At 35.4% G+C, this 144,179-nt stretch overlaps 2 protein-coding genes across 2 annotated transcripts in view; both read right to left on the bottom strand.

The window, feature by feature from the left end:
• Nucleotides 1–1,477: 1,477 nt before the first annotated feature.
• LOC126968376 (patj homolog) lies at nucleotides 1,478–72,075 on the bottom strand. The gene is made up of 18 exons (XM_050813369.1): nucleotides 71,916–72,075; nucleotides 65,197–65,526; nucleotides 64,521–64,658; nucleotides 53,812–53,961; nucleotides 40,553–40,720; nucleotides 39,134–39,243; nucleotides 38,080–38,204; nucleotides 35,886–35,977; nucleotides 20,016–20,110; nucleotides 18,725–18,848; nucleotides 17,677–17,883; nucleotides 15,856–16,026; nucleotides 14,811–14,948; nucleotides 13,371–13,503; nucleotides 11,636–11,778; nucleotides 10,370–10,544; nucleotides 6,886–6,977; nucleotides 1,478–5,048 (listed from the first exon to the last, which is right to left on the bottom strand). The coding sequence occupies exons 2-18, from the start codon at nucleotides 65,197–65,199 to the stop codon at nucleotides 4,905–4,907; spliced, it is 2,208 nt and encodes a 735-aa protein (XP_050669326.1). The 5' UTR covers nucleotides 65,200–65,526; nucleotides 71,916–72,075; the 3' UTR covers nucleotides 1,478–4,904.
• A 21,075-nt stretch (nucleotides 72,076–93,150) lies between these two features.
• The window catches only part of LOC126968411 (homer protein homolog 2), a 52,137-nt gene continuing 1,108 nt past the window's right edge, over nucleotides 93,151–144,179 (bottom strand). Inside the window, exons 2-10 of the mRNA XM_050813431.1 lie at nucleotides 140,077–140,233; nucleotides 129,353–129,484; nucleotides 126,303–126,476; nucleotides 124,377–124,442; nucleotides 123,471–123,634; nucleotides 95,997–96,163; nucleotides 95,434–95,549; nucleotides 94,587–94,703; nucleotides 93,151–93,224 (exon numbers count right to left, since the gene is read on the bottom strand). Coding sequence (XP_050669388.1) covers nucleotides 93,183–93,224; nucleotides 94,587–94,703; nucleotides 95,434–95,549; nucleotides 95,997–96,163; nucleotides 123,471–123,634; nucleotides 124,377–124,442; nucleotides 126,303–126,476; nucleotides 129,353–129,484; nucleotides 140,077–140,233 — 1,135 coding nt within the window. The 3' untranslated portion in view covers nucleotides 93,151–93,182. The remainder of the gene's footprint in view (nucleotides 93,225–94,586; nucleotides 94,704–95,433; nucleotides 95,550–95,996; nucleotides 96,164–123,470; nucleotides 123,635–124,376; nucleotides 124,443–126,302; nucleotides 126,477–129,352; nucleotides 129,485–140,076; nucleotides 140,234–144,179) is intronic.

The raw sequence follows: 144,179 nt of genomic DNA on the forward strand, positions 1-144,179 counted from the left end.
ATCAATTATACCCGTTGAATACGAGAATATGTAACAATAATTTTATTATATATAAGTATTCACGTACGGGTCACATGATGGTAGGTGATCACAACCGTCCACATTCTCTTGCAACACCAGTTGTTGCCAGATTTTAATTTAGCACAAGAGAAATCACAGGAGCGTTGCCAGATTCAAATTTAGTTTGAGGGATCTAAATTTTATGTCTATAATAAAATTAATAATACGACTCTAGAACATTCTAAACATTTATTGCAACACATTAATAAACATATAAACATTTAAAGCCTTATTTATTCAATTCACAACAATATGCTTATAGACTAAACATCATTATAATATACAGAGTTATTGGTAAAAACAAAAAATATATTTTTATTTCGTAGGTAAATTGCATTACACTTGAAATATGTCATATTATCTTACAGCTCGTTCGGAAGGCAGATTTCCTTAGAGAAGAACGAGCAAGAAACTCTAAGGTTGCTCTTTTCAAAGCTGAATTGAACAGATTTTAAAATTAATTTTACAAATCATTTCAATTCCAATATATGCAAAGTGATGCAACAAAATATACAAACGTCAATTACTAAATGTCTTACAGGAGTAAGGAAAAAATATATAAATTAATAAGTAAAAACATGGTTAAAGTTATTGAGTACATACTTAATTCGACGTAATCCCGATAAGAGGTGATAGGGGTATCTCTATTTTTCTTGCATTTTTCAATTTCGACTTATAAACACGAATTGTTGTTATTGATAAAAAATCCGTGTTTAATCGTTTTTATAAATCAGAAGGAAATAATGAGATTTAATTGATACTTTTTTTTAATAAATTTTCGATGTTACTTTTGGTCGAATCACCAATAACCCTGTACATTATTACTTAATTTATATAAATTAAAAAGACTAACTAAAAATAAAATATGGCGGATGTTATACAGAAAATTATTATTTTTGAAATCCTTCATTTTCAATAAAATATTTTTACCTATTTTTATTTTATTTGGAAAATGTGGTATTCAACTAACACCCAGAGAAAGTGTTTAAATTTTATCACGTATAATTGATAACAGTTGATATAACTATAAATAAATTCTAAAAGTTTCTAAGCACTCTACAAATTACGGATAGCGTTTTAATTCATTTTCTGAACGGCATGTGGCACAGTTTGAGCTTTACAACAGCTCTTATGTACCTTCTCCAAATTTCATACGATATACAGTGCGGTGATAAAGTAACTTGCAAATCCCAGACATTTTGTAATACATAATATTATTTCTTAGAAAATCTCTCCGTGAACTCTCTCTGTTGAAAAATCGAACAATCAACATATTGCAAATTCCGACTACTTGATAAGAATACTAAAAAATATGTATTACAATATATTAATACCGCATAAACTCTAGAACATTCTAGTCTTTTAATATTATGCTTAGATTAGGGATTGCTCTCCGCTGCGCTCCAACTAGACTAACTAAGAACAACAGCTTTTTTATTACGGCAACTATTAGATGTTTGTGCGCATGGCATCTTGACAATCAATGGCATCTTTCAAATTTTGTAGCATACGCTTCGTGTAATTTTATTGAAATTAATACAATACAAATTACTTACTGATGATATGTGATCCCAGTGTCTTTCTTATTTCTTGTAATATTTTTTTTCAAGGTTTTACTACGCAAACCGGCATTTTAGTTTCAATTATTAGAAAAGTTTATTAGAACATGTGGCACGTCAACATCACTCATTGTTAGAGACTGGCTCGAGTACACTTGGGCGTAGTATTAGTTGCCGCACTTTGCGACTACGCCTCCGGTATCTAGTTGGAACGCAGCGGAGACCAATCCTTAATCTAAGCTTTCGGTAATTTTCTTTTTAATTTCAAACCCGACGAGTTTTATAACATTACATTTAAACATTCATAATATTGATTAATTGACTAGTTCATACCTATAGTCGTATAAATCTTTAAATACTAAAACAACAGTATTTATAACATGTACATATCCAATAAAACATTAAAAAATATCAAAATATATATATAGTAGCTGACCCAGCAAACGTTGTATTGCCAGATAAAGTATAAAAGAATTTCAACAATTAAAAATTTTTGGGGTGTAAAAAATTGATGACGAAAGATTCACAGACCTACCAAATATATCGTACATTATATAATATTCGATGGCCATCTTGCAACCCTATTGCGGATCTGTGGATGGAACAGAATAATATAAAAATCGCGATACAACAATAGGTGTGGATCGCAGAAGGGTGAAAATTTAAAATTGTAACGAATTGTTGTTGGTAACATACGCCGGGATACGAGAATTTTATAAATTAGATAAAATTAGATAAAAACGCCGTGTTATTACAAAAAATCATTATAACATGGCTTAGACACGTGTTTCGTTAAACAGTGTCTAACTATTTAAAACTGTAAGCGACGTCTAACGATTGACGCTAAATAACAGAAAGACACTCATTTATAATAGAACATTTTTAAAACAAATGTTCAACACATGTTTAATTTTGCAAGTTAGAAGTGAAAACTTCTTAGCTTCAAACGTTACTGAACATTATCTTTGGATTTTTGAGAAATACATTATGAAGTATTTTTTATTTAAAATTATTTCAAAGCATATAGTCATATTATTTTTACTTATTCCACTATTTTACATGAATAAGAACATAATAATTATATTTATATTGTAATGTACTATCGCAAAATTATTTATGACCCAATTTGCTGGTAATTCTTTTATTTTTGCACGAAAGATTGTAAGACAATTGGTGGACTGTATACATAAGTAACTTATAAACGCGAACTAAAGTTATTCCAAGTTTAAAACTTTATGCCTTTACCCAACCTTTACCACTACAGAATAACATGACATGGAGAAGTAATTTTAAACTTGGGGTTACTGCTCACTGCGTTTATTAGTAAGACAGTCAGTGTCTAATAAAACGATAAATATATATGTATATTTGATTCGTCATTATTTCTTCACTCATTTGCTCCATGTGTCACAACTATTACAGAACTCCTTTCTCAATCGTTTTCATAAGATCTTTTTTCAGACCACAGCTGTAACCGCATCTGAACTGCGTTAATTCTGCTTTCATGCTTTTTCCGCCATACCCAACTCTCACTTCCATACAGCAACTCCCACTCCATTGTGAACATGTAGAGATTTAAACTCACTTTTAGGCCATGAAATCGATTAGGAAAGCAGACTTATTAAACAAAATCTCCTATCCTATATCCTACGGAATCTCACTGAAGGTATGGAGTGCCTACTGCTCTTTGAGTAGACTTTAGTGCAGAAAAGCTATGCGTGTTATATTACTAAATAAATGTATGCCTAAGAGATGAAAGATTTTTATTTTAAGCTTATAGTAATACCATTTTTATCATAATATTAATTTCTATTTAACACATAAATATAACTGTACCTAATAAATCCTCCAACTAAATCGTACGCAACAATTTTAGTTGTTTACAGTTCCACATATTTTAATATATATAAATTGACATCAAAATAAATAAATATAGGTATTTTTAAAACAATACCTTATATTTGTTTATTAGTTTAACATTAATATACAATTAGTAACAAATTAATTTTCATACGTGTTTCTACATCATACTGATATGCCCCAAATTTCCTGTAAGTAATTTTTTAAATTCCCAATCTTGGCTTTAGCACAGTAGACATATCTACTGTAGCTTTAGGTTGATTTTTATATGTTATATGTGAGCTATAATATATATATTCCTGAACAATGAACATATCTAACCGAATCTTGGGACCTAAAGCTGGTACCGTTTTTTAAACGCTTTTTATTAGCTTAACCTGTGTGTATGTTTGTTTGTAACCGACACATCTGTGCGCGATTTTGACCCACTTTAAACGACCAGATTTCGTTGAAACTTCGTAGATTTATCGAGGACTGATGACAATACATTAATTTGATAAAATGATTCCATTTTAAATTTGCAAAATATGATTTTTGTTCATTTACATAATTTTCATCTATCGTAGATTAGGCAGGAATTGGTGTGAATTTTAAATTTCAACCACTATCTTTAACCAATTTATCTATGAGTAGAAAACTTTTCAAATATCAAAGAGAATTTATTTTAAATTAAAGCGTGTATTTTAGTCTTTTTAAACTATTTTTTATTATTGAAGAGGAGGTCATACGAGCGTACAGTTCTCCAGATGTTAAGTGATCACCGATGCCCACATTCTCTTCAAACAACAGAGGAATAACAGGAGTGTGTGAGTCTTTTATAAAAGCGTATATATAATGAACAAAGGCGAAGAAAAATTGGGTATGAAAGAGAAAGAGTAAGATTATGCGTAATAGAGAAGGGAAGGAAGGAAATCTTTAACTGACTTACATTATCTGTCGCTAAGATTATTTATACATCTAGATAGATTATGAACCTCTGTTTTGAGCATCTCACACACACTAACACAAAGCGTCATACAAATCGCGTGTTTACGACGTAGCTAGTCACGCACACTAAACTAATATCCCTGGCCTGTTTTTGGCGGTTACCTAAGAGCAAGAGACTCTATCTAGATGTAAAAATTATCTAAGAACTGTTATTCATGCTTATGTCATTATGGAATTATCTGCCCATTTTTAATATTATGTATCGTTCATTACAACTACAACCAATCTTCGCCCGTCCACCTAAAATTGAACGATGACGTCACTTTAAAGGTTAGCCGTCTGGTTGGCTAACGCAAGTTAATTAGTTTTGGGACGGATCAGGTGACTTCTGACAGGCGTAATATTTAATGTAAGATATCATCCCGTTATCTTCACCCTGCGCCCGTCATCCTGAGACTCTAGACAGAAAGCTTCACGTGCTCGTGATTACACCACAAATCATTTCATAACAACAGCTCTAGATGCGGGTAGTTTGAATTCATGTGGCGGGTCAATGACCTGTTGACAGTGTAACTGTAGCGACATTATATCTTGATGAAGTGACATTATCAGCCGTAATATCTTCGTTAAGTATTCCAGTCTCTGAAACATAATCAATTCTTTAAATGCTTATTTATTATGATTATTTCGATATATTTATAAAAAGCCATTAAAAGCAGTAATATAGAAGAAGAAAAGTGTAATATTGAATATAAGTAGATAAACTGCTACTTTTTTATGGAAAATACGGACAAACGAGCATACGCTTTTTGTTTTATTATAATCACGGACTAGTAAAAAAATAAGGTCTCCGTATCACCTTGCATAACAGTATAGCAGCAAAACAAGCCGATTAACGTGTAAATACATAGCCCCACGCATACACTTACACTACTACAGGCCGATAGGCGGCCATTATGAGAATTGTCATCGTCTGTGACAGATCAGTTTGCGTCTCAATAAAATATTTTAAAAAAGTGTAAAAATGATACTTTATAAGTATTTGTGGCCATATATGATTATTTAAGGGAGAAGAGTTGTGTAACTAGTACCCCCGTAACCGCACACACACTAGCATAACGGTGCTTCACTTGCTAATATCACGGCGCGGAGTCCTTCTTTTTTTACTCGTCCGTTATTATAATAAGTATACAATTATCGCGAATTTAAATTTGAACTTTTAATCGTAATTTCTTTGATTAACTGGAGTTCTTTTACATTGACATAGAATACTTTTTAAAGGTATAAAAAATGTGTAAGTAAAACAGTATTTTAGCATTCATTTAGAAATCAAAATCAAATCAAATCAAAATCACTTTATTCATATAGGTCACGGCAATGATAATACTTCATAAAGGATTGAGGTAATGAGAAAAAGAAGGAAGAAACTCATTGCCACTCTTTTAAATCAAGATTAACATTTTCATCATTATAGAAACTCTAGGATGCCTCGTGTAGAGGCGAAACACGTTGCGAAGTGTTTAAAAGACAAATATTGGCGGAATTAACACTAAAGAAAAACTCAAAACATTTGGATTAATACACAAATAAAATTTGAAAACAATTTTTTTCCTGTTTTCCTTTGGCTGACACGGAACGCCAGAGTTCGTGGGTTCGAGTCCCGCATCGTTCATAAAAATTTGTTTTCAAATTTTATTTGTGTACTTTTCTATTACTTGTACATTATATATACAATTGTCTTTGGTAAACACAGTTCTATTTCTACTGCTACTAAAGTTCTTAGCTACTAAGTCTTTTCTTCTTCTATATCAACTAGGGCCGTGCAAAATATTTGTACACTAAAGGGAGATTTAAAATTAAAACAAATAAATATTTTAAATCTTAGAGCGGTAGTTAATTCCCTTTACTGTACAAATAAAAAAATGCATGCAAATATAAATACTGCTCTAAGCATTTAAGCTAGTTAAGTTACACTTACTTTTCCCCTCAGTGTACAAAATCTCACAACACATCATATAATATAAATAACTTATTTAAACTTTGTATTTTATTTAACACGGTTTTATTACGATCTTTAAGAACAATCCAACTAATTTGCGATATATATAAATATAGGCTGTATTTACTTTGGCCCTAAATTCTATAATAAAAAAAATTTGAGTTAGAGGCTTTCTGTGGCTAGTTCAAAATAGAGAGTCTAGCTAATATAACTCTCCTTAAAAAAATGTGGTAGATATTGTTTTGTATGTAATATCTGTATTAATTTGTACTCAAAGAGTTTTTAGAGTTTAAATACTCATCACCACGCTAGGGGGAGTAGGGGGTCAGAATACAAATGTGATATGATATGAAAATAGAAAACAACAGTACCTATACTTTTTTTAGTACGCTATCATTAACAGTTGTTTTGACAGTTATTATCTGTGAGTTCACTAATATATAATGACAATTATTGTGTCAGTTTGGTTATGATAGTTACCTGACTATTATCAAACGTAGGTCCGTTGGCTTTCTCGCCACCAACCACTGTGCTACAAGGTAGAGGCTTAGCAACACCGATTGTGACAATACCTGGAACAAATAACAATTGTCAGTCATAGGGTAGCACGTCAGATGTGGGAGACTCCTTTGCACAAGATGCCGGTTAGATTATAGTTACCACAACGGCGCCGATTTCTACCGTGAAGCAGTAATGTGTAAGCATTACTGTGTTTCGGTCTGAAGGGCGCCGTAGCTAGTGAAATTACTGGGCAAATGAGACTTAATAATAATAATAATATATTTATTTGCAAAAAACATAGTATACAATACATAGTATACTTAACATCTTATGTCTGAAGGTGACGAGTGCAATTGTGGTGCCGATCAAAAGTTTTGTTTTTTTTTAAGAATCGTGAGCGGCTCAACACTGTAATGGGCAGAGCGTATCGACTACCATCAACTGAACATATATATATTTATATTTTATAGATTTAGATATATATATATATATATATATATATATATTATAATCACTTATAAAGTGCTCACAGAATACCTTTATTTATTTATGGTGTGTGTGGATGATGTAGCTACTGTACTCAATAACTTGTAATAATTTACATTTACTATTTTGACTTAGTCGTGTAAGACATTGACTATTTGACTTTTGAGTATGTTTGTTGCATCATTTTACATATTATATTGTAATTAAAACGATTTGTAAATCGACGGAAATGGAAATCTTGATATAAAAGAGTGGCAATGAGTTTCTTGCTATTTCTTCTCATTAGCTCAACCCTTTACGAAGTAGCGGTAGATTCAATAAGAATTATATTTTTTTTTGACATTCATAAGTGTCATTTCCGTGACCTACATGAATTAAGTGATTTTGATTTGAACGTCCTGCTCGACTCGGCCCTTATTGTCATAAAAAAAACTACTCAGGTTCACAAATTCGTATTCATCATTTTGAGTGGTAAAACAAATTGTTAAATATATTTATTATAAAATAAATAAATAAGTATATGTTTATAACCTAAAATAAAAATATGTTTAATTATTTAATAGATGAGTATAGTCCGCCTTTCACCTATCACAACTCCCATTTTTATCGCGATTTTAGTAATTTTGTATGAAAATTATAAAATAACTAATTATTTAAATTTAAATTAAAAAATATATAATTATTTTTTGTAAAAATATAAGCTTTTTATAAAGCGCCAAGAAATGGTTTCTAATTATGCGCTATTTTGACGATTTCTTGGGATAACAGCCTTAAGCAATCGTATTATTTGATAAATATATTCCAATCATATCGTTCACAAATTAGACACAAAGAAATTTATTAGTTTACCTCAATAACAACTGCAAATTGGAGTCACTTTAGTTTCACAATACTAAAAAAACAGATTGATATGCTTAACAAACATTTCAAAAGAAAACTGAGTACTAATAAGGAAACATTTACGAACAGTACTCAATACAACACTAATGAAATAAAAATTATATAACTGTTATCTGGTGAGATTTGAGTCCTGACAAACAATGTCATAATACCTCGTTCTTTGGAACATTTGATTTGTCTTGATAAGCAACTACAATATAATACAGTAAAACAATTATACATCCTTTGTGATAACAATTATTTGTTTATATTCACTATTTACTATATTAGCATACTAGCGGCCTGCTCCTGCTTCGCACGGGTATAAAGTATATAGCCTATGTCATTCACTGAAAAAATGATAAAAATCCATCCAGTAGTTTTGATTTATTCAATGCTGCCCGTGGCCCGCACGCTTAACGCGTGTTATGTATTTAGAGTAAAACAATTCTTCTTTCCCTAAACTATGAGGCCTCCGATGCGCTATATATAGGCACGCTCCCGCTGTCCCGGCCAGCCGGAACCGCCGCAAACGCTACGTCCCGCAATTTTTAAATCTGTAATATCTTCGAAAATATTCATTTAAATCATATGCTGTAAAGATATGGGCCATATAGATCTATATTAAATCAATAATGTATTTAAGGTATTTAATTAGATAAGGATTAATGCTGTATTGGTTAAAATCGATTCGAAAATTAGCCATTATTTGTCGTAAAAAGTAAACGATAAAAAAATGTTTTTGTGGGATATCCATAAGAGATAGATATAAACCATAGCGGAGTTTTCTGTAGACTTTTTCAATGTGTACAATACTTGGTACATTATTTTTAGCCTACGTTTGCAATGTAACCGGAAAAAAAATTAATTATTTACGACATCACATTAGAAACCTCAAAAATAACATTATTTCTCCACTATTTAATGGATGTTATGATACATATAAACCTTTCTCTTCAATCACTCTATCTGTTTAAAAAAAAAACGCATCAAAATCCGTTTGCTTAGTTTGAAAGATTTAAGCATACATAGGGATATAGGGACAGAGAAAGCGACTTTGTTTTATACTATGTAGTGAAGTCCCTACGTCATTGATAAGTTTGGGTATCCAGTGTGTAATACACTGCAAGAAGTCAATATTGTGAGTTTGTGTCTTTTTCCTGGATTAAATTGCTTGAGATGGATTGTTCATGTAGAGAGGATGAAACGAGACAAATGACCTTTCCCAAAACTTTAAAAATACATTTCCTGTAATCGTCGCAGCCAACCTTCGCTCTTGCTTCAAGCAAGTGACCTTTTCTGACACTTCAATATTATAATGTATGTTATATTGAAATGTTCTTCTTCTGCTTCAAATTCTCGTATCTTCTTTTATTTAAATTTTCGATCCACATTCCCTTTATAAATTAACATATCTTATTTCACTAATACTTTCTACATGCAACCTTCTATTTATTCACACATCTCTTACCATTAAATTTTTTATGCGACCTTTTCTAACACTTCAATACACATTACGATTTATTCACTCATCTCCTTTCATTTATATTCTCAGCATGTGACCTTTCCCTACACTTAAATCCACATTCCCTTTACAAATTTTTCGCGTCTTTATCACTCTTCTTTTCGACATGATTGTAACGCTTTTCAATACTTCAATTCACTTTCTGCAATAATGTGACGCTTTTTAACATAAACTTTCGCACCTTCTGTCACTCACCCTTTTTACTTGATTGTAACACTTTTCAATACTTCAATCCACATTCCGTTAGCAAATTTTCGCACCTTCTTTCACTCTTCTCTTTCATATAATTATGACGCTGTTCAATACTTCAATTTACTTTCTACATGATTGTGGTGCTTTATAACATAAATTTTCGCACCTTCTTTCACTTAACCTTTCTACTTGATTATGACACTTTTCAATACTTCAATCCACATTCCCTTAGTAAATTTTAGCTTCTTCTTTCATTCATTATTTCAACACTACTTTACTATTATTATACCCTTTATAGATTATCACATTCTGTTTCACCCAAATAGAATACGCAATCTCCGTAAGCTCATTGTGACGTTTTTGGGAAATCTTTAATCTTACCTTTTGGAGCGCTTTTAATAGCAGCCACAGCGGTTGCCAGTGATGCTCTCGATATGTCCACACCGTTTACTGACATCAGCCTATCTCCGGGGGCAAGTCTCCCATCCGTCGCAGCAGCACCGCCGCTTACGACTGAGCGTACCACTATCACTGAACTACTGGGTTCCGATGGGTCCTGTGACATTATTATCATGAATTTATTATAATGTTAGGGGTTAAGGTGTTAATGCTGCTAATGTTGCAAATATTTATATATTAATGACATTATAAAATAGCCTAGTAATTAATTCTTTGATTATTTTGATTAAGAAAATTTATTGAAGCGTTATTTTGCGGAAATCCTTAATTATCCAAATGTATTGAGTTTTCTTGAGTGTTAATTCCGCCAATATTCATCTTCAAACAATTCGACATGTGTTTCACTTCTATACGAGGCATCCTCAGGAGATGTTGACTCGCCAAACTCTGGCACGAGAAAACTCAAAACATTTGGATATTTTGATTTAAACATTACGAAAAACGTAGTTTTGGTATAAATATTGGTATAAATAAGATATTCCATAAAAAATGTAGGTATAATATACTAGCTGACTCGAAAGACGTTGTTGACGACTTAAATAACTGTTGACGAAAGAATTGCGTAAAATCCGTTATTAGCTGACCTCTGTCAGCGAAACAAATATTTCAACCAAATTTCAAGTCTCCGAAAGAAAAGTATACACTACGAGCAAAATAGGAGATACAAACCGAAATTTTTTTTTAAAATAAAACTATTTTAAAATTCGGTTCCAATCCTTAGGCGTGGTTGCTGGATTAATTGTATACAAGGCATTTCATCTTGTTTCAAGGTAGGTTATCATGCGCTCTTCTTATTCCGAAAATAAAGCAGAGTCAGTAATTTAAATGAAATATTTATAATTATTCAAAAGCGCATAGTTTAAGCCTATTTGAGTAAACTTTATTTGACTGTAACTTTTAATGCTTGTGGCATTGTGGCCCAACGTGTCCATACACCTAGAACTCAAAATCCAGCGGTGACTAAATCTACTACAATCTCGTATCCATACATTTTTCGAGAACGTTTTACGGCGTGGAGTGAATGAACTCTATGGTGGCAAATAGCTGATGAATTAACCAAATAATGGCTCAAGACAGCATTAGTCGGACTCGCTTAAACGACTAGTGGCGAATAATGAAATATATACCCGAAAGTAATTAGCACATTATGAAGAGTGTAGCGACTATAATATTTAGAATGACCATTACCAAATAATCAAGTATGGAGAAACCAAGGCCACGGTCTTCTTTCTGCAGCTGAATGTAATCGATGGTGTCACTCCACATAGCCAGCCAGCTCAGAGGCTCTAGAGAACGAGATCTATTTCTCTCCAGGTCATCTGAGCAAAATTCTGGAAAAATACAATGAAGATAATATTTTTACAGGACACTGACGATTAATATCGTATTACATGTACGTACACAATGTTCGATTTTTTTTTTAAGTATTTTGCAGAACCAATCCACATCCACGAGTTTTCGAGCTTCCGTCAAAATATGCAGTTTCCATCTCAGGGAACTCACTTTTTTTATTTTTATTTTATTTTATTTATTTATACTTTAATAAAACGGCGTAAGCCAATTACAATATTAAAGTAAGAATTAATTACAAACTAGACATATTACACAAATAATAGTTAATAAATACAAAGTTTACTGTAAATAACTAACAATTAATTAACATCCAAATACCGTTCATCCATTCCTCTCACAAAAACGCAAGCACTAGGTTAAAATCGTCTGCCATCCATCCGCAAATAAATCACAAGCAGGGTTGGCTTCGAGAAGAGCGTTGAGAGCAGAGAGAGACCTCGGTATAGGTGAGTTGCTGCGAGCCACAGTATCGTACTGTGGCTTTTAAAAAAGGCATTAAAAAGGCATTTATTTTCTCAAAATTGATTCCTTTAGAATTCTTTTTGATGTCATTTCTTATACTACTAGATACTACTACCGCTTCGGAAACAAATGGCGCTCTGAGAGAGAAGAAGCGGCGCAAGAAACTCTCCCCGCATTCTTTTTTTTTGCGCTCTTTTCAATAAAAATATACAATATTGTACAGTTGCTATAAAATAATCACAATCTAGTCCCAGGCTGTCCGATCATTTAGATATTCAGCAGTGGAGTAATAGGATTTACGACAGAGCCATTTTTTTATAAAACATTTAAATTTATTTATAGACAATGCCTGAACAGTGGCTGGGACTTTATTGTAGAAGTGTATACATTTACCCTTAAAGCTATTATGTATCTTATGAAGCCTACTAGAATTAGTTACAAGACTAGAATTAGTTACAAGACTAGAATTAGTTACAAGGCTTGCACCGGACTCGAAAACAATCTATGCCTGCGCCTGCAGTAATTGTCCGGTACAAAGATTCTACATAGCTCAACATGCAATAATATGCATCATAGTTATAATATACTCATATAATAGTATTTTGTATAATAGGAAATATGCCTATGACGAATAAAAGAGCGCCACGAGCTTTCACTATAGTGGCTACTCGCCAAGCAAGTATCGCTCGATAGATATTATCTTTAAGAGTTTTGTCGCTGCGACTATCTACTGGATAGAGTCGAGTTAATATTAATATGTGTATGTCTTTCTATCTATCGAGTCATACCGAAGAAGCGCCGTTTTCTCACGGTATAATTATTCGACGTACAAGAGCAATTGAGGAAAATTTTGTCATGGAACCTGGACACACCAGCAAAGAAATTGAAAATTTTTTTGTGAAGAACCGGCGTGGTTGTCTGCAACCTATAGGCTTAAAAGACCTTGAACTAGAGGTGTTTCATCCAAAACAGATGCGCTGCAGACATTGTGTTACACAATATTATATTCCATAAATACCTATCTAGCTAATTCAACATTTTCCTAGACTTCCCTCCAAATATATTTTCATGTTATATCATTTATAATGTTAATCAAAACAGTATATACCGCTATGTTCCTGTCCCGTCGACAGCACAGTGTTGGCACTGCACAGAGACGTCACGGAGCTCTCAGACTTGGCCTTGATCAGCCTTTGAGGTGGCGATAGCAGATCCTGCAGACTGCCTCCCAGGATCCCACTCTGTAAATTGAAATACAAACGTTACTTTCTCTGCAGTTAGAGTTCCGTACCCAAAGTACGTTAGGTACTTTTTTATGGAAAAGGAGGACAATCGAGAGTACGTATCATCTGGTGTTAAGTGATCACCGCCGCCCACATTCTATTGCTACACCAGGGGAATCACGGGAGCGTTCAGCGTTCAGCTCGCATTCGCATCTATGGCACGTGTTGGTCCTATTATTGCGACTCCATAAGTTTTACGATGTATATCCTTTAACAAACTATTTTAAGTGTAGTCAAAAATATTTATTCATGTTTAAGGCTGAATTTAAATCAAGTTCTACTCGGAGGTGTACATAAAGGCGTCTATACCATCGTAAATAAATAACAATATGTATTATTTTAATAATATTGCAAAAGTAATATTATTAGCCACTATACTATTAAGACCATCATCCTAATAAGCAGGGTTGTCATTTTGTTATTGACCATCATTACTTTTTAGTTAAGTGACTCCTGCCACCTAATGCCACAAATATAACAAAACTATGTCATGTTAAATAGTATTGGTAAACAGTAAATAATCCATACAATTTTTATCTAGATTGAAGAGATTAACATGGCTCTAACTGTAAAAGTTATGGCTTAAACGTTACTTCGGTGATTTTTTTCTCAATATCTAATAAAGATAGAAATGTAAAGAAAAAATGAATTTTCTTCTCATATTCTGCAGACATATATTTTTTTTGGTAAAAATAAAAGCTATATATAAACCGTTAACAAATGGTTTCACTTATGTGCTATTTTGGCGATTTCTTTGGACAGCGGTCTTAACATCTGATATCTCGAAGTGACGAGCACAACTGCAATGCCACCCATAATCGACGGTTTTCCGGTGAACGTCTTCGATAAAAAAAACCTACCGATACTAGAATCTGGGACAGAGCATAGACGTCGCTTAAACTAAGCACTAGCCCATGAAATCATCAAAGTCGATTTTTAACAAATATAACTTGCTTTTGTTCCATAATTAATAATGATTTGGTCTTATTTTAGTTTTTAGACATATTCACTATTATGAACTCCTTGTTGTATAGCGGCATTATATATACATGTGTCGTGCGCCTGTTATCACGGCACTGGAATACCATTGCGTTGCTAGATTATTTAAATTTAAAATCGAGTTTATTCCTACTAGACGTGCGGTTATAAAATGGGATTATGCTTTATAGCATTCCTTCTACTTACTTCTCCTTGTTTCAAATTTATATACTGACTAATATGCTGACGTTACAAGTTAAAAGAGATACCATTTAAAAACTAAGTACCTTTGCTAAATTATGTTCAATTCCATAAGACTGTTCGCTCCTTTTTCTCACGACTACTAAGAGCACAGGTGACGTCACTCCCCGTAATCGAGTCACCACATCCACGTGATGTGCGCCTAGTACCCGCCAACCATTCACCTGTAAAATATTCTGTTGTAGTCCCCGTGTCTGAAGATATATGTGGCCATCTTAATGGCGAGTCCTAGACTTAAAAATAACCAATCATATGTACCTGTTTGCCGGTTGCCAGTTCAAGCAAGATTTTAGTAGCAACGTCCAATAAATTTGCCCAGTATTGTTCAATAAAGCGTGCATTACACACATAATACTTGTATATTATAGTTATATATAGTATTGTTGCTTGTTTACTTCGTTGCTTGAATATTTTTACTACTTCAATCCTTCTTCAAACTTGCGTCTCAAATCATTGTAATTGTCTTACGGCCGTTTTCAATGACCTATCTATCCTTAGTTTAACTTAACAGAGGTAGACAAATCTATCCTTTTACGCTTACTTACATTTCATTGATTCATTTTACATTGGACTATAACTATATTGGACATAACTATGGATAGATAAGATCTTGCCTTTAAACGGTGACAGCAATGTATCCGTAAGTTAAACTAAGGTTAGATAGGTTATTGAAAACGGCCGTTAATCACCTTTAGTAACAAGGCAGCAGAGATATAAAGAATGATACAGTAAAATTGATTCTTTTAAGCCAATTATTAAATCATTAGGAATATAAACATTAACCACTTGAAGCTCATCTCCGACTTGATGCAGCCAAATTCTGACATTTTTCCGATTCATTTAGGCCGTTTAATCATTAAGTAATTTAATCATATTTCATCCTAAATGCTCATCTCGAATTGATACAGCGCCTTCTCACATCTTACGTTTTGTTATGCCATTTATTACATTATAAGGAATGTAATCATTTACCTCTAGAAACTCATCTACGACTTTATACAGCCCATTCTGGCATTTTTTTTCTGTTTCTTTAATGTCATTTAGTAAATCATTAGGAATATAATCATTTACCTCTAACAGCTCATCTCCGACTTGATACAGTCCCATTCTGGCCACGGGTCCATCGGGAGCTATTGCCCTTATGTAATGTCTGGCTTGTACTTCCTTACCCCCTACCACTCGGACAGTGCCCTCCAGAGAAATACCCAAACCACTGTCCTTTTCTTTTATTATTGATCCCACCTGGCAACAAATTCTCAAGTTTATTCTAAATAATCTGCTGTTTTATGTTGAAATCGCAACTTAACAACATTACGTTGGGTACCTACAACTATTTTGAATAGTTCGACGTCATAAATATGGTCGCTACGTCTATACGAGAGTATAAGTTTCAGAGTTAACTTATCGTTCTTTAAATTAAAGTGTGAATGTACGTAAGCGTAGTACGGTGGATATTTAGTTGAAATGTTTTTAAAAACGTTTTTCTGTAAGTAGTCAGTAGTTATAAATGATTTGAGCGCGTAAAATGTCCGCGTCGGTCGGTTGGCTATTTTTTAACCGACTTCCAAAAGGAGGAGCTTATCAATTCGATCGGTATTTGTTTTTTATGTATGTACACCGATTACTCTGAGATTTATGATCCGATTTACGTAATTCTTCGTTTGTTTATTGCAAAATAGATGCCATTTGGTTAAATTTTACATAGTTTGGCCCAGCAGTTTTCATTTTATGAACATTTATATGAAAAATCTACCTGGATGACATAATTGTTTTCTGTGTACGGCTTTTTTTGGAGTTTTCATTCAAGTTGATTATATATTATTATTTACTAACACTAAAACGTAAAAAAATAAAAAATAAACTACGTTTAAAAAACCGGCTTCAAAAACTGAAAAGTATCAAATAACTAAAAATTTAATTTAATACACCTCTAATGCAAATCTTTACCATTAATATTAATAAAATACTATTACTTGTATCTGCTACATATTGGTAGCTTTGAAGTCGGTGCCAAGCCAAATGTAATAAAGGTACGCTCGCCACGCGTGACTTTAAGCGGGATAGCTTCGTCTAGAAAAAAACAACCCAAGCAGACAGACACGCAAGGCCAGACAACCTAAATAAATACAGTAAGTAAGCTGTTTATAATATTAAGTTTTAAATTAAGACTTAAAAGCTATCAATAGGTAGCACATAATATAAATAATAGTATTTTATTAATATTAAAGGTAAAGGTTGGCATAAGAGGGGTATTAAATTAAATTTTTAGTTATTTGGTACTTTTCAGTTTTTGAAGTCGGTTTTTTTAAACGTAGTTTATTTTATTTTAAATTTGAAATGCTCAGAGTAACTTTCTCGGTATTTTAATATCATCATTTCAGCTGGAAGACATCCATCCATTGCTGGATAAAGGCCTCACCCAAAGATTTCCATGACGATCGGTACTGCGTTATCCTCATCCAACCTATTCCAGCGATCTTGACCAGATCGTTTAACAGATCGATTTTGTGGGGGGCCTTCCAAAACTACGTCTGTCGGTACGCGGGCGCCATTCGAGGACTTTACTGTCCCAGCACCCATCTTCCATCCGTCGAGCTGTATGCCTTGCCCACTGCCACGTCAGTTTTGTAATCATCTGGGCTGTCGGTAACATTTGTTCACATAGGGATGCCCAAAAAAGGAATGCTATTTAATGTACTTTTTAATAAAATAGCGATGTAAACATTGAAAAAATCACAAAGAAAAAATTTTGTTACGATTTCATCACATCTGAGTTTTTATAGTGGAACCAATACGGAGTTACACTTATGGTATAAGATCTGACGTAACGTAACGCAAGAATTACACATAAGTTGAGAACCTTCTCATTTTTTTTAAGTCGGTTCAACTTACAATGACATCATATTGGCACTGGTGGCCTGGCCAGTCTGCCTCGTTATCCAACAGATCCCGCCATTTATCTTGAATCTTCCTTATCTCTCTCTCCGATATGTTATCTCTTCCAATCACTATCTCCGCTTCCTCTGACGGTGAAGTCGGTGATGGAGGGTGATGAACTTCGGAATCTGGCTCTACTTCTATAACTGTTGATTCGTCGTACTGAAAATTATCAACTATAGGTTTATAAAATACGTTATTTAATTATTTCATTTTTATCAGCGATCCAAAAAGTTCCTTATGTTGAGTAAAATTGGCAAGAAACCATCCCATCCCAGTGATAAAATTATGATAATGAATGAAAATGAAAATATTGTATATATTATTATTATTGAATATTGTATCAGTGTGCAATCGTGTGCAAATTTCAAGCAATACAAATATCTTGAGGGTGGTAAAAATTTCTCCAAAGATTCCTTTCCATACATAGATATTGTATTGCAGATAATAACTACAAAATTTCTTAACATTTTTATAAAATTTATCTTAAGTGGTGCTTTGTTATCCAGATTTTTTTTAAAGTTTTCGATTGAGTGCGAAACTGCGAGTTAACAGCTTTTATAAAAAAGTTTGAAAGTAAAAGAAATTAGACCTTATTCCAATTATAAAACTTAAATACTTTTTTAACTAACCAAATCACACTTTCGCTTACATGTATTTTCATCTCGTTTCTTTATATTTAACAGTTTGTTATTTATAAGTCTTTACCTTCTGGTATTTATTTTACAATTTAAATTTGTATCTTTTTAATATTATTTATTAAAGCAGCATTAAGATTTATGACATCATCAAGTAAAAACGGAAATGGAATGGTATGAAAATTCAGGAACGGGACTATGACCATGCGTTGCAAAATTCATCGTTGATTTTTATCGACTTAATTTTCGATTCCTTTAACCCTTTGTCGTTGTTCGATTTGTTTTAGTCTCTTTTTTCCTTATACTATAAGATTGAGCCATGTATTGCTACGATAAAATAGTTTTTAAAAGGCATCTGTACTTACAACACTAAAACTATATTTGGCAAGAGATGTGACGGATGGACTTGGAGGTGCTATCGGTGAACGTTTTCCATCCTGAGCCGCTAAAGCCTTCTGAAGACGCTCAAAGCCAGCTCCTCTAAGATACCTGGAACACAAACAATTATTACTATAACAACCAACTGTCTTATAATTCTTCTAATTATCAATAGTATATTCATAGACTGTTAATGCATTCTTTAAAATAAAAATGGAAAATAGAACGCAGAACTGCCATGTTAGAAGTTTAGTGACACTTCCAAGGTTTAAAAAAAATTGAGGTTTACTGAACAATCATAAAATCGGATCAAGCATTTGGTAGGTAGCTTAATCAACACCCTTAGGTCGTTCGACCATTTAGATAATTCTATAAGATAAGTCTGGGCATAGACTAGTAAAAAAGGACAAGAATAGAAAACGCAAGAAAGTGAGGCAACTAATAACGAAGCGGTTGTCTTCCAATAGGATGGACGGTCGTAAGCAAGAGACTTTGAATCGCATGAAGAATGTATCTTGTAAGATGAATATATTCTTGATAATGTTCTGTATGTTCATAAGCGCATTATAGAATTTGCTAGAAACTGCGACAGTCATAATGTTAACATGGGGAACAAACATAAACATGTTATGTCTACCACTCGGTTAAGTCGAGTGTGTAAGTCTTTTATTGGGCGAAGCATATGCTTTGAGAACATGATGCCAGAAAATATCCATAACAAATATGTTACGAAAATGTTAATAAAGTATATATGATTTTCTTAATGATACACTGACTGGGAATGGAGCGAACACCCTCACGCTACATAATTATAAATGTTTACTATACGATATTACATTTTAATCCATATTTTTATAAAGGAAAGACCGGACGAGTTTCTTGCGTCCGTTCCTTTCAGGTCTGAGGCATACTCTATCGAATGGGTAGTAGTTTTAACTTTGAATAAGTGATTTTAAATCCTATTTTGAATAAAAATATTTGAATTTGAATTTGATAGGGCTGCAATTGATTATTACCCTACCCTAAAAAGTATCAAAGTTAATGTGATGAAAACTTAATATTAATGTACGAGGGTAAGATTTACCATTATAATTTTCAACAAAATTATCATCAATTCTATTAACTGTCTATTATTAAAATTATAAAAGATTTAGGTGACAGACTTCATAATAATAGAGCCCAACCGACCTGTTCCTCTAGAATCTTATGAATTACTGAGTTGATACATTAGTAAACAATTTTGAACCTTAAACTTATTTAAAATACGGTTTCAATTACCTCAGCGCCTTCAGTCTAACAATAGGCCCCTTAGCGTCGCGTAACAACGCAACTGCTCGATGGTTCGTGACACCGTGCAAAGACGTACCGTCCACCTGTAACAGAGACGAATTCACATAATATTAGGGGAATTGGTATTTATTTTATTAACAACATTATATATCAAAAATATATTGAGATGCAAGAGTTATTTTTTTTTATGAAAATACGTGACGAGTCCAGCAGGACGTTCAGCTGATGGTCCTATCATTTGCCCAGTCATTTCACTAGCTACGGCGCCCTTCAGACCGAAATACTGTAATGATTACACATTACTGCTTCACGGCAGACGACGCCGTTGTGGTACCCATAATCTAGCCGGCATCAAAGGAGCCTCCCAATGGTGAAAGGTGAAAGAAAGTCAAAATGTTTATTACTTTAAAATTTTCTCTCAATGATTTTTGGGAACTTGGTTATAAATAACACTGATAATTGATAACAATAACAGCAATTCAACATTATGTATATATACTTACATTATTATATAAGTTTATGCTTGATGTATTTGCAGTAATGTGATATTTCTCGTTGTTAAAAGTTTGTACATTTACGTACGTTGGTACATCACTACTAATTTTGCTTGTGATCACATAATAAAATAAAGTGTGTTTGTACTTATGTATGCACGCAAGAATTTATACTTCCTTGGCGTAACAAAACAAATCCTTACAATTATTTATTCGTAGTGCTATTCTACGTTTGTAGAAAGAACCATATTGTAAAAATCGTGAAATAAATAATTAAATATTAACGAATATTGGCTTGGACCCTTTGCTAGTCCTAATTACGGACGAAGAAACCAAAAAAAAAATTTATGTCGCAAACGTCACAAAATTTCTGAAAACTTAATTTTTATTGTCGATGTGCGCGCGTAACGTAATAAATAGTCAAAGAAGTTTATCTTCAATAACATCAAAAAGGTACAAACGTCATTATGTTTTACTTTTATGTCAATGTAATTTTGCAGTTATAAACCTATTTATATATGATTTAAATAGTCTTTTATTGTATTTTGGTTTGGTTTGGCCTTGTTACCTTAATTTGTCAGAAATGTGTGAAATGTCAATAATTGTTAACTGTCAATGTTTAAAAGACATATTTTAATTACCAACTTCAACCTGCTACTTTTGTGTAACAATTATGCGCGCGCATCCTAAAATTTCACTCCCATCATTTTTTCATAACGCGTATAAAGAAGTATAACTTGAAAATATTCAAAAAATAATTACGAAACGAAGACGCAAAGACATAATTGCATCCTCGTTAGCATAATTGTAGTATTCTAGGGCCCTAGAATGTTAAGGGCCCTTACCGTTGTAAGTCCGGCCATGCAAGTCGTTCCAGCGTTGCATTCAAAAGCTCTTGAAGCTTAAAGTCTAAATGACTTTTTGTTGAGCGCGTCTTTTTGACCCAACTCAAGACATCACTTTTGCATTAAATAAATAAAAATTTACGTGCAAGCTAGTATTAGTCTAATTAGTTAAAGCTCATTTTTAATAGGGTCAAACCTAGGTGAGTACCTAATTATACACTCGCTGCTAATGACAAGTCAAAATTGTTTTAGAGAAAAATCAGTATTTTTGAAGTAAAACTTCTTTAGAATCGTTGTGATTTCAAACCGGATGCAACGGAAAAAACGACAGGTAAGAGACACAAATACAAAAATGTGTAGGATGAAGCCGGCAAAGAATGAGACAGAAATATGCATACTATTTTATTTTTATGTATGACGCGAGTAGGTATACCTTAATATATTCTTATGTGATACGCACGACTTATAACTGCATAGACACCAGGAGAACATAAATATGGTAGCGGTGTTAGTAATGTCTTTCATAGCGGTTGAAATCATGTGTCATCCTAGCAACATGTACAAGGACTTCATATGCAGTTTAGAGGTTCATGCACAATGCAGGTTTCACTTCTTACATGTGTACTTTGTACACACGGAATTTTTTTTGTAAAAACAAAAAGCAATAATAATGATGGTCATATTTTGAAGCAATTTTAAATTAGCTCTGTTGATGTCACCTAAAAATATTTTTATAAGCTGAAAATATACTAATTCTATCCCATAATAATGCTGAGGGCTGCGATGGCTGGTCCGTGCGTCATGCTCGTGGACGGCCGCTACTTATGCTACGTTACCGCTATACGAGTAACAACACACCTTCGACAATTGATACGTCTAAATAGAGCCTCTTGCTGCTAGACAAGCAATGAGAACAGGCCAGGTTTATTACTTTAGTCTGCGTGACAAGTTATGTCTTACACTGGTGATTTGTCACTTTGTGTGTTTAGTGTGCGTGCATTGCTCAAAATAGAGGTTAGCTGTCCTCACTTTTCGACGTTTTCACATTCTATGTAGAAGTTTATATTATGATCTAAGCAACAAACAATAAAACAAAGATAGCGAGATCCAAAATGGCTGCCATGTAATTTACAGTTACTATATTATATTTACACAAAAAAGTTAGTTACATACTGTCCGGGTTTTTTTGTAGAACTATTTAATAATATACGTGTAACTCCAACAGTTTTTGCGGCCCACGCCACAATAGCTCGAAGATGGCAGGCTTTTTTCTTACTTACTTGACACTTATCGTAATATTTTGGAAAATTCACACTATATCTTTATCAATATGCCTATGTGTTATTCTAATGAGTAAGCAATATTATTGAAAAGAGCGCAAAAAAAGAATGCTGGGAGAGTTTCTTGCGCCACTTCTTCTCTCTCAGAGCGCCATTTGTTTCCGAAGCGGTAGTAGTATCTAGTAGTTATTAGAAATGACATCAAAAAGAATTCTAAAGGAATAAATTTTTAGAAAATAAATGCCTTTTATGCCTTATATTATAAAGCTTAATCAAAATCCATTCAGTAGTTTATGCCTGAAAGGGTAACAAACAAACATCCACACATTCTTACAACCTTTCGCATTTATAATATTAGCAGAATGTATATTTGTAACTTTATACTTAGAAATATTTAAATTTGAAAGGTCTGTGACGATTCAAAGGAAACGCTATGTGACCTCATCTTTAGTTTATAAGCACTGGTTGACGCCCCTTTCCCTTTTTATGACACTTTCCATCTTATCTTTTTATCACGTTATCGTGAACAAAGTTATGGAGATACTCCGTTAATTATTGCTTAGCAGTTTTCAACGTGATATTTTCAGATAATGTTACTTACAGGCCATCTTTAAATACTATTTTTTTTTTTAATTTATCCCTAAGGATTCACTACAGAAGTACGAAATAAACACTAACGGCCTTACAAATAAACATGGTATAAAGTTATAACTGATGATAAACATATAAAATGCAAAATGTTTACAATATCGTTGGCAACACTGTCAATACAATGATAATTCTTAATTTTCCGAATGACAAGCAGCCTTGCAAATAAACGCGGGAAGCGTTATACGTCCGACAAACCATTCGTAAGCAAAATGTCTATTTGTAAACATTTTACATATTCTTGGGTTATGCTAAGTTATAACTTTATAACAATTTTATTTGTAAGGCCGTTATAGTAATTACAAATCACAATATGTTCAATAACAGCAAATACGTAAGTATCCTATGTAAGTAAGTATATTATGCATAACCGACCGATACACGGGCAGTACTAATATCCTAAATACAGGGAAATTTAGTTAGGAGTTAGAGATCAGCCATGTACTAGTAGATTGTTGTCATATTGTAGACTACATACCTACTCTCCAGCAAAATAGCAATTTTCTGGAAAGGCACCAGATTTTATGTATGATTCACATAAACCTACTGTCTGTATGTGCATAGTTTATTTAAGAAGTCCTAGCAATAAAAACTTCGTACCTACTTGTCTAGATGCATTTACCAAACTTAAGTATGCAGACTTCTTCTTATTGTTTGTACCTAATGGCTGTGATGTATAATGTTGGTAGGTATTATGTGGTATTATGAGTAACTAGAACATGGTTTTTTGTTTAAGTAATACGTTTTTTTTTAGACATTTAGAGACTGAGCGTTTGGCGATTAAATAAAACAACTGCTTGACTGTGAGGAATATGTGGAAGATATATTTATTAAACAGTTACACGATATATATACAAAATTCTTAAAACTAGTTACCCAATCACAATTGTTACTTAAAAATATTTACAAGTTCAGAAAATACACACCAATACTAGAGCTTACATTTTACCAATAGTAAAACGTTTCATTCAATAAGAATTGAGAATAATATTATGTGTTCTATCTCGCTCTAAAACTAATGCTATCGCAGTTTGTGTAAACTCGCGTCGAACCTCGATCATACGATGTCAATGAGCATTGAGTACCTACGCTGTTGCTCATTGATTAAAATTGCATGAATAGCGATCGACCCCCGAGTCCCGACTCCCGACGCTTCACGTTCACTCGTCAGTCGAGTCCGCTCGGCCTAGCTGTACGGTTGTGTAATGCGGAGCATATGACTGATCACGTGAGTATATCTGCGATCGTCAAGAGAACGTGACGATGCTCGTACATTGATGAGATTATTACTGGTGATCTGTATGATTCTATGGTTGATGTACAGCGTTATGAAATGGTTCTTATCAGAGCTAATATTACGTTATACAAAATAAAATGTTCTTATGAGAACGAATCTTTCGACATACGCTTATTACAGTTATTATGCACGATTACTATTTCTACGATCTATAATGCTACGTTACAAGTTAGATATTAGACATTTGTAATAATTGATATTATTGGTTGTAGGTACAGCTACAGACACAATAAAATATTTGTATTTGTATCCATTTCTACTCTGTGGATTACCACAAGTAATAACAAAACTGTTGTATTTTCGCTGCACTACCAATAAAAAATATTAATCACTTCACGACGGAACGAAATTTCGCATCACTACACACAATTTGCAAGTTGTTTTCATAACAGTGGAAACAATTGCGTCACTCATCTAAATCTGTTTCGAATGAGTTTTGTTTTGCCCTCGTATTCCTGTTTTATGTGCAAATGGAAATCCGAGCATAATGTTTGTTTTGATTTCATATACTACAATGTGACTATAGGTTAGAATATTGTAGTATTTGAAATATTGTATTGCCATACTACCACTGCATAAATACCAGCTACTGTTATAACTAAAAAAATATAATATCACTATAGTACTAATGGATGTGCAGCGTCCGAGAAGCTCCGTAAAATCTTCTCGTCTTAAATACCACAGTGTCTGAAGATGAAGATTTTCAACCAGTGTGTGTTGCCAGTGATGACTGACGGTACGCAGACGTGGTCGCTAACTATGTGCCTGATGAGAAAGCTCATTTTCACTCAGAGGGTCCAAAGAGGGACCAAAGTCACCGATATAGCCCAAATGATTGCGAAACTGAAGTGGCAGTGGGCAGCGCGCATAGTCCGACGGATGATAGATGGCCGTTGGGGCAGAGAAAGTAATCGAATGGCGACCACGTATTGGGCACCGCAGCGTTGGCAACATGAACCAATGATCTGGTCAAGATTGCCGGAATACGTTTGTTTTTACGGATGTTTGGGGGATGCCTATGTCCAGCAGTGGACGTCTTCTGGCTGTTGATGATGATGATAATAATACTATTAATAGAAGAACTGTTTCCAAAAGAAAGCAACGTAGGCTGGCATCTTTTCACATTAAGCGCCCTATGCCTAAAGGTTTATACAGGTTTGATAATACGCATTAGGTCACTGAACAGCTTTGTGTTAAGCTTCCCTTTCCAAACAATAAGGATCCTCAAACTTCTATCTGAATGAATCAGCGATTTTCGAACCCTTTTAAGAGAACAATCGATAATACGGAAAGCTGTCGTGAAGGAGCTTTTCTATAAAGCTTTGGATAATGGTTATTCAAACATTGTGTGTGTATCTATGTGTATTATGAATTCTATCATTCTAGAACATTCATGGTGAATAAAAATAACATTTATGAATGAATGAATGAATGAAAACTTTGTTAATAGCAAACACAAACCACACAATAATAAAAGTAAAAAAGAACTTACAGAGGTAAAAAAAAATTAAGAACTAATAACATAAAAATAATACAAATGACAAAAAAGTATATGAGTGTATGTATATGTATAATATTATAGGGATGATCTTGTGTAGCAGTTATTGTTATTAAAAGGAGCTGACTCAGCGTCATGCTACGTTGGTATAATACCAACACAGCGCTGATATTCAGCAGCCCCTTGGTGACCCATTGAGTAACTACTATTGTTAAATATTTTTTGTTTTACTAAAGGTTCCATTAACTTATTTACTTTTAAAAGATGAAATTTAATAAATCATGCAAAAAAATAACAAATACTATATTGTCATTCGCCTAGGCGACTTGTCCTTGGGGGGAAAATGCCACATTATTCTAAATATTGACGATCTATATGACCCTGCTTAATGAGCTAAAGGTCCCGGGTTCGAATCCCGGTAGGTGCAAACATTTATATGATGAATATGGAAGTTTAATTCCGAGTATTGGATATTTATTTGTATTTATATATATGTTTAGTTATATATTGTATTAAATATATCATTGTGTTGCACCTACAGCACAGACTATAAGCTTGGGGCAACATAATTTGTGTATGCGTGTGAACATAAAAAATAGTTAAAAACAAGGTTGAAAGTGTGAGTTTTATTTTGTTATTCAACAACGAAAGTAGTATAATTAGATATAATAAAAAACTGTTAGTGTTCAGTTATGGTAAATGATCATGTACTTGTAACACATTAACTAAAATACTAAATACGCGACCCAATTCTTTTATAGATATTAGTCAGGTTGGGGAAAAGTCTGTTCGCATTTAGCATGTATAAACTTATAATAAAATCTCTTTGTCTGTAACTATTTGCATTTGGCTGGTTTTGATGCCATTAAAAATTATATTTCAAAATAAGAAACAAATTATTAAAAGTAAGGAAAGCACAATGCTGGTTCAAGCGCAAATAATACGCGAATTTTGATGTCAAAGATTGCACAGCATCAATGATGATTGAATGGACGCATAAGATACATAATAGCTTTAAGGGTAAATGTATACACTTCTACAATAAAGTCCCAGCCACTGTTCAGGCATTATCTATAAATAAATTTAAATGTTTTATAAAAAATGGCTCTGTCGTAAATCCTATTACTCCACTGCTGAATATCTAAATGATCGGACAGCCTGGGACTAGATTGTGATTATTTTATAGCGACTGTACAATATTGTATATTTTTATTGAAAAGAGCGCAAAAAAAAAGAATGCTGGGAGAGTTTCTTGCGCCGCTTCTTCTCTCTCAGAGCGCCATTTGTTTCCGAAGCGGTAGTAGTATCTAGTAGTATAAGAAATGACGTCAAAAAGAATTCTAAAGGAATCAATTTTGAGAAAATAATTGCCTTTTATGCCAATTTTGAATAAAGTGGAGCAATAAACTGAATTTGAAGGACTGGTAACTCATCGCTAAGCAGTTTTGACCCATTTGAAAAAGCTAGGTAACAAATACCTCGTTATTCGGCTGCCATGTAAACTCGCTTCATAAACCTCATGAACCGAATACTCATTGGTGGTTCTTAGGTGATGCTGTGTGTATTTTTTTATGACAATAAGGGACGAGCAGGATATTTCAGCTGATAATAATTGATACGCCCTGCCCATTTTGAAAAATTCAGAAATTCTGAGTGGCCCTACAATTACGCTCGTCTCCTTGAGACATAAGATGGTCTCATTTGCCCAGTAACTTCACTAGCTACGGCGCCCTTCAGACCGAAATACAATAATGTTTACACATTACTGCTTCACGGCAGAAATAGGCGCCGTTGTGGTACCCATAACATAGCCGGCCTCCTGTGCAAAGGAGCCTCCCACTGGTAATTGTATGGTGTATATGTGAATAGCTTCGTTCATTATGAGCTTTTACCGCCTAGCAAAACCATCGAGACATATCTCTACTGTTTTTTTAATACGAAGATATTCCACTTATATATTATTTACATTTTTTGAATGGAACGGAAATAGATAAAAAAGACCGACTTAAAATCTATCAATAAGTAGCACATATAAATGTTAGTATTTTATTAATATTTTAGGTAAAGGTTTGTATGAGAGGTGTATTAAATTAAATTTTTAGTTACTATAGTTTTTGATACTTTTCTGATACTGAATTATTACTTTTTAGTGTAAAATAATAAAAATATATAATTCACCTGAATGGAAACTACTAAAAAGCCGTACACAAAAAACATTTATATTATCCACGTAGACAAAAATTTTCATAAAAATGTTCATAAAATGAAAACTACTGAGCCAAACTATGTTAAATTTTTATGGGACCAAAGAATTACGTAAATCGGATCATAAATCTCAGAGTAATCAGTGTACATACATAAAAAAAATACCGATCGAGTTGAGAACCTCCTCCTCCTTTTTGAAGTCGGTTAAAAAGGGAGTCTCCCTCCCTCCATTCAAATGTGGAGAAGAGGAAGTCGAAAGAGTTGCTGGCCTAAAATGGATCCACATAGTGAAAGACAGAGACCACCAATATTTAATTCAGGCTTTAGTCGAAAAACAACCTGTTTGAAACCAATCATCCGAGACTGATATAATAAGCTGACCCGATAGACGCTCATAATAAAAAAAACTCTTGCGGGTGGAATTTTGTAAAATCCGAAAAAGGAATATTCGTATTCAAGTCTCTACGCCTCCAGAGATATCGTGATGAGTCAATACATAGGGGGATATCTCTTATACGTGGGTAACACTAAAAATGTTTAGAACTGGCCAGTTAGAAACATTGCCAATGAAAACTTTTTTTGAATTTCAATTTTAGAACTCTGGTAACCTAATGTAGTATATAATTGCATTCATTTGTCATTTGTTTTTGTGAATTGGCGGCAAATCTAAAACTCTTGTTACACGCGAAAATGAACCTAACGCGAGCAGTGGTCAGTGATTTATTATGACTTTCGTTGTGGGCTTACTAAATAACAAAGCTATGATAGTCTGCGATTGGCATTTCTTAATGAAGCCCCATCTCGTGCCACTATTTACAATTGGTTGAACGAGTTAAAGCGTGGACGTAGCAATCTCAATGATGATCCGCGTGAGGGACGTCATTTAACAGCGACTACTGAAGATAACATCAGTGCTGTGCGACGCATGATAGGGTAAGTGATCTATCAGCAGATACGGTTAAGCCTAGGCATTGGTATGAGTCAAGGTCAACATTTAGGCGTCAGGAAGCTTTATACCAGATGGATTCCCCATACATTAACCAACGACCAGCAACACCCTCGCATGGACTGGTGTCGCCAAATGTTAGATACGTTCAACGGCGGTGACTCAAATGCTGTATTTGACATCGTCACAGGTGATGAAAGCTGGATATATTACTACGAATCCTAAACCAAAAGACAATCAGCTCAGTGGGTGCTTCCTTTCGAGGATCGGCTAACTAAGGTAAAGAAAGGAAAAAAGATGATTGCCTCATTCTTTGGTCGGAAAGGTCATTTCGTGACAGTTGTGCTAGAAGATGGAAGGACAGTTACTGCAGACTGGTATGTCAATCGATGTTTTCATGATGTCTTGGAAAAAATTCGACAGCAGCGACCTCGAAGCAGGATCCTCCTTCACCACGACAATGTCTCAGCGCACCCCGCAAAACGGACTGTTATATATTTGACTATGGCAAGTGTCGAGATAATGAGTCATCCGCCATACAGTCCTGACCTGGCGCCCTACTACTTTTATTTATTCGCAAGAACTAAAGATAAAATTCGAGGTACCTACTTATTCGCTTTACGAGCCCTGAAGATGCGGTAAAAGCGTACGAAAATGCCATAGAAGAGAACCCTAAGGAAGAATGGGCCCACTGCTTTTCTCATTTGTTACATCGAATGCGACGATGAGTAGAGAGGAACGGAGATTACTTCGGAAAACAATAAAAGTATTGGCAACTTTCTACAGCCGTTTTTTCAATTTCTAAACATTTTCAGTGTTACCTGAGTATATATAGAGATTTAAGTTTAGATTCGATATGAATTCACTAAAATATCATAAATTATTGTTTGTGAACAAAATTATTATAAGTTTAATTTAAATGTAGTGAATTTATAACTACATTAGTAGATATATTAGTAGATAACTAGTGTTGAAATAAATACTGAAACAGAATAACAAAAAATTCTATTGCACATAACATTTATGAAATTTATTAGTTTAATACATTAATTTAAAACAATTTAAAATATAAAATCATATAAAATTGGCAGATTCCAAATTCAAATGTAAGATTCTGTTTATTTGTTTATTGTATCAGTATTCATGGCCAGACTATACCACAATATGAGATATTATGTACATCTTAAGTCAATACCATATAACCTACTTCATATACATAGACCACCGTAAGTTTTACTTTGTAATGCCAAAAAATAACTATACGCAATATGTGAAGCCGCATTATAATATGTACATTATGGCTTCGCCCCCAATAATTAATTAAATTGGTTCTATTTTAATGCATGAGGAAGGACGAAGGCAATTCATCATGTAAAAGCCTTAATGGGCAAAAAGCATTCACCGATAAGCATGAAATTCAAAATGGTTTCGGTAATTTTAATTTAAGTTTTTTATACAGATGAATAAACGAAACGTTATTGCGTGATTTATTTTATACTTAGAACTAAATAATCTATATATATAAAAATGAATTGCTGTTCGTTAGTCTCGCTAAAACTCGAGAACGGCTGGACCGATTGGTCTTGCATTATTTGTGGTAGTCCAGGGAAGGTTTAAAAGGTGAATAAATATGAAAGTGTTCGGAATTAAATAAAATCAACAATTTTGTTTTTCCTTTGATGTGTCCCCCGTCGTCCGATATTTGTTTTGTATGGACATATTTTCTATGAGAGAATTTATTGACGGACGGTTTGACAGTTCTGCTGTAAAACAATTTCAATACAACAACAGGGAGCATATTTTACGAAATAATTCTTGATGTTATGATATATTATTGACAAATTCATAAAAAAACATTATTCTATTTATTATATGCCGAACAACGTCTGTCGGGTGAACTAGTATAGTTATAAATTTTAAAAATGCACTTTAAAATGTAAATATTATAGAGAGTTTGTTGTATAGCGATTGAAGGTCCACTGAGTTTATTTTTAATTAAAACGAACCTGTTTATTGCTAGAAAAATTAATCCATTTAGGGCTAGGTGGCATCATATAAGCAGTTTTGTATATTTTAAGGTTTTTTCAAATTTCACGTCAATAGTAAAGTTGAATTTGATATAGACAGTGGAATATGTTGCACCATCGTATTCCTTGGCATTGTGATAGTTAAAAAGTGAAATAACAATTCCCGATCGAATATAACAATATATATTAAACATTAACAATACCTTTAACCGGCAAAGATTTGACGGTTACGGTTAACAGTAAAAGTTATGACGTAATCTAAAAATTATCAAATGGTGCAACAAATTTTTGCTTGGTCGGTACTCTCACAATATGTTTGATATTGCTAAAGTTAGTTGCTGCAACCTAACATTATTGAAATTAAATTTATAAACTTTTATTATAAAAGAAAATACCCTGTGTATAATTTAACGGCTTTTCATTTATTATTTCTTATTGGTTATTGCAAACAGAGGCGCTAGTGAAATTAATCCATTAAGGCTGGCATCATATTTGCAGTTATAGTTAAGGTTTACGTCACATTTGACGTTAACAATAACGCTGACTTTAACATAGACTGAGGAATGTGTTGCACAATCGTATTCATTGCCATAGTTAAAAAGTGAAATATTAATACACTATCGAATATTTATTTAAACTGTTAACTATTTTATTATTATTTTTATTTAGCTATTAAACGTCATCTAAAGATTGTCAAATGGTGCAACACATTTTAGGCTAAACCGGTACTTTAACATATTTGTTATTGCTAAAGTTAGTGCAACCCAGCTTTAGTGTATAAAAATCATGTCATTTTTAAATTGCACTGCAATGTGATCGAGGTGGATTCGCGCGGTACGCTATGCTTTGTGATGCGTTGCGAGTCAAATCAAATTGTCGCTGCTCATGTAAATCAAATTTTGTCATTCAAGGGCAGACGGAACATCTACTCGTTCCATGACTTTCAAAAGAAGCCTCTAAATTTACTGTAGTGCCAGTAATATTACATCTATGTTACTATCAAGTTTAACTTACCTGTTGGCGCGACTTTGTCCGACTGTTCGGTTGTTCACCAAAAAATCATGTTAACTATTGTAATTAAAAACAAAAAACAAATCTATATCACTAGAACTGTAGTTTTTCCTTCTTACGTTATTCTATGACACTTAAAGAAACTCTATGCAATGTTAAGCTCTATGGAAAAAAAAACAAAACTAAGGTTTTCGTGGGATACTCACGGGAACTGCATAACTCTGGGCTTCAGTTAAAGAACAAAATTCACTAAAATTGCACAATCAAAACATATTAAAATATATTTACTTGTACCTTTATATTATAATCTTTAGTTGAAATCAGTCTAGCGAAACTCTCTAACGGCCGTTTTCAATAACGTTACTAGCCTTCCAATAACTTCTCTAGTTACGGATACATTACTATCACCGTTTAATGACAAAATCTTATCTATCCATAGTCTTACATATTTATAGTCCAATGCGTTATGTTGATAGGTTATTGAAATGTAAGTAAGCGTAAAAGGATAGATAGTCTACCCATAGCAAGGTAAACTAAGGAATGATAGGTTATTGAAAACGGCCGTAAGAAAAATAAGCGATTCACTCGATTGTATGAAACGTGCAGTCATTGATAGATTGACAGATGACTACTATAATCTTGTAAAAAACAGAGATAGCCGAAACCCACTACGATTTACGCAACTGTTCGTTTTCTAACTTAGCCGAATTATGCGTCGTCGCCCAATTGTAATTCCTATACTGCACGTTTTATACTAACCTTAATTTCCTATTACATAGTATTTACATACACTTTGGTTAAAGTCAAAATAAAGGCATATTAACATCAGTGTATTCCGCTGATAGCAATATTGCCAGTGCGAGAAAAGCGTATTTTACCATCAACCCGGTTGCAGAAAAATATTTGAATTTTTAAACCAATCCAAAGCATATTCACTAAGCTCTGCGCCATCCTCTTGGCATTTTCTATTGTCAACATTCTATTGTTATTTCCTTGAGCTAGGGAATACAATTTATATTTCATAGCTCGGAAAGATGCACTCGTATTTGAGAATTCTATTTTGGACGCATTTTTCTAGATTTCTTCTACTATTAAAAAGGTATTTACATTTAAGTCATTAAATATCAGTCAAGATTATTTGCATAGGAAGTTGCAAGGATGGAAGTTCTTTAATGCGGCTTGATCATTAAATTCGTCACTTTAGTAAATTTGTTACTTAATGCATATCCTAAGTTAAGCAATGGACAGGCAATTAATACCTTGATGACAGTAAAAGAAGTGCCTTAGGCTTTTGATGATCGGTTAGTCAGTGAGTTAGAAAAATAAGAATCTTGACTAGGTATGAATCTTAAAACCGAACCGTTCAACCGAATGAAACTTGAAATATACTATGTTTAAGCAATGCCTGCTTGGTAACTTAATTCAGGCTTCTATTTATATCCACAACGTAGTTATAGGGGCTCGAAATGAACTGAACTGCTTCGAGAAAAGAATGGTTCGGCCGCTTGTTTTTGCTCGACTTGACACTGCAGTGCACCCAGATAACTTTTCACATTCAAAAGTGAATTCTTTGACCTAAATGAATAAAGTGACTTTGATTTGATGCGATTAAATGATTAAAACGTTCACTTACATTGTTTAAGTTACTATATCATAATTATAAATTTTATATTTTAGATAAAATAAACAGTCGTCCTAGGAAAACATATGTACGAAAGGTGCACCGCGCCTTAAACAATACAATACATATCCCAAGAAACGGGAACAGAAAAAGGAATCGACTCCGAAAGCCCGTAGCCACACATTTTCTTTTTCTTTCGTCGAATTCATTAATATCTGGACCAGGCATAAAAGAAAGCTACGTCATCAATGTGTATTCAATAGAAAGCAATATTGCAAGTGCGGGAAACTATACTCATTCCAGCTGACCCCGTTGGAATAAAATATTAAATCCATTGTTAAATTTATCTGAAGCATTCACAAAGCACTCAACCAACGTTCGAGATTTTTTCTATTGTCCATTTCCCTATTAAAATATAAGAATTCCTCGGAAAACTCTACAGTTTCAGTATTTACAAGTACAGTTTTTATTATTGTACGTCACGCTTATTTTTATGCTTAAGTAATTATTTATAGTATTAATCTGGTAATTTTTAACAGAATTTTATCAATGACCTCTCACATTCCGTGCGAATGCTCTTCCAACTGAGCTAGCCGTTCGAGTGACGTATCGTCATAAAATCTTGTATGCTTTGTTCAACTCTCAGGTAGTGGCTTCTTCTTCAGGATCTAATTTACATTTGCTAACCTGCTCATCCCCAAAATTTGCATATTAGGATATTGACTTGAGATGTCGCAGTGGAAAATCTAAACAATTTGTTATGTTTTTAAAGTAACCCTCACTTCTAGCATCAATACACAAATTATAATAATTTTTGAAGTGTGTTTATAATAATATCATTTGCTGTTCTTCAAAAAAAAACATTTTATTGTACGTTTATAGTAAGGCTTAGTATTGCAATTGAAAGATACTTCTCTTTATATCAACTCAGCTTACTAACTTGTTTTATTAAGATACCAGTGGGAGGCTCCTTTGCACAGGAAGCCGGCTAGATTATGGGTACCACAACGGCGTCTATTTCTGCCGTGAAGCAGTTATGTGTAAACATTATTGTTTTTCGGTCTGAAGGGCGCCATAACTAGTGAAATTAAATGAGACTTAACATGTATCTCAAGGTGACGGGCGCAATTGTAGTGCCGCTCAGAATTTTTGGGTTTTTCAAGAATCCGAAACGGCACTGCATTTTAATAGGTATGGCGTATCAATTACCACCAGCTGAACGTCCTGCTCGTCTCGTCCCATATTTTCATAAAAAAAGTAAGACTTTGTGTAGTGTTATGTACGTTGGACATTTATAACAGGGTTTACCTGATGGGAGACCTTACCAATTGCATGCCATATAACTGTTTCCTTCAAGCACTAAAAGAAGTATAACGTCCTAATTCCATAATGCGTATGCCTATTTCAGAATTTAATTTAATTTTTGAATCCAAGATGGCCACAGTGTAATATTATCATTGTCACAGTATGGATTCCATTTTCATGCACGTTTTCAAGCGTAAAGGATTGGCTGAATATGTAATAATTTCAATGCAAGTTCGACTTTCCGCATAATTGTCAAGGATTGCTGGTTACCTACCGTGTTCTCCGACAATTTGAAGAGATCTTCTTCTTTGTACACTTTTTATGTGAGTAAAAAATTTCCAAATTGTTTTAACTTAATTAGGGAGTTATTTTGCGGAAATCCATAACTATCCAAACTTTGTGAGTTTTCTTGAAAGTAAATTCTGCTAAGATTTGTCTTTGATTTCTGGCACGAGACTAGTAGTCTCATAGTCTCGTAATTTGACGAGCCAACATCTCCCGAGAATGCCTCGTGTTAAGGCTAAACACGTGTCGAATTGAGTAAACCCAAATCTTAGCTGAAAATACACTCCAGAAAACTCACTATTTTTGAATGCTAAATTGTTGGTAACAAATAAAATATTTATAATCATTTCAATTTAGAGCCAAATTAGAGATAATATAATAAGACCTAACGCATACCTCAATTATCCTATCGTTGACTTGTATCTTCCCGCAGACATCAGCTGAACTTCCAGCACTGATACTCTTCACAAAGATACCGCTTAGCTCTTCTGCAAGCAAAATAATTATCATCCAAACTAAATACAAATACTTATACTTTATTTTCATCTCTATACACTCACTGTAAATAACTTAAAATACCGTCAGAATATCTTTAGAATAGCTCTTTGAGCTGTTCCCAGACTTAACATAATAGTTACGCGGGCTAGACCCCAAATTAAACTACAGCAGGTCAAAAGTGATTGGCATAAAGTAAGGTATATAATTTTCACTGTATTAGGATTACTTAAGTGTTGTAACGTCTAAAATATGTTTATTAAATTTCGTAGGCTTACTTTTAACGATTCGATTTGTGTTTGCCATTCTAGGTTAGTATATTTGTTTGAATGTGGATGCTTACTTTACACTAGAGACAATATTGAGAGAGGGGAGAGTGGGATCAGATGTTAAGGAAAATGGAAGAACTAAAGTAATCGTTAAATTTTCAATAAGAGGGAGCAAACGAGAAACTGGCTTATTTGATTGGAGGAAACAATCACTTTTAGTCATCTGCAATATCAGAGGCCTTAAAATATATACAATATGAGTTTGTTACTTGATTTCGCATATTATGTTAAATCAAGAAAACTATCTCTAATCCAACGGATTAAATTTGAAAAACACAATCATGCCGTTTTGTTTGCAAGCACTCTCTGCCGTGGGATTGTTTGAAGCTGAAGAGGAGAGTTTGCGATCATTTTGTATCGAGGTATTTTTATCTTAAACGTGTTTTTGATACAACAGTTTTCTTTGAAATATGTTTAAGATTGATAAGATTGATATATATTCTACTCGCTCCTGCAAACTGTATAGATTAGGCGGAAAAATTGTTTTAAAGAAGCCTATTTAGCTGTTGCCAGTCTCTTAAGGCACGGTCATACCTCAATGTCCACAAAAATTGGTTTCTTAGAGAGTCGATTACCGCAACACGCAATGAAAATTTTTATATATATTTTTTGAAATATCCCATAAAAATTTTCAAGTTGCTTCCCAAAAATAAACTTTAAAGTCAAAAATCTCCGAACTTTCTGCTATAACAACATTCATTTTTAAAAGAATTTAATAAAATTAGTACATCCCTGAAACTTAAACCGAACAACTTTTCACTTTAATATAAAAATTTTGAATAAACAAAAGAAAATCAGTAAAATAAATGCCCATTTGCAGCTTAGCCACATGATCACCACAAATTTTGGAGGATTGGTTGTAGCGTTTACAATCCTGGTCAGTCCGCCTTAACACGAAATCTGTAGCCATCTTATAATGAATTTTGAGCGTAGACCGTAAATCTTTGTTCAATATAACGTTATAAAAAATTATTCTTTAACAAGAACACTCACAATATATCTCGTGTATTACACTCATTTACTCCGTCTCGGCGATCATACATCGTTCGGGTAAAAGATAAATGTGTTATTCTTGCGGTCATTTATTCTCATTACTGTTTACTGAAGACGATTACGACCTATATTGTTTCAGGATGAAATGTTACACTGAAATAGGGATGCTTTTACGTTCGTTGTTAGATAATGTATAAAGCGATAATTGGATGTTTTTTTACACTTTGATATGATATAAATTTTATACATTACTATAAATTTTGTTACAAATAAAACTCTTTTAAGATGCCCGAACCTCCTTCATACTCTTGTACTATCAAGTCAAAATCGTTAAGGGCTTGCAGGTCGTATAATAATTTGTACTCAAAATAATTCTACTATAATTTTGTAATTAGCTAACTATCTGTGAAAGCTTGTAAATAGCCTTTAATGTAAATATTTTCCTAACAACCCCTGCCATGAATGACGAAGATGAACCAGAATATACAAGATCACTGAAACAGGTAAGAGAGGGCAGCGTACGTCGTGGAAATCTCTGGCTTTGCCCAGCAGTCATTTCACGTCTTGCAGCTAATTGATAATCTCTCTGTTTGTCTGTTTGTTCGGACTAAACGAAAAGACTACGCGGATTTTGACCAGGCTCCCTTCATTATAGGCTTTTAAAATTTTTAATTGCTTATAAAATCTCGCTCAGTGACATTGCCACCATATCAAAGACTGTCGCTCGTCAGTAATAAATCTCATTGCAAAATATTAATAATCAAATTGTTTACCCTGTTCGCAGACATATCCAGCCACAGTGATCCCCAAGCCCAGAGAGGAGTCCTTGTTGAGGTGGACTTCGTATTTCAGCGTCTCCGGCTCTCCAGACCCTCGAACTGCCATGTCTAGAGGTAGCCTGTATATAATTAATGAATGAAAATTATTTAGTGCACTAAAAATCATGTTTCAATTAGACGGCCATATTGCCGTAGTGTGTTTAAGTATGCAAATATTTATCGAAGCGTTTCTTGCATGACCATGTCGGAAATATACAGATTGAAGTACTCGAATAAAACTTAGTTAATGATACTAAAAATATCATTACTTGCATGAAGGGTTTGATGCAAATTGTGGTATTGAAACGAGTCTGCGCGTTTTCACATCCATAAGGTCACAGCGCGGTCGCCGTGCAAATGTATGGAATACAATGATTGCTTTCACATGGTATGGCAACCGTGCCTTGACCGTGTGTCGCCCGTGCTTATCCAGTATAAGCACGGTTTTGACGCGGTCACCGTCTTTGGAGTAATGTTTTGACTTGTATAGCATCTTTTACATAAACAGGGGCGCATAACGGCGACGTCTTCAGTCCTGTACCTCGACAATACTACCACCCTTCGCCGCCGCAAGGCGACCGTGCGTAAACCGTGTAAATGTGAAAGCTTGCATGACACCGTATGCATGTGAAAAGTCACCTAGTCTGAACCACAAAAGTGACATTTTTTTAAGGAACATAAGGGACCAGACGAGCAGGACGTGCAGCTGTTGGTAATTGATACGCTCTGCCCATTACAATGCAGTGCCGCTCTGGATTACTGAAAAACCCAAAAATTCTGAGCGGTACTACAACTGCGCTCGTCACCTTGAGACGTAAGTTGTCTAGTCTCATTTGCCCAGTAATTTCACTAGCTACGGTGCCCTTCAGACCGAAACACAGTGATGCTTACACGTTACTGCTTCACGGCAGAAATAAGCGCCGTTGTTGTACCCATAATCTACCCGGCATCCGGTGCAAAGGAGCCTCCCACATAAAGTAAGAGTAAGTCGTTGTGTAAGTTAAGTTACCTTTCAGGTGGCGGTGACTTCTGCTCTGGAACGGTAATGAGAGGCGGTGGAGGACGTCGAGTTGGTGCTAAAGCTTCTCGTGGAACCACGGCAACTATAGAAGCAACCGGCTGCAAAATAATTATTTATTTTTATCATCATCAACAGCCGGAAGACGTCCACTGCTGGACAAAGGCATCCCCCAAAGATCTCCACACCGATTGGTCATGCGCTGCCCTCATCCAACGTATTTCGGCGATCTTGACCTGATCGTCTGTCCATTTTGTGGGGGGCCGACCAACACTGCGTCTTCCGGTACGTGGTAGCCATTCAAGGACTTTTCTGTCCCACCGGCCATCTGTCCGTTGAGCTTTGCACCCTGCCCACTGCCACTTCAGTTTCGCAAGCATTTGGGCTATGTCAGTGATTCTGGTTCTCCTATGAATCTCCTCATTTCTGATTCAATGTCCCAGGGAGTCTCCGCACATAGCCCTCTCCATTGCCCTTTAAACGACCATGATCTTTCCCATCAGGCCCATAGTTAGCGACCACGTCTGCGTACAAGATATTATTAACTTTATTTATTTAAATTCGGTTGGCAGTATGAGACGGGACGTTATCGCGAACCCACTTCACTCATTAATGACCCTGATGAAGGACCTCCGAATGTTGCGAAACTAGTCGTTACCCACACCGATAAACCGAGTTAAATAAATAGAATATATTGGTAAAGCTATTACTAAGCTATTTCCCAAAGATAAGACAAGCTGAAGCACCAATTTGTAGATTAAATATTATTAGAAGATACTAGCTGATGCCTGCGACTTCATCCACGTAATTAAAGGTTTTTAAAAATAATGGGCAAGTTTGGAATAGAAGATTATCTCATATCCTATTCCAGTTCCGGTTCCCATTTTCGCTCTCGTTCCCAACATATTATATGAACCTCATTTCGAGTAAGAATTGCTATGTCAAAGTAAACTTCTATTTATTTGGTTATAGCTTATCGACGTGAATTTCAGTTTATCACGAATCCCGCGGGAACAATGGAATTTTCAGTGATAAAATGTAGCTTATGTCCTTTCCCAAGCTATAGTCTATCGCTGTACCAAATTTCATCATAATCCGTTCAATAGATCCTGCGTAAAATCGTAACAAACAAACTTACATTCACATTTATAATATTAGTAGACCGTATATAATAATGTTATTATTACTTTATTAAAATTGACTTGATTTTTAATTTATATTTTTTTACGTTTAATAATATTGATAACCAGCAAGAATCATTTCGCATGTGAAAAAATAAATCCAAAGCCACTTTTTATTTGGGTTGGGTATACAGCCAAAAAAAGAAATGGCTTATTTAATTTTATATGAAACACCTTTGAAGAGATTACAACACGACTTTATTCAATTACAAAATAAATGTAAACATACCCTGTGATGGAAGGTTTCCTCGATAACAGGAGTTGGTGATGGTGGGCTGGTATCCTCACTGAGGGCTCCAAAGCCATCGTGTCCTGCCTCAGCCAGGCTTCTCTCCAGCTCGATGGGGTCTGCCAAAAGACGAGACGGGACAATCGGTGCTGGAGATGCTCCTAAGGACTGCAAATATTAAATTGTTAATATAGGCAATGTTAATATAATTATAGGAGTCAATAAACATCAAAAGATTAAATTTTTATGAAATACGAGTAAAAAGTTCATTGAAAACCGCAATAGCGACCTAATACCACACATCCAGTGAGGATGATATTTTTAAGTTCGTTGGTGGTATTCGGCGGCAAGAATCATGTCAAACAGCTTTACCAGTGGGAGGCTTCTTTGCACAGGATGCCGTCTACATTATGGGTACCATAACGGTGCTTCTTTCTGTCGTGAAGCTGAATTAATGTGTAAGCATTACTGTGTTTCGGTCTGAAGGACACCGAAGCTAGTGAGACACTTGAGCCAATAGCTCGAATAATACATTACAAACACACGTTACAAGCCAATCTGTGTCGCCGGATTGACCTCGAATGGTACATTACAAACAAACGTTACAAGGCAATCTGTGTCACCAAATTAGCCTCAAATGGTACATTACAAACAAACGTTACAAGCCAATCTGTGTCGCCGGATTGGCCTCAAATGGTACATTACAAACAAACGTTACAAGCCAATCTGTGTCGCCGGATTGGCCTCAAATGGTACATTACAAACAAACGTTACAAGCCAATCTGTGTCGCTGGATTGGCCTCAAATGGTACATTACAAACAAACGTTACAAGCCAATCTGTGTCACTGGATTGGCCTCAAATGGTACATTACAAACGATACAAGTCAGTCTCCACCTTAAGCTTGAAGGCGCCTACCGAAGTAGTATAGATTCGCGTAAACTGCAGCCGGTAATTGATTGCACAAAGTGGCTGTACGAGGCAAGAAATTTCATGAAAAACACCAGGTTGTAGAATGCCAACTTTACATCTTGTCGTTATGTCTGGTGGTGGAATTTGGCTGCTGTGGTAGAAGATGCAGACAGAACCGACATGCTACAAAACTCTATAACAGTCATGCGATATACTCTCGATGAGTTAAAACTCGATTATCTCATATCGGAGCATCGGAAATCGAGATAGACCGAGGATTTTTCTCCATTACATTTTATCACTTTTCTACAAAGGCGTTCTATGTATTAGGCGTCATTGCTTTTCTTTAACAACCATAATATAAGCACGTTATATCATAACTTGCGGAAATGTGGTGTCCCTGGTCAATTTCTTGCATCAAATAAGAAATACTTAAAAAAAAACATAATAAACACGCTATTTATTACACAAATAAAATTTGAAAACAAAATTTTATGAACGATGCGGGACTCGAAACCGCGACGTCTCGCGTTCCATGCGAGTGCTCTTACCAACTGAGCCAACCATTCGAGTGACTTATCGTTGATTAAACCCTCACGTCGGGGATTAAATTAATCACACAAATAAAATTTGAAAACAAATTCATTCATGTGAGGGTTATCACTTTAAAACATAACAAATTATTTAAACACGCTATAAGGTATAGAAAACAAAAGCATAAACTACAAATAAGGTGATAATGTAACAAAGAAAATATTTGTTACTGTCACTTTGATATAGTTTATTGTATTGACATAATATATTGGTAAAAGTAGAATCATTTTCAAGATATCTTAAAACGCTCTGTACAGGCTCCGTACATACGTGAAAGATATAATAAAATATACTTCTTAAATATAAGAAAAACAACTGCACTGCACGTTAGCCATTTTGCGATTCGCCATCTCATTTTTATTATTTGTTTTTAAATTTACATACATACATACATAAAATGACGCCTCTTTCCCGTAGGGGTAGGCAGAGACCACTTCTTCCCACTTGCTACGATCCTTACATACTTGTTTCGCTTCGTCCACTTTCATTATTCCTTGCATACATGCTCTCCGGTTTAGGGTACTCTTGACCTGTCCTTTTTTCAAGACGTCCCTGATTTGATCTTGAAACGTCCGCCTAGGTCTACCCCTTCCAACACTTTCATTCACACTGGCCTTATACACTTTCTTCCTCAATCGTTCTTAATTCATTATCTCGACATGTCCAAACCATCTCAGCATACCTTTCTCAATTTTTGTCACAACATCTTCTTTCAGACCACAACGTTTCCTTATCTCACTATTTCTTATCCTGTCACTCAGTTTAACTCCTATCATACTTCTCAACGCTCTCATCTCAACTGCATTTATTATTTATTTATTTGTTTTTAAATTTCTACAAAATATTTCTTCAGTTCTGTCGAACTATTTCTGTTAATTAAACATTATCTTTAAGTCTTATTTTAATTACACAACTTACTTCTTCCACACTAAACCAGAAATTCCCCTATATATTTTCCACCTAGCGCTTAGTCTGTCTAACTTACCTTAACAAGTATAGCAGCTTAAAACACGTAAAAATAAGATTTACCTATATTTATATTAATTTATTTTTATATTTACCTGCAGCTATTGGCTGCCCATTCGAAAAAAAATCGAAATATATCATTTTATTCGCTGGGGAGATTTTAACGATAGCCCAATGGCAACTCAGCTCGCGAATAAAATTATTTTCCCAAGGCGTACAGGAGTAAGCACAAATTAATCGGAAATTCTGTATCGGAATCAAGTCGGCTGGGAGTAATTGAGTGACATGGCTTGAAATAGACGCTTATTGAGTTCGTGTTGCAGATGTTGTTGACAGTTCAGACAATATGGCATACCGTAAAGATGCTATACAACACTATACCCAGGGAAATATAGACCATTTGTTCTTCAATTGTTCTTTAATAAAGTCTTCCTTGTATAATTTTATACCTCATGAAATCCCCAGCGCACCTCCATGGAATGCCTCCTTTTCCTAGTTTTCACTCCTAATATTAAGTTGTATCTAACACAATAAATGTTTTATAAAAGTAATATTATCTATTTTTGTCACTTATAATCTAACAGCCTGAATACTTGTTTCGGGTATAGTAAGAAAATAAAACTTAGTTCAACACTGGTAAAATCGTTGATACCGATCAAATAACACGCTCTAGCTTGGTGGTCTACTGAAACGTGACATTGGGTGAATTGTGGTGCCCCTTCCACAGAAGTCACAGTAGGAAGAATAGAATAAAACACTATACCCTCATTTTCATATGGCCAATTAAAATATAACTAGCTGATGACCGCGACTTCGTCCGCGTAGATATTTGTAAATAATAATCAGTTTGGAATTGAAGATTATCTCATGTCCTATTCCAGTTACGGTCCCCGTTTTCGTTCCCGTTCCCAACATAATATATAAATCTTATTTCGAGGAAGATTGCTATGGCAAACTAAACCTACTATTGGTATAGTTATAGCTCATCGACGTGAATTTCAGTTTTCATAAATCCCGCGGGAGTCATGGATTTTTTCCGCGATAGAATGTAGCCTATTATTGAATCTATGAGAACTTGAGAAAATGTTGTAGAGAGTAAGTATTATTTACTTTTTAGATACCGTGTTATAAAGAATGCAAATTAGTCATTGGTATTTTTTAGTACTTGTTTTAATTTTTTGATTACTTTAATTTTATAATACGTCCAGTTTATAATATGTAAAGAATAATTATGTCTAACCTCCTTAAACAGTGCATCCAGATCGTTAAGATGTGGGTGCATCAAAGTTCTGTGTGCCTGTAATATCGTTGTCAACATAAAAATAAACCAACTGGGCGTTAATTAAAAGGCAATACTCTGCAACCGACTGCAACATGTACACTCACGTGACAGCTTAGATTAATTGAATACGAATGGTTATTAATTCATTAAACACCGGTGTACATAATAAATGGGGTATGTTTAGTCATAAGAGCTGGTGAAACGTAACCATATGATCAATAGCAATTAGTTTTTTATTAATAATTCATAAATTAGAAATATTTAAGGTTAAGTAAATTATTAGCTTTGATAAAAGGAGGAATCATTGAGAGAAAACAACATAACAAATTATGATGAAAAAAAAATTTTAATTCTTTTTTCATCATAATTTGTTAATTACAATTGCAATTTTTGTACTATACTACTACTTTCGATACATTTTTTTAGAGGGCATTTCAAATCAAACGACGGAGGTGCATCAAGAATTAGCACGCTCTTGAACTTATTATCTAGTATATATGATGCATAAATTTTCGAATGGGTGATTGTTTATAACGTTCATTAAGTAATTAATTCTAAATTCTAATTTGAATAAAAATAATTGAATTTGAATTGAACAAGTGATGCCTTCATTTACCAATTACTGTCCTAGAGTGCTGCAACATCTAACTGTGGATTCCTGAGGTGCTAGATCCAAGCGATACGTCTAAACACACGGATGGATTTGGTACGACCGGATCATCGGACGGTCCGGTGGGCCAATGGTTGGGCCGTACCAAATCCGATCATGTATTTAGATTACTAGCGGCCGTTTGCAAAAAAAAATCTCTAGATACGGATACATTGTTTTGCATCACAGCCTGTATTGGCATACTTGGCGTCGATATATCGAGCGACGTTCATTTCCGTGGTCTCTTGGAAGAGAAGGCCAAACTGGCCTCAAAAAAGCTTGGTATACTCAGTAAGGCGAGACAGTACTTCACTAAAAGCCACCGCCTGCAACTTTATAAGGCGCAAATTTGGCCTCACATGGAGTACTGTTCTCACCTCTGCTCCCCAGTACCAGCTTCTTCCATTTGACCGCATACAACGAAGAGCGGCTCGAATCATCGACGATCAAGTCATCTCCGCATTTATCACGGGGAGTGCTCAGAGGTGCTGTTCGGGTTGATTCCAGCGGCCGAATTCCACCACCGGACATTACGTGCAAAGTACCATCCGCATCACGTAGACGTCTGGCATTCCACAACCGCGCGTTTTGGTCCAAATATCTTCCACGCACAGCCACTTTGTGGAATCAACTACCGGCAGCGGTCTTCCCGAACAGATACGACTTAGGGACCTTCAAGAAAAAAGCATACTCCCACCTTAAAGGCCGGCAACGCATTTCTTGACACACCTGTTGTTGCGGATGTCCATGGGCGGTTGCCTCACCTGTCCCCATCCCGTGAGCCTCTTGCCCGTTTGGCCCCCCTCATATAAAAAAAAACTGATTTTGATTTTGATTAGTCGATAGGTTATTGAAATGTAAGTAAGCGTAAAAGGATAGATTTGTCTACCTCTAGTAAGGTAAACTAAGAATAGATAGGTAATTGAAAACGGCCGTAGCATTACAACTTTATATTTAGCTACTGAACCAGGAGTTGACTGACCCGTGCCCCAACTCTTTGGCAAACTAAATAGAAATGATTGATGTTGATATATCTTTAGTAACTTTTCAAGTATAACCTAAGCAAATTATAACTTAGAACGAACCTTTAATGTTCTTAAGCGTTTGTTAAAGTTTATCTTAGCTAAATTTTGTAGAAAAGCTAATGTAAGTTTCCTTAATATAATCTATCAGTAATTATCTAAAAAGCGAATATAATTTATAACATAAGCTAACCATCTAGCAATTGGTTAAGAAAATAATGGGATAATCGTCTCGTTTGTAATTATGAGAATAATGAATAATGAAGAATTTTGAATTTTGGTTTATAATTGTACTCAATGTAAAAGAGTGCATTAATAAACTGTGTATTAATAAGCATTTGTTAAGATGCAGAGATGTTATACTGGCACCTGTCTTACTTAGGCAATGGCCTCTTCCAACATTCTCATTTTTTTATAGAACCTTTTTTGCGTTTTGGCATATTCCTTTTTTTAAAGTTTAAAAGTATCCGAAGGAAACTTCTACTTGAACAAATAACCTTGAGAAAGAATAACCAATGTGTTATGTTTTAAAGTGATAACCCTTACTTCTGGGATTAATAACACAAATAAAACTGAAAACAAAATTGTTTAGATTTGCAAGAGCAACATCTAAAGTAAATTTCCTTATATGCAAATATTGGGGATGAGCAGGTTATCAACTGTAGAGTTGATCCTGTAGATGAAGCCACAACATGAGAGTTGAACAAAGCATACAAGATTTTATCAACAAATACGTCACTCGAACGGTTGGCTCAGTTGGAAAGAGCGCTCGCACGGAACGCGAGAGGTTGCGGGTTCCAGTCCCGCATCTTTCATAAAATTTTGTTTCCAGTTTTATTTGTGTTGTTAATATCAGAAGAACAGCCACTTAAGGAAATAATAATTAATATAATGCGATGGTAGAAACCTATTTGCATCAAACTATCAATGAATTAGCGGTATGGTTTGATGTAAGAATACTAAAAATATTCACTTATTTGCATCAAACTCGGTAAAATAAAAAAGCTCGAAAAAGCTCATGATTTCACTAACATACTAAGCGAAACATCGCGAAGCGTTGAGACTTACCCTAGGTTACCATGTTGAACCGTCATAGAAATGATGGTATTTTGGGGTAAATTGTGACGTGAAATTTATTCTCTACGATAAACGCAAGCGAAAATCGCAATGGCTGACTCCACAACAATTCCCTATTGTATGAGGTTGAAAGCGTGATTGAAAGTTTGAAATTAATATTTATTGATTAAAGTTCTAATAAATAAGCTATTATAACTATTATTATTTGATTAAATAATTATTTTAATACTCAAAATTATTTCAAACTACTTGATTGTGACTTTCAAATTCAATTTGTAATTTGTAAATACTGACGCAGTTGTCAGGTGTAAAAATTAGAAAAAAGAAGAAGATACTAGACTTTGGCCAGTGGGAGGCTCCTTGGCACAGGATGCTGGCTAGATGATAGGTACCACAAAGGCGCCTATTTCTGCCGTGAAGCAGTAATGTGCATTATTGTGTTTCGGTCTTAACATCTTATGTCTCAAGGTGACGAGCGCAGTTTTAGAGCCGTTCAGAGATTTTGGGTTTTTTCAAGAATCCTGAGCAGCACTGCATTGTAATGGGCAGGGGATATCAATTACCATCAGCTGAACGTCCTGCATCTCGTCCCTTATTTTAATGAAAAAAAAAAGATAATAACTTTCCGGGTACACGCTGTATAAAATGCGATGCCCCACCGACATCAAATTCAAAGCATAATTTCTTAATAGGCAGGTATTCCCACTTTTCTGGATTTCCCCTCAAGCATATTTTGTAATAAGTTATTAGCTTTATCCCGTTGATAAGCTTATACATAAGTTTTCTAAGACCTGCATTTATGACTTAATTGTAAATTGGTTTACTTAGCAAACAAATGGTTAAAAAGATCAGTCAGATGAATGATGTGAATACTGCTGGTTTCGTCAATTTTGCGTAGTTCCATAGTATTATATACGGTTTGTTGTTGTGGGGAAAAGCTGCGGATGTTTGAAGCGTTCTTGTGCTCTAAAATTACAGCAATTTATAATATGCCACCAGACTCCAGGTGATTTCGGTTTCGAATACATGTACGTATATTCGACTCTTTATTAGGTCTTGTGATTCATCTGGTGTTATAAGAGAGTATGGGCCGGGGTAATTAACTAATACTAACAATTGAATCGAAAATGATTTATTTTTTTTATTTACGTAAACTTACAAAAAACATCTGTTAATAGTCATAAAATATTCACAATTGCGCAAAAGCGTCAAAAGTCAGTGGATGCTACAGGGTCGCAGAGACTCGCGATATGCATGGTACCGTACTCCATACTTCATTATCCTCAATATATTCCTTAATATTATAGTAACCTTTTCCCATTAAAACAGTTTTTATATATGTCTCGAATGTTTTATCAGGCAATTCTGTTATGATCGTGGGGAGCTTATTATAGAATCTAACAGAATTTCCCAAAAATGACTTATTTGCCTTAGTGGTTCTAAAAGTGGGTATAACAATTTATATTTTTATGTCTAGTATCAAAGTTATGCTGTTCACACTTTTTAACATATTTATGCATATTTTTCCTAGTATACATTATATTTTTATAAATATATTCTAATGGCACTGTATGTATATTAATTTCTTTAAACAGATTTCGCAATGAGTCTCGACTTCCAAGACCGTATATAGCGTGAACAATTCTCTTCTGTAAAATGAAGATGCTATCAATATCGGCCACCGTACCCCAGAGCAAAACACCGACGTAACACTGTGGAAGTACGCAAAATATACCAGTCTAGCCGTTGCTATATGCGATAGTTGCCTCATTTTCCATACGGCGTAGAAAGCCGAAATTAATTTAGATTACAATTTCTCAATATGAGGCCCCCATTGCAATTTAGAATATAGTGTAACTCCTAGGAGCACTGTATCAGAAACTAAGTCTAGAGTTACATTATTTAGTTTAACTATTTGTTCAGTAAATGTACATTTGTCCTCCTTTTCCATAAAAGTCACAAATTTCGAATAAGATTCTAGGAAATTTCCTTACCGCTACACAGTCGTATGGAAATTTCACCCTCCGCATGCGTCATAATTTGATTGACTTTATTAAACCAAGCGCCTTAGAGTATCAAACTATAAGAAAACGCAACTGATAATAGAACAACAATGTATGAACACTCTCTATCGCTTTTGAGAATGATCTACAGTAAAAGTGTTTGATGTACGCGGTCATTGAGAAATATAATAGTTAAATTTAGTTAAATATAAGAGTTAAGGATTCATCCCCTAAAAATTCCAATATTTCTCTATTTTCTCTCCCATTATGTGTGCTGTAGAAAACACCATTAATATATTTTTTTCTCGATTATAGGAAAATATAAAAAAAATCCTAGTGCATTTACCTAGCACACAAAATATCCTACATAGCACAAAATTATGCAACAAAAATTTTTCCGTTTTATTATAATTTTTATTTTTATTTTATAATTTTTAAAGTGAAAATTTTATTACATCGTCTCACATTGTCTGTGTGTTGCATGTCGCGTGACGGTAGGGCGGCCTAAAGTTCGCAGCAGCTGACAGTGTAGTGTATAGACTACTACTCATTTGTGCCAGTGCTCCACGCTATTTTGTTTGTTTTTGTCAGTGTTTAATCTAAATGTTGTTTGTCAGGGTTTAATGTAAATGTTGTTATTTATTAAAGTGAAATTTTTATTTGCTTTTGGTAAACAGACACAGCTAGTGGAACATTATTCCAAAAATATTTAGTTAGATGTCTATAATGTGAAAAGAAGTTTCACTTTTACTGTGGTTTCATAAAACCACACCATCCTTTTTTTTGTAACCACTAGACGTGTTTTTGTCGATGTTCCAAACCATCTCCCGTGACGTCATAACGCTACTCGGTAACACTACTGCGGCTTATACAACACCAATCTGAAAGATGATCTAATATTTATGCTTCAACTTCGAATTTGTACAGACGCCGTCTCTGCGTTGGTTAATTACTCCTAGACCACTCGCTCAATGTGATGCCTCTATGGCAGACATTTAATTAAATTATAATTGGTTTGATTGCGTCTCCTATCTCTAGGACTCACAGACGTTCTGACATTAGTTGCCGCAATGTCAAATTTGATTAAAACTCTCGCAGGGTATATAAAGGGTATATAAGTTAAGGGCACTGAAAAGTCTGTGTCAAAAATGTTATTACAGACAAACCCTACAGGATTATCCAGGTTTTTTTTATGGAATAGGAGGACAAACGAGCGTACGGGTCACCTGGTGTTAAGTGATCACCGCCGCCCACATTCTCTTGCAACACCAGAGGAATTACAAGAGCGTTGCCGGCCTTTAAGGAAGGTGTACGCGCTTCTTTGAAGGTACCCATGTCGTATCGTCCCGGAAACACCGCATAAGGAAGCTCATTCCACAGCTTTGTAGTACGTGGAAGAAAGCTCCTTGAAAACCGCACTGTGGAGGACCACCACACATCCAGATGGTGGGGATGATATCCTAACTTGTGGTGTGTCGTGCGAAGGTGGAATTCGGCGGCAGTAATCAGGTTAAACAGCTCTTCGGAACACTCCCCGTGTTGAAGGTTTACCATTGGGAGGCTCCATTGCACAGGAAACCGGCTAGATTATGGGTACCATAATACCTACCCATATACCGGCACCTATTTCTGCCGTGAAGCAGTAATGTGTAAACATTACTGTGTTTCGGTCTGAAGGGCGCCGTAGCTAGTGAAATTACTGGGCAAATGAGACTTAACATCTTATGTCTCAAGGTGACGAGCGCAATTGTAGTGCCACTCAGAATTTTTGGGTTTTTCAAGAATCCTGAGCGGCACTGCATTGTAATGGGTAGGGCTTTCAATTACCATTAGCTGAACGTCCTGCTCGTCTCGTCTCTTATTTTCATAAAAAAATACAGTTCTATAGATTACATCCAGAGCAATTTATTACAAAAAAGTCTCTTTTCTTATGAATACAATAAGAATTCTATCCGTGACATTACAATGTCATTAAAACCAGGCCGTTAATTTGTAAGAAATTTATCGATTGACAATCTACCGTTTAATTATAATATCACGGCTTTGACAATATACCTACGACATATACATAGAATTAGTACAAAGAAAAGTCTTAAACGCAATGTTTAGTTTTCGTTTTAAATGGAGGCTAAACTACTTAATGCTGGGCTCAGGTAAAGATTATGAATATAAGCGTACGAGTTTGTATAAAAAACATGCAATTACCTGCACACCAAAAAAAAAAAATTATACTATGTTGATTCAATATGTGCTATTATTATGTCTATTCTCAGATCTTATTATGTACATAAATATTAATTATTATTTACAAAAATTGTGTAAAAATTTCCTACTTATTCAATAACCTTCTCTAAGTCGTGGTAAATACAAATAACCCGTTCAACATATTTTTTCGGTCGGCAAAGCATGTCTGGCAATGTTCTATTCATACAGACAAATCACATCGAATAAAAAACAAAGCCGAAATATGAAACATGCCACAATTTACACCATAATAAACTTTGACTGCTATATCTACTCGTATACATTGCCACATTTACTGCAGTTGTTTAAAATATTATCAGGATCTATGAGATTAATTTTTATATTTATATTGCGATTGAGTTCGTGACGTCACACTTGTTTCTATAAATACCGTGGAGCGGCGGTTGACAGTCGTATCAAGTCAGGAGGCCCAGACACGCCCTCTCCGATCCCCCTAACAAACTCTCGTCTGACCTGGAACGCCTCTTGGCATCCGGGGACAATCAGACGCATTTAGATTCACCTCTATTTTGTGATCATCCTTCTGATGTGACTAGTCCCAATTAGATAGCACCCTCTGTGCAATATCCCAGCGGAAACTCCATAGGGAGTGCCGCTTGCGCCTCTCTCTCCCCATGAGAAGGTCGCCTTCGATGTAGGCTTAGAGGGCACCTGCCCAAAGCCAACTGCAGGTGGTGTTTAGTGGGTAGGCACCTAGGTTTCACGTGAGTCCCACATAACCAACGCAGACTTAGGCTGCGTTGGTATGCATGAGCATTCACCACCTCCCTCCCGTCGTTATCCCGGAGGGTAGCCCAGTCCCTTGCTTGGGCGCAAAAAAAAAAAAAAAAAGGTTGACAGCCCATTTGCCGATCGGCGTGCGATCGGCGCCCGGGCGGAACGGTTCACTGTGCTCGTTACGTAACTCCGTCGATAATTTAAATTAATGGTTTTACAGTGTTGACAGTGACAGGTGGACAGGGTGAAGACGTCTATAAAAGGCGATGCTTCCCTAGCGTCGACACACATCCTTCCCCCCCCTTAGGAGACGCCCCGCGACTGTTGTTGCGTCCACGGTGCTCCACGGCCCACGTCCTATCTACTGAAACGTCCGGGCAACTGGAGCGGCTTTTTTCTTTAGGTCGCTGTAAAAGCCAGGGGGCTAACAGCATAGAGGAGGTTTTTAGTCGGTATGGGGTGTCGGCTTGTGCGGACACTCGAGTCCGACATATTACGCCCCGGAACGGGGATACGTAACCGTATTTTCCTCCTCTCGAAAAAAAAAACCGTCGACACATTTCCGCTGCAACCGTTGACTAGTTAGGTCGTTACTCTGCCCAATTTCTGTTTGAATATTAGTCAGTGTGATATTTGAAATTTTTCTTAGAAGCTTAACAAATTTATGTATTTCATTTAAAAGTGAATTAATTAGATGTTTGCTTGTTTGTGAAATCTTAGTTGGTGGTATTAAAATGTGTTAATTGTTATAAAAAAACCTCTTTTGATCTTATTTCCTAAAAATATTATTCTTAGTCAATAAACAGCAATGTAAAACATTTATTCAATTCAGGTTTGATTCGGACAGTGACAGTTGACACACAATTGTGTATGCGGACACTCGAGTGTATAATGTAAGCATTTATTATAATAATGTAAGCAAGCAGTAAGTAATGCATTATCTTTAAGCACACTTTTTTTCTTCTTCGCGTGCCTCTCCGACTAGCGAAGGTTGGCAGTCAGCATTGTAATTTTAACTTCTTGTTGTTCGCGAGGCGAAATAGTTCTGCCGCACTCGGGATTCCTGTCCACTCTCGGATGTTGCGCAGCCAAGATTTTTCTTCTGCGAGCTACGCCTCTTCTTCAAGCAACTTTTTCCATCATGATGAGTTGTTGGAGTTCGTACCTCTCGTGCTTAGTACGTGCCTCAAATATGCGACTTTCCTCATCTTGATGGTTTGCATGAGTTCGCTTTTTGATTGAAGCAGCGTAGAACTTCCACATTCGTGATCTTGGGAGACCAACTAATGGCCAACATACGTCTACATACATTTCAAAAGCTTCTATACGTTTCATAAAGCCTTTTTTAATTGTCCACGCATCGTATATAGTCACGCCACGCATAGTCTCACATCAATATAGAAGATTGAGCCAGATGTAACAGCGCAGTAAACGAGTGCGCAATGAAATCTTAACACAGCGGTTGCAAAGTACTTTTTTCATTTTGCTAAAGGTGCTTCGAGCTACTTCAATTCTGGTCTTGATTTCTTGGTCGCTATTAAAGATGTCATTTAACCACGTACGAAAATATTTGTATATCTCTCGCACTCTTTCTACTTTTTGGCCTGCAACTGTAATGTTCACACTTTTGCCATTCCCCTATCAGACTGCGAATTATATGTCCTCGTATATGTATATAGAACGTCATTGCTATCTGGCCCTTGTCACTCCCAGCGGTGTACTACGTATCGTTCGTTTAATATATCATTCGGCTAATAATTAAAACCCACAAACCTGTGTGTTGCTATGTGCAGGCCTGGCCACCAGTAGTCGCACACAGGCCCCACACTGCCGCAACACAGCAGCTGCTTGTCTGGCGCACATCCCCACCACAGAAACTGCACCGATTCGAAGCAACATGTCCCCACTTCGGAGTCGACCGTCCTGCGATCAAAGACTTTACTTTAATACACATTAACTGCACTTAAATTGAAATTAAAAACAAATTGTCAACAAGGTGTTTTTGAAAGGAAAACAATCTTATAGGGTCGCGTCACTGACATACACATCACTAGACCACGCGATAAATATATAATTAAAAAATAATTATAAATATACATAGACACTTTTAGGATGGATGAATTCAGTAATTCGCGTCACCGATATGCTTATATCTGTAGCTGTACAGCTGACGTATTGTGTAACATTAGTGTATATCTTATAAGTGAAATTGAATGGATTTAGTCAAAAGTTCAATGTGTATATTATGTCACAGGGATATGATAAAGACAGCGATTTGGTCATATCACGGAGGATGTTGAAATAACAACACGATTTTATCATTTCTCGAAACAAATCTAGTGATTTGACTAAATGCCAGAGTTGGTTTCGTGAAATGACAAAAAGTCATTGGTATTTAAAAGGTTTATTTGAAAGAACTTAGACATAATTTGGTTAAAATTTAGTATCGTGTCGTAGGCGGAGGGGGGGGTGAGAGAAGAAGGGGAAGAGGGAAAAATATATCCTCTGTCCTCTTGCACCACGCCCATGTAAAGGTAACGCACCATTCTCTTAAAAATCAAATTAATGTAACCTAACCTCAAAACAAATAAAAGATCCCATATTATTTAAAAATAAGAACCACTAAGGGGATGACGGGCATTTTCCCATCCACCTCTCCGATTCGGGGTCCGAGTCAAGTCTGAAGCTCGCTTCGATCGTTTTTACATCATAAATTCTTCTAGTGGCATCATTTATTATCATTTCGCTGAACCTAATCTGGTATTTGATCAAATCATTCAGATTTGTTTCGAGAAATGATAAAGTCGTTTTGTTATTTTAATATACTCCGTGATTTGATCAAATCACTAGGAATTTCACTATCTCTGTTATTATCATATCCTTGCGACATATATTATCCTTGCGACATATATTATCCTGTGCATTCAAATTTAGACACTAAAAGTTCTAAGTTTTCACTTTTATCGGCAATCTCTACAACTGGCAACTATTTTAAGTTAAGTGACCCATGATCCATTTGACTTCAGGCGGCTAACAGCCGTTCCCAATATTCAGTCTATCTCTTACTTGAGATAAAAATCGAAACTATCATTGACTTTTCTGTTCCAATAAACTTATCGACGGTAACTCACCTTATCCATACACGCTGTCTGTCAATGGGACGACGTATAGCTTACCAGCGATAGAAGTTTGTATGGAAATTGCAATTCACGCGTCCCAATATAAGGCGATAAGAATGACTCATCGTGTATATTGGGACAGCTTCCGATTATTGACAGCTAATTACTGACAATAGAAGGTATTAATTTATCTCTATCTTTAGATAGTATATTGGGAACGACCGTAAGACAGTGGCAATATGATCCAAAAACGTAAAACAAAATTATCACGCGATAGATACCTGATTGTACCACAGTATTATTTTCCCAAATTGATTTGGATTCCTTAGATAACTTTTTGATATCAATCAAATCACTACCAACTCGTCGGCAACAACTGGTGGGTTCTCACAAGAATGAAGAACGAAAAACGGCGCAATCAACCTTGCAAACTTAGATAACATATACGTCTAGATAGATAGATAGAATCGATGAAAACAGGCCAGGTTTATTACCAGTGTTATATTATTATGTTTACTACTCGGTTTATTATTAGTGTGTGTGACGAGCTACTACTACACGCGTGATTCGTACGTGACTTTGTGTTAATGTGCGTGAATTGCTCAAAATAGAGGTTAACAGTCAACTTCAATTTCTTTCGACGCTTTCACTGCTGTCATAGTCTATCTAAACGTATAAATGATCTAAGATGGCCACTATATAAAAAAAAATCCTTTTTCAATACTACTATGGCATTTAGACATACCGTCTGAACCATAGACAAAATACTAGCGTATAGGCAAACAAAGCGTGTGAGAGAGAGAGAATCATATTCTCTAACAGTGATAGAGAAAAATAGAAAATGAAATCTATTGTTACTGTGGCCGATTTTGTTTGATACGTCGTAAACAGTCAGCCACGCATGAAAATAGCTCCATAGTATTTTTATTGTTAGACGACTAGTTAACACACACAATGACAGGTATAATTAATTATTGGTCATGCATTATCGGGCTGTCAGGTCCTCTATTCGCTATTATATTTTAAATCAGTTACAGTAAAAATAGATTCGTTTTTTTATATCTTGCTATATATGTATATGTTAGGGATATTCTTCTATCTAGCACGCGTGTGTGTTTGTTTGTGTATACCTACGCTAATATATTAATGTAAGTCAAAAAAAAATTAAAAGTCGGAACGTCACAATATTGGAAGTATATAAAACACATTTGACATATTAATAACAATAATATTATTAAAATAATTTTGTCCGTGTACCTAAACTTTACGTACGATTGAAGTAAAACTTAATAAATTAACTTTAGGAATAATTAACAGATACATAAATACATTGTAATTATATACAATATTAATTAAAGTTATGACATTAATTATCAGGTTCATGATTTACTCTTTTATTCTTATTTATTGATGAAACAGCAAAATGTTCCTGGGATTCCGTCATTTCATTTAACTGATTATTATTTTCATTTTATATTCTACTACTGGGTCAGCACCCAGCAAACGTTGTGTTGCTGATATGGTATACGGTAGATGGGTGAAAATTTGAAATTGTATGTATTTTAATGCTGTCTCATTATCAAACAAATTAAAAAAAAAATGTCAAATAAATTAAAAAAAAATTTGGCGTGGACCAACCTTAACGTATACGGACGAAAAATAGATGTTGTCCGATTCTCAGACTTATCCAATATGCACTCAAAATTTCATGAGAATCGGTCAAGCCGTTTCGAAGGAGTTTAACTACAAACACCGTGACATGAGAATTTTATATATTAGATTTATAATTAATTAATACCTATTGCACGTTTTAAAATTTTTACGCATTAAATAAAATAATTGAGAATAAGAAATTGAAGGTTAGATTATAACTTACCACATATCAATATGATGTTATTATTGAATATTAACGAATATGGCTGTATGGGCTCGAACCCTTTGCCTGTCCTAATAATGAACGAAGAAACCAAAAACCTGATAGTACAGAAGCAGTTACCTCGTAGTCGCGCCTAAATAAGTTTCACTTCATTATATAGTCTATTTTAATAATAAATAAGTTTTATTAATGTGCGCGCTAATATTTTACTTAAAAACTTAATATAATGAAAATTTTATCACATTTCTACCTATAATCTCGAGCTTTAACCTTTTATTTCAATAACTTGGGTTCAAAAACATGATTTAATTATTATAGATGTTGATTTTCTATACTTTTAACTACGTGAATGTATTTTTTATATAGCCATAGGTGGAGTCGTTATGTAATTATATCGCTTTTAATAATGATGAATCTGGCGCTCGCCGTCGGATAATCTTAATCGCGTCATCGCGACGTTTCACAACTGCCAGCTGTCATTGGTCGGACGCTGCAATAGATAACTGCAATCAATTTTATAAATCTAAGTTACGCGTTCGGGCGTCTGGGTGCGTTCATATTTATAACAGATTGATGATTGAAATCACTTTTATTAGCAAAAATAATAGTGTTTAAAGTGATTCTAAACAAGCAGTTTACTGCAATACGAATGGTAAAACGACGTATAAAAATATCACTTAAACAAATCGTAAAACTGCTTCAACGTTCACATAAAATTGGTGACCTATCTTTCGCAGATGGCTTCCTTCACTGACGCTCGCCTTAGAAGCTGTAAACAAAGATGGACGTTAATGGTCGGGTGGATATGGTGCTGCTTAGTGTCGGATACTCTAAGTCGTCGTCAATTCATCATGATGAAAAGTTGTTTTTTGTTTACCAAAGACTTACTTCATATAGATTCAGGTTTTCTTGAATACTTAGTTGCGTCCAGTTAAAAAAATACATTGTTTGGTTAAATAATTTTGTGTTTTTCGATATTTTTTGTTATATATATATAAGAAGGGACAGACGGACAAGAGGTTCACCGGATGTGGAGTGGATAGGCAACCGTCAATGTACATCCGCAACAACAGGAGTCAAGAGATGCATGCCGGCCTTTAAGGTATGCTCTTTTCTTGAAAGTCGCTATGTTGTATTGGGAAAACGGCAGCCGCTAATTGATTCCTTAAAGTGGCTGTGCGAGGCAAGAAATTTCTTGCAAAACGCGCGGTTGTGGAATGCTAGACGTCAACGTGATGCGGGTGGTATTTTGTATTTTGACGTAAAATCTGGTGGGGAAATTCGACCGCTGGAATCAGCTGTTCTGAGCACTCTCCGAGATAGCAAATGCAGACAGAACTTGATCGTCGATGATTCAAAGTGCTCTTCGTCGTATACAGTCAAATGGAAGAATCTGGTACTGAGGAGCACCCACCCAGAGGTGAGAAGATTATACTTCATGTGAGACCAAATTTGCGCCTTTTATAATTGCAGGCGGTGATTTATAGTAAAGTACTATCTCGCCTTACTGAGTACACCAAGATTTTAAGAGGCCAGTTTGGCCTTCTCTTCCAAGTGACCACGGAACTAAACGTCGCTTGATATATCAACACCAAGAATACCGATACGGACTGTGGCAGTTAGAGGAGTGACTGAAGCTAAATTGCCGGGTTGCGTAGTAAAAAATTTTGCCGTTCCGCTATCAGACTTAAAAAAAACCCATTTGTCGTATCACCGCTCTTCGACAACACTTCCTTTAAAGACTGGCTACTCAACTAGTATAATATAAATATATAATGATAATTGGGTCTCGAAATCTCGAGCGATTGCCAATTCCGCGGATGACCGCAAGGGAGGGCAAAGCCATAGTCTAGTATACAAAGTGCAGGTCCAGCCACATATTATGGAGAATTGCTGTCATCTCTGATCTGGCATGCCCCAATATCAGCTCGATCCATTTGACAGCTTGCAACGCAGAGCAGCTCGAATTATCGGGGCTCTGTGACCAGCTATCTGTATAGAACGTCATTGGGTAGTAAACATTTCCTTACTACTTTTAATAACTGTACTGACTCAGGCTTCTGGGTTGTTAAAGGTCTTTTAATGTAGGAGAATCGTACTGCCGTCTTTCAGCAACAGCGACAGACTGACTTAATCGAATTATCATACTCAGAGCGCGGCTATGTGCCGCTATGTTTCTTATACTTTAGTATTGAAAACCGGCGTAAAGCGGCTGTATTTTCCCATGCATAAAATTGGTCTAACCATTGCCCTTAAATTAGTGAGCAGCTTTCCAACTACTCGTCCGGAACAGAACGCAAAAGAAAGGCCTGAAATTCTGGCCACTCTTTTTGCTTCTGACTCGACTCACAATGACAATAAAAAGACAGCGTTAACAATCCTGCAGTGTCATATGCTCAATGGACAGAGAATGGAGATATTATATTAATTTGTTTGACCAGCTCTGTGTTCCTTCCTTATTAAGAAGTCTAGCTAAGTCTGCTCAGAACATGTGCCCCGAGTTGAGAGTTGCTAACGCAATTATTACAGATATCATAGTCAAGAGTCTAGTTTCACATGAAAAACAGCCCTGCACCTTTCAATCTCTAATAAAGAACGACAGTTTAGATCCAGGTAACCACCAAACAGGACCCTTATCTCAAATACCATGTAAGCCATAATGAACCGCCACCAACAGCTGTATGAGAATCTAGAGGTAGCCAGTTAATCAATAACCGACCATTTGCCATGATGGATCGATTGGTGCCTGAATATACCTACCCTTTGATCAAGTATGACACTAAAGATTCTTTTCTTGAATCGTACGATCTTGTCTTGGGCTTTCGGAAAGATTTTTCTGAGGGGTTATCATCTTTCGCACTGGCCGCAGCCAATTGATCGTTGTCAACAGTTAATAGTTAGTTGAAAACTATTCTAGAGAAGGCTTAAAAGATATAGAGTATTGTGATGTATTCCACTTTTATTGTATTTGTTGGATTCAATTACTAATTATGACAGTAATCGCCACCATCATGTTCACGAAGCATTCTTACACAAACAATGAATTCAAGCTCTAAAGGTTGATGCTTCCAATATACGATAATTTATATTTATAGAATGTATTATTTATTACTTTTTATGAAATAGTTTATATTATTTAAACACAATTCATGTATTGGATGCAGCACCTTATAAACTAATATGTTATGTATATAACATCCATTGTAAAATACTCTATTTGATTGAAAAGTATTTCTTGTGTGTTCTTCTCACGAGCTCAACTTTTTCTGAACATATGGTAGATTCAGTAATTTAAAAGAAATATTTAAAGTGACGATTTGAAAGCGCTAAATTTAAACCTAATTGAATAATGTTTATTTGACTTTGACTTTATTAAAAACAAGAGTTAACGTACCTATCGAAATGATCATAAACTGCTATAGAATCGATAATTGACTGGAACGCCATGTTATTGCTATACTTTTTATGTGAAAATATTGCAGTTTATAATACGCATATTGCACTGAAAACGGAATAATTTGTTGGAACGAATTGTCGAACAATTTATGAAGTTTAAATGAGTCGCGGGCAATTCTACAATTCTTATAATATACAATAACATTTAAATTTAATTAAAACTGGTTAGTTGAATCAATTAAGTAGGAATCTCCTATTGTAAACTAATGTTTTAGAAATGTATTTTGTAAAATTTGCACGTCATAAATGTGGCAATGAGCTTCCTTGAGGTGCTTCCGGGACGATACGACATAAAAAAAGCGCGTACACCTTCAAGCCGGCAACGCTCCGGCATACCTCTGGTGTTGCAAGAGATTGTGGGCGGCGGTAATCACTTAACAACAGGTGACCCGTACGCTCGTTTGTCCTCCTGTTCCATAAAAAAAACATGTATTTTATAATATTTACTTTATAATATGTATCAATCAACAAAAAAAAAAGGTTTGTCTTTATGGTGCAAGTGTATCAAACAAATTTCTTATTTTTCATATTATACAAACACATATTTCATATTATATAACAGACTTGTAAGAAGAATATGTTATGAAAAATGGAGAAGTAATAAACAAACAAACTTTGATATAGGCTAATTATTCATATTAATAAAGTGTAAAAAATGAAGCAGTAATGTGTAAGCATTACTGTGTTTCGGTCGGAAGGAGTAGCTTGTGAAATAACTGGGCTGAGGAAACTTAACATCTTGTCTCAAGGTGACGAGCGCAATTGTAGTGCCGCTCAGAATTTTTGGGTGTTACAATAATCTTGAGCATCATAAAAAAACATAAAATAAAAAAAAAATCTTGCACGGCGCTGCAATGTAATGGCAGGGCGTATCAATTACCATCAGCTGTACGTCCTGCTGGTCTCGTCCCTTAGTTCCATAAAAAAAAGTACCCCAATAGACAACAAAGGCGTTCTTCCTTTTCTTCCAAAAATTCCTACAAAATATAAACAGGCAGAACCGCCAGGCGGTGTCAGTATAACAACTTACATTTATTGAAATCTCGTCTGGGTCAGATATTGAGGGCATGTCTAAGAAATAGGTTTGCTATTTCCATTTTCCGAATGACAGGAGAATACTTATTATATCTGATGGATCAAACTTTATGAAGCTGCGGAATACAATACTGAAATTCCCGCTAGTGTGATATGAGAAAAATTTTATAAAAACATAAGTAAAATTTCATACGCAAAATATCAGAAAAATATGTCTATGGACAGCTGGTTTGCTTACTTTCCATCGATACAATATACAGCCAGCCGCTGCTACCAATAGAATATATACAGTTCTATAGGGAGGCACTCACCTGGTGCCCGTTTGGTTGCGCAAAGAATTTGTTGACGGGACCAGCTCGGACGCGTCATTACTCTGGTGTTTGTATGGTGTCTAGTTTGGTAGCTAACGGACGTGGTGTCCGTGGGGTGTGGGTGAAATATATCGAGGTCAGTTAGAAGCTATCTTAATATATATAAATTACGTAACACGTTGTTTGTCCGCGATGGACTCCTAAACTAATGAATGGATTTTAATGGGGATTACTTCATGGAGTGCAGTTTAGTCCAAATTGAGAGATAGGATAGTTTTTATTTCGATTTGAGACCCATAATTATTTTTATTTCCAATATTTGTTTTGTATGGACATATTTTCTATGAGAGAATTTATTGACGCGCGGTTTGATAGTTCTGCTGAGAAACAATTGCATTATAACAGCATACTTTACAAAATAATTCTTGAAGTTATTAATATTATTGAAAAATTCATAAGAAACAGTATTTATTTATTATGTACAGAATAACGTCTGTCGGGTCAGCTATATATATATACCCGATATATATATATATAAACCATGTGTGTGCTGTAAAAGGGAATTGATTTTTGTAAAAACACGGCTAAGCGGTTGTTAGAGCTACCCATCTTTATATTATTTTTGTCAATGAATTTCGAGTCGTTGATTTGATTGTCCGGGATGAACTACTAAACTATTGTGCTGATTTTAATAAAATTTTGCACACTGTGTGGAGGTTGTCCGACTTGAGAGATAGGGTAATTTTTATTTCAAATTCGAGACCCTAATTTTTTTTTGTATTAACATTCTATGAGATAATTTATTTTAAAAGTTTTAATCGATGAGCCAGTCTGGGACTATATTGTGATTGTCGTGAGCAATTACTTATATTGTAATTCAAATATAATTCTTACTAAAATTTTAGTTTTCACGACACGTTTAAATTTTATTATTTACAAGTAAAATTTGTATAACTAATACCAATAGTGAAAAACACAAAAAATAAATTAGAAATGGTATTATTAAATAGAGAGAGTGTTGACTTTAAATCACTCGAATTGGCGAAGTAGGCTTATATAGACTACTGAGGTAGTGAGTGATTAAGTGAAAATATATATTTTCACCTCTCCAGCACGAAAAGGGTGCTATTGCTACGTGAAAACTCGCAAAAACACTTCTTGCTGCGAACGTGAGGCAAATTTCGAACCCCATGGTACATGTACATACATCCAGGAATTACTCCACGTTAAAAAAAAATAACTATGCGATCCGGTGCGTTCCGTAACTCATTTTAGCCTAAAGTATTATCTCATCGTCACAAAAATTTATATGCTACTTATCGAAATTTAGATTTATAAATTTTTCAACTTTTAATTTTTTTATGAGGGTTCGATATTTTTAATAAAAAATGTTAAATATTATCCTAATTGTTTCTCTTACTATACCTATAACAATTGCATTGCATTGTCTCGTGCCTTTAAATCACTCTCTACCTCAGTAGTCTATTTTAGAATCACTCACTACGCTCGTGATTCAATTCTAGACTACTTCGCCAATTCAAGATTTAAGGTAAGCACTCGCAGCAAAAAATAACTTTGCTCACTTGTTGAACAAATAACTATTAGAGCGCAAAAGTGGGAGAAATTATTCCACCGTTTCTTCTCTCTCAGAGCGCTATTTGTGTCCGTAGTTGCGGTAATGATTAAAATGACATCAAAATTAATTGTCCAAGAATCGATTTTGAAAACCATATCACTTTTAATTTATACCTGATAATAAAGTAAGTATATTCTATGGATCCGTTTATAACAGATTGTAATACCTTTATGAACTCTTTTCTATGTCTGCTCTCAACCAGTGGGAGGCTCATTTGCACATGATGCCGGCTAGATTATGGGTACCACAACGACGCCAATTTCTGCCGTGAAACAGTAACCTAACGGTACAGTGTTTCAGTCTGAAGGGCGCCGTAGCTAGTGAAATTACTGGGCAAATGAGACTTAACATCTTATGTCTCAAGGTGACGAGCGCAAATGTAGTGATGCTCAGAATTTTTGGGTTTTTCAAGAATCCTGAGCGACACTGTATTGTAGTGGGTAGGGTGTATCAATTACCATCAGCTGAACGTCCTGCTCGTCTCGTCCCGTATTTTTATAAAAAAAAACCGATGAACAGGCTATTTATGGGGCTTGGGACTCACTTTATATTCCTTTTACGAAGGTCACACAACTTTGAGAGTTTAAGAATTCGTTAGTTATGTATTTACCGGCGTAAAGGAACCTTGACATACATAGTTGTTTTTGTAAACAACATCTTTTCTTGTTATTAGTAACTAGACTGTTCTAGAGAATTCGAGACTATGATTTGGGATTGGCCTCCGCTGCGCTCCAACTAGACAGCGCAGGCGTAGTCGCAAAGTGGGCAACTAATACTACGCCCAACTAGGCGTACTCGAGGCAGTCTCGAAATATGTGTGACGTTGACGTTCCACATGTTCTGTTAAGCTTTGCTAATAATTGAAACTAAAATGACGGGTTTCGTTGTAAAACTTTGTAAAAAGAATACTACAAGAAATAAGAAAGACACTGGGATCACATATCATCAGTAAGTATTTTATTAATTTCAATGTAAAATAACAGAAAGCATATGTTACAAAATTTATGTATAAAACTAAACTAGGTATATAGGTATAAATGTACACGCACCCTATCAGCCACGCCGCCCGGCAACACACTCTTGACCAATACTCCGGAGGAGCGTCCTCCGACGATGCCGAAGGCAAGTCCGGAGCCATCGTTCACCAGTTCCACTGCCTCCACCTGGGCCCATTCACCGAACACCTGCTGTAAGAACGATATGCTTAGACTTCTCATTAGTAAGTAATAGGCCTTGGATTAAAGATTGGTCTCAGCTGCGCTCCAACTAGATACCGCAGGTGTAGTCGCAAAGTGCAGCAACTAATACTACATCCAAGTAAATTTACTCGAGCCAGTCTCGATCAATGTGCGACGTTGACGTGCCATATGTTAACCTTTTTTAATAATCGACACTAAAATGCCGGGTTGCGTAGTAAAACATTGTAAAAAAAAACAACAAGAAATAAGAAAGACACTGGGATCACATATCATCAGTAAGTATTTTGAATTTTATTAACTTCAATGTAAAATAACACGAAGCGTATAGGTATGATACAAAATTTGAAAGATGCCATTGAGTGCTGTAATAACAAATCTATAGGTATCTAGTTGGAGCACAGCGGAGACCAATCCTTAATCTAAGTAAGAGGCATTATTTAAATGAACAAGAAAGTTAAAGAAACTTCTTAATTTTCATTGAATAAGTAAAGATTACCTACTACTATTATAAATAAAGTGGTCTTACCATTATGTGTCGTTTCAATCGTTTCTTGGGCGCGCGTGGCTGAAGCTCCAATCAGCTAACCTTCTCCATAACTCCTCACTACTTCTCACTGACAATCACTATTACCCTTACACTGGACACTTTTACACTTACACTGGCTACTTTTACACTAACATTAGAGTTACACTTTACACTGTTAAAGTTCATGGTTACTGAGTCATATTGGCTTATTGTGTCAGATTAATATTTATTATGATATTTAACTTATGCATTAATATTTAAAAGGATAATTAATATTGTTAGCTGGTTAGCTATTTTCGTTGCTTAAAGTTTCGTATGATTTAGTCCAGACTGAAAAAAAATGCGTGCGTGTCAGGAGTGAAACCTGCATGAACATCTAAACTGCATATTATGAAGTCCTGGTATATGTTGCTAGGATGACACATGATTTCAACCGCTATGAAAGACATTACCGCTACCATATTTATGGTCTCCTAGTGTAAATAATAGTATAATAATTAATATATTAAGGTATAATCGCGTCACACAAAAGACAATCTCTTCTTCAATTATGATCGCCTGGTAACGTAACACTGTATAATTCGTCCCATCTCATTTTCTCCCACGTTTAAATATTATGAATGTATGTGTCGTTGTCTTTTTACTGTCACGCTTTTTTGGTTCTCGACTTTTATGTCACAACGATGCTTCTTTTTAATTTTCACATTTAATATTCATTTTAAGTGCTGTATAGTACCATCTGTATGATGTAAGTATCTTACAAAACCAGAGAGGAATTACAAGAACATTGCGAATCTTTGAGATATCCGCGTTTTATTAAATTTTACATATCGGTCCGCGTAGTTGCACAAGCAAGTTCAGTCATTCAGTTTGTTACGTAGAAGAAGATTTCTTGAGGAACGCCACACATCGAGGTGCTGGCGATTGAATTGCGTGGTATTGTGGCGTTTGTTTATTTATGTATTTAAATTGCGTTACATGCGACTTAGTTTTAAACAAAATTATAGTACTAAATAATTATCACATGTTCCTCGCATAGTAATTAACAACACAGGAGCAGACATTCAAAAATTGTTTTCCTCTAAGTATTCATTAAAAGAATAGTAACTTTTTCAAAGAGCTTATGAATTTTTTAATATTGCTTTCGGCTTTTAAGTGTTCTAGTTACTTATTATAAATTTTAACAGACATTGGGTAGGGACGGGAACTGTGTAAAGTTAATTTAGATTTAGTTTCAGAATGATTATTTTTATGGCGAGGTGTGTTATGCCGGAGCACGTCTATGATTTTAGTGTAAAGATTCGGGTGCTTTCTTACAAACTTACATATTTAAGTAGTAATATTAAAATATTTATTTTAGCGCGATCCATGTTTTGATTCACTATGCGATGTTAAGACTGCAATTAAGCAATCAAATCAGGTCAAATATATTTTGTAATTTGTTAAAATAGTTCATCAAACCTGTCTTCTACTTTAATTGCAATTGTTATACAAGCTACTAAAAACAATGTTGATTTAGCTCCGCCCGAACAAAGCTATGTCACAATGTTTTGTGAGAAACGTTGGGAACAGTGCGATAACAAAACTCGTGTTTTACTGTTTCCTGTGTTTTCCCATCCGAGTATTATTGCTTTTCTTCAACTCGAATAAATCAGGTAATATATAACGCAAGAGGAATCCTATGAAACTTGTGTAAAAGAAAAGATTTATGTAGTCAGCGTGAATTTTATTATTTCCTTTTTTAGGAAATACCTATATATTTGTTTAACAATGATATATTATGTATTTTTATGTTATGGGTTTGCCTATTCTCTACAGAAGCTGAGTAAGATATGGAAGGACAGAAAGTTCACCGAAACCACCAAGAATCGACTAATGAGGTGCCTTGTGTTTCCAATCTACGAGGCTGAAAACTGGTCCTCTAGACTACAAGACCGCCGCGGAATTGATGCCTTAGAGATGTGGTGTTGGAGTCGACTCCTGAAGATCCCTTGGATGACTTTCCGAACCAACAATTATATCTTAAAACAATTGAAGATAAAAGAAAGGCTATGGTCGACTGTGCAACTACGAATTCTCAAGTTCTTTGGTCATATCTCTAGAAATGAAGGATCGATTGAGCGGTTGATAGTGAAGGGTCAGGTGTACGGGAAAAAAGCGAGAGGACGCTCACTCACGCGATGGACGGATCTGATCAAAGCAGTGACCCAGAACCCTCTGGTGGAGTGCTACCCCAATGCTACAAACCGCTAAAAGTGGAGGAGCATCGCCAGGGAGGCAGTGCGACCCAAAACTACTGAAACCAACGGCAACTAATGTTGCATCATCCTAGCGGCTACGTAATGGGAAGTGATAAATAAACCGTTCAGAGACATCTACAGCAGCAGATGCCAAGAAATCCGTTGCCAGCCTTTGCTCTATATTTGAAGTCTACTCTACATCATCTTCGTTTGCAATACTACAGCCGATAATTGATTCTACAAAGTGGATATGGGAAGCAAGACATTTCTCATAATACGCGCGGATTAATACGAATAATTCTAAGGCCAGACTTTTTTTATGACAGTAAGGGATGAGACGTGCATGCCCATTACAATGCAGTGCCACTCAGGATTCTTGAAAATCCCAATAATTCTGAGCGGCACTACTATTGCTCTCGTCACCTTGAGACATAAGATGTAAATTCAGATTTGCCCAGTAATTTCACTAATTGTGCCGCCTTTCAGACCGAAACACAATAATGCTTTTACATTACTGCTTCATGGCAGAAAAAGGCACCGTTGTAATACCCATAATCTAGCCGGTATCATGTGGAGAGAAGCCTCCCACTGGTTAATGCCCTGAGCCAACTCTTACAACACCCTTGGGACTGGGACTTCCCTATTCTTTTTATGCCCCGGGAAAGCAAATGTCAACATGATACGTGTGGATTTTCCCATTTTGTGTGCTATCAGCATTTCGAGAATATCTAATAGGTTTTTGTCTTTTTGTTTTATTTTATACATATAGATAGTCTCTTGTTGTTGGGTAACCCGGGCAATGACAAATGACAACTGACAACGGGCCAGGCTTATAACTTTAGTGTGCATGACACCTACGTCTTACACTCGTGATACGTCAGTCTCATTGTTTTAGTGTTCGCACGTTTTGCCTAAAATAGAGGCTAACAGTTCACCGCTATTTTTTTGGACTTGTTCACAGCTGCTGACTCTGTATATTTATAAGGTTTATGTTATAAAATACCTTCTGTGGCTTATGTATAATAAATAAATAGTATGTTATTGCAGACTCCTTTTTGGGATTTATATGATTATATCAGTAGATTTTAGACTTATAGTATTTATATCACAGTACAGAAGTTTCTGATATTAATCCCTTTAATTTAATTTGTGTCCTGTATTGGTCAGTTGCTACGCCAAGGTACAGCAGTACAAAAAAAGCAGTACAGCGAGAGTGTATGTGTAATGTGTGTGTAAAAAACATTCAACAATATATTAACTAAGCTGTGGTTGGCACTAAATGCCCAATTAAGTATTGATTTCTGATTTAACAGTCGAAGCATGCTTCTAGAACAAATTATGTATTCCGGACGGTGTACGCGTGGCTTCAGAGATTAGGTAACCTCGCAGATGCACAGTCGGAATTTATAATTCATTTTATATGTCGACCAGCTTGAATATACAGCCTTGGTTCTTTGGTATCTCTGGGTCCAGTTATTTATTTAAGTCACAAGTAGTCCCCGAGCCGTCGCTCGCTTAAATTTAATTTATCAAGCAATCTGGTCATTAAATTGGATTCTATTTACAACGAGCCCACGATTCTTTCCGGGTAGAGTGCGGCATTTTAACTAAGTTACTTTTTTGTTTGTGAAACAATTCAAAAGGGATTTAAGATTAACTAACACAAACTAATAGACAATAATATTGTTTTTGACCTCAATATTTTTTTTTTAATTTTTAGTCGTGGCAAGGTTATGTTTTATTAAATTGTATGTATACATTGCGTCAAACAGCTATGCCACATGTAGCGGAAGTACCTTAAATATTGTAGATGCAACATTTTACTGAAAGAAGACTTTATTTTAATTTAAAAAACAATTTAAACTGCATTCATAGATTTTTAAATAATTGCCTAATTTCCCTACATGTGGCATAGCCGTGGGACACCCTTATATAGATTACTAGCTGACCCAGCAAATGTTGTATTGCCATATAAAATAATAAAAAAATTCAATAATTAAAATTTTTGGGGTATAAAAAATTTGATGACGTCAGATTCTCAGAACTTCCAAATATATCGTTCATAAAATTTATCGTTTTTTAATAGATAATCATTATATTCGATTGCCATCTTTCAACTCTATTGCGTAGCTGTGGATGGAATAGAATAATATTAAAATTGCGATACAAAAATAGGTGTTGATCGTAGACGGGTGAATGTATTGAAGTTGTATGTATTTTTTAATGATGAATCATAATAAAATTAAAAAAAAAAATTAGGGGTGGGTGTTTATTTAGTTACCCTTATCATTTAGGGGTATGAAAAAAATTGATGTTGGCCAATTCTCAGACCTACCCGATTTTTTGTATCGGAGGAGTTTGGTAACAAATACCGGGACACGAGAATTTTATATACATGTATAAGATGATAACAAGTCACCTATCGATTCTAACCCGAGTTTTGATTCACTAATTTGAAAAGGACCGCCGTCTCATTTTTGTCCCTCAACGTAAGTTTTATTATCTCTATTTTGTTTTATTTATTTACTGCCCGAAACTTAGTGACTTAACATTTTGTGTTTTAAAAAATTGCAATGTTTGTAATTGTATTACAAGAAAACTCCTTATTTGAGATAAAAATCCTAACTAAGGTTGACTTTTCTGTCCCAATAAACTTATCGACGGTAACTCACCTTATCCGTACACGCTGTCTGTCAGTGGGTCGACGTATAGCTTACCAGCAATAGAAGTTTGTATGGAAATTGCAATTCACGCGTCCCAATACAAGGCGATAATAATGACTTATCGGGTATATTGGGAACGGCCGTTAATGGCGTTAGTATATTTATGTTCTAGTTCTACGAGTATCATTAATAATAAATCTACGTAGGTACTATCTTAGCTCTGCAATTTTTTGTTTGAACATCTCTTGAAATAAATTTTTGACGTTCAGTTCTACTCTGAAATATTTTCATTACATCAACCATGACGTAACTTTAAAACATAATTGCATATAAGAATTTAAAAAATTGCTGATTTTTCAAAATGCTCATCTAAGTTTGGAAGTTAAGTCATATTTTTCGGGAAAACAATTGAGTTAGTGATAGCTGTTAGTACTCGTAAGACTAATATTTTTCAACCTACAGTATTTCGTCCTACGGCAAAGGTACAGCCTATGCAGCCAGGATTAATAGCAATATTTCCTCTACCTTTTTAGATGGTTCTAGACGAAACTCTTACTTTAGTTTCCAATTTATTTACTGTGATTAATACACTAACTACATCAGTACACACAGAAATTTTTTATTTTTAATTTTAACGTATTGATTCCTTTCTCTAGATTTATCTCATAAATACTGACTATTGCGATGAAATAGTTTTAAGTAATTGTTTAACCCTTGTGCGTTGGCATCAAGGTAGAAATGCAAATACCTTACGCTAAGCTCTTAATATTGGTATTATAATCCCAAAAGGAAATATGCAATTCCATATTATATATTATGCCTATTAAAGCCGTAATAAGGTTTTTATTATACAGGAAACGTACGGGATAAAACATTTTGAACTTTTCTCAAAATATTTTTTATATAGTGGCCATTTTTTAATTTGCATTTTAGTATTGTTATATAGGGACAATACTAGTACATACTGTATCAATATTTGTGCTTGTTTTTGAGATAGCAGATATACGTAAATCGGAGTGTTTGTAAAAAGGTTACGTAGGTTATTATTCTCATTTACTAAATCAGTAAAAATGCAATCACTTGTTATTTGTACCTCAAAGTTATTATAATTCTTATCTTCACACATTATTATATAATTTATGTAATAAGCGTGGCATTAATTTACTTCATTTTCACGGAACATTCTTGCACGTATCACACAAGCATTAAACGAGATGTCATCTGAAATGCTTTCAGGTCGATATGATATGGGTTCATCCAAAAAAAGTCCAATCCTCCTATATCACGTGTCTTTCAAATACAAATATCATGAATTTATAGTGTTTGGTTTGTTCAGACTTTAATCACTTAAATAAACATTAATTTTTATAAATATTTTTCCTTAAGCCCAATTTTTTTAACCTATATATAGTTAATAACAATTTTGGCCTTTTCATTAGTATTATATATTTCCTTATTAGTAAATGGTTATTACATTAAACCTATACATATTATTATTTTAACTATATATCTAATTTGAATGATAGATATTATTCGACGCAATATTTGCATGGGCTGAATTACAGTTGCATAAAACTCATAACAATAATATTATTTTAAATATTCAACAATAAGTCGACTGTAAAAGCGATAAATGTGAGCATTCAAAAGGAATTTATTACGCATTTTGTAACATTAATAGGTGCTCTTCTTTTTACAATAGATATTTGATACAACTAATTAATTTAAGCACTTTAAATGTCATGTTTTTGTCCTCAATTATATAAATTATTATTTGAAAATATAATATGATAAATAGCAGGATTCTAATACTTACAAATCGAATATTTATGCGATTTTATAAATTAAAAATGACACCACGGAAATTTATAAATATATGTGTTAAATTGATTTGTACTTTTACAAGTAATTATTTTAATTGCTAACACTATTTAGATTACTAATAACATGCGTAGAACGGAACGCGTTTGCTTCGGAGCAATGGCGCCGGGTAACTGACAATATATGGCGGGAAATCTGACATGCGCTTTGGGAAATCGATGAAAAAGCGCGTTATGGTGGATTTTTATTAACTTAGCCGATGAGTTCGATGTATGAGAATAAAAACAAATGAATAAGCTGAATTACAAATACTTCAAAGCATACATATAGGTATAATCAATAGAAACACCAGAGTGAATAAAATAAGCTATTCAATTCGGAGTAATATCCCTTTATTCATTCAGGTGAAATAAATTACACTTTTGACCATTAAGAATCTACCACCGAAAAGTCATTATAATGCCGTTTATACTGTTAATGGTAAATCTAGTCAAAGAACTATAATGGATATGAAGTATAATGTACAGTTTTCTGGCATAATTTTTAAGCGCCACCTATGTAAAAATTAAGATTAAGATGAAGTAAAAATAAATACTTTTGTAGTTTTTTTTAATAACATGGCATATTTTATTTCGAAGTATTAGCTATATAATAACATTTTGACTATAAAATTTGATAACTTTATTGTTTCTATATCCTAATGCATCTATCCAATCCACCCTATGCATTTACATAAGAACAACAATAAACGAACGGTATCCCTCCACTTTCGCACGAACAGAAATGCAGAGAGCATTGCTGAGAACAAAATAGCTATAGCTTTTTTCGCCGAAGTCGTGGTGTGGATAAAATGCTGATAAATGCTGAACTCGTATAAGCTTACGATACGATACGAGATACAAAAAAAGCACGTACACCTTCCTTAAAGACCGGCAACGCTCCTGTCATTCCTTTGGTGTTGCAAGAGAATGTGGGCGGCTGTGATCACTTAACACCAGGTGACTCGTACGCTCGTTTGTCCTCCTATTCCGTTAAAAAAGTTTTTGTATAAAATATATATAATTTAAGCCCCTGACTAATTGTGTGGAAAAGTATTTACTATTCACAATGATCGGGTGATTAGTTAAAGCGTAAACAAACCTATATTCACGTTTATAATACTAGATAGAATCAGGTATTACGTAGATAATAAGATATTATATATAATACTAGCTGACCCGACAGACGTTGTTCTGTAGATAATAAAAAAATACTGTTTTATAGGAATTTGCCAATAATATTTCAAAACATCAAGAATCCTTCCTGTTGTTATAATGAAATTGTTTCACAGCGGAACTGTCAAACCTTGCGTCACTAAATTCTCTCATAGAAAATATATCCCATACAAAACATATATTGAAAATAAAAATAATTATGGGTCCCAAATCGAAATAAAAACTATTCTATCTCTCAAGTTGGCCCAAGCTGCACTCCATGAAGTAATCACCATTAAAATTAGTTCATTAGTTTAGAAGTCCATCGCGGACAAACAACGTGTCACGTAATTTATATATATTAAGATAAGACATTTGTTAAGTAAGTAGTCAAGAAAAGCGGGTACACCTACCTTAAAGGCCGGCAACGCTCTTGTGATTCCTCTGGTGTTGCAGGAGAGTGTGGGCGGCGGTGATCACTTAACACCAGGTGACCCGTACGCTCGTTTGTCCTCCTATTCCATAAAAAAAAAAAAAAAAAAGTAGCAATAATAAATATATAGCATAAAACATTTACATTTAGTTCGAGGAAGACCGAAGCATTACTGGCTTAGTTGAATACTTATAAATTTAAATGTGGATAAACAGCAGGCACACTGCTCAAATAAAGATAATCGAAATCCGCCAGAATCACATGAAACAGGAGTCAAGTAAGCGAAAATTTTAATGCTATTTTTAGTTTCCAACTTGCTTAACCAGGGTCTTAAATATTATCTGACTGTTGTTGTTTGACGGACTTATACAAGTTCATTCGGACTTATACAAGTTCATTCACTTCTTATGCATTAGTATGGAAGGCGAGTAAATAAGTAGAAAAGAGTTCCGATATACCTTAATTGTATTCTTTTATTATACATTACACAAATTAAATTTTACACAAAACATGAAACATGCAAAACGTTCAAAAATTTGTGGTAAAGTAACCAGTGGGGGGCTCCTTTGCACAGGATGCCGTAATGTGTAAGCATTACTGTGTTTCGGTCTAAAGGGCGCCGTACGTAGCTAGTGAAATTACTGGGCAAATGAGACTTAACATCTAATGACTCAGAATTTTTGGGTCTTTCAAATTCTTGAAATCCTGAGCGGCACTGCATTGTAACGGTTAGGGCGTATCAATTAACATCAGCTGAAAGTCGTGCTCGTCTCGTCTCTCATAATCATAAAAAAAACTTTATAGGATCTATCAATTCATTCATGTGTTTTGTTTACCTGTGTTTTTAGCTAACCTGAGTGCTGTTCACACGGTCCCTTTCGGTATATCCCTTGCTAATGTAGAAGAATCAATGGATCATTAACTTCTTCTCCAATTATCTTGTTGTAATAAACCCTCAACAAAAAGACATTCATTAATAATATACCTAAGATGCAAAAAATAATAAATGTAAACTTAAAACTTTTTAGGATCCGTCGTTCGTAAGGAGGAGACATCAAGAAATCGATTAACACAGTCGAAGCACAGCTAGGGATCCTAAATTACTCCGTAGGCACTGTATTGCAAGGGGCCCCGTTTCCATCAAAGCAGAGAGGAGAGGAGATGTGTTATGATAACCAATCAGATTTTATTTTAGTGCTCGACCGACGGTCACTGCTGATGTCGGTCGAGCGTAGCGCGTACGCACGCGCTAGCCATGTTGCGCTTACATAGGCTGCACTAAAAGCATTGGGAATGGAATATTTCCACTGTTCCTGTCATATTAAAATCTTTTTAATTGAAAACTCCTTGGTTTTAAAAATCGAATACCATTTATTTATTTAAAAAAAGATTCTTGGTCTTGTCACAAGGTCTTGTTAAATTTGTTTAGTCGTTGAGAAAATGGAATTGACTCGAGAAAATTCTAGAGCGATGATTTATTATGACTTTCGAAGTGGTTTAACACAAAAACAGTGTGTTGACCGGATGATTTCTGCATTTGGTGATGAAGCCCCATTCATAACCACAATTTATCGCTGGTTTGCTGAATTTCAACGTGGACGTGTCAAGCTCAGTGATGATCCCCGTCAAGGTCGTCCAAAAACTGCAGTCACCAAAGAAAACGTTGATGCTGTGCCTAAGCTGATTTAAGAAGATCGACATGTGACATACCGCGAAATTCAGGCAACCTTAGACATTGGCATGAGTCAAATACAAATAATCTTGCATGAAAAATTAGGTGTAAAAAAGTTGTTTTCCCGATGGATACCGCATTTGCTCTGTGAAGAGCAAAAAGCGGCTCGCGTTACTTGGTGCGTCAGAACTCTGAAGAGAAAGATTCCACGCAGGATCCTCAAATGCTGTATACAACATCGTATCAGGTGACGAATCCTGGATATACGCGTACGAACCCGAAACAAAAAACCAGTCACGAGTTTGGGTGTTCGAAAATGACAAGCCAACAATAATTGTTCGTTCACGGAGTGTTGCAAAAAAATTGTGGCCACGTTTGTCTCCAAAACCCACCATGTTGCGACTATTCCTCTTGAGGGACAAAGAATGGTTAATGCAGAATGGTATGCTAGCATTTGTTTGCCACAGGTCGTTTCTGAATTCCGTAAAGAGAACTGCAACCGCCGCATCATCCTCCATCACGACAATGCAAGTTCTCACACCGCGCACAGAACAAAAGAGTTTTTAGAGCAAGAAAACATATAATTATTAGACCATCCGCCGTACAGCCCCGACCTAAGCCCTAATAATTTCTATACTTTCCCTAAAATAAAGAATAAATTGCGTGGTCAGAGATTTTCATCACCTGACGAAGCTGTGGACGCCTACAAAACGGCCATTTTGGAGACCCCAACTTCCGAATGGAATGGTTGCTTCAATGATTGGTTCCATCGTATGGAAAAAAGTGTCAAATTTCGCGGAGAATACTTCGAAAAGCAAAAAATACATTTTTAAATAGTAATGACGTGTCACTTCCTTGATTCCCGAAATTTTCAGTGCTGCCCTCGTAGTGCTTAGCTGACAGCAAACTTGATTGCGCGTGTACAATTACAAAGAAGAAAAATGAATTCATTTTTAACGTCTTTGATATGTTCGTACTACTTATGCAAACAATTACGGAATTAAAGAATTTTCTTTACGATTTTTTATGACGACGTTCCACACGCGCGTACGGTTGGACGTACGGTCTGCGAACTACGCTGAGCGTAGCACTGAATGCACTCATTTATCGCCATTGGTCGGCCGTTGGACCGACGAGCTCGACCGACGTTCTCGTCAGCGCGACGTAGCTCTACGTGCGTAGCAATTCATCAGCGCTGGATTGAACGCTCTAATATTATTATGTTTTCATAGTTATAGCTACGTTCGACCGACGTCGAGCACTGAACGCAGCCTAAGATTTTGCCAAAATTGTGCGTCATGACAGATGGAGAATGGAGCAAGGTTTTATTTTCAAATGAAGCCAGAATTCTGTGAGGACCGACGTCTTAAAGTGCTATGATGACACAGTACACCATCGCTACGGACTTGAAAGGTTTTTTTTATAGAAATTTGACGCTAACACTGGACATTTGACGTTTCTTTGTTTATGTTATTAATACGTTACTGATCTTACTTACGACTCTTTATCTTTTAAAGTTAAATCTAATTTTCTGCGCGTAAAGTGGAATTATTTTGACGATTTAAACTTTACTAACTATCATTTTAACAAAGCAATAGAGGAAAATGGAACCACGACAGAAATGACATATTGGATATTGCAACATCCTATTACAAAGATCTATATGCATACAAAAACACTTCACCAGAAGAAATGAATTTGGCCGAGACCTCAGATATACCCGAAATTCTTCACGTAGAAACAGAGAAAGCAATAGATACACTACGGAAAGACAAAGCACCAGGACCAGATGGTATAAATAACGAGATAATAATGCAAAATAAGCAGGTAATCACTCCGTTTAATGATATAATAGACACAGAAATCATCCCACAACAATGGACAGAATCAAACATTATCCTTCTATATAAAAAGGGAGATAAACACGACATCGGAAACTACCGCCCAATCAGTCTCATGTCTAATATATATAAGATATTTGCCAAGATAATTTTAAAACGGATAGAAGGAACACTAGATGAACATCAACCCATCGAACAGGCGGGCTTTCGGAAAGGCTACTCAGGCTACAGTAGTCGATCACATTCATGTTGTCCGCCAGATCTTAGACAAGTATAAAGCCTATCAGCGCGAATACTACATTGCTTTTATCGACTAAACCAAAGCATTCGATTCCTTGCATCACGAAAATATATGGAAGTCCCTTAAGGAACAAGGAATCGAACAAAAATATATCCGTCTAATAAAAAATGTATATAGTCATAGTACCGCAAGAATCCAGCTAGAAAAGAAAGGTGAACCATTCAGAGTACAAAAGGGAGTCAGACAAGGAGACTCTCTATCTCCAAAGCTATTCACAGCGGTTCTTGAAACAATCTTTAGGGGCCTTAACTGGGAAAACCTCGGAATCAATGTTGACGGAGCCTCCCTAACACACTTGAGGTTCGCAGACGATATAGTGTTATTTGCTGAAACGCCGGAAAACATACAACAAATGATCCATGAATTAGCGGATGAAAGTGAGAAGATAGGCTTAAGGTTGAACCCAGAGAAAACAAAGGTTATGACAAACGGAAAGAAAACCACTATACATCTAGGAAATAACCAAATCGATTACACCGACGAATACACCTGTCTGGGACAGCTAATAACACAAGATGATCCTATACCCAAAGAAGTTGAGAGAAGAATAGCAAATGCCTGTAAGACTGGAGCCTGAGAGAGGCCATGAAAGACAAAATTCTTAACATGAATGTAAAGAAAAAAACTATTTAACACCTGCGTACTACCTGTCTTAATGTATGGCAGCCAAACATGGCCTGTAACACAAAATACGACGAGAAAACTGGAAACCTGCCAACATGCAATGGAAAGAAGTATGCTGAATATGAAAAGGTCGGACAGAATAAAAAACCATTACATCAGAAAAAAGACAAAGGTCATAGACATAACATCCAAAATCAAAAGACTGAAATGGAAATGGGCAGGACACATGATAAGAGGTCAAGAGAAATGGATCAAAATTGTGACACGCTGGTACCCTAGAGAAGGGAAAAAGAAAAGGGGCAGACCACAGAAAAGGTGGGATGATGATATTAGACAAGTAGCAGGAGTTACATGGAATAGAGTTACACAAGATAGGCAGGAATCGAAAAGGTTGGAGTAGGCCTTTGCCGATTGGCAAACAGACCTACAAAAAATAGTTTAGTATTAGAATAGAATATATTAAGACTAGTTTAGAAAATAAAAATAAATTTGTTATATTCATAGATTTTAGATCATAATACTTTGTAATAAGATATTAAGTTGGTCTGAATAAAGGGCTCTATTAACTATCATTTTGGAATATATCTATGGTCAGACCTATCTTCAAGATGTTCAGCACTTGTATAATAATTTTAAGATGTGCATTGTGCATGAACCTCTAAACTGCATATGAATTCCTGTCCATACAAATCGTAAGTATAAAATTTCATACTTGGCGCTATGGTGTCTATGTCTATACGTCGTGCGCATGACGTCAGAATATATTGAGGTACACTCGCGTCATACATAAGACAATCTCTTCTTCAACTATGATCGCCTGGTACCAAAACACTGTATAATGCTCCCTATCCCTATCCCTAGTTTTCTCACCGGTTAAATCTTATACATTTATTTACCTGTTTGTGTCTTTATCGTCTCGCTTTTTCGTTTCATCGAGTTTCAAATGACAGCGATTCTAAACAAGTTTAACTTTAAAAATCGAAGAATAGGCTATCCCACATGTAGGTACAACCAGCGTCAGCTATTACAGGAAGTGCTGCTGTATTTATGGAAGATAATGCTCGCGCACACCGAATGGGTGAAGTCGACTCTTACGTGAGTGAAGTCGTGATTCACCGTTACGCTGCTCAGCACGAAGTCTCGACCTTCATCCCTTGAGCATATATGGGAATTTCGAAATCAATGTGTTAGTGCTGTACATCCAGCCCCACAGAACATCCGAGAGCTCAAAATTCCTATTACGGTCGAATGGGATTGTATTCCCCAAGAACTCATAAAAAACCTCGTCCGAAGCATTCCACCTAGAATTGCAGCAGTTATTTCAGCCAGTGGAGCCACACTCAATATAAATTTTTGTATTTTATTGTTTGTAAATAAAGGAGAAAGTCAATTGAAGTTCCCTTATTTGTTTGTCAAAATGAGTAATTACATAAAAATAAAATAAAACAAAGTAAGTTCCTCTTAATTTCCAAACAATAGTGTTTTTTACATTAGTAAATAATAGTTGCATCAAATCCCTCTTAAAACTTTTAGTACCAATTTATATTATTTATCAAGTTTTTTTTATAGAAAAAATTACGATAATAGTATCACGTCCACCTGATGGTAAAATACGCCATTACAATGCTTCTCAGGATTCTTTTATTGAACCTTAAAATTTTGAGCTGTATATTTGCGCTTGTCATTATGGGACATAACTCTCATCTGCCCAGTAATTTGACTAGCTACGGCGCCTTTCAAACATACGCTCTACTTCAAGGCAGAAAGGGCGCCGCTGTTATTATCACTACCGGTATTTTCTTTAAAGAAGGCCGCCCGAGGTTTTATCGGTGGTAACTGGTAACATTCATTCACGTGGAGAAAATAATTTTATTCTAAACCAATGATATTATCTATAGTATTAAAAGGGATAGATATGTCTATGAGACAATTGGTCTCATTGGTCGTAGTCGCTCTCTCGATACGAAAACGGTACGCACGCGTTTGTTGTTTACGGAATTCCTAACAATTTGATATAGGTACAATATTAAAATGCCGTTTTGTGTTATGGGAAGATGCGCTAATTACAGAAGTAAAAAAAAATCAAAGAATTACACACCACAGTTAAGAAATCATGAATTAAAAAAAATATTTGATTTCATTATTTCTCTAACAAAACAAATATGACGCCATGACAACGAGAATCTCTCGAGTGCGGACATAGATTAACGTACAGAAACGACGAAATATTGATGCTGTCTGTTGCGGGATGATCGAGGTAGTATATTTCAGGAAATGATGTAAAAAAGGCGTTGATGCAGTGAATGTTATATTAAATGTAATATTTTTCAATTTCATCAAACTACACAAACAAGTTTTAGGGTAGGTAGGTCAACTTTAGTTTTAGGTCAGGTTTTATTCTGTCCGACCTTTTCATATTCAGCATACTTCTTTCCATTGCATGTTGGCAGGTTTCCAGTTTTCTCGACGTATTTTGTGTTACAGGCCATGTTTGGCTGCCATACATTAAGACAGGTAGTACGCAGGTGTTAAATAGTTTTTTTATTTCCTAGATGTATAGTGGTTTTCTTTCCGTTTGTCATAACCTTTGTTTTCTCTGGGTTCAACCTTAAGCCTATCTTCTCACTTTCATCCGCTAATTCATGGATCATTTGTTGTATGTTTTCCGGCGTTTCAGCAAATAACACTATATCGTCTGCGAACCTCAAGTGTGTTAGGGAGGCTCCGTCAACATTGATTCCGAGGTTTTCCCAGTTAAGGCCCCTAAAGATTGTTTCAAGAACCGCTGTGAATAGCTTTGGAGATAGAGAGTCTCCTTGTCTGACTCCCTTTTGTACTCTGAATGGTTCACCTTTCTTTTCTAGCTGGATTCTTGCGGTACTATGACTATATACATTTTTTATTAGACGGATATATTTTTGTTCGATTCCTTGTTCCTTAAGGGACTTCCATATATTTTCGTGATGCAAGGAATCGAATGCTTTGGTTTAGTCGATAAAAGCAATGTAGTATTCGCGCTGATAGGCTTTATACTTGTCTAAGATCTGGCGGACAACATGAATGTGATCGACTACTGTAGCCTGAGTAGCCTTTCCGAAAGCCCGCCTGTTCGATGGGTTGATGTTCATCTAGTGTTCCTTCTATCCGTTTTAAAATTATCTTGGCAAATATCTTATATATATTAGACATGAGACTGATTGGGCGGTAGTTTCCGATGTCGTGTTTATCTCCCTTTTTATATAGAAGGATAATGTTTGATTCTGTCCATTGTTGTGGGATGATTTCTGTGTCTATTATATCATTAAACGGAGTGATTACCTGCTTATTTTGCATTATTATCTCGTTATTTATACCATCTGGTCCTGGTGCTTTGTCTTTCCGTAGTGTATCTATTGCTTTCTCTGTTTCTACGTGAAGAATTTCGGGAATATCTGAGGTCTCGGCCAAATTCATTTCTTCTGGTGAAGTGTTTTTGTATGCATATAGATCTTTGTAATAGGATGTTGCAATATCCAATATGTCATTTCTGTCGTGGTTCCATTTTCCTCTATTGCTTTGTTAAAATGATAGTTAGTAAAGTTTAAATCGTCAAAATAATTCCACTTTACGCGCAGAAAATTAGATTTAACTTTAAAAGATAAAGAGTCGTAAGTAAGATCAGTAACGTATTAATAACATAAACAAAGAAACGTCAAATGTCCAGTGTTAGCGTCAAATTTCTATAAAAAAAACCTTTCAAGTCCGTAGCGATGGTGTACTGTGTCATCATAGCACTTTAAGACGTCGGTCCTCACAGAATTCTGGCTTCATTTGAAAATAAAACCTTGCTCCATTCTCCATCTGTCATGACGCACAATTTTGGCAAAATCTTAGGCTGCGTTCAGTGCTCGACGTCGGTCGAACGTAGCTATAACTATGAAAACATAATAATATTAGAGCGTTCAATCCAGCGCTGATGAATTGCTACGCACGTAGAGCTACGTCGCGCTGACGAGAACGTCGGTCGAGCTCGTCGGTCCAACGGCCGACCAATGGCGATAAATGAGTGCATTCAGTGCTACGCTCAGCGTAGTTCGCAGACCGTACGTCCAACCGTACGCGCGTGTGGAACGTCGTCATAAAAAATCGTAAAGAAAATTCTTTAATTCCGTAATTGTTTGCATAAGTAGTACGAACATATCAAAGACGTTAAAAATGAATTCATTTTTCTTCTTTGTAATTGTACACGCGCAATCAAGTTTGCTGTCAGCTAAGCACTACGAGGGCAGCACTGAAAATTTCGGGAATCAAGGAAGTGACACGTCATTACTATTTAAAAATGTATTTTTTGCTTTTCGAAGTATTCTCCGCGAAATTTGACACTTTTTTCCATACGATGGAACCAATCATTGAAGCAACCATTCCATTCGGAAGTTGGGGTCTCCAAAATGGCCGTTTTGTAGGCGTCCACAGCTTCTTCAGGTGATGAAAATCTCTGACCACGCAATTTATTCTTTATTTTAGGGAAAGTATAGAAATCATTAGGGCTTAGGTCGGGGCTGTACGGCGGATGGTCTAATAATTATATGTTTTCTTGCTCTAAAAACTCTTTTGTTCTGTGCGCGGTGTGAGAACTTGCATTGTCGTGATGGAGGATGATGCGGCGGTTGCAGTTCTCTTTACGGAATTCAGAAACGACCTGTGGCAAACAAATGCTAGCATACCATTCTGCATTAACCATTCTTTGTCCCTCAAGAGGAATAGTCGCAACATGGTGGGTTTTGGAGACAAACGTGGCCACAATTTTTTTGCAACACTCCGTGAACGAACAATTATTGTTGGCTTGTCATTTTCGAACACCCAAACTCGTGACTGGTTTTTTGTTTCGGGTTCGTACGCGTATATCCAGGATTCGTCACCTGATACGATGTTGTATACAGCATTTGAGGATCCTGCGTGGAATCTTTCTCTTCAGAGTTCTGACGCACCAAGTAACGCGAGCCGCTTTTTGCTCTTCACAGAGCAAATGCGGTATCCATCGGGAAAACAACTTTTTTACACCTAATTTTTCATGCAAGATTATTTGTATTTGACTCATGCCAATGTCTAAGGTTGCCTGAATTTCACGGTATGTCACATGTCGATCTTCTTAAATCAGCTTAGGCACAGCATCAACGTTTTCTTTGGTGACTGCAGTTTTTGGACGACCTTGACGGGGATCATCACTGAGCTTGACACGTCCACGTTGAAATTCAGCAAACCAGCGATAAATTGTGGTTATGAATGGGGCTTCATCACCAAATGCAGAAATCATCCGGTCAACACACTGTTTTTGTGTTAAACCACTTCGAAAGTCATAATAAATCATCGCTCTAGAATTTTCTCGAGTCAATTCCATTTTCTCAACGACTAAACAAATTTAACAAGACCTTGTGACAAGACCAAGAATCTTTTTTTAAATAAATAAATGGTATTCGATTTTTAAAACCAAGGAGTTTTCAATTAAAAAGATTTTAATATGACAGGAACAGTGGAAATATTCCATTCCCAATGCTTTTAGTGCAGCCTATGTAAGCGCAACATGGTTAGCGCGTGCGTACGCGCTACGCTCGACCGACATCAGCAGTGACCGTCGGTCGAGCACTAAAATAAAATCTGATTGGTTATCATAACACATCTCCTCTCCTCTCTGCTTTGATGGAAACGGGGCCCCTTGCAATACGGTGCCTACGGAGTAATTTAGGATCCCTAGCTGTGCTTCGACTGTGTTAATCGATTTCTTGATGTCTCCTCCTAACAGTCCATACACTAACACACACATTTCTAACATCTTCAAGATTGTTTTTGATGTTATTAAAGGTAGACTTCAGATTTCGTAAAGCTTAACTCACAATATATCGATCGTCCCTGGGCTCTGAACATCGATTTCTTCCTGATACCGATCTCCTTTTCAAAGAACCAGATTCTTAAAACCTAGTCCAGGTCCTCTGAGTAGTGAAATGACTGACACCAAACGTTCCGACACATTATATTGAGTACCTACCTACCGCCTTTTTGAAGAAGTCACTATATTACCAGCGATAATTGTCTTGTCTACCATATTAAAATGTAAAATTTGTCACGAAAAACCAATATAAACCATTTTACATCACCATCAATTCATTAAAATTACAAAAAAAAACTTATTTATTTATAGCATAGTAAATAAAACACAAACAGTACTTTTTAATCTGTAGACAATTGTTTCTAATTAATTGAATGCATATAAAACGTACCGGAAGACGCAGTGTTGGTAGGCACGCCCACGAGATGGACCGACGATCTGGTCAAGATCGCCGGAATACGTTGGATGAGGACAGCGCAGGACCAATCGTCGTGGAGATCTTTGGGGAGGCCTTTGTCCAGCATTGGACGTCTTCCGGCTGATGATATAAAACTTCTTTTTTTGAGGATTCTATGGTTGTACAGAAGTGTTTCTGGTGCCCGTTTTTTTGCAAATGGGTTTACTTACAAAAGTAAAACGTATAACGTACGATGATTCTTTATCCTAAATTCATCTGCTAGGTACTTCATTAGGTAAAGGTATTTTAAAGTCACAAATGAAACATAAAATAATTTGGTATGTATTTATTGTTAATACGCACATGGTAGCGACTACATCTAATGGAAGATAACATATAACTATAGTCTGTTCTGCATTCGTCATACAAAGTTACATAGTTGAGGAATTATGACTCGAGAAATTAATCCAACTTAATATATTTTTATTTAGAGATGATAATTGCACACACTATTAAATATTTAAAAGTAGCAAACACAGAAATGAGCGAAACTGGAAAGCGTCCTAATTGGGACGCATTTTGACAGAACATAAATAATATAATTTTATTTATTTATAGCATTCGCAATGAGGCTATCAACTCAAATTCAAATAGAATTTATGCGATCATGAAAAAACCAGCTTTACTTTTTTCAAAAAAAAAAAAGTAGTAAGTCAGAAATTTCGTAATGTACTTACGCTGGCCCATATAACATGTGATTGAAGAGTACATAAAGTAAACAACAAAAGATACTATCTCCTTTTTTCCTATTGTTTTTTTTTTTATATGGAATAGGAGGACTAACGAGCGAGCGTACGGGTCACCTGGTGTTAAGTGATCACCGCCGCCCACATTCTCTTGCAACACCAGAGGAATCACAAGAGCGTTGCCGGCCTTTAAAGCCTTGTTATAATAATGCCAGTAATATTTTTATATACTTAATATCGATCTGTCAGTGTGTTACACGGAACACTTCATTCAGTTATTTTGTGGGTAGTTATATAATGCACATCTACAATATACATTTTAATATAATTCTGTATACAGAAATTTTATAGTATCTTTTCATTAGTTTGACTATTTCCACTCTTATTATTGATACTAACTACAGCACAAAAAAGGTCTTATTATGTTCGATGTTAATATAAATCGTATGATATATAACTAGAATTGAGAGTTGAATGCATAAGTCCATTACACACTTTATTTACATATAAGTTTCAATCATGGACGTACAATAGACAATCACGCTCAAAAATTGTCTGATTCAAAACTCTGCCTACGCATCTATTAGGCAGAGTTTTATACAATATACTTTAAACATTACTGTCAAGAAATAAGATGTTAATTTGTATTTATGTTTTAATATTATCTGTTTGAGATAATGTGTGAAAGAATACGTAATATTATATACCACGCCGTTTGGACATTTTTTACGACTTTTAATAGACGATGGGAGTCCAGTTGTTTAAAGTACGTCATCGAGATAAATGAGTCGAGCTAATCAGTTACTTAAGCATTTTAATCGTTTAGAAATATTTTATTTAAATATTTATCTTGTAATCAATACTTTCAATAATGCTTTGTCAGAAATGGTAATATTCAAACTTGCTTTTACATTTTTTTAACAATATACTTAGCCACACCCTAACTCACGCGAAGTAATAAAACGGACTGAATAATGTACTGACATATTTCTAAGCAAAATATGAAATATAATTTCTAGCCTACAAGTACTGGCAATACTTCGAAGCCAACACTTAAACAATCAAAATTAGAAACTCCCTATCTAAATATTACCGATATCAATATATAGTACTCGGTATACAAGTGAACAAACACAAAACAGACTAATCTCAATTACATCTCTATTAAATACAACAATTATCTAATATAATTAATTATATTATCCTGAACCGATTTATATTTCTGTTGACAATCCCCAAATCTGACTATAATATAGAACGGGATACAAAACTGCCATAAAAGTTAACGATTTATGCGTAATTTAATGTTGTAGAAAGCAAAGTAAGTAGAACATCTTGGCGACACAAGTGGGGAGAAGGCGCGGTGCGGTGGGGGGCAGATGACGTTTGCCGGTGATGAATACGTGAGTGTCGGCTTGAGAAAGAAATGAAAACTTAGAACTTTTAGTAATAAAATTTGAAATTTCACAATGTTTAAAAACAATTAAATTATTAATTTTAATTAAAAAAAATGTCTAACTGTATAGGTATATTTAAGTATATTTATTCTTTGTAATATCTATTTATCACGTGCGCCAGTCATAAGCATGTCGGTGATGTGTACTTACCCTTTTTTGGTGATTTTCCCTACCAAAAAGTGCCCAACGCAGCTAAAGAAGTACCACTTCAAAAATCTATGGAATATTTATTCGTAGATGCAACATCGAGATCTCAAGATATACCTGAGTGGATTAACGCTAGTAGGGAAGATGTTCTAATTACGCGAGGCCGCACGCTCAAGTAATTTTGGTTGTAGCACAAAAGACATTGGTTTTTTTATCAATCGACAAATGTTTGTCGCATGTGACAGAACAGATTCTTCACTTTAGTCTGTGATAAATAACCATGATACTGGGGACAATATCCCATTGTAAAGTTAGACTACCAGGTGATTATTCTGGGGCGAAGTCGCGGTCAGCTGCATAAATACAAATTTATTTCAGTTTTATAAGAATAAAATAACTATGACAGTTTTGTATTCACACCCGACTTTTATTCGGCTAAACCAATGACGTTCTATACATATATACAAATCACGTCGCATAGAAACAAAGCCGAGATATGAAACAGGCCACAAACCATAAGATCGACTGCTATGTATATACAATGCTGCATTTATTCCAGCTGTTTAAAACATTCTTGGTCAATAAGCAGCAATGTAATATATTAATTCAGTTCAGGCATTCGTATGTTGACTTTAGAACGCGATTCGGACAGTGACAGTTGACACACGACTACGGAGAAAAGTTACATTACGTTACAAAGTTACGGGCAAAAGTGTGCTTAAAGACAAGCACACTTTTGCCGTTCTGCTATCAGACTGCAAATGATATGTCCGTATATGAGTATAGAACGTCATTGTGTTGAACTTATACTACGATTATAGACATCGACAGAAATACAAAACGACCAAACAACGCACAGATCGGGGCAATATTCGACATTGGCACTGCATTCGGTGGGAAAAATAATTAACAGCAATCCATAGTTTGAAACGTTGAATGAATTGAAACATTCAAATGAAATCCAAATATTATACAATTATTGATTTGGTACCAAAGCAACGATGAAAAAGGACTCGGGGGACAATTTTCACACCATAACGAATATATGTTTTTTTTTTGTAGGAATAATTAACCAAATGAGCGAATTTTACATTTACGGTAAACCTCTCTCACAGGGCCATTGTTTTCAAGCAGAACACTGCTTACAGTACTAACAAGTACTGTGACATTAACAATAACTCCAAGGGAATTAACTTTGAGTAAATAATTTACTTTGTCTTTTCATTATGATGATGCGATTTTTTATTTTTGGTACGCTACTCTTTACGTGCGATTTCAAAACGCACGCAAGTTTTAAACAGTTATTTAAATCTACAGCTGCACAATCATACCATATTATGCTCAAGACAACATTATCCGAATGCCCGCAATTTGAAGAAATTGCAAATTTTCAACATAGGTACATAATCTCCTCAACTTTACATTATGCGTAACTGTAAATACGTTATACAAATAAATAGAGAAATACTATAAAACATTTATCATCACTAAACTAGATAATTCTTCAACTAACCAATGTCAGCTTTGGATTCATAAATCGAAGAAATGAACGACTTTTTGATGACGTCACGGTAATAATGTGATAAGGTTCCGGTTAGCCGCTGGAATATTTCGCTATAAAGAGGTGATTAATGCCTAGACAATTATTTATTATTAATATATCTAATAATTAATTAAAAACTTAATAAACAAGCAGAGAATACACCTGATATAACTTATAATCTACACATAGCAGTGACAGTATGATTTGAGTCGTCATACAAGCTAAGGCACCAATCGCAACGCACTGCGACAGTCAGCCTGAAATTTGAATATTCTCTTATGGCAGAAACACAGTAGTACTGGTGCACTGCTATTATGCGGCTAAAATGCACTGAGAAAAAAAGCGATAGCGATTTATGAATCCAAAACAAAATCATCTAAATAAAATATATTTATAATAACTATGAAATATGCAACAACTCACGTTATATACCAACGAAATATCTACACGATTTATACTAGATAGAGAGAGAGAGAGAGAAAGCAATACACACGAACACACATCAACTATTTTTATACATATATTATGCGAATGTAGAAAAAATGCAGAGGTCAATGCCGTTCACGTATTTATAGATATCGATGCTGCGTTTAAATAAATAATCTATTTCAGTTGATTGAGGTCAAATTGTCTTGATGGTGAATATCATCATCAAAATTTTGTATATAAACAATAATAATAGAAAATATATATACTGGCTAGTTAAAAAAGAAAAAAAAAGTTACTTTTCACTCAGTCATAGAAAATCACCTAATGACGATGACACCCAAAGAAAATCCATTATTAATTATTTTTTATCGACTCTCGTAATTTTCTTATTGCTGCTTTTTTAAAACAAATATATAACGCAAATTCGGCTCAGTGAAGTATAAAATAATAATTATACATAATTATTACTTATTTAAACGCATTTCTTCAACAACGACGTCAGGGCGAAATCACCTACATTACGTACCCGAGAAAGCTCAAAATCGAACAACGGCACGCCTCGCCGAAAGCCAGTCAACAATAAAAGAAATACCCTGTTTAGAAGACATTGTACATTGTTTTAAAAAATTGTTGTCCTCAGCCTTTTTCAATGATATTTTTAATATTTTTTTATTCCGCAACAGATAGAAATAAATCAAAGGTAGTCCTATAAAGTGTTAATGGAAGTAATATTTCACGTGCCTATTTACAGCGGCGTTTATAAGAACTATATTTATTTCAACAATAGAAAATAAGTTTTACGAGTACAAACAAGGGATCGTAAATACAGCTCACACTTTTATAAAAAAAAACTGTTTTTTTAATTAGATCCATATTTAATAATTTCCAATTCAATGTATGGATCTATCTGTTGCGAAACTAGCTATTATTAGCTAGCTATAATGAGCTATGGGTTCTATTCAATACAGGGTTCTTAGAAAAAAAAAACAGAAATAATGAGTAAATCGATAGACGGATAAGGTATGACTTTAAACTTACGACTAGGTTGTTTGGATAATTTACACCAAGACTAATTTCACTAGAGGATTTATAATTAACAGCACTATGATTAAAGATATACATGTTATTTAATTTCCATAAGGTCTTCCCACCGGACACTCAATATAATGTTTCATATTTTATGAGATGTTTCTGGGAAGCGCTTAAGGTTATGGCTTATCGTCAAAAAATCATTATGTTCTTTATTATGTAGTTGCCTTACTGATATTTTTATTATACACCTAATATTTTTGTTTGTCAGTATTTTAGTGTATCCGTCTGTTAGTATACATTTTTTTTACATTAGTCAATGTACAAAAATTAACTAATGTAAAAAAAATTGTTGGTCACTGCGAAGCTATGTATTAGTCCAAAAAAATGCCTAGAAAACACTTCCATGTAATATCGGTAAGTCGTGCGCAGACACATTTTACATGGATTTAACGGACGTCAAAAATTATTTAATGTGATAACGCTATATCTGTGCTTTTAAAACATTTATGTTATACCAGCTCTCGTTAATTAATCAACCAATAAGCGGCACCAATAAATTCAGTGGGGCCCTGATTGGCCGAGATGATAAACTTTAATCATGGTACTGTTAAAATATATAGGTTATTATGGCTGGACACATTTCATAGGATTACAAAACTGTATTAAACTTAAAATAATAATACAAAACTTAATATATCGATAAATCTTGAGTTATAAATACAAAAAATTAACAATATTCCTACTTTTTTTTTCTTCTTCTTTGCCTCCCGCAAAACGCTATCTAATGTGATTAATACTCTTTTTGTATTTTATAGTCCGACCCTTTCTGCTATAAGACGGTCACGGTGCAAGAATATTACCGGCCATTGAAATGTGCTAATTCTGTATAGTTCGCATATCTATAAGGTCTTCTGACAATGTAATCCAAAAGACGATAATTTGTTAAAAAGTTATCATTTCCACTCATTACATCGTTAAAAACGCTCTAAGCAACCGAATTTTATTTTTCTCGAGTTTCAGAGACTTAACGACAAATTGAACCAATAGGACGGTTCAATGACCGAAATTGTCTTTACACCACGACTGTACGAAAGTGAATGTGACCAGCATTACAAATAACTTATCGACTAAATACTATATAGATTTATACAAGACAAAAGAAATGCTTCAACAGATCTAAACAGTTCGGAAGAGTTCTTACGACTAAATACTCTGAATATTCGAACTTCGACCTACATTACGTACCTACACTGTGCAATAGAGGTTACTTTCGTTTAACAGATATAATCTGCGACTACGAACATGGGTGAAGACGGTTTGTACGCGGTCAATTAAACATATGTATATAAATCGAAATTATTGATACAATTATATGAAAACTCTATTGCCACAAGAAGCTTATTTAAACAAAAAAATTAATATGTTTAAAATAGTGAATATCGAACTTCAATCAAAATATTTAAAAAAACACTTATAGTAGAGATGGGCCGAATATTCGTTTTATATTCGGTATTCGGCATATTCGGCAGCTTTACCGAATATTCATATTCGGCCGAATATTCGGCTGAATCACCTAATATTCGGCAAAGTGATACTCAAAGTTTTTACTGTTATTGACCCGTGTATTATCATGATTTGAGTGTACAGTGTAATGAGGTAAGTATTTTAGAGTATAGCTTTCTGTTTTTGTCGTCACTGAAGCTTTATTTTCAATTAAAGTAGGTTGGTAAAAAGATAATAACTTAATGCAAAATATAGGTATCTACTATCTAGATGTTTTGGGATTAGGCTGCTGTGTAAACTCTTTAGAATAATATATTATAATCAGCAATCCGCGCGCTTAGCGAAAACAAGTTTAGACCTGCATTTGTGCGACGGAACGGAATCAAATGTACCGAATATTCGGCCGAATATTCGGTTCGGTAAAAGTTTTACCGAATATTCGGCCGAATGTTCGTATTCGGTGAAACCCATGTTCGGCCCATCACTAACTTATAGATGAAAGTATTCTTCATTTCATAATTTTTTCTAATCTATATAATGCTTATGAACTTAAAGAGCTTAAAAAAGGGAATACTATAAGCGAGCTCTCATAAATAATATTATTTATTGTTATGTAAGAATACATAATTATATTATGCTGCCTTCAAATTAAATAATAAAATAGGAATATAATAGTAAATAAACATAATATAAATTTTTAATCAAAAAAAAAATCATTTTATTTGAAACCGTCTCCGTGAGTAAGAAACGATTTTACGCGAAACGCGTACAACCCGTCCGTTGGAACCTCTTTATCTATACGAACTTAACACATACGAGAGAAATACTTTAGGAATTACTTCAATCGGCATTTCGCTTAGGACTTCTACACCTGATTTAGATTGCGGTTGTTTAACATCATTCATTACTTATTAAATATCAAAATACAAATTCGCAAATAAGATCTTTAAAGATATTTAAATTTATAACCTGAAAAATAAAGTTGCAAATGATTCGAAAAATCAGCCTAGTTTTGTTGAGTCTGCTTTAATTAAAATCATTAAATGATTTAATTTAATACGGCGCATCTAATGTTCATACTATTTCTATCCTATCAAATTTTCTTAACTAAATGACATAAAATTTGACAGCTGTCACATTGAATGTCACAAAAGGTTATGGCTCAATAGATGTCAATTTAATATATTATTATACATAATAATGTACACATTATGAAGATTTTCGTCAAACTATTATTTCTAGCTAGAGAGATCGCGAAAAAATATTGGAATAACAGCTAAGTCACTTAATAATCTAAAGCCTCATTAATATAACATTAACATATTTAAATAAGTTAATAAAAAACCGTCATACAAATAACAGTTTTGAAAGAAAGAAAAATTATAAAAAAAAAATTGCGCTTGCTAACCACAAGATTAGCAAAAAAGATGCCAAAACAAATAAATATCCAAAAATTTTGCAGATTTAAAAGTATCAATCTTTAAATGCTTGATTTGATTTTTTTTATATGCGTTAAGACGTCTATTCAACTTAACTACGTTAAACTTGTTTAACTTGAGGTTCTTATAACATTAATTGCTTAAAAAATAATATAGTACTAATCTTTGATCAATTGAAATCATGTTAATTTTAAGTTGATTTTTATAATTCACAAAGAAAATGAAAGATCAAACAAGCAGTAACTTTTCCCCTTAGACTTAACAATTTGTTATTTGGGTTGGTTATTTACCAAATATTTGTAAGTGGAGATGTGTTCAGAAGAAGTCCTGCAAACGGAACACCGAGAGCTCGGTTCAGTAGCGCGGACGAAGCGTCACGTACGTGTCGTTGGGGGGACCGGGCCCCTCCCGAGAAAACGGCGGCGGGGGCACGGGGGGGCCGGGCCCCTCTCGCGAGAAGAGCGGCGGGGGCACGGGGTGGCCGGGCCCCTCCCGTGAGAACGGCGCCGGGGGCAAAGGATGGCCGGGCCCCTCCCGTGAGAACATTGCCGGGGGCACGGGGTGGCCGGGCCCCTCGCGCAGCAGCAGGGGCAGGGCCGCGGGGGGGCGAGGCACGGGGGCCCCGCCCGCCCGGCGTGCGTCTCATGTGTGCAGCGCGGTGTTAATCTCGCGGTGGATTGTCGACTGTGGAGTTGAAAATTTCAATTTATTTATTTATTTATTTAGATAGTTACACCAACAACACATCATTATAAAATTAAAATTTTAGCAAGAACACAAGGGATAGTACAATATGACATGTCTTTACAGTTTTGTTTACATTTACAATAGTGCGAAAAGAGTAACAAAGTTGAACAATTAAAATTTAAGAAATGAAGAGTTATACAAAAATGATGATATTAAATGACTTAAATACATTTCTACTTTAAAAAAAGAGATTTATAAAATTTATAACTATACAATAATTTACTTCTTATATTTAACTTACATAGCTAAGATATTAATATTTTAATGCAGTCGGTTTTAAATTTATTGATATAAGTCATATGAAAAATATCTACATTACCATTTTTTGCAGTGATATCGTTATAAGAGCTCATAATTCTATTTAAGGGGGCGTTTTAACCTATATTAGTTGTTGGGCTGAAAATATTTTCAATAGGGAATCTTGGTCTATTTCTAGGGACTGTAAGATTTACATTTAAAAGACATTCTGGGGATATGATTCTACCATGTATAATTTTATGTAAAGTACAGTACACACATCAGTTATTTTTCGTCTTATCTCCAATGAACTCATATTGAAATGGTCCAGTCTTGTTTTATAGTCTGCACGATAAGGGCAGGTTTAGTCTTTAAAAGCTAGAAAGCGAGTGAAGTTACGTTGAATACGCTCTAATCTATCAATATGGACATTATATTGGGGATTTGGACAATTTGGATGGGACAATTTGTTCATTGACGCAATTTCACACAAATTATCTAGTCTAAATGTACCGTGGGAGGGAATAGATCAGTTAATTTTCTACAACTTTTGTTTCAAACTTTTTTAAAGTGTAACTTTCATTACATCGTCTCAAACTTTTTTGTCTGTGTTGCATGTCGCGTGACGGTCGGGCGGCGCCTATAGTTCGCAGCAACTGACCGTGTAGTGTACAGACTATTTCCCATTTGTGCCAGTGCTCTACGCTATTTTTAGTTAAATGGCTACCAACACTGTGTCTTCCGGTACGTGGTCGCCATTCGAGGACTTTACTGCCTCAACGTCCATCTGTCCGTCGAACTATGTGCCCTGCACACTGCCACTACAGTAACGCAATTTTATTATGTCGGTAACTTTGGTTCTCCTACGGATCTCCTCATTTCTGATTCGATCTCGCAGGGAAGCTCCGAGCATATAGGCCTCTCCATTGCCCTCTGAGCAACCATGAGCTTTCTCTTCAGGCCCCATATTTAGCGACCACGTCTGCGTACCGTAAGTCATCACTGGCAATACACACTGGTTGGAAACCTTCATTTGTTAAGATAATAGTTATAAATAGTTACCAGTTCATCAATCTGCCGCGACAGCTGATCGTTCAGTGCCTGTATCACCTGTCTCTGTCCATCCTGCGCGGCCAGTGCCAGTTCCAACTGACTCTGTGCCATCTTAGCCTCGGCGTCCTGTAAAACCGATTATTTTCATTGAAAAAATACGACTTAGTGTCACATTGAATCAGGTATATCATATACAGGGTGGTTTTTTGAGAAAAGTTGTGGAAGGGCATAACTCCTTTCACGACTTTTATCTAAGTCTCGTAGTTTCAAACTTGGCTATCACCGCCCTTCTCGAAAAGACCACCCTGTGTATAGTAATTATTGACGACACGACGGACAACAATATCCGAAAAAGGTCGTCAATTCATCCCAGCAGTCCTCTTGACGTCATACTTCCGTCGCATCTGTGATCTTCCTCTAGATCTCATTCATCCCATGGTCTCCAATCTATCACCCATTAGAAAAATATGCCCCAGACCTGAGACGCACAGGCGCAAGAAACTCACGAGACATCTTTTTGAACATAAAAACTGTACATGTAAAAAATTATACAACTAATTAAATAACCTTACATTCCTTAGCTTATAGTTTATTTTATAATTATTGTCACATTTGCTTCTTCGTCACTGTTTTTTAAGTTTACTAGTATGACTAATAATATGTTTACTTTAGTTCTAAATAAATAATGGAACTGCTAGGTCTGTTTGAACTATATACTATGTAATTATGCTTGAATATGACTGTTTGTTTCCTGAATTAGTTTTTAATGAACACGTAAGCCACCTTCTGGTCACATCATCTAGGAATAATTTTATAGATAATAATATAACATTCAAACGTTTATATCTTCATTTACCTGTTCACTCTTCTTTAACTTCGTGATCTGCGCCAATTCCTCATTCTTCTGCGCTAGCTCCGCCTCCAACTGCGCCACTCTTTGTCTTAATTGTTCTACTTCATTAGCGTCGCCACCTTTAATGTCGAAGACTTAATGAATAATTAAACGCTAAACTAAACATTTTTTTATGACAATAAGGGACGAGGCGAGCAGGAGAATCAGCAAATGATAAATGATAGTCCCTGCCCATTATAATGCAGTTAACAACAAAGACTAGATAGACAAATGATTGCGAAACTGAAGTGAAAGTGGGCAGGGCACATAGTTTTACGGACAGATGGCCGGTGGGGTAGTAAAGTCCTCGTTTGGCGACTACGTACCTAACGGAAGTCATGACAGACAGATGACCGGCGATTTGGTCAAGAACGCCGGAATACATTGGATGAGGGCAGCGCAGGACCGATCGTCATGGAGATCTTTGGGAGAGGCTTTTATCCAGCAGTGGACGGTGGACAGCAGCAGCAGAAAATCCTTGATCAAAGAATGATCTTGTGTAACTACATCTATCATTCGGAGCTCACCTTTCCCCGCGTAGTGTCTGGCCCTGGCCACTTCCTCTCTATACTGATGGAGTTGTCGCTTCCACTCATCCACGTTGGCAGTACTCTCCTGAAGCGCAGCGGTCAGTCGCAGATTATTGCTTTTCAATGTAGCCAATTCAACCTCCCACTTCTTGGCATTCGCAGAACTGTTAAAAAACAATATAATTTACATTTTATTTATGAAGAGACGAGCGAAATGAACAGACGGTTCTGATTATAATAACGTACTTTCTTTTAAAATTACGATGCTAACCAAGGTTTTTGAAAAGCCGAAATATAATATAAAGAGGTTAAGTCTCACTATCCCAGTAATTTCACTAGCTACGGCACCCTTCAAATCACAATAAAAAAATGATTGCCCACTACGCAGCATCCCGTTGAAAAGGGCTTTTCAGCGGTAAAATGGTCATAATTTATGTTCCAATACAAGAATATTGACTGAATTAAAAGCCAATGCTTAGTAATTACCTAGTTGCAAGCTAAAACTAAATTTAAAAAATCAAAATATGAAAATGGCCAAAAGATGAGTGATAGTACTTAGGTTGGCAACGAGGCTATCAGCCCAACATTTTAAAATTAACGCTAAATCAAGAAAAATAAACCCCTTTTTTTAAAGAAAAAAAGATAAAGATTTTATGAGTTCCGACCGCGGTGGGAGGGAATTGACGGGAGTAACGAGTTTTTTGATTGAAGTATATTTCTATGAAAACAGTTTTCATTAGCTGAAAATATAATACGGACGAAAAACTAAAAGATATCTCAAAAATTAAAAGTTCTTCTCCTTACCTGCAATAGTAATGAACCTTTTTTATATTTTATTTTATTATATTCCGTACAACAAAAAAATATTTGATAATCATTATTAATTATGTTCAGATGCTAGAACAAAGTTCAAGAAAACGAAGTTAACAGTATGATAATGAATAATAATCTACGGGTGTTCAGTGTGCTAAATTGCTTATACTACTGTCAGGACGACGGCGGGGTGGGGATCGACGAGAGGGAGAATGGTCGCTTATCGACTCAGGTCCCGAGTAAGCTTGACCGCCTGTACAATGATTTCTTCTTGAATGGTCAAAGATGCAGAAATATTCTTTATTTTTATTATATAAGAAATGTTCGTTTCATAACTCCACCCCACCGTTTAACCCCTCCAAAAAAAATTCAAAATAAAAACTATCCCATGTCCTTTTCAGGCTCTCAATCTATCTCCATACCAAAAGTAAAATAACGGCCGTTTTCACTAACGTATCTCTAGTTACGAATATATTGCTATCACCGTTTAGTGACAAGATCTTATCTATCCATAGTTATGTCCAATATAGTAACTGTTATGGTCCAATGCTATCTGTCGATAGGTTATTAAAATTTAAGTAAGCGTAATAGGATAGATTTTTCGACCTCTAGTAAGTTAAACTAAGGATAGATAAGTTATTGTAAACGGCCGTAAATCGAGTCAGCCACTGAAGCGTACAAAATAAGGGACGAGACGAGCAGGACGTTCAGCTGATGATGTTGATACGCCCTGCCCATTACAATGCAGTACCGCTCCGGGTTCTTGAAAAGCCCAAAAATTCTGAGCGGCAATGCAAATGCGCTCGTCACCTTGAGACATAAGATGTTAAGTCTCATTTGCCCAGTAATTTCACTAGCTACGGCGACCTTCTGACCGAAACACAGTAATGCTTACACATTCCTGCTCACGGCAGAAATAGGCGCCACCTAAAATTTGCCGACATCCTGTGCAAAGGAGCCTCCCACTGGTAAAATTACTTTCGCATTTCTAATATTAGTACGGATTAAAATATATCGTAGCCTTGTGTCTATAGTACAGCCTGTATCTAGATAGGGGTAAGATAAAATTGCGCCAATTATTATAATTGTTTTACAAAAGATTAACAAACTATAATACAAGGAAATATTAACATCAACTTTAGTACTACTAATTTGAATCAAGAACACAACAAAAAGTGACGACTCATATCGCACACGCGAACGGTCAAGTGAGAAAACATCCATAACACTTTCAATCGTGAACACATCGAGCCAGTGTTGCGAAACAGCATCGGATTCACACGATGTTCTATCGACATTTTTCTCATGTGTTTATCGTAACTCTGGGTTGGCCAGAGGTCATAATAATTCATTTAAAAAAAGACCGTGTGCGTATCGGGACGCCCGACAAAAGTGATAACTTAAACTAACCTAAGTTGAACTATTGAAATTGTTTAAATTGAGAAAATCTTTGGATATTACTTAAATTTTATGTATTACTAGCTGACCCAGCAAACGTTGTATTGAAAATTTGAAGTTGTATGTATTTTTAATGCTGACTCATAATCAAACAAATTTAAAAAAAAAAAAATAAAAAAAAAAAAATCGTGTGGACCACCCTTAGCATTTAGGGGGATGAAAAATAGATGTTGTCCGATTCTCAGACCTACCTAATATGCACTCCATTAGAATCGGTCAAGCCGTTTCGGAGGAGTTCGGTCCCGCACACCGTGACACGAGAATTTTATATATTAGATAATAATATGATAATGTAAGGAAAGTTTATTTATTAATAAAATATTTTAAAATAGTTACAATTCTTGAATATGTACACTGGCATTTTGTGTTGTACATTATTCGTATCATTATATTTAATTCTATAAAAGTCACAAATCGTTAGAGTGAGATAGGAGGAGCCTGCCTACCGCTGCTGTATGCGTGAGAGAAAGGGCAGCCCGACAGATTGGCGCCGTAACGCGTTACGTTACTGAGCGGTTTACCCTCCCATAAGAAGCTATCACTTCAAAAATGAGTTAATAAGAAAAGTTACCAATTAAGTAATGAATTTTGTAAACCCGTTCATGTGTCATTCAGACTATTGTTTAAGCTTGTGAACAAGAACGTAAGCAATGGTTGAATTATTTAATTTATTAACATGTAATCATTATTATATCTATCATATGAAATAAAACATTACACTACCCTGTAACCGGCTATAGAAGATCAGACGCGAGTAGAATAACTCGATAATAAACTAAATCAAGAAATAAAATCGGAACGACTTTTTGAGTAAAAGCGCACATTTGTATCGTAACCACGATAAAACACTATCCACATAATGCGCCTTATTACCTTTGATTAGACGATACAATTCACACCGCTACTCGAATTCAGTTAAGGCGATGCCTGTCAAATTTAAATTAAAAAAAAGGCTACTCAGTCTGTTTATCCAAGGGCTCCATCTGAGTTAAGAACACAGTTTATACCTGTTTTATTTACTTAATATGACTTAAAATATTATTTACTATGCAAATTTTGTTTGTCCTAAGACCGTGCGTGTAAGAAGTGCCATTGGATACATTCTGAGTTAAATTATTTAATAAGATTGATTTAAAATAAAATTATGTACTAATTTGCCAATTTGGCTAGTTTGTAGTAATATTAGGATCAACAATGTTCCATTGTCAAATAAATATTTAAAAAATATTAAAGTGGACTGGTTCACAGATTCACAGACTACCGAGTTCAACAAGCATACATTAAAACTCTTTGCAGTTTTATAATAAATAGAAGTAAAGAAAAGGATAATGATGAAGTACGAGGCATGCCTATAAGTTTTGTCGTTTGAAGAAAAAAACAACTAGAACCTTATAGTACTTTTTATTGTATTTCAAAGTATTCACCACGTAGCTTATTATACTTTTCCATTCGCTCAAACCCTGGTTTGACCTGTATTATAACATTAATTCCACTCTAAAGTGGGGGTGTTCAAAATGGCTGACTTGAAAACGTCAACTTTTTGTTCAACGGACTGGAACCTTTGACCACGAAGACTTTTCTTAATTTTAGGAAATTTAAAGAAATCGTTAGGGCTTAGGTCAGGACTGCATGGAGGATGGTCAAGAATGTCTACTTTTTCTTGCTTCAAATACTCAATCGTTTGACGAGCGCTGTGTGAGCTCATTCGAATATACACTGGCCTGCAAAAGTAAGTATCACACTTTTCAAATTAATTTTTTTTCTTAACTATAGAAGGTAGAGATTTAAGATTAAAAACGTTTTGTTGTAAATTTTATAGGCTTTCATTCTTAGAAACTAAAATTATACATTAGTAAGATTTTTAACTTAAAAAAGATAAAACAATGAAAATAAACATTTTGAGTTTAGTGTAAAAAAATTCAACTAATATGTATTACATGTTATTTAATTTTTAATAACTGGTATTGCCTCCTCGAGCTCTGATTACAGCTTCAGGCCGGTTTGGTTTACTGAACACTAGGTTTCGGAGCCGATGTTGGGGACTATTCTCCCATTTTTTTACCAGGGCCTGCTTTAGTGCCCTGAGGGTAGTAGGTGGTGGTCTGCGATTTCTGACTAGCCTCCCAAGCTCATCCCAGGCGTGGTCAATCGGGTTGAGATCAGGACTTCTTGATGGCCAAGCCATCACGCTGATACCGACCTCCTGAATATACTCTTGTACGATATGAGCCGTGTGTGGCCGGGCATTATCATGCATCAGCATCGATCCATCACCAATATTTGCTAAATACGGCCCTGCATACTCATTGAGAATCTCTTGAGCATATCTTTGCCCAGTGAGGGTGCCATTTTCTATGGCTACTAGCTCTGTGCGACCTTCTGAAGATATGTCAGCCCATACATGTACACTGCCTCCACCGTATTAGACTCTTTCTGAGATGCAGGCTTGAAGGTATCGCTCACCAGGTCGCCTGTAAACACTTCGCCTTCCATCAGAAGTGTAAAGGGTGAATCGAGGCTCATCTGCAAACAAAATTCTTGAACATTCTTCTTCATCCCACTGCATGTGTTCACGGGCGTATCGCAGTCTCGCTACTCGATGCTGTCTCTCGAGTTTTCGCTGGCCTTCGGGGTTCTTCTCACTGTACTGTCACTAATGTAGTCCCTCCGGGTCTGAAGTAGCTGTTGCTGGACTTCAACTGCATTTTGGTGGTGATTTCTTAACACAGTGGAAATAATATAACGATCTTCTCGGGCACTGGTACACCTGGGTCTGCCATTACAAGGTCTCCTCAGATGGTGTCCAGTCTCTTCGTACCTTCGCTTTACCTTCTGGACCGTTCGTACCGTCACACCCACCATTCTTGCAGTGCGACGCATACTGATGCCTAGTTCCAGAAAAGCCATGATCCTAGCACATTCTTCAACTGAAAGAGGCATGATAATTAAATGTTATATGCTTTTTAGCATAAATTTTTAAAACAAGACCCATCGATCTTGAAAAAAATTTAAAACAGAAAGAAAAATGTGAATGATAAAATTGTAATTCGGAAACGTCCACTTTGAAAAAGGAATGGTTTTGTTTTTGAATTTTTTTTCAGCCAATTCTTAAAAGAAGGTTACCGACTATAAAGTTTTTATGTACAAAATTAAATTCTCTTTGGAGTCCTTTTTATTTCGAAAGTATATCTTGTGAACTTGAAACGTTATCCCAATTTTAAAAGTGTGATACTTACTTTTGAAGGCCAGTGTAGAACAGTTACAAATTCAAAATTGCCGAGAAATATGGAAACCACAGAACTTAAAAGCATGCCTAGTATTCTAGGGCAAACTGTAATATAAGTAACACATACGAGTCGAAGACACCGCCTTAACACATCGTCGATTATTCATATCGAGTGCGTGTACATCTCGAATAACAATCTCAAGAATTATTCGCGCTAGTTGCTCTAATTCATTCGAATATGCAATGTAACATCATAACAATTGATTACGTGTGTAATAATAAAATGAAAAACTTGTTTGATATTTTAATTTGAAAGACAATTGCTAAACCTAATAAGCCTATAAGTTTGATCAAGGAGAAAGGATGTATGAAAGTAGATAACTGCACAAATCACAAAGGAAGGGAGAAGATATATCTGGACAGAGTCAAATAATAACCTTCAAGCCAAGGAAAATATGAGAGACAGTCAGACGAATATGCTATAATAACAGACAGTCAGACGGTTCTCAAGGCATTAATATCCTATACAATAAACTCACGACTGGTGTGGACGGGAAATTAAATAATATATCTGACCTCAACCAAGTTACTAGGTTATTAGTACCAGGAAACAAATGCACAGCAGTAAACTAGATAGCTGACCTAGCTGGTCAAGAAGGATTCTCATTCATAGGTCCAGTACCCTTTTGAAGTGCTACTAAGTCTCTAATCTACAGAAATCAGGAAAACACAGAAAGCAGCTAGCTTCCGGACAAGGTGAATTAGACGTGCTAAGCTTTAATAATTATATTAATTACTATTGTTTATTCATGGACAGGAGACAACTGTGAACCCCCAAAGTTTTCTTCTCTGAATGGGTCCTTAGTCAAAACTGATTCAGCCATGAGGACCCTAAGGTCGTAGGTCTTAACTACGCCTCCTCTTTCAGAGCAGAATGTTATCCAAAATTGCATTTAGGTTTACAATGGCGACGAAAATTTTTCATCGTGCTAGAATTAACGGGTCACCTATCGTCTTTGTGTACCTGCTACCAGTAAACCAATCACATTCAATATGCTTACGTGTTAAAAAATTCTAAGTATACATAATAAATTGGCGATTGCTTCCATGATACTAAATTATATCGTATAAACCACCCACCCGGCGTATATTCCGGCATGAGCAGTTGGTTTAAGTCGGTTCATTTTTAATTAGAATATCCTTCCGTGTTTGATATGTAGTATTTGCCCTGAGTTTGGCTGCATTAAAACTATACACTCATATCTTTCGTAAGCTACACATGTCTTGAATGTTGAAGAGACTAAATATATTTTAATAAATTTATTCATGTTAGAATTTGAGAATTGTATTTTCAATATGATCAGGGTCCATGTACGTAAAAATGTAAAGATTATTACATTTCACCAGTAGCAAGCACTTCTGGAAAGATGCGCTTTAATGGGAAGAATCGGGCAAAAAAACTAATTGCAACTTTTTGAAATCAATATTTACAGCGGTAACAAATGCTTATACCAACGTTTCAACTAAAGTGAGAAAGTAAAAAATTCCCTTTTATCCCACTGGATCTAGCCACATTCCTGTTGAAGTTAGCCGTTTCGTAGCCGATACGCAAATGAATGAAAGCACCCTTAGAATAATAGGTACAGTCTTACAAGTTGGTCATTGACTTAACTGCTTCTACACCCGCACTGCCGATTTTACGGTCATCCGCAGCATGCAGCATCTTTACGCCGTCACGGTACATGACGTAACGCTTCACGTATTACACGCACAAGCGATCGTATCGACGCGATCGCTCCGAACGGGCTCGTTAACCCAATCACGAACGGACGGAAGACTGTCATTTTCAAATAAGGTGTACGATATTTAGAAGGTTAGAAAATAATATATACCTTGTTCACAAATTTACACCTGAGAAAAAATATTTTGTAAAATTGTACCCCTATGAAGGTAAATTATAAGGGTAACTTAAATTGCCGGCAATGAGTCTTCGTCAACGACAAAGTTATGATAAACTTCAATCATTCTTTCATGCTGGAACCATCACATGCCAATGCTTGCAAGTGGTTCGATGAATCTTACTGATGACCTGCGGGAAGTGTGACGCATGATAGAGGCAGACAAAAGATAGACCTTCCAACAGATTCGAACAAACTTAGACATTAGTAAGAGTCAGGACAAAAAACAGCGTCAGGATGTTATTACATAGATGCCGCATAATTTGACCGAAACTAAACAAAAGAAAAAAACTGTCGCGTAGATTGGTAATAAGGGTTTTATAGGCACTTCGTCAATTTTGTCGAAACAATACACAGTGAATACTGGCGGATATTAGTAGTGTAGTACAAGACTCGTAGAGTTGGCCATAGTTTTCTCATAAGAGGCCTGCAGATATCGTATATCAAAGTATTTATTCATTGCAGTTAGTTACCTTAATCATTGTCTTTATTAAATTAAAAGACATTGTTATTTTGTTTTAATTAGAACACAAAACAGAATTAGAACAGGTTAAACAAATTTAGCCAGTGATGACTTACGGTACGCAGACAAGGTCGCTAACTATGGGCAAGATGAAAAAGCTCATGGTAGCTCAGAGGGCAATGGAGAGGGCAATGTTCGGAGATTCCCTGCGTGATCGTATCAGATGTGTGGATTTTGGATGGGTTGGAATGTTGGATGAGGCAGCGCAGGACCGATTATCGTGGAGATCTTTGGGGGTGGTCTTTGTCCAGCAGCGGACGACTTCCGGCTCATGATGATGATGAAACAAATTTAACCCTCTAAGGTGTGTACACAGTTTGATTAGTAGAAATATATGTTTGAAATGTTATAATAATAAAAAACATTCAAAAACAAGCTTTATGTAAAATGTTATAAGTATTAATATAATTTATAAGAAGATGGACAGTAATGTAAACTTATTGGGACGGAAATTGAAGTCCATGCTATGCACCATTATTTGAAACGGTATTGAATCAAAAGTACACATTAAAATAATCACTATGTGACTACGAATAATGTTACATTTCGCATAACTAACACCTAGACTCGTATCATATAGTAGGGAGGTGCAATATATGTGCGTATAAGTTGACAGCGTGTGCGAAATAATTTACATTTGTCGGTGGAACATTGACCAAAGTGAATTTTGTGTGAAAGTTAAATCAAAATCGAAAAATATGGAAATTATCGTGAGTATATTTTGAAATAAAATTGTCATTATAAAAATCCACTTTCTATCTAATTTTAAATTAAGCAATTTATAAAAAATAATATTTTCAAGATTTTTTTAATAAGTGCATTAATATGTTTTACTTATTTAATAATATAATAGTGTTGTTACAAAATTCAAAAGATTTTTACATGAACATTACCTCAATTTAGTTAAATTTTTCCAAGTGGTTAATTTTAGATCGATACAGTCAAGAACTCGCTTTGAGTTCATATTTAAATCTAATTACATAAAGTTAGGAGTTTCGAAATATGCAACCTTACATAAAATTTTTAAGAGTTTCTACAACAACTAACGTATTAAGTAATTTGTATTTAATATATTAGTCAATTTTGGGTATAATTTTGAATGTTCAATTTATTGACTTCTCTGTGAAGTTCTATCCTATGCCCAACAAGAATTATCAATATTTTTAACATATTTAATTTTGTCTCTTCATGACAATGCCATCTCATAACTATCCAATGAAATAAGAAATTTAATAATTTAATTTTAAACAAAATAAGTTTAAGTCAGTTATTGGGATATAAAAAGCTAACTTTTCACCAAATCAAGGGATTTTTTTTGTAAAAGATAAAAATAAAAAACCAAAGACTTGGTTATTTGAATTTTGCACAAAAATTTTGAGTTTCATGTAAAAAAGTTTAAATAAAAAAGTTTAGAAAAAGGTCTAAACTTTGCTATGTAACTTTTTTCCACAGGACTTGTAGTTTTGTCGGAAATTGACATAAACCGCTTTTTACCCTTAAGGCTGCTTTCCCAAGAAATCGCCAAAATAGCGCATAATTGAAACCATTTCTTGACGCTTTATATAAAGCTTATATTTTTTATTATCTTAGAGCTAAAAGCTCATATCTTATTAAAAATGCTTCTAATTCTGAATTAAAACTATGGAGATCTTGTGCGAAAGAGGTAACATAGCTCCGCTCGTTTCCTCTAGGCCATTGGTTGCGTCCCCAGCCTTAAACCCTTCCACTTCCCGACCTCAGATCACCCGTAATTTATGTTTCCTTTCATTTTTGTAATATTCTCTTCCTTTTCCAATGGGTTTCATCCTACTATTATTTATTTTGGTTTCAAAAATTATCGACCCTGGTCGACAAGTAGAATATCTCCTTACAAAATCCCTATAAATCGCTACAGCACGAATTTTGGGATTATTTGAAATTATATGAAAACTAAACATACGCACTTTACAGCCAACTGACATGAACTGGTTAATTTTATAAAAAGCTACTCGAAAGCCACCGAAAGCGTCAAAGCGAACATTACGTGTTAATCTAAAATACTGTTACGTGTGTGTGTACCAAATGTTGTGAATTAATTCAGTCTCGCTCTAACGGCCGTTCCCAGTATACTATCTACAGATAGAGATAAATTACCACCTTCTACTGTCAGTCAATAATCTGAAGCTGTCCCAATATACCCAATAAGTCATTCTTATCGTCTTATATGGGGACGCGTGAATTGAAATTTCCATACAAACTTCTATCGCTGGTAAGCTATACGTCGTCCCATTGACAGACAGCGTTTACGGATGAGGTGAGTTACCGTCGAGAAGTTTATTGGGACAGAAAATACAACGATAGTTACGATTTTTATCTCAAGTAAGAGATTGAATATTGGGAACGGCCGTAAGAAAACAGCGTTTCACCCAATTGTATGAAACGTGCAGTCATTGATAGATTGACAGATGACGGCTATAATCTTGTAGAAAACGGAGATAGCCGAAATCCACTACGTTTTAAGCAACTGTTCGCTTTCAAACTTAGTCGGATTATACTTCGTCGCCAATCGCCATACTTTAATTACTACTATTTCAAACTTATGTCAAATCACTGCACGTTTCATAGTAAACTAAATTTCAATTCTTACTCAGGCCTCTTATTACGTAATATTTACATCTTATTCGGTGTCGTGCCAGAATTGGGCGAGTCAACATCTATGGATGCCTCGTGTAGAGGTGAAACACGTGTCGAATTGATTAAAAGGCATAAAACGCATTTATTTTCTCAAAATTGATTCTATAGGATTCTTTTTGATGTGATTTCTAACACTACCACCGCTTTGGAAACAAATGGCACTCTGAGCGAGAAGAAGACAAATCTTTGCGGAATTAACATTTAAGAAAACTCACAAAATTTTGTTAATTATGGATTTGCGCACAGCAACGTCTAATTTAATAAATTTTCTTAATTTTTATTAACACCTACGCCATTACTTTTATACCTCATTGCTGATTTATCTGTAAATTGAACACAGTATTTTCTGATCAATTACTATATAACATGCTCGCGATAATTTATTAAAAGTGTTGGAAAAAACCGTAGAGTATTAGCATAATAAAAGTGTTTTCTTTCGAGCAATTTCCTCGAGACAAGGAATAGCCGCGAAGGAAGTGTTATGCTCGCCAACCGTGTTTACTGTACTGTGGCAAATTGATTATGTTGTACATAATTTATTTATTGACGATGCTGTAACTGTTGTAGTGTTTATGAATGGATGCTTTTAAGGGTTCCGTAGCAATACGGTAGGCAATAAGAGGAAAACATACGTCCGTCTTTCTGTAGTTTTGACGTCTGAAATTGCCGCTATAAGAACAAAAAACCAAACGATAAACACGGACGAGTAAAAATATAAGGATTCCGTGTCACCTTACATAACAGTAAGGCACCAAAACAAGCCGGTTAACGTTAAAATTAAATTAAAATACAACGCATACACTAACACTAATACAACCCGATCGGCCGCTATTATGAGATTTGCCATCGTCTGTGACAGATCAGTTTGCGTCGCAACAAAATATTTTAAAAATGCCGTCGTGCGTTGTGATAAAGTGTAAAAACAATACTATAAAAGTATTTGTGAAAAAATTGTGTATCTTGTGTACCCCGTAACCGCACACACACTAGCATAAAGGTGCTTCACTTGCTAATATCACGGCGCGGAGTCCTTCTTTCCGTGTCCTTACTAGTCCGCGACGATAAATAAAAAAAATAACGGGTTGCATTCCGGGAGTGCCGGCTAAAGTGAAAACTTGAACATTAGCGTTCTGAAATTTTTAATATTTTGGAATGGCTAGGGAATAAATTCGCGCGAATTGCTTTATTTATCAGTATAAAAAACAAATCATTACAAAAATCTTGTTTCCTTATAAAATTATTTAAACAGTACTCACACAGTGTTATATCTTTTACAATGGTCGCACTTGGCATATTTTTATATCAAGTAGAAAATAACAGAAACAAAAAAAATACACCTCGTTGAAAAATTTTATAACTGTAATAACTAGTATATCGCACACATTGACATTTATACTATTAAGGCGCTTAATGGTATCCAATATTTGTAATACATTGATGCTTTTTTAAGACTTTGCCAGATTTCAAACGATTTCTAAGAACCCTATTAAGTGAGGTTTCGACTCAGGGATCTATGTTAGACAAAATTTAGGACATTCCCAAGTTTTTCAAGGACGTTTCAGAAGCGCTAAACGGAATAAATAAACACTTGTGGATTTGTGTCATTTCAATGTTTTTTTAAGAAACTTGATAAAGCTTTCTGAAGAATGACCCAACCAATACCATTTACCACAACGGCGCCTATTTCTGCCGTGAAGCAGTAATGTGTAAGCATTACTGTGTTTGATGAAGTGATTTCATGCTAGTGAAATTACTGGGCAAATGAGACTTAACATCATGTCTCAAGGTGACGAGCGCAGTTGTAGTGCCGCTCAGAAATTTTGGGGGTTTCAAGAATCCTGAGCAGCACTGCATTGTAATGGGCAGGGCGTATCAATTACCATCAGCTGAACGTCCTGCTCGTCTTGTCCCTTATTTTCATAACAAAAAAATACAATATGTAAAACGGACAAGGCATGAAATGACACGAGATAAACTTCCAATTTAATATTATTATCTCAAAAGATACGGCAGGACTTTGCAGGCAACGTTTTAACTTAAAAGGATATACATTACACGATTTACTTGAGCCATAATAATAATAATAATAATATATAGTCCTAGCACACGAGGTTACTGACATGTGGGATGTTGATTCAACAATAATTGTCCCAATAGTCGTTTACGTAAACGGCCTTACAGCAAAGAGCCTCGACCATCATCTCAATAGGCTCTCGCTTAATAAATGGATTAAGGGTCAGTTAGGAGTACAGAACAGTTTTTCTGTTCGGGTTGATTCCAGCGGCCGAATTCCACCATCGGACATTACGTGCAAAGTACCATCCGCATCACGTAGACGTCTGGCATTCCACAACCGCGCGTTTTCTTCGAAATTTCTTGCCTCGCACAGCCACTTTGTGGAATCAACTACCGGCAGCGGTCTTCCCGAACAGATATGACTTAGGGACCTTCAAGAAAAAAGCATACTCCCACCTTAAAGGCCGGCAACGCATTTCTTGACACACCTGTTGTTGCGGATGTCCATGGGCGATGCCTCACCTCTCCCCATCCCGTGAGCCTCTTGCCCGTTTGCCCCCTCTCATATGAAAAAAAAAAAAAACAGAAAGCAGCTGTTTTGGGAACGGCACGCATCATGCGAAAGTTCCTCAGTCTGTCGCCATAACCACCGGAGGAATTGTCGTGAACCAACGCCGGCGGGACTCTATTTTTTATATTTATTTATTTTTATTTTATTTTATTTTGGGATCAAACATTTATATTTGTAATATTTTTTTTTTATAAATATGTTATATATAGAAAAAAAGATGGAATTATAATAAAGAGTATAATAATATGATTGTTGGCAAAACACAATTTTTTTTAAGTTATGTTATAACGAGAATCTAAATGTTACAAGCTATCTTGAGACACAAATGATTTAAGTTTTCTTTAGTGTTAATTCCGCCAATATTTGTTTTTAAAACAATTCGACACGTGTTTCGCCTCTACACGAGGCATCCTCAGGACGTGTTGTCTCGCCAAAATCTGGCACGAGACAGAGACTGTTTTAAAAACAAATATTGGCAGAATTAACACTAAAGAAAACTTAAATCATTTGTATAATTATGGATTTCCGCAAAATAACGCCTAATTCAATAAATTTTCAGTTATATTGAGAATTAATTCCGCTTTATCAGTCAAGGATTTATTAGTCTAACTTTGGCACGAGAGTTCGGCGAGTCAACATACCCTGAGCATGCCTGGCGTGGTTGCAAAACACGTGTCGAATTGGTTTTAGCAGAGTCTCACGTTACCGACTAACCCAGTCGTTCTGCAGGTGGTTCAAGCGGGGGCAGATTCTTCGTTGGAGGACGCGTATATGACCTAGGCTCTAGGGCGTGCGGGCGAGCGGGAGGTCTTCTCAATTTTTTTTATGAAAATAAGGGACGAGACGAGCAGGACGCTCAGCTGTTGGTAATTGATACGGCCTGCCCATTACAATGCAGTGCCGCTCAGGATTATTAAAAAACCCAAAAATTCTGAGGGGCACTACAACTGCGCTCATCGCCTTGAGACATAAGTTGTCAAGTCTCATTTGCCCAGTAATTTCACTTGCTACGGCGCCCTCCAGATCGAAAGTGTAATGCTTACACATTACTGCTTCACGGCAGAAATAGGCGCAACATAACATTTAGTATTATGAGTTCAATAAATTTTATAATGTTGACCAAACGCAATTTCAGCGCTTTTCTGTTCTCGACCTTTCAAGTCTCTGTTATATTTATTGCATCAGTACAGTTCAGTACTTGGCCCCTCTATTTTACTCGAGTACTATCATTTTAAATTACTTGTAGGTCACAGTTTAAGTTTGGCAATAAATATCAAGAGCATGAACGAGCGACGACTAAGAATAAAATCTCAAAAAACAGAAAAATCAAACTATTTAAGTTAAAAAGGAAAGCGCGCATTCGACACGCAACTAAACAGCATTGGACAGGAAACAATAAGCGTGTTGCTTCGGAAGCAGGTCATTACTCCGCATTTAATGACATTGCCGACAAGGGCTGTCACACGCACAATACGACACATATTAGATGCATATTTTATTTCTAATAAGGAAAATACTTTTAACAATTACAACAACATTACTTCAGAATTTTGGAAACAAATATTTTTTTTTATTGGCCAGAGCGACTATACCGCAATAAGTATCACAAATTCAACCTAAACTTCAATTCACAACCAAACACGTCAAAAACGTCGTTTAAGGGACGCGTCCGTAGGCTGATTTTTTTTATACAATTACTGTTTAGAAGTTTTATTATCTATCATATTTTATTGATGTAAATTAAGGAATAATAAAAATATCTATGTATTTCCTTGTGATTAGTTTTCAATTTAGGGCCCCGAATAACTACACAACCTAGAAATTCATGATCAGATATGTGCAGCTTCACAGATCTACGTTTATGTACCTACTAGGTGTGTGGTTTAAAAAAAGTTTAATATTAAAGAGCATCAACCCTATTTAGTTCTCATGCACACATTATCGCTGTATATATATTTACACCTTCATATTTATAAATCTCTTGTTTATCGATATGTATTTTTGTTGAGTGACTGCCCAAAGCGACAACCCTAGAGATAACTTATTACTTACTTTATTATTGTGTGTGTCAAAACATGTTATTGTTCCGGAGGGATTTATTAAATGACAATTTCACAAACATAATAGGCGTCGGCCTCGAATCGAAATATATATGTTTCGATTAACGAGTCCATGTAGTATGTATATATATATATATAATAATAACATAATTTCAACTTCATTACGATATTATGTATACCGGGTGGTTTTTTGAGAAGGGCATTGATGGCCAAGTCGGAAACTACGGGACTTAGAGGAAAGTCTTGAAAGGAGTCATGCCCTCGATTTATAAGAAAACAATAACTGCTTTTAAGTTTTTTTTTTATTCTTGAACTTTTGATGGAAATCGACTCGAATGATTTTTCAAAAAAAATTGCAGCCTGTATTATTGGATCAATGGACTTTGTTGCTGATAAGGATCAAATTTTGCAAAGATATGTTTTGCTAAAAATGAAAGCAAATAGAAAAAAATACAAATTGCTTTTCATATCTCACTTTTACCTAACTAATAAGTTGCTCAAAATGGTTTCCACTGGCTCCAATGTATAAGTTTATACGTCTCTCTAATATAGTGTGTACTACATTTGATACCATGACAGGATTTATCCTCGATAGAATATTTACAAAAAAAGTAACAATTCTAACAAAAAGTTTGACTAGGAGGTGAGTTTTCTTCCGTGTAAAAATAATAAAAAAGAAAATTTGTGATTTACTTTCATCTTTAGGAATAGATCAGCAACAGAGTCCATTGGTTGAATAATACAGGAGCCTGTAAATTTTTTGAACAATCATTGGGGTCAATTTCCATCAAAAGTTCAAGAAATCTTAAAAAAACTAAGTATGCAGTTATTGGTTTCTTATAAATCGAGGGCATGACTCTTTTCACGGCTTTCCTCTAAGTCTCGTAGTTTCTGACTTGGCCATCAAATTCAAATATTTTTATTCAAAATAGGATGTGACATCAAAACTACCACCCATTCCAAAATGAATGCCTCAGACCTGAGAAGAACGGGCGCAACAAATTCAGCGGCCTTTTTTTTGTTTCCATCGAAAAAATATGTTGACTAAGTAATATTGTACAATTAAACTTTTTATTTAATAGCCTGAGGGCGGTCACTCCATTCCCAATCTGTGGTATCATTTAGAAAGTCATTTATGTTATAGTAACCTTTACCACACAAAACGTTTTTTAACAATTCTTTTGAACAACGTAATACATTTGTTTTGAACATTTTCTGGGATCTTGTTGTAAAACCATATAAATCGCCCCACAAAAGACTTACTAACTCGACTTAGCCGAGTAGTAGGCATTATTTTATATTATTATTATCACCGCCCTTTTCAAAAAACCAACATGTATAATGTATATACTGATACATGAAGAAAACAGAATTTTAAACCACCTAAACTCGTAACAAAAAATTTATAAAAAACATCGATATTTTTATGCTGTTGAGAATATTTATTAGGCACACGTTAAGTTATGACGTCATCATCTTAACGCACGCTCGATACATTTCGTTTCACTAGCGACCGCTATTTCATAACACTCAAAATTATAATAATTAATAACTATAATAATAAAAATTTTATTTGGAATATTTTACAAAGCTAATACAAACAAGTAAAAACGATGATAGCTGCAAAAGTATAAACTGCATCGCAGCTTTTTTCTATTGAATTAGGCGTTACTTTGCGGAAATCCATAATTATACAAATGATTTAAGTTGAGTCTCGCGCCAGATTTTGGCGAGACAACACGTCCTGAGGATGCCTCGTGTAGAGGCGAAACACGTGTCGAATTGTTTTAAAAACAAATATTGGCGGAATTAACACAGAAAACTTAAATCATTTGTATGCATCGCAGCTAACAATGCTCTTCTCCGAATACAATAAGGAATGATGTTCCATGCACAAAGATCTAGACATTAAAAAATAGTACAGGACATGGGATTTGAAATGGATACATTATTATTATTATATAATGTGTTTTTATATTTGGGTGAAGTGTGTGGGTGAGAGAGAGAGAGAGTTAGAGATATGTATACAGGTTGTCCCAAAGTTATGGGACGTGAAGGGAAAGTACCTTTAATATCGATGATAGGCTATTTTACTGAAAGAAGACTTAACGTTATTTTTAGATTTTCTAAAAATTACTTGCCTCGTCTGGGAATCGAGCTCCTACTTAGATTGGTACGAATGGACCGATTAGATGGCCGGCCAGATCCCCGGACCTTACACCATTAGATTTCTTCTTTTGGGGATATGTGAAAGATATGCTATACAAAAAGCGATACAAGAAAAAAAGAAAGAAAATCAACATTTGAGCATTTAATTAATTAATTTACAAAAAAATATCCACTTAATTGACTACTTTCTTTGAAAGTTACATATACTTATGAAGAGTTATTAGTTCTTGGCCATTCTTTCCATTGGCATCATAAGAGTAGGGGTGTTTATTTTTTACATTTAGGTCGGTTCGATTCCCAGACGAAGCAAGTAATTTTCAGAAAATCTTTGAATGCAGAATTACTAACTTTTAAAAATAACATAAAGTCTTCTTTCTGTAAAATAGCCTATCTTCGATATTTAAGGTACTTTCCCTTCATGTCCCATAACTTTGGGACATCCTGTATAGCGATTTGGAAATTAGTTACATAAATATTAGTCGCAAGATCATTGCAGCAACATGTAACGCTAACAAGATATAAAGATAGATCTGAATCACACCACACTTTCATTTACTAATTTGTCCACAGAAAATGCTGCCAGCACTATTCCTATTCGCATCAGCTTTTGCCCGATACGAGGGCTACGGTCTTGACTACGAGGACTACAGGCCACTCTATCATCATCAGATTGGGCAGCACAATATCGATGAATATGACGTAGATTATCATGTAAGTATCATATAACCGGAATTGTGACGCTTATCCGAAGTTTGATTCTTAAAGAACGGTTCAGTTCACCAGAAATTATGTAATCACCACTCCTTTGGTGTATGTGGATGGTGCAGCTACTGTACTCAATAACTTTTGTATTAATTTACATTTACTTTTTTGACTTACTCGTGTAAGACATTGACTATTTGACGTTTGAGTGTGTTTGTTGCATCATTTTACATATTGTAATTGAAATGATCTGTAAGTCTTGATATAAAAGAGTGGCAATGAGTTTCTTGCTACTTCTTCTCATTAGCTCAACCCTTTACGAAGTAGCGGTAGATTCAATAAGATATTTTTTTTTGACATTCATAAGTGTCATTTCCGTGACCTATGTGAATAAACTGATTTTGATTTGATTTGCAAAACTGAGGAACAAAAGAGACGTTGCCGGTCTTCTACGTTTATATTAAAAGTATACAAATTTAATTGTCCTGGAAACTCCGCACTAAGAAGATTATTTCTTAGCTCTATAGATTGTACGTGGGAAAAAAAATATAGTAGTTGAATGAATATTATGTTTTAGTTTAGGGATGATGCAATTCGGTGTCTGCCAACTAGATCAAATACTTCTTAGGAACACTTCTCGTGTCTCTTCACAAATATATATAGGATTAATGACATATTAGGTACCTATTTAATTTTTTAATTTTTAGTTTAATAAGCAGAAAGTTATACTTGTACTAGCTGACCCGGCAGACGTTGTTCTGTATATAATAAATAAAAATTTTTTTTATATGAATTTGTCAATAATATATCATAACATCAAAAATTACTACGTAAAATATGCACCCTGCTGTCGTAATGAAATTGTTTTACAGAAGAATTGTCAAACCGTGCGTCAATAAATTCTCTCGTAGAAATTATGTATGGGCACATATAAGGAAAAACAAATTTGTTGTTTTTATTTAATTTAGCAGCATTTTCCTATTTATTCACCTTTCAAACCTTCTCTGGACCACAAATAATTGAAGACCAAAATTAGCCAAAACGGGCCCTCGGTCCCAAATCTCGAAACCCTTGCTTAGTTGAAAACTCATCAACTCGCATTTTCGCTTTCAGCATATTTCCCTTGAAATTCGAATCTACCGAGAAGCCAATCTTTTAGTTTAAAGATCCGAGTAGGAAACTCCTTTCAGATGTTTTAAATTATTAAGCCGTAGTTAAATAAAAAATCGACTTATTGAAACAAATAATTATAAGTTAACCAACCACCAAAAGATATTCAGGTTCAAACATTTCCCATGGAGTTTCATTGAAAATGAGGTTTGTTGAGAGCGTGCCAACAATGGCCATTTAAACAATTCGTTTACATTGTAAGTCACGTGTTTTTGGAGCAAGTTTTAACTACCATTGCATATGGTTAACCAGGCATGCATACACTGGCAGGAGCAAAGAGACGAGCGGGTCGTCACTAATTTAAGAATAAATCTATTTCAAATAATGCATTTGTACCAATTTTTAAAAGATGAATATGTTGGCAGGCGCATCCAAAATATGCCTTCGACTACTCCGTAAAGGACCCTCACACAGGTGACGACAAGGAGCACTGGGAGACAAGGGATGGTGACAAAGTTAAAGGTAAAATTCCTTCATAAGTTCCCTCATTCATTGCCGCACTGCAAATAAATGAAAAAGCCCCAAGGGATGAAAATAACCCAATAATGTTAAAACTTTAAAAGTTTTGTTGACTTTAAAAATTCGCCGACTTTGTAAGTACACTATTGTTTCTTAGAAAACAATTTAGGAGTATACAATGAATAGAATTACCACGAATTCATGACTCACGCGTGAGTTAACACGTCTTTGCTTGCTTGGTGTCGGGTGTTTAATTTTATTATTTTTGATTTCTTTTGAACTTTAGCGAAGCAAGTCATTTGTTGTCGAGTGAAATATCAGTGTCAGAATTACTGACGTTTTTAATATTTATTTTATTTTATTTGTTTGGGATAACAAACAGTTCACACAATACATTTTACAATTTCAAAGTACCTATAGTAATAAATTAATTTCTAGTGAGAACCCACACCGTTATCCACAGGTTTTAATGCGATATTTTTTTTATTTGAAATATATTTTGAAATAATGTTAATTTATAATAAATAAAAATTTATAAGAATGAATCTCAACCTATTTATGTCGAATCATAATCCGCCTAAGTCAAAACTCCAATTTTTTGGCGTCTCCCTTGATGTTCCACTTAGAGAGGTTCTACTGCTGTTCTACTGTAGCCCGACACACATTTAACAGCTTCTTTCTATAAACGTATAAAACCCTATATTGTTTTAATTTTTAACCGACTTCAAAAAGGAGGAGGTTCTCAATTCCATCGGCACTTTTTTTATGTATTTACACCTATGATTACGCTGAGATTTATCATCCGATTTAGGCAATTCTTCTTTAGTTCGATGCGGAATAGATGCCATTTGGTCCCATAAAAATTTTACATAGTTTGGCCCAGTAGTTTTGATTTGATAGTATTACATATGGCTTGGCACCGATGTCTAAACAATATGTAGCACATAGAAAATAACAGTATTTTATTAATATTAACCCCCTTATTCATAATAGTCTGCTAACTTAAAGCATTGCTAATTCTCACTCTGTCTTCTTCTATTGACCTAAGTCAGAATGAGAAAAAACACTCCTTAGCGGCTGTTTAAAGTTAGCGGACTATTATGAATAAGGGGGTAAAGGTAAAGGTTTACATAAGAGGTGTGTTAAATTAAATTTTTAGATATTTTATACTTTTCAGTTTTTGAAATCGGTTTTTTTAAACGTAGTTTGTTTTTTTTTTTGGATACTCACACTGCAGTAGTCACAGGTATACTTTCGCGGCGAATTTTAAACAAGGTCTCGTGGCGCCTCTTAAATGTCTGCAACCAACCCCTGCTAGCTCGAAAAGTGTTATGTCCAAATAGTTTCGACAAGCCTTGAGCCTTAGCTTGTAAAACTGGCCCACTGACACTCATGTTCTTATCACGACACACTTTCAACCACACCACTAAGCACTCCTCTATATCGAGGTGCAACGCCGATTTGAGCCTCTTGAACGACAGATTACTACCAGATTTGTACCTCTCTAGTAATTCAGCCTCATTCTTTATTATACCCGATATAATGCTGGCCGATATGCCGTATTTAACCATCACGTCCTTTCTTTTCGCGCCCATTTTCACCGCGTTGATAACTTCTAACTTTTCACGTAGATTCAACAATTTTAGTTGTTTTCGTTTGGCACTCATGACGTTACCAGTTCAAAGGCAATATGCTAACTGAATGAGTACTGATCCGTTTAAAGAAACAATTCAAAATTCGGAACGCAGCTGCGCTTCTTAGAAAATACAATACGATACGACTTAGGACCTAAAATGGAACAAAGGCGCAAGTAATATTGTGAATGAGACATAAGATTTAATTGCTAAGTTTGTAGCTCATCTAACATAATTATATTTAAAATATCAAATAAATACGTAGAATCGCATTAAGGCCGCGTTCAGCTAGAACGAAAGACGGTGAAAGAATGCTGGCCACGGAACAGTTAAAACAAGTGGAAATGGCCTTTAACTTATTCCATATACTGATCTGGTGTTATTATATTCATACAACATTTACTGAATGTTGAAAACAAATATTGGCGGAATTAACACTAAAGAAAACTTAAATCAGTGTAAAGAAAACTTAAACACTAAAGAAAACTTACCAGTGGGAGGCTCCTTTGCACAGGATGCCGGCTAGATTATGGGTACCACAACGGCGCCTATTTCTGCCGTGAAGCAGTAATGTGTAAGCATTACTGTGTTTCGGTCTGAAGGACGCCGTAGCTAGTGAAATTACTGGGCAAATGAGACTTAACATCTTGTCTCAAGGTGACGAGCGCAGTTGTAGTGCCGCTCAGAATTTTTGGGGGTTTCAAGAATCCTGAGCGGCACTGCATTGTAATGGGCAGGGCGTATCAATTACCATCAGCTGAACGTCCTGCTCGTCTTGTCCCTTATTTTCATAAAAAAAAAAAAACATTTGTATAATTATGGATTTCCGCAAAGTAACGCCTACTTCAATAAATTTACTTTTTACCCATGTGAAAAGATATCGACCTTTTATACATGGGGTTCCTGATGTTGTTAGATGCTACTATAATGATATATATAGATAGCAACGAGAATGTTATTATATTATTAAGGCTGTGCATTCGACGCCAAAACGTCTCGAAATCTGTTCATATAACAGCGAAGTAAGGATTACCAACCTTCCTGAAAATGCCTGATTTGTTGTAGTTACGCGCGTGTCGCATAAGGGTTCTCTATGTATCTTCATACTGTACCCTTATCACACTAACTGGTTTTTTCGTGATATTCAACCACAGCTGGCACCTTCCAGCACCTGTACACGGCTACGCTACCTTACTGCGAAGAGATACAGACTGTACTTAACAAATCGTTGCGCAAGTATGTTTCCTCTGAAGCTCACAGCACGGGCCCTTCAATCTCTCTCTAATTTTACTTTGTACCTGGACTGGCTATTAAACCGTGTTTTTAGATGTAAAAGTATTTTTTAGCCTCAAAACTATAAAGTCTTATTTTTGATAAGGATATTAGACCAAAAAATGTACATAACACATTTTATATCGTCGTAAGTCACCGATAAATGGGCAAATCTTCAAGATAACCATCAGATAGCGACGAAAATAGTCCGCAACATAGATACAGTTCATGCTAATATAAGAGTATAAAAAACGTTCCAGGACAATATACTGTGGTGGACACGGACGGCACTAAACGCATCGTGGAATACCAGGCAGATGACAATGGCTTCAACGCCGTGGTGCACAAGATCGGCGCGCCCAAGATTATAGAAGAGCCCAGCAAGCCGGTCCATGATCCAAGCTATCCTGAGTACCAGGGTTACGAAGGTGGATTTTCGCCTATTGTGGCTTATGATCATACGCAGTAATAGCATCGGCAAGTTGTTGGTTTGATATTTCTTATTACTTCTAATGTATAACGTACATTGTTCAACATTGAGCTTTTGGTTACATGTACTATTCCTTTCTACCGGCATGTTTTATGTCTTTCGACTATATATTGCGACTCTAACCTTTGGTCTATCGCCACCTTGAGCAACAAGGCTACAAAGGATTAGTGCCTTTTATAGCTGACGATTGCGTATTCATTTCATCAACTTGGTTTTGGCTTTATTTATTAACACGGCTTTCTTACGGTTTTGCGCTGTGGCTTTCAACTAGGACGGGACGTTATCGCAAGCCCACTCCACTCACCCTGATGAAGAACCTCCGAAAGATCCGAAACCAGTCGGTACCCACACCGATAAAACGTGATTAAAGCTGTGTAAATTATAAAGTAATAATGTCTCACGAAAATTTTAATAATTTAATTGGTTTTGGCTTTTAATTTCTTCCTATTCTTAACTAATTGAAAGTAAATTATATTCCTCGAAATCCTGACTTTACAGATTTGTTTTGTTTGTATAAAACGGCCTGTGTTTTTGTTGTCATTCAAAAATCTATCGTGTATCGTAAAAATATGTAGCCAAAAACTCCGTCGCTTCTTTCATTGAAATAGTTTTTAGTCATAATAATTGAGATTTTGTAGATAAATATTTTAGTCAGTACCTACCCTGAACTAATTATTGTTCAAATTGGTCTTAGACTTTTTGTCACCAGACAGAGAGCCTCTCGGTTTATTAAATATCTTACCTTAAATATCCCGAAAAGAACACTGAGGTAAACAAATTTTTTATTGGGCAACCACAGCCCATTTAATTCTTAAATAAAATTGTAACCTTGGTTAAAGTGATTTGATTCAGAAGTCTTAAGCTCTTCTTCTCGACAAAATGGAACAAAATTTATATATTTCTTACGGTTAGGTAACCGCATACAATTATATTTTAAGAGGCATGTTCAGATACAAACGTCTGAGCTTAGATTTAGGATTGGTCTCCGCAGCGCTACAACTATATACCATACTACCTAAGATCAATAGATTTTTTATTGTGGCTACTATTAGATGCTTGTGTGTGTGGCATCTTGACACTCAATGGCATATTTCAAATATTTCTAACATGCGCTTCCTTTACTTTACTTTACTTTAAATTGAAATTAATAAAATACAAAATACTTACTCATCATATGTGATCCTAGTGTCTTTCTAATTCCTTGCAGTATTATTTTTACAAAGTTTTACTACGCAACCCGGCATTTTATTTACAATTATTATTAGCAAAGTTTAACAGAACATGTGGGAACGTCACAAAAGCGGGCGTAGTAAAAGTAGACGCACTTTGCGACTACGCCTGCGGTATCTACGAGCGAGTCCAATCCTTAATCTAAGCGTCTAAGTTAATTATTTTCCAAATATTGTCCAGGATGTGTTGATGTTTTATATAATAATCGCAAACGTAGTATTTCATACGACCGTAATCAAAGTCTAAAGGTTTTAATTTCTTAAGGAGTGCATTCACTATGAGACATCTCTGTTACTCTTTATACAAATACTATAATAAAAGAACACTCTAATAAACATTTTGACGGTAATTATACAAACAGATTGCACGGTGTTTCAAAACTTGTATATATTTTTTAATCTTTGAAGTATTTTCTAGTAATATTAATTGTTATATGTAACTTAATTTGATGAGACTGTATTCCTATATTTTTAAATTTTGCTTTAAATTGATTATACTTTAGCATGTAAGTTGTTGTACAAAACTATATTTTTGTAATAAACAATGTTGTTTTTAATATATTATTAGTTGTTTCTTTTCCAGTTATTCTTTTGAAATTATTAAAATAATAATTCATTAAAATTTAGTAACTGTGGCATTTTAACCACTGATTTGTTCAAGTGGTGATAAAAAAATCTCAACAAATAGAACTTAACATATTTGCTTTCTTTTAACTTTTGTTTATTATACAAATGATTTGAGTTTTTTAGTGCTAATTCCGCCAATATTTGTCTTTAAACAATTCGACACGTGTTTCGCGTCTACACGAGGCATGCTCAGGACGTGTTGTCTCGCCAAAATCTGGCACGAGACTCGTTGAGAGAGACATGTTTAAAGACAAATATTGGCGGAATTAACACTAAAGAGAACTCAAATCATTTGTTTAATTATGGATTTCCGCAAAGTAACGCCTACTACAATAAATTTTCTTTTGTTTATTCTTATTTAGGTACATATTTACATCTCTCTTTAGTCTACGTCTATGTCTATCACTATTACTATGTCTGTCCCTTCAGAGTAATAAAATGGTGACAGAGTGCTGTGTTTTAACCAAAAATAGGAAATAGCGTGGCTATCAGTGCTAAGATTCATAAATATGTTAACCGTGTCGTGTCAGAATCATGAAAGTATCATCTAAATACTTAGATTAGGAGAGATGTAGCCCGTTGAGGATTTCAGTAAATGATTTAGTGACATTGGCAGTTTGGAAGAAAGCACTTTTCACTTATTGATCGCTTGAGCAGAATTATATGTCTTTTTTGATATATTATTCTATTGCTGTAAGAAAATTACATTACAAAGTTAAAGATTAACCCCCTTATTCGTAATGGTCCGCTAACTTAAAACAGCCGCTAAGGAGTGTTTTTTCTCATTCTGACTTAGGTCAATAGAAGAAGACAGAATGAGAATTAGCAATGCTTTAAGTTAGCAGACTATTATGAATAAGGGGGTTAAAGCTTATAATAGTCATTTAAGCTGCCTATAACTTTAAAGCTATTATAAATTAGAAAAATTAAATAGTACAAGCGTAATTTTCTATAGTCTTAATTAATTGCTAAAAAAATACATAATTTAATATTTTTAGGGGGAGGGAAAGATTTCCACGCCTCTCTGTCTTTCGCTATTTGGATCCATTTAGGTCCAGCTACTCTTTTTACTTCATCTTCCCAGCGTTTAGTTTGTCGCCCTTTTCTTCTACTACCATCTCTTGGATACCAGTCGGTTATTATTTTTGTCAATTTTTCTTCTTTTTCTCTTAACATATGGCGTGGAAATCTTTAGAGGAGGCCTTTGTCGAAAGACAAGCTGTTTAACCTGACATATAATTTAGATTTAAGTTTATATTAAGTTAAGTATCATTCATAATATTTGTGAACAGAGAGAATAAAAGCTTATTTTATTTATTAGGGGGAAGGAAAACGTATTTGCTTTTTATATGAACAGTGGCATGTGCCATACACAATAATTTCTCACACCTTGGCGTCCAATATTACTATTAAACAGCGATCTACATCTCAAATTAAACGTATAATAAGTACCTATAATAATAGAAAAGAGAATTTAGGAGTATTCAGTATTTATTTCACAGTCATACAAAATTTGCATATATAAAGTCTTCTATTAAGGTTTTCGATTGACGTGCGGATGTCGTATACGCTCGAAGCTTATACACGTCACTGATAGTCCTATAACTGCAATTTTTGCTTGATCACTTGATGATGTCCATGATATAATAACCAAAAGCAATTCTGCGTTAAACCATTAATATTCAAGAGTTGATTGCTGCCGGCGTATATCACTCCACTCTTAGCGGGGGCGTGGCTCGAGGCAGTCATTTTGTTGGTTGTCAATCGCCTAACGTAACCCGCGTGCTGCTTTTATTTCAGTCATAGGTAAAACTTTATATTCTGCGTTGATAAATAGTGAGAGACGAGCCAGACGTTCAACTGATTGTAAGTCATATCTGATGCCCATGACAGTGTTGCTTAGGATTTCAGGACCCAGAATTACCAGCAAACCGTCAATTGCGTCAACTACACATAACGTCACAATAGGCCAGTAATTTCACTAGCGAAATACTAATAGAGTTTGTCCTCTTACGCTAGGCGTCAGAAAAAGGCGCCGCTGTTGTGATATCCTCGCCGGCGTCCTGTGCAAAGAAGCCTCGCCTAGGGTTTCCCCTATTTGTAAACTATAGTTCTTGAATGTAAATATAATAATATAATATATTTTAAATATAATATTGACACACTTTGACACAAATTATCTTACCCCAAACTAGGCATATCCTGTGCTAAGGGATGCAAGACAACGTTATATTTAATACGATACTTAAAACATACATAAATACATATAAACATCCATATGAATCATATAAATGTTTGCACATACCAGGATTTGAACCCGGGACCCCTCTAGCAGCATTAGGCAGGGTCACTAACCACTGGGATATATGGGTCATCATTCGTAGGAAAATGTTTTAACAGCACTTAAATGAAAAGACTGACCTCTGCGCAAGCGCAAGTTTAAGGCGGTCGTTCTCGTAGCGCAGATGGTCAGCTGTGTCTGGCGGGTGAGAGCCGTGCGGCGCGGGGGCGGGGACTGTGACGTCACTGGACACGAGCGGGGCGCGGGCCGACCGACCCACCGTGGCGTACCCGCCGCCGACGTTCTAGAACAATACGCACTATACAGACGACTACACACATCGACTGTACCAAGGACTTATATTGTTGCACTATGTAGTGAATATGCTAGACACTGTACATAACCACATTGTTAACACCAGGAACAGACACAACTTAGACACATTTAGTCCTTTGTGGGGCGATGTATATGCTTTTACAACAAGATCGGAATCAGATCAAACATGTTGAAAACAAAAGTATTATGATATTCAAAAGAATTGTTATAAAAGGTTTGAGTGGGAAAGGTTACATCGCTGAGTTTGTTGCATCCGTTCTTCTCAGGTCTAAGGCATTCCTAATTTTAGGAATGGTTTTTGACTTTCAATAAGTTATGTAACATCTCTCGATCCAGCGTTAGGTGCATCACGAGCTCCTGAAGATGCTTCGTGTAGACACGAAACACGCGTCTAAGTGATTTTGTGATCACGAACGTGACAAAGTTTAATAAAACCTGGCCTTTTTTTATCGGTTGTCTAACAGCAAGAGACTCTACCAAGACGTATAAATTATCTAACCTTATATTATACTATATGTCCGCAGTACCAATGTTTCAGTCCAGGATTGAAAATTAAGGAATAAACATTGCCATCCCGATAAAAAGCGTAAGCAGACTAACCACAACTGCTTAGACTGTTAAAAAAACAATTCACACACCATAAAGATGTTCATACTGCTCTTATTCTACTTCTGCGACACGGACAGATAAAATGAATAGTTAAGACGAACCTGAAGTGTTGAAGAGACCGAGTGTGCTCGCTGGTGCATCATCATCTCGTCGTTGTCGACTTTTGGCTGAAATTAAAACAATGTTTCTTTCATTTATTTGGACTAGAAGGACAAAAGAGCGCGTGACCTAATGGTCACCGGAATTTCGTTTATTACGATAAAAAACGTTATATTAAGCCTGGCGTCGACTACAGTAGAAACTCACCGAATCGAAGCGAGTCGCATTTATTCGCATTTCAGAAGAATAGAATCAAATCGTTCATTTATCGCAACTCTTCATCAAATTTGATCTTCACCCAACGCTGGTCATCGTCAGCCTAGTGAAACTCTAAGAAAAGAGCGCTTCACTCGATTCTATGAAACGTGCAGTCATTGATAGATTTTTTTTTATATAAGAGGGGGGCAAACGGGCAAGAGGCTCACGGGATAGGGAGAGGTGAGGCAACCACCCATGGACATCCACAACAACAGGTGTGTCAAGAAATGCGTTGCCGGCTTTTAAGGTGGGAGTATGCTTTTTTCTTGAAGGTCCCTAAGTCGTATCTGTTCGGGAAGACCGCTGCCGGTACTTAATTCCACAAAGTGGCTGTGCGAGGCAAGACATTTCGAACAAAACGCGCGGTTTGATTGACAGATGACGGCTATAATCTTGTAAAAAACGGAGGTAGCCACAATCCACTACGTTTTAAGCAACTGTTCGCTTTTAAACTAAGTCGGATTATGCTTCGTCACCAATCGCCATACTATAATTATTACTATTTCAAACTTATATAAAATGACTGCACGTTTCATACTAAACTAATTTTCAATTTTTACTCAGGCATTCCCGCCTCATTACAAAGTATTTACATCCTCTTTGGTCATCGTGATAATGATGATCTTCACGATTAATCAATAGTTTTCATTTATTTTTATTTAAATAAATTATTTTTATGAGTTTTCAAAAAAACTCTTTATAAAATTTATAGGAATAAAAACAATAAGTTGCGCGTTAAATGTCGCATGCGCTTCGAGTCGAATCGAATCGCATCGACGAAAAAATTCGCCTGTCGAGCAATTCGCGCGGTCGATTCATAAAAACACACCGCGGCTCGCTACTGGACGTAGTTTCATAGAAAATATATAGGAGGCGTCTTTGCGCGATTCGATTCGACTCGGTTCGGCGAGCCTGGTGCACGCGGACCTTTATGTGAGACAGTGAAATAAATTACCAGTGGGAGGCGCCTTTGCACAGGATGCCGGCTAGATTATGGGTAACACAACGGCGCCTATTTCTGCCGCGAATCAGTAATGTGTAAACATTACTGTGTTTCGGTCTGAAGGGCACCGAAGCTAGTGAAATTACTGGGCAAATGAGACTTAACATCTTATGTCTCAAGGTTACGAGCGAAATTGTAGTGCCGCTCAGAAGTTTTGGGTTTTTCAAGAATCCTGCGCGGCACCGCATTATAATGTGCATGGAGTATCAATTACCATCAGCTGAACGTGCTGCTCGTCTCGTCCCTTTTTTCATAAAAAAATACATTTCTATAGATTACATCCAGAACAATTTAATCTTAATATATAGATTTCTTTTGTGCGTCTGTTGTAACTGAACTCCTCCTAAACGGCTTGAACGATTTTAATGAAACTTTCTGTGTGTCTCTTCAAGTGGATTCGAGAATAGATTAGATTCACAATTGAACTACTTCCTAAACGGCTGGAACGATTTTGATGATTTTTTGTGTGTTCCATTGAATTTGTGATTGGTTTAGATTCTCAATTTCGTCCATATAATATAATTCTCCTGCTCATGTGTATGTTAATGAACTCCAGCTAACGGCTGGACCGATTTTTCAAATTTAAGACGTGTATACAGGACGGGGCCACTAGTTTTCATATAAAAAAAGGCTGGGAGTTTATTTTAATTGACTGTATTGTACGTACTTGTGCGGGCGACACAGCGGGTGCTTCGTCCCCGGCGGGCGCACGCGCAGCTAGCAGCGGACTCGCGGTGGCGGAGGCCACGGGCGTGGCCGCTCCAGAACCGTTCGCGGTCTTCTGCGCGCCGCACTGTTGCGTTTGTATCGCTTCCTTCACCTCTTGGAACTTCTCGATGAACTGAAATTTAATACAGATTATACAGGGTGTCCCGTAATCAGTGGACCAACGGGATACCCGTGATAGGGGTGGTCATCATCTATCGAAAACACCAAATTTTACTGTTCTAGGGCCAGTAGTTCAAAAGATATGATTTTTTAAGCATTATTTTGAAAATTCTACCCTTATCAACACAAAAGTTGAAAAAAAATATTTTTTATTTTTATTTTGCCCTGTTTCTTAACTTAAGGTGGCTGAGGAAACATGTGTCTTCACAATTAAATCCATTTTTGTGAATAAATATTGCCAAATTAAAAATTAAAAACCAAAACATGCGCAAATATCAAATAACTAAATTTGCAACGTGATGTTTGAAGCAAGCTAGTGCAAAAAAAATGTATGACAGCCTTGCGGACCATTATTTAAAAAACATCTGCAGTTCATACTGATTCCAAAAAGGTATAATTAATCATTATTGTGAAACAATAAAAGACAATAATTATTTTAAATCAACATTAGATAGCAATTTCTTGGCGGAATTTACAATAAAACAAAAGTAAATAGTTAGAATTTTTTTATTTATTTCTTATAATAAATGTTCGAAATGTCTTCCTCTTACTCTAAGGCATAGCCGGCATCTTCTTATAAAATTTCTTTTTAAACTTTTTAACGCCCTTTCATTATTTTTGACTTTTTCACTCACCACATTCAGTTTTTGTCTTAGCTGTCTTTCGTTATCGTTAACGGTTTCATATACGGATTCTTTAAAATATCCCCATAAAAAATAATCCAATGGATTAAGATCAGGTGATCGAGCTGGCCATGGGATTGTACCTCCTCGTCCAATCCACCTACTTGGGTAAGACTCGTTTAAATATTCCCTCACTTGTCTGCAATAATGAGCGGGTGCGCCATCATGCTGTAACCACATCCTCTCACATACCTCCTGTGGTACATTTGCTAATAAATTACTTAAGTCATTTCTTAAAAATTGCAAGTACCGAGCACCATTAAGCCTCGGTGGGAGCTCAAATGGACCAATAAGTTTACCATCTAAGATTCCAGCCCACAAATTGACTCCAAACTGGTGCTGGAATCTATCTTCTCGTACAATACGTGGATTCACAACAGCCCATTCATGTAAATTATGAATGTTAAACACTCCAACTCTTTTAAAACACGATTCATCGCTCCATAATATTGAATTGAAAAATAGTGGATCTTGTCGGCATCGGCGAAGCATCTCTGCACAAAAATCTATCCTCCGTTGATAATCAGCAGGTAATAGTGCCTGCACTCGTTGAATATGATAAGGGTATAAACTGTTTCTTTTTAAAATGCGATGTACTGTTGTTTTTGCTATACCAGTACGTCTTGAAATACGACGAACACTCGTAGAAGGTTCTTCTGTCACTTCGGCCAGTATTTGAAGTTCATCGACTCTTCTAGGTCTTCCCACGTTGTTTGCAGCTCCGGGAATTCTGCCTTCTAAATACGCGTTATTTACACGGAGAAAAATTCGATGATCCGGATAGCGGTCGCGATTAGGATAGCGCTCACGATACGTACGGGCTGCTTGCCGAGCGTTTGCATTACACAGACCGTAAATAAAATACATCTCAGCATATTCACGAGGAGTATAGGTATTAGGCATTTTATAAAATCCGGGCAAACAGTATCCAAATCACAAAGACAAACAAGGTCCAATTCAAGCGTCAGTCACCAAAAAAAAGAGTCGTAATGGTAGCGAAGTAAAAAACACGTGTGCAGCTACGAGCTATGAGCAAGTCTCTGATGAAACTAAGAATAATTTGAAAAATTAGGGTGTGGGGATCATAGGCGTCGGCCAATAGGACCCCGTAAACGAAAAAGGTACCTGAGCGAGAAAGAGATAGCATATTGTGTTATCTCTCTCTCGATAACAAAATAATTCTCAGAATAGATAGCGCTTAAATGTTTCTCGCAATTGGAGTCTAAAATTGGTTATTAAGTTATTTTTTTTGTAAAATGTAATATTGTTATACCTTTTTGGAATCAGTATGAACTGCAGATGTTTTTTAAATAATGGTCCGCAAGGCTGTCATACATTTTTTTTGCACTAGCTTGCTTCAAACATCACGTTGCAAATTTAGTTATTTGATATTTGCGCATGTTTTGGTTTTTAATTTTTAATTTGGCAATATTTATTCACAAAAATGGATTTAATTGTGAAGACACATGTTTCCTCAGCCACCTTAAGTTAAGAAACAGGGCAAAATAAAAATAAAAAATATTTTTTTTCAACTTTTGTGTTGATAAGGGTAGAATTTTCAAAATAATGCTTAAAAAATCATATCTTTTGAACTACTGGCCCTAGAACAGTAAAATTTGGTGTTTTCGAGAGATGATGACCACCCCTATCACGGGTATCCCGTTGGTCCACTGATTACGGGACACCCTGTATAGTTATAAGCTAAGTAATAAGCATTAGTAGTATTTCCATATATAAAAAATTTGTTTAGATTTGCAAGAGCGACATCTCAAGTCAATTTCCTAATATGCAAATATTTGGGTTGAGCAGGTTATCAACTGTAAAGAAGATCCTGTAGATCCTTAGGGTTGAACACAACATACAAGAATTTATGACGATACGTCACTAGAACGGTTAGTTCAGTAGAACTCACACGGAACGCCAGAGGTTATGGGTTCGAGTCCCACATCGCTCATAAAATTTTGTTTTCAAATTTTATTGTGTATTAATCCTAGAAAATCACTAAAAACATAACAAATTCCTTATTAGTATAATTATGAAGCAATAATGCTTATGAATTTATTTAATCACGCACATTTCCCCCAATTTTGTAATATCATCAGTAACCGTTTATTCAGCATTTTGTTTAGCACTATCAGTTTCTCACCTTTCCTAATTCAGCTTCCGACGCGAACCCTAGTCCATAGACAGTGTTGGCCCGCACATCGCTCCACTGTCCAAATTTCTGCGAAGTCTTCGTAAACGTCATGTTGGCTGTTATAGTGCTGTTGATCACCGCCTACGGACAAAAACATGGTGAGATTATGATGAAAGAAATGGGGGAAGAACAGGAGTTTGCGATAAGCAAGAAACTGTAAGCAAAGTCCCATCATAACTCAACCAAGACTTAATAAGGAACAGGTTTTAAATTTAACGATTATTAATGGAAATTAAAATCGCGTTGTACTACTGTTTCTACCAGTGTGAGGCTCCTTTGCACAGGAGGCCGGCTAATTTATGGGTACCACAACGGCACCTATTTCTGCCGTGAAGCAGAAATGTGCAAACATAACTGTGTTTCGGTCTGAAAGGCGCCGTAGCTAGTGAAGTTACTGGGCAAATGAGACTTAACATATTATGTCTCAAGGTGACGAGCACAATTATAGTGCCGCTCAGAATTTTTCAAGAATCCTGAGCGACACTGCATTGTAATGGGCAAGGCGTTTCAAGTACCATCAGATGAACGTCCTGCTCGTCTCGTCCCTTACTTTCATAAAAAAGACCTATTGAAACTCTATATGTCTTTGAAATTCTGATCAACAACCTTTGTGTGTTACGCTTGATAGGGTTAAGTTGGCTGGAGTCGACTAAGGGATCGCGATTAGTGTCGGTGGAATTGGCAATAGAGGTGAGACAAATAGAATAGAATTGAAGCATATTTTTATATACCACAGAGAGCGACGATAACATAACATATTGAAACAATACTTGATGAAGCTACATCAGTTTGTAAAAGGGCTTTGACATGGGGAGAAGAACTGATAAGAAACTTCTTATAAAATAAAAATTAAATAATTTGAAATGATTTTTACTTAAACAAACTCAGATGTTTAATCTCTAATAAAGTATTTTCATGTATATTGATATCTCCGCATACAGTAAAATAATTTTGTGATCTACTGAGTTTACATAGAGTTTCGTGCATATATATTTTTTTTAATAAATTTCTCATATATTCAATGCATCCAATCCATGTAACAGGGCTAAAGGCTCCTTCATAAATCTTGGTATTAAATTCTACAATAAAATGCCAGACAGAATATTAGGTCTTACTGAAATACAAATATAAGAAATATATTAAAGATTCTTTGAGAAAAAGGCTAACAGCAAAAAAAAAGGCATATAACAGATTATAAAGAAGAAAATAATGCATGGTTCTTGTTTGGTTCTGCGTAAAATTGTACAGTATTTATCTATTTTCAGTAGCTTAAGCAATTTTGTTATGATATTATGATTTAAAAGATTGGCCGGGAGTTTCTTTTCAGTTCTCTTCCCCTCCTTTACAAACTAATGTACAAGCTACATGACGTTTACAAAGTGTTGTTTCAATATGGCATGTTATTATCACTCCCTGTAGTAAAAAATATTTCAATTTATTCCTTTATCTACAGCCATGCTTTAAATACTCTATTAAATATTCTGAAACAGTTAGCTTATAGCCAACATTAAAACACCGAATGTCGTAATAACTATTACATCATCCAAACGAGTGTTGTAATGTTGTACTGAATTTCATAACAACACTCACTGACACACTAACACACTGTTTTTTTTTTCGATCCCTTCATGCGCAAAGAGTTTCAATAGACAGCCACATTCGTTTACGCGCGTTCCACGCTACCAGAACGTCGCGCGCCGTAAAAAAAAAAAAAGTAGGTTATTTAAATCCCCGCCATTTTACTTCGACATTTTTATTGTTTTATGTACAAAAAATGAGCGATTCAAGTTTTGACGCTGCAAAGGACATTTACAACAAACTATTACCAGAAAAATCAAGAAAGCGTTATGAAAAAGCGTATCAAGATTTTATCAATTGAAAAATATCAAAGGGTAGTCAATCATTTTCTGAAGAAGTACTTTTAGTTTAATTTCAAGACTTATCAGAGAAATTAAAATCATCATCCCTATGGACCTTCTACTCAATGCTCAAAAGTACGCTGAGTATTAATCACAACGTGAATATCTCAAAATATCCCAAATTAATTGCCTTGTTAAAACGTAAAGGAGAAGGCTATAACAGGGAAGAAATCGAAAACGTTTTCACCTGATGAAATAAAAAGGTTTTTAAGCCAAGCGCCTGATCAACTATACTTAGCGATAAAGGTACGTTAGTTACTTACTTAATTATAATGTTATTTTTCTTGTGATATGATAAATAAATAACAATATTATTCTTTCAGATTGCGCTAATATTCGGAACCATGGGCGCATGCCGCCGTCAAGAATTATACGCTTTATTGTATACCGATTTACAGATAAATGAAACTGTAATTGTGGCCCAATGTCAATAATACAAAAACCAAAACAAACCGCACATTTACTAATACGGGCAAATATTTAGAAATTTGTAATTGCATTGCGTCCGGATCCATGCAGCAATCCGAGTTTTTTTTTTCAATACAGATCTGGAATATGTATATCACAAAGGATGGGCATAAACACATTTAGCAGTTTGGGTAAAACAATTGCTAACTATTTAAAACTTCATAATCCTGAGTTGTATACAGGACATTGCTTTCGCAGAACTTCTGCCACATTATTAGTAGATGCCGGAGGAGACATGACAAGCTTAAAACGGCACGGCAGATGGAAGTCTACATTTGTTGCTGAGGGCTACATTAATCTTTATCATCTTACTTACATTAATCTTATCTTATTGCCAGTCGTTCTATACCAGTTACTTGTGGAAAAACTATACAAAACGAGCTTACCATACGCTACGTGTGCAGTACAATAGCGCTTTTAGAGCAATGCTTAAACTACCGTGGCGCTGTAGCGCGTCGGGCATGTTTGCGGAGAATAGGGTTGACGATTTCTATGCCGTGTTAAGAAAAAGAGCCGCTTCCTTTATGGACCGCATTAGAAAATGCTGTACAGTGGAGCGTCAATTATCCGAACGTCGCTCAACCGAACGACCGCTTATCCGAACAGTAGTAAGTTACTACTAGTAACGCGCGGATCAACGCTCCCCCCCTCCCCTCGAGCGCCTTGCACGCCTCGCGGGCGCCATACTCGCGCCTACCACGCTTCAGTTGTTTTCGCGCGCTTGTCTTGAAACAAACTTAAAAAAAGTTGAAAAAAGTTTTGGGTATAGGGGAAGATCCTCAAAATGGATGTGTAAATGAGAAACAGAAAGAAATGATAGATATGCTAAAAAATCTCGATTGCCACGAATGTGATGAAGAACAGCTTCAAGAATGGATGGATATCGACAATGAAGATCCCGGGTACCAAATTATGCAAGATAGTGAAATTTTAGACCTAATGACCAATAAGGCTGACGCCACCGCTAGCACCACATCAACTACAAGTTCTGATAATGAAGATGAAAACATAGTTAGTGCGTCTGAAGCGTTTCCTTGCTTAGATATTGCTTTGCGCTTTGAAACACAGGCCGAGAGCGACCAGTATCAAATATCTGTTCTCAAAAAAGTACGTGATCTAGCCGCTCGTAAGCGGGTAGGCTTGCTTTGGTAGACGAAGATTCAAGATTTTTTAAGCGTTAATTGTAATTAGTAAAGACAAGTTTTACTACAAGATTGTCTGCACTTTTTTTTTGCTTATTTCCTATTTGTTATAAAAGATATAATGTAAAATGTAATATGGTTTTCATTTACAGTATGTACGTAAATATGTATGGCTGAATCAATATACAATAGGTAGTTCGATTATCCGAACACCCACGTCCCCCAATTAGTCGGATAATCGACGCTCTACTGTAATTATATATTATATATTATTATAATTATTTTAATTATTATAAAATTATTATAATAATTATATATTAGTAATTTAATAATTAATTCTGTGTATGACTGTTGTAAATATGATATCTGTGACCTGTGACAATTTATATATATTATATATTTGACATAATATATATATATATTTTTAATAATGTAAGAACTGAAATTAAATTAAACATCATTGAATTGTATTAGACTATATCAATTTTATAATTTTTATTTCTATGATAAAATTATATTCTTTTTTAATTGTAATTATGACATAATATATTAACTTTTCTTTTTTATCTGTAATTTAATTAAAATCAAAGTAAAATGTAATTTAAGTTAAGATTGTTTGTAGATTTATGGGTAAAAGGCCTGAAATAAATGATTTATTATTATTAATGGACTCTATAGCCAACAAAATCCACGTGTCGAATGTAATCTCGAATTCCATAGAAAATAAAAATAGTGAAGTGATAAATATAAATATTCTGCCGTGTACATCGGGATCGGGACCTTCCAACATTAAAGAACATAATATACCAGTGAATTTTATTAATTGCACTATACAAAATGTAAATTACTACTAAAATAAATATTTTTTTCATTAATACTTAGTTCATTTGTATATAATCAGTAATGGATGATATTAGGTTATCACTAGGAGGCTGTTTTAATGTCAGCAGTAAGCTAATTGTTTCAGATTCATCTTATGGGTGTAGATAAAGTCTTGTATGCAACTATTGATAATTAGGTATCAAAACACTCATGTGATACTATTATCACATTCGTGTTTTAATACCCCTTATTACACAACAGTTGCATAAATAACTATTAACGGATGTAGAGCGGAATTAAAGCAGGGGCGTGCATTCCATATATGCCCTTAGGCATTGCCTTTCTCGTTATGAAAGTATTAAATAAATAAATACAGTTACTCAATAGCTATATAATAAAAATAAAATATTAAATAATAAAGTTGATTAAGCTTGATTTCGTTCCGTTATTCTTTAAAGAAACTACTATTGAACACCGACTCATTCAATATTTCCTTACGCTAGATACTAACTGCCTTATTCATAATAACGCTTTTCGAAGGTATAAAACTATGTTAGTTAAAACGTGTTTTAAGCCTTTCGAACGTTCGATAAAATTCCTTATTCATATTCGTTAAATAAATCCCCCATAACTAATACGTCTCTATAATACGCAATGTTGCAATTTCGTACAAAAAAACATGATTTTAACTGATTTAATGAGAAACTGTCAATGGAAACAGACATCTTTTCAATGTCAATGGTTTGTCAGTTGTCAAAATAATTTCAAACTTCAAAAATCAAAGTTTTGCAGTCTATCGGTTGTCAATCTATGACGGATATCCAACAACTTTGAGCGGGAAGCTATAACATAACACATTATCGAACAGCTGATCGATGTCGGCCATGTTTTTTTGCGTTCGAGTGCTTAAAATAGGTTTAAAAGAAGGGTCCTAGCTACTTTATGCCACGTCAGCTTTATCGAAGAGATAATGAGCGTTTTAGCTCTGATATGCGATTATGAATACCATTTTTTTATCAAGCATATATTAGCGATGTTTTAAATCGCCGCTAAGCCATTATGAATAAGACAGTAAATTCGTACGGTAGGCAGTCCCGATAATGCCTATACGACGCAACGAGTATTTCATACATCTTATTTAGAAAAGTATTGGTCACAGTTAAACGATATTAAGTAGAACGGTACTATTCAGTTTCCAGTTAGATCTACAGTGCTTACCTTACTAGAAAACCAATGCACTCCACTGAATTACAGTAATAGAAAAACAATTTCTCGAGTAAAAACAGATATTGAGCAAAACTCCAAGCAAAACGGATAAAGAATCGAAGTTATTGAAGAACCAGACCGCATACAATAGCGATATCATACGTGAAACAAAGCTGAGAATCACATCCATACACGTAGGTATCATCCAATCCCGACCACAGAACACACAGCTCGGCGTCGAGTGCCACTTGCCTTTGTTTTCGCGAATGTGTCACAGCTCATAAAATGGCGCAAACAACTAGATTGTCACGAGATCTGTTCATGTAGTCAGGAGTTCCGTAGTATTTTCCGGACATAAACACACGCTTACACTCACGCACATACGCAAACACACACATAAATACACTCACACACATATACACACAGACATTACATACACTTGCAAGGGTAATCAGAACACTTTTTTTTTCTATTACATTTTATATAAAAAGATAGCTTAAGTAAGTAATCGGGGAGCCACGATACATCCACTCCGCTCAACACCTTAGGGAGGAGGGGATGGCTGAAGAACAGCGCTGCATGGAAACATAAATCCATGATTGCATGTCAGGTGAAACTGAGCCTTTTCCTTTTGTTTCACGGCGTATCCTAATTGTTCATTTTATATTTTTAATGATTTGTATAGCAATAAAGAATTTATTAATATTATTATTGTAAAAAGTAGAAGGATTTTTAGGGTTTCGTATCTGACGGGTAACTGACAGAAACTGTTTAAGCGGGCAAGTATTAACATGAGTCTCTGCAAACATAACTTAATTATTTTTCCGTAGAAAATTGTGAGAAAGCTGTGTTATATCGAGAAAATAAAGGGGGATCTGAATTATTATTCGTCTTAAATAAAATAATCATTCAAATTGTTAGTGAATAGATACAACGCAATCAAGTACAAGCAAACTTATTCACATTTAAAACACGCACTTTCAAAAACCTTGGATAACTTAAGGGGCTAAGGGATGAGTGGGGGATTAAAAAAGTATTTTAATAGAGTAATTTATAGATGCTTCCTTAGTAAGACTTCGCAGTCCGTCTGTCAGGGGGCTGACAACTGAAACTTTATTGTAGTAGGCGTTACTTTGCGGAAATCCATAATTATACAAATGATTTGAGTTCTCTTTAGTGTTAATTCCGCCAATATTTGTGCCTCGTGTAGAGGCGAAACACGTGTCGAATTGTTTAAAGACGAATATTGGCGGAATTAACACTAAATGAAACTCAAATCATTTGTATAACTGAAACTTTGAGTATTATACCTACTATTACCGATATTTAAATATATATTAGATAGAGGTATCGGCTATAAAAACGGCAAAATAAATAGGGACACACACAAACGTGTGATCTTATTTGTTTAGTATGGTCGAACTGCAGCCGATTTAGGTACTATAATCTATGAATAAGGATGTTTCAAGGACACGTGAAGTTTCGCATTAACGGCAAACAGCAATTACGCATTTTTGATCGCAATCTATTCTAATATATAAAGCTGCAGTGTTTGTTTGTTTGAACGCGCTAATCTCTGGTACTACTGGTCCGATTTGAATGATTCTTTCAGTGTTGGGTAGTCCATTTATCGAGGAAGGCTATAGGCTATGTTTTTTTTCCAATTAGGGATCCGTAATAAAATTGCTCTTTTGTAACACAAGGTGTAAAATCGAAAACCTATTTTTGCGTGCGCTGCAAAAACTATTGACAATAGAACAAAATGTTGTACAGGCTATAATATAGGCAATATTTTATTTCTTATAAAACTATCGCGTGAATTATACTTTATATGGCAAAACAACGTTTGCCGGGTCAGCTAGTAATATAATAAAATCGTAACAAAAATCAACATAATTTTTAAAGAATACCTACTTGCTGTGTAGAGATGTAAAATATCGAACCCAAAAAGAACTTTATACATTTTTTTCTGTATGTATGTCCGAGCAAAACGCAAGACATGGAATTATTTGTGTATTATAGCAGCTATAGTTGAGTTATTTTTTTTATTAAAATTCAACACATAACTCGTACGCAGTGAATTTCCCACTGAACCCTGACATCACCTGAATAAATCTAGTTAGCAGTACCGTGAAACTTAAGTCTCATTATTCGGAACGGGATTTTATTTTCAAATTACCTACATCATTAAAATTTTCTCTTTGTCAATCTATAATTATGTTCTTGTTGTGTTGAATGGCCTAGTTCTTAGCCGTCAGTGGAAAATAAGTCTGAGCAGGTTAACTATACTAAAATAATAAAACTGAAGAGTTTTTGCTTGTTTATTGGAAAGCGCTAACCTTTCCAACTATCAGACAAACATGAATGATCAATTTTGTGTATCTACTTAGGCGATACTGTAAGTTATATGGATGCTAATAAACTCATTTTTTATGTCAATTAGGGGTGAGACGAGCAGGACGTTCAGCTGATAGTAACTGATACGCCCTGCCCATAACTATGTAGTGCCGTCCAGGATTCTTGGAAATCCCAAAAATTGTGATCGACACTACAATTGCGCTCGTTGCGACATAAGATGTTAAGTCTCATTTGCCCAGTAATTTCACTAGCTACGGCGCCTTTCAGACCGAAACGTAATGCTTACACATTACTGCTTCACGGCAGAAATAGGCGCCGTTGTGGTACCCATAATCTAGCCGGCATAAGGCAAAGGAGCCTCCCGCTCCCTCAAACTGTAACATGGAGATCTTATTCGTATCGTATAAGAGGCCGTTGTTATACAGTGACCGTAAAGGTTAACTGCCTTATTCATAATAAAACGCTTTTCTAAGGTATAAAGCTACATTAGTTAAAACGTGTTTTAAGCCTTCGAACATTCGATAAAATTCCTTATTCATATTCGTTAGATAAATCTCCCATAACTAATACGTCTCTATATTACGCAATGTTATAATTGCGTACAAATAAACATGATTTTAACTAATTCAATGAAGAACTCTCAATTGAAACATACATCTTTTCAATGTCAATGGTTTGTCAGTTGTCAAAAGTCGATGTCAAAATAATTTCAAACTTCAAAAATCAAATATATGAAGTCTATCGGTTCTCAATCTATGACGGATATCCAACAACTTTGAGCGGGAAGCTATTTATCACATTATTTAACGAACAGCTGATCGATGTCGGCCATGTTTTTTTGCGTTCGAGTGCTTATATTATACTATAAGTCATGTCAGCTTTATCGAAGAGATAATGAGCGTTTTAGCTCTAATATGCGATTATGAATACCATTTTTTAACAAGTGTATATTAGCGATGTTTTAAATCTCCGCTAAGTCATTATGAATAGGCAGAAGAGAATGAGACAGTAAGAATATAATTTAAAAAGATTAAAATGACGCGAAAAAGAAGTAAGCGAGAATAGGGACAGATGATGAGTTGATGTAAGAACGGTTAGCCTTCGGCCTAATCTTTATATATATATATATATATAATTCTTCTGTACGTGTGAACTCCTACAGTAAACTCCTAAACGGTTGGACCAATTTTAATGAAATTTTCTGTGTGTGTTCAAGTGGATTCGAGAGATTCACAATTAACTACCTCCTAAATGGCTGGACCGAATTTGAGATTGGTTCAGATTCTCAATACAGTCGACATATAATTCTCCTGCGTATGTTAGTTATCTCCTAAGATCTGGAACGATTTTTCAAATTTAGCACGTGTGTACAGGATAACGTCTGTCGGGTCCGCTAGTATTTAATATCATATTATAAAGTAATATAGTTAAGAACCATAAAATATTATACAAGAGAGAAGATAAGGGTTTCATTATAACACGCATAGATAATTAATACGTATAGACAAAGAGGATGTTAATACTACGTAATAAGAGGCAGGACTGCCAAAGTAAAAATTGAAATTTAGTTTAGTATGAAACGTGCAGTGATTTGACATAAGTTTGAAATAGTAGTAAATAAGGTATGACGATTGGCGACGAAGTATAATCCGGCTAAGTTTGAAAACGAACAGTTGCTTGAAACACAGTGGATTTCGGCTATCTCCGTGTTTTACAAGATTATAGCCGTCATCTGTCATTATATCAATGACTGCACGTTTCATACAATCGAGTGAATCGCTTTCTTCTTACAGAGTTTCACTAGGCTAAGTATAGATTGACTGTGACACCTGTCAACGCGTTGAAAAAATGGCGGCAAACTGTTATCCTCCAAGTCGTAGCTGTCATGCAAACATAAACATTCGTTGGCTAACAGAGAGGCTCCATCTAAAAATGTTTTGCACATAATTCAATCCAATACCTAACACAGTACGACTTTGCTGACACGTCATGTCAATATTAGTTACGTTAACAGCAGTCGCCGAGGGCGACAATCACGAATATCGTCACAGAGATGATCACGCCCACGTTTGTATTTACTATACCAGGAATGCATAGGGTACCAAGATACATACAAGTTTCTGGCAACTTTCTAGACAAGCTATAACGAAAATCATAGAAAAAGGCGCGAAATAATGGCACAAAATTTTCAAAACGATGCTACGATGTAAAAATTTACACAGACTAAAATGTAATCTACTTTCGGAGTGTTCCATTTTCAAATACTGTACCTAATAGTTTTTTTTAAGTGTATCACAAATGGCCACTCCAAATACTTTCAGTATGGCCCACGAATGATAGCCGGATTAATGGACCATCCTATAAGAAAAAAAATGATAATAATAAGGCTACCTAGCATGGCAGGTTAAAAGTAATATGTCACCTAGGTGTTAGCATTATAAGGCTAGCCTAGATTTTCGTGAAGTTGGAAGAGGAAGAGCTTTCCCAAATTTCTAGGAGAGCTATTTGACGTGTGGCAAACCAGTTTTAAACAAAATTAATTCTTGTCTGTTTGATGTCCGGTCAAGACTAAAAAAACACTTATTAGATTTAACTCCAATTTTGTATGAACAAACAAGAGGTCGGACCAACATAATAAAGGCTACATATTAATATTATATATGCAGGCATACTATTGTTGCTACATTAAAGCATCCGCAGACGAAGTCGCGGGGAGCAGCTACTTGATAATAATAATAATGCTGTAATTAATAGATACCTTCGTCCCCTCGACGCTGATGATGCGGTAGAGGTTCCGGGAGGAGTCGTAGAAGAAGGAGACGGAGACAGCGGCGGAGCTGGCTGACATCCACGAGCGCTTGGTCTTCGGGTCTATGTGGAACACGTGCGCCTTACACGTGAAGATTGGTTGCTCCCTGTCCAGGTCACACAAGATTACATATTGAAATTTATTTGAAATAGAATAATGCATTTATCCCGCCGCCGAATTCCACCTTCGCACAACACGCCACAAATAAGGATACCATCCCCGCCATCTGGTTTTTTATGACAATAAAGGACGAGACGAGCAGGACGTTCAGCTGATGATAGTAGATACACCCTACCCATTACAATGTAGTGCCGCTCAGGATTCTTGAAAAACCAAAAATTTTGAGCGGCACCACAACTGCGCACGTCACCTTGAGACATAAGATTCTTTTGCCCAGTAGTTTCACTAGCTACAGTAATGCCTACACATTACTGCTTCAAGGCAGAAATAGGCGCCGTTGTGGTACCCCATAACCTAGCCGGCATCCTGTGCAAAGGAGCCTCCCACTGGTAAAAAGGATGTGTGGCGATCCCCCACAGTGCGGTTTTCAAGGAACTTTCTTCCACATCCTACAAAGTTGTGGAATGAGCTTTCTTGTTTTTGGACGATACGAAAAAAAAAGGGCGTACACTTTTAAGAGGCCGGCAATGCTCCAGTTATTCCCTTGGTGTTGCAAGAGAATGTGAGCGGCGGTAATCATAATCTGTTAACTATGTCTTTATGTATCCGACACTTATAATATTAACAAATACAAAATAAATGATTGTTTTGTGTAATGTTCAAATAAAAATACCCAAAATTACTTAGGTGTAGGTACTTACATTACGTTACGAAGTAAGTAATTATGGTTAAATATATTTTTTTTCCTTTTCGGTTTTTTCGGCGGTTTGATAAGTGTATTAAAATGTTTTATTTTATAAACTAAAATGGCTTTACCTTATTAGTACATGCTTAATTTTTGATTACTTTTAAAATAGCCTTTACCTTTGTGGCAGTGAAAAGAGTATAAACACCTGAGTTTTATCTGATCTAAAGCCAAATAAGGTACTACACAAATCTTATGAAGAACGAGCTTTAGAGAAATTGCAGAGACTGAAAGCTATACGGAGAAGAGACTGTCAGGTCTAAAGCACATTCGTCGTGGGGTTATTTGTACTATACACAACTCAGTATTAAAATCAGTGAAGGAACAATTAATCATCTCTTGATTTCCCACCCTTAGGGATGGAATTTCTTTTCCTATATGGAACTTTTCCAGGTATGGCCTTTTCAATAAAAAAATAATTAACAAAATCGCACATCAGATTTGAAAAAAAAAATATATATTTAGGCGTCGACTTGAGAGCCTCCTCCGTTTTAAATCGTAGGTTAAAAAAGTCATAAGTAAATAGAAATTGACGCGTTCAGAAGTGTCGAATGACAATTTGACATTCAACAAGTAAAGGTTTCAATCTTTTATCGAACTGAGTTTTGTCGCTTCTACTTTATTGAAGTTCGATAAAGTCGTTGAAAAATCAGCTAACAATTCTATCCTATCAATAATTATGGGCATAATACTCACTAACAATAAAAATACATGCTGTATATTAATTACAGTGTATGGCCATGTATGAAATTTAGTGGTGTCTGCGAGGGAGTAGTGTGTTGCGTAGATCTATAGGGTCTCTCTGCATATCTACCGCACATATGAGGGAGAATATTAAGAGGAGGTGTTCAGGTCGTATTTACCGCTAACTGGCAGAATGATTTTTCTAACTTGGGAGTACCGTAGCCGATACTACATAGGAAGATTCAGAGCAAACTATAACCTTGAAGTTCGACTGTGCATCTCCTCCCCTCTGGTATTGCCGATCGACTGTGCCCATTTGTCCCCTCTAATGTATAAAAAAATTAGGGCTCGATATATTCGTGCCATTTAGTTATCCCTTCGTCTATTTTACGAGGACAAGTACGCAACTCATATATTATTTCATTTTTATATATGATAACGATATATAGAACAGTATGATGCCCCTTGTCACCTTATTGCTAGCTTAATAAGCATAACTTTAACGGCCGTTCCCAACATCCTATCTACAGATAGAGATAAATTACTACTTTCTACTGTCAGTAATTAGCTATCAATAATCTGAAGCTGTCCCAATATATCCAATAAGTCATTCTTATCGCCAGTTCACTGTTGCAATTTCCATACAAACTTCTATCCCTGGTCAGCTATACGTCGTCACATTGACAGACAGCGTGTACGTATAAGATGAGTTACCGTCGATAAGTTTGTTGGGACAGAAAAGTCAACAATAGTTACGATTTTTTATCTCAAGTAGGCCACAACCGGTGATAGACTGAATATTGGGAATGGCCGTAAGGCAGCTTGTCATTTTGTGTCTTCGTTTCGATTGTAGTGCTTTACAATCGTCAAAATCATATTACCAGTAAACTGGATATCTTTCCCTTTCATTGTCAATTGCAAAATGTTACGCGATTTTAATCATGACAAAGCATGCAACAGTACATAAATACAGTAAATTTTCCATAAAATTAGAAAGAAAGTACAAAGTATGTGAAGCCACAACCAGAGAGTTGAACAAAGCAAACAGAATTTTGTAAAGAGGCGGTACTCGGTTAGCTCAGTGGTTTAGAGCACCGGCACGGAACGACGGAGGTCGTGGGTTCGAATCCCGCATCGTTCATAAAATTTTGTTTTTCAAATTTTATTTGTGTATTAATCCTAGAAGTGAGGGTTATCACTTTAAAGACATAACAAATTGTTTACAAAATATCTTATGTCAATTTCCTAATATGCAGTTATTGAGGTATATCTATTACAGCAGCTGATTTGCCTATCAACTGTAGATCTTGTAGTAAGTCCAACCCGCGGTAACACCTACTCAGAGTGTTGGAGGCATTATCTCCAGTTAGACCCCCTGATACGCAGGTCTGAATCCCTGCTTTTTTGTTACCAACAGGTAAAAATTTGATGAAATATTTTGCGAATTAACTAGTATCAATATTTTTAAGTTATCTAGGCACTTGAATGGAGTGGTAACATGAAAACTGCTAGATACAGATAAAATGTTATCAGTATTTAGAAAATCCATATTTTTATAAGGAATTTTTTATCACTACAAAGAGTGAATTCAATTTCTATGCAACCATTTATATCCGTCTCCCAGAGGGGCACCAGAGGTTACAGACAGCTCACAAACTCTCTTATTCTTGAGAAACTTAAACTACACCATTTCAGTATCACTTTTCCCAAAATGTCCATATCCATTCACACTGTGTATATCTGACACATAAATGGACACAACCAGTTGAGTCAAAAGGTCTTTAGCAGTGAGCCTGGACATAATAAAAGCCTTCGATGTGCCAGTGTGGTACTTATAGCAAAGCTGCCATCCTGTGGGCTTCCGGAGAAGTTATGCAAATGTCACTAGATATTTTGCTGAACATTAAGGTTTGTAACAATGTTGCATGCTCCAACTTGAAACCCATAAACACTGGTGTCCTTCAAGGCTGTGTACTATCCCTTACATTGTTTCTTCTGACTGACAACAGCACAGGGTATACTTCTTACCTCATTCATTTTGGAATTTTGACTCTTGCATTGGGAACTGCATATTTATCTTGAAACTACTTGGCTCATACAGCCACTTTGTGACATCAATTACCGGCTGTAATTTTCCTGAACCAATACAACTTAAATACCTTTACACTTAGAGCAAACTCCCAACCTAAAGGACACATCTTGTAACCTTTGGTATTACAGACATCTATTATTTATATTATATGTGAGCCTCTTGCCCATTTTACCCCTTATATATAACTATTTATTTCTGCAGTCTTATCTAGTTTCATCCATCTGTTTGACATATCGATAACATCTTTAAATTCAGATTAATAATAGAAAAAACTATGGGAAAGCATGTCGGCCCAGCCAACATTAATTAACATCAACATTAAAATTCATTAAATTTTTACAGATCCTAGACAGATATTAGAAAAGACGAATGATGAGAGAAACCTTAAAATGATTGTCAAATGTCTATCAA

This window comes from Leptidea sinapis, chromosome 15 (assembly GCF_905404315.1).
Source record: "Leptidea sinapis chromosome 15, ilLepSina1.1, whole genome shotgun sequence".
NCBI classification, from domain to species: domain Eukaryota; kingdom Metazoa; phylum Arthropoda; class Insecta; order Lepidoptera; family Pieridae; genus Leptidea; species Leptidea sinapis.

Excerpts from the sequence above, each read along its gene's own strand:
- LOC126968376 (XM_050813369.1), bottom strand. Across the intron at positions 14,949-15,855 it reads TCGGAGATGAGCTGTTAGAG|GTGAATGGTTGGCGGGTACT; the intron begins GTAAATGATTAT and ends AATATTTTACAG. Across the intron at positions 10,545-11,635 it reads TCTCCATACTTGATTATTTG|GACCCATCGGAACCCAGTAG; the intron begins GTAATGGTCATT and ends ATAATGTCACAG.